At 44.2% G+C, this 144179-nt stretch overlaps 1 protein-coding gene and 1 long non-coding RNA gene across 2 annotated transcripts; one reads left to right on the forward strand and one right to left on the reverse strand.

The window, feature by feature from the left end:
- The first annotated feature begins 13371 nt into the window (after nt 1-13371).
- On the forward strand, nt 13372-88045 carry HHIPL2 (HHIP like 2). Its single transcript, XM_040351412.1, has 9 exons — nt 13372-14057; nt 47458-48107; nt 63776-63919; nt 66748-67079; nt 70866-70992; nt 72066-72211; nt 73992-74073; nt 83010-83092; nt 86639-88045. The coding sequence occupies exons 1-9, from the start codon at nt 13731-13733 to the stop codon at nt 87571-87573; spliced, it is 2826 nt and encodes a 941-aa protein (XP_040207346.1). The 5' UTR covers nt 13372-13730; the 3' UTR covers nt 87574-88045.
- Nucleotides 88046-130107: 42062 nt separating this feature from the next.
- Nucleotides 130108-133711, reverse strand: LOC120937880. Its single transcript, XR_005748764.1, has 2 exons — nt 133312-133711; nt 130108-131079 (listed from the first exon to the last, which is right to left on the reverse strand). It is a non-coding gene; the product is annotated as an uncharacterized LOC120937880 (long non-coding RNA).
- Nucleotides 133712-144179: the final 10468 nt, after the last annotated feature.

A 144179-nucleotide genomic window follows, 5' to 3' on the forward strand; every position in this document is an offset into this window, starting at 1 on the left:
TAAATTGGGATTTTAAAGGCAATATAAGACATTACTATGTGGTATGTTAAATGTTGTTCTTTATTCATACATAATTTAATAAAAGCATTCTATAAAAGAAAAACATCTGTTTATGCATTGTACAATGCAAGTATGTCACGGTGTGAAACTGGCAGATTATATTAAAAGATTCTGGCCCGGATTCACATACAGTGGCGCATCTTTGTGCCGGCGTAGCGCATCTCATATGCGCTACGCCAAGGTAATTCTGAGAGGCAAGAGCAGTATTCACAAAGCACTCGCTCCCAAACTTGCGCCGGCGTAACGTAAATTGGCCGGCGTAAGCCCGCCTAATTCAAAGTAGGAAGGTAGTGGGCGTGATCTATTATAATGAAGCGCGACCCCATGTAAATGAAGGGCCGAACGAACGGCGCATACGCGCGCATGCTCAGTATCACGTTGCATATACTCCCTAAGATACGACGGCTCAATGCCTACGACGTGAACGTAACCTACGCCCAGCCCCATTCACATACGACTTATGTAAACAACGTAAAATACGAAGGCTGTTGCGACGTCCATACCCTAACATGACTTACCCCTGCTTTATGAGGCTTAACTTTACGCCGGACGTACGCCTAACGTAAACGGCGTAGATTACAGCGACGGGCGCAAGTACGTTCGTTAATCGGCGTGTCTCGGTCATTTACATATTCGACGCGTAAATCAATGGAAGCGCCCCTTGCGGCCAGCGTAAATATGTACCCAAGATACGACGGCGTAGGAGACTTACGTCAGTCGGATCAAAATCAAATTCAGGTGTATCTTGTTTGCTGAATCAGGCGCATAAATACGACGGCGCATGTATCAGTTTACAGGGATGAGACAAACCATTTACTGTAAGCTATAGGTGCCTGTACTGTTGATTCTGAAGGCCTCAAGGCAGGTTTCTTTGACCCTGGCAACACATAATGGCTATCATGGCTAAAATATGATTGGATAAAAGCTCTAACTCTACTAAAAGCAGTAAAACCAAGAGAAAAGCTATGAAATCAATCGGGAATAAGACATTCATGGAAAACAATATAATAAAATGTAGATCAGTGATTAGGATAGTCTAGGCAGTGTTTAGACCAGCAGAGAAGTCCTTGCTGGCCCTGATGGCCCACCATTGCTCAAAACACAGTCCATGTGCTACTGCATGTCTTCCTAACCTTCTGGGTCCCTCTCACACAGCCTCCTAAACTTCAAAAGTGGCTCTATAACAACTGAGATCTTAGTGGCATCTCAGTTTTAGAATGAATGTAGGAAAAAAGAGGCTGTTTGGACTTTGATGGTACCGTGTATCAACTGATACTAGAGAGTCAAATGTAAAATATTTAGGAAAATGTATTACAAAGATATACAAGGTGACATGTTTACAGAATAAAACAAATAGTGACAATAAAGACAAAATTCACCAAAATGTGACAACTACCATCTATATATTGGTTACTCTACATGTTTCGCGGGTTTACATTAGCCGCTTCTTCAGGAGTTTTCTAGAGTTAGATGGTGATTAAAAGATCATTATCACATAACTATGAAGAAATAGAAAAATACCCTTGTGAATACAAATAGTATATATATATAGGCTGTTACTGATTAAAATTTTCGTGTTCGATTAAACAATTAAAAAAAAATAAAACGATTAATTGAGTAATTTCAATTAATTATAACGCACATCCATTTTTCGGATCACCACCATATATAGTCCCCACTGTAATATCCACAGACATCTCCCCCACTGTAATATCCACAGACATCTCCCCCCACTGTAATATCCACAGACATCTCCCCACTGTAATATCCACAGACATCTCCCCACTGTAATATCCACTATGTCCCCCACTGTAATATCCACAATGTCCCCACTGTAATATCCACAATCTCCCCCACTGTAATATCCACAGACATCTCCCCCACTATAATATCCACAGACATATCCTCCACTGTAATATCCACAATGTCCCCCACTGTAATATCCACAATCTCCCCCACTGTAATATCCACAGACATCTCCCCCACTATAATATCTACAGACATCTCCCCCACTGTAATATCCACAGACATCTCCCCCCCTCTGTAATATCCACAATGTCCCCCACTGTAATATCCACAATCTCCCCCACTGTAATATCCACAATCTCCCCCACTGTAATATCCACAGACATCTCCCCCACTATAATATCTACAGACATCTCCCCCACTGTAATATCCACAGACATCTCCCCCACTGTAATATCCACAGACATCTCCCCCACTGTAATATCCACAGACATCTCCTCCACTGTCAGGCCCGTCGGAACAAGAGAGGCAAAGGAGGCAATTGCTTGGGGCCTCGAGCTGGCCAGGGGCCCCAGCATCCAGCGGCACAGGCAGCAGGATTTTTGTATCTTTGTACTTTCAGCTCTCAGCAGGAATTCCCTGCTAACAGCTGAAAAGTAAAGAAAAAAATGCTGGCGATCATTGGTTGTCAAGGAACGGGGCCGCCGCTTCCTTGACAACCAATCAGATGTCCTTTCCTCCCCACCTCCTCCTCCCCTCTCGTCAGCTATCACCATGCGGTCAAGGGCGGCAAGTTGCTCTGTGGGAAGCAGCGTAACGTGGGCAGCCGATGGACCCGTGCTGTCCCTCCCTGGGTCCGATGCCTCAGCAAGCTGCAGGAGTCGGGACACTACTGACAGCGCCGACTCTTGCACAGAACAGTGAGGGGGATCGCTGACACGTGCATATCAAGTGCAGAGAACCGGAGGACCTGCGGGCGGAGGTAGCGGGACTCGGAAGCCCTGAAAGAAGTACACGCACGGTGAGTAGATGGCTGTGTGATAGAGGCGGAGGCTGGGCAGGACTATAGGAGGACTACAATCTCCAGCATGTCTATGTGCGGCTGGAGGTGTGGGGCTGGAGGTGTGCGGCTGGAGGTGAAACTATGGTGAGACCACATGTGAGTGTCTGGATGGCAGGGGGAGGAGCTCAGAACACCCTGCTATTTTTTGAGGGGGCAAACTGCTGGCAATTGATAGGCACAGTGGTGACAATTAATGGCATGGCACATAGGCGAAAATGAATGGCACAGTGGCTGTGTTTTGTCGCACACGGCTATAAGATTAAGGGCGGTTTGCAGGCGCTATTTTTAATCTTATAGCGCCTGCAATACGCTCCAGTGTGAAAGGGGTCTAATTGCTTCTTTTTTGAATCGGGTAATATATACAAAACAATTACCATAGATTTCTTTCCATTTTCTTTACCATCCCATTTCCATCTAAGAGTCCTTTCACACTGAGCCGCTCATAGCGTCGGCGGTAAAACTCTGCTATTTTTACTGCCAACGCTATGGGCGGATTTGCTAGCGCCCGAGGAAGGGTTAAAACCGCCCGCAATGCGCTGCTGCAGCAGCGCATTGCCAGCGGTATAGCTGCGCTGTCCCATTGATTTCAATGGGCAGCAGCGGTAAAGGAGCAGTAAATACACCGCTCCTTCTCCGCTCCAAAGATGTGGCTAGCAGGACTTTTTTTTTACACTTTTTTTTACCGTCCTGCTGGCGCAATTCTCCAGTGTGAAAGCCCGAGGGCTTTCACACTGGAGACAATTGAGCAGCTTCTTAAAAATAGCGCCTGCAAACCGCCCTTAAGAAGCTGCTCAATTGTCTCCAGTGTGAAAGCCCTCGGGCTTTCACACTGGAGCATTGCGCCAGCAGGACGGTAAAAAAAGTCCTGCTAGCCGCATTTTTGGAGCGGAGAAGGGGCGGTGTATTTACCTCTCCTTCACCGCTGCTGCCCATTGAAATCAATGGGACAGCACAGCTATACCGCTGGCAATGCGCTGCTGCAGCAGCGCATTGCGGGTGGTTTTAACCCTTCCTCGGGCACTAGCAAATCCGCCCAAAACTGAAAAATGTTAGTGTGTGTTTTAAGTATGTTGGATTTCGTTATTGTGCACTTTAATGTATACTTGATTTTATGGTACAGTGGTGTTTTTTGCAAATAACATTTTATGCACATTATATACAACAGCAGTATTTGCACTGTAAACCTTCATTTTTTATATAAAGTGTGGGTGAACTTACACTGTATCGCTATGCTGTGGTTTTTGTAGGCTTTGTGTGCGTGCATGGGGGGGGGGGGGGGGGGGCCTCCATGTCCATTTTGCTTGGGGCCCCCAAATTCCTTCAAACGGCCCTGTCCACTGTAATCCATAGACATCTCCCCACTGTAATATCCACAGACATCTCCTCCACTGTAATCCATAGACATCTCCCCACTGTAATATCCACAGACATCTCCTCCACTGTAATATCCACAGACATCTCCCCACTGTAATATCCACAGACATCTCCCCCACTGTAATATCCACAGACATCTCCCCCACTGTATAAGAAGATTAGTGCTTGCTTAGTCTTACCAGAGAAGCCGGCTGAACATGAACAGTTGAGGCCGGGTGATGACGTCAGCGCGCTGCTCTAGGCTCACCTAGGCCGCCGCCGGGTGGACCAAGATGGCCGCTGCTCCGGGAGTGAGGTCGAAGCCGCGACCTTTTCTATGGCCGAGGCAGCAACGGAGCTCCGCAGATCAAGTGGTGTGCTGATCCGCATATGGTGACCCCTTCGGATCACGGGTCATTTACGATCCGTTGCACCACTAGTAATGATCAAAAGAATTTTGATCGATCAAAAAAATTTACGATTAATCAAGGATTTAATCTTTAATTTCCACAGCCCTTATATATATTATATATATTATATATATGGCATCTGTTGCATATACCCTATTGTCCAAATAGCTTACCAGAGGGGTGCCAAGTTAGAATTAAAGTGGTATTAACACTCCACTCGCTGCCTGGCGAGGGAAGCAGTCCCTACCGGGAGAAACAGTGATTATTGCTCGTGGCTATAACAGCCACTAGTCATAATTGTAAGAGATCCAGGCAGGCTGGTTGTACTCAATCATTCAACAAGGTATATTCAGCCTGCCCATTAATGGTTCGAATGTTGGCAGGTTCCTGCGAGAACTGGGCGAGATGCGAACCATGGGCTAGATTCAGGTAGGGGCGTGCAATGTTATGGCGGCGTAGCGTATCGTATTTACGCCACGCCGACGTAAGTTAGAGAGGCAAGTGCTATATTCACAAAGCACTTGCCTTCTAAGTTACGGCGGCGTAGCGTAAATGGGGCCGGCGTAAGCGCGCGTAATTCAAATGCGGATGAGGGGGCGTGTTTTATGTAAATTCTTGGTGACCCAACGTGATTGACGTTTTTTTTACAAACGGCATGCGCCGTCCGTGTACATATCCCAGTGTGCATTGCTCCAAAGTACGCCGCAAGGACGTATTGGTTTCGGCGTGAACGTAAATTACGTCCAGCCCTATTCGCGAACGACTTACGCAAACGACGTAAAAAATTCAAATTTCGACGCGGGAAGGACGGCCATACTTAACATTGCATGCGCCTCCTAATAGCAGGAGTAACCTTACGCTGAAAAAGCCTAACGTAAACGAAGTAAAAAAATTGCACCGGGCATACGTAAATTTGTGAATCGGCGTATCTAGGTCATTTGCATATTCTACGACGGAAGCGCCACCTAGCGGCCAGCGTAAAATTGCACACAATTATACGCCGGCGTATTCAAGTTACGTCGGCGGAGGAAGCCTATTTTTTAAACGTATCTGCCTTTGAGAATCAACGTAAAGATACGACTGCGCAGATTTGAAATTACGGCGGCGTATCTGGAGATACGCCGCCGTATCTTGTTGCTGAATCTAGCCCCATGTATGGCTGGCCTTACTGTGTACTGAAATTACATCTCAAACAATGGCCCAGATTCAGGTAGCAATTGCGCCTGCGTAACCATAGTTACGCAGCGCAATTGCTGACTTGCGCCGGCGTAACGAGTTCTCCTGATTCAGAGAACTCGTTACGCCGGCTGCAGCCTAAAATCTGCGTGGCATAAGGCTCTTATGCCACGCAGATTTTAGGCTGCATTCTTGCGTTGACCGCTAGGGGGCGCTCCCATTGTGGTCAGCGTATAGTATGCAAACTGCATACTTACGCCGATTCACAATGTTGCGCGCCCCCTGTGTACGCAAGTTACGTCGGTTGCGTACGGCATCTTTAGCGTAAGGCTGCCCATGCTAAAAGCAGGGGCAGTCAATGCTAAAGGATACCCGGCGTTCCCGCGTCGCGACGTTCGAATTTTACGTCGTTTGCGTAAGTGAATCGTGAATGGCGCTGGACGCCATTCACGTTCACTTTGAAGCAAATGACGTTCTTTGCGATGTCATTTGCCGCAATGCACGTCGGGAAAGTTTCCCAACGAAGCATGCGCTGTACGGAGCGCGCCTAATTTAAATGATTCCCGCCCCTGGCGGGATCATTTACATTGCGCGCGCTTACGCCGGGCAATTTTGCCGGCGCGCCCTCGCAATTTACGGAGCTACTGCTCCGTGAATCGAGGGCAGCGCAAATTATTTGCGTGGGCGTAGGGCAAAATCGTTGCCCTGTGCCTCCGCAAATAATGCGCAAGTGGTACCTGAATCTGAGCCAATGTTAACAATTTCTGTAAATACAAAGCCTCCTCCCTATGTGATGAAAAGGAGGAGGTTGTAGGCTAAAATCAGGAGAGCAGCCTGTAGTGGCCTCTGCTGGGGTTGCATAGATGTTATATCACTAAGACCTTTTATTTTTTGTGGACTGATGTGAATAAAACCTTGCCAGGTTGTGTGACAAGCAAAGGTGCTGAGTGACAACCCGTGCGTTCTTTAATATGGAGGATCAGAGACCTACTTACGGCTTTGTGTAGCAGACAAATGACGTGTGAATAATACGGAACCACTTGCAGGCTCAGTAAAGCTAAATCTTCAGGGCCATCTTTTTTATCTCCGGACTCACCTCTCCAAAGCTACAGTGCAGACTTTAGGAAACTAATGCCGCGTACACACGATCGGACATTCCGACAACTAAACCATGGATTTTTTTCCGACGGATGTTGGCTCAAACTTGTATTGCATACACATGGTCGCACAAAATGTTGTCGGAAATTCCGAACGCCAAGAACGCGGTCACGTACAACGGCATTATAAAAGGGAAGTTTAATACCAAGTGCGCCACCCTTTGGGCTCCTTCTGCTAATCTCGTGTTAGTAGAAGTTTGGTGAGAGTCAATTCACGCTTTTCAGCCACGTGCTTTTCAGTCCGTTACTGCGCTTCAGAAATAATAAAGAAATCAGTTTGTCAGAACTCTGTGTGAATATCAGCAGCAAAACAACTTCATTATTCTAGCATTATACAGAAGAAGAGAATGCGCTGCATTAAAAGATTAAAAAATTTGCAGCGTGACGAATGTGCTATCTCCATTCCGAACGCTGGGCCAGATTCACATAGAATTACGTTGCTCCTGGGCAGCGTAACGTATGTGATTTACGTTACACCGCCGCAGGTTTACAGCGTAAGTGCCTGATTCTCAGAACTCTTACCTGTAAACTTGCAGCGGTGTATCGTAAATGCGCTCGGCGCAAGCCCGCCCAATTCAAATGGGGCGGGCACCATTTAAATTAGGCGCGTTCCCGCGCCGAGCGTACTGCGCATGCTCCGTCGGGTAAATTACCCGACGTGCATTGCGCTAAATGACGTCGCACCGACGTCATTTGCTTAGACGTTAACGTAAATGGCGTCCAGCGCCATTCACGGACGTTTTACGCAAACGACGTTGGTTTTTAAATTTCGACGCGGGAACGACGGCCATGCTTAACATGGCTTAGGACACCTAGGAGGTAGTCCTAATTTTACGCGGCGTAACTCTACGATAACGACGTACAGTTAGATCGACAGGGCAGCTCGGACGTCCGGGGATCGCCGTAAGTATTCATTCGCATATTCTACGTCGACCGCAACAATGGCCTTGCCACCTAGTGGCCGGCCTAGAATTGCATCCTAAGATCCGACAGTGTAATTCAATTACACCTGTCGGATCTTAGGGCTAGCTATGCGTAACTGATTCTATGAATCAGTCGCATAGTTAGGACGGCCCTAACACAGAGATACGACGGTGTATCAGGAGATACGCCGTCGTATCTCTTTTGTGAATCTGGCCCGCTAGTTTTACCAGACCGAGTGCTTCGTCTCGTACTTGATTTGGAGCAGTGGTCCCCAAACTGCAGCCCGGGGGCCAGATGCGGCCCTTTGCTTGCTTTCATCTGCCCTTGAGTAGACAACAGCGCAGGCGCACTGAGCAGTGGCGCTTTTGTGAATGGGCGCGGGAGTGATGTCATCGCCGCTCCGACCAATCACAGCGCCGGAGCGGCGTAAACAGGAACTAGCGACGAGGGGACATGGCGGCGGCGGACGGGACTGAGGCAGGCTTCGATCTCAGGTAAGTGACACATAATGAGCTAGTATGCTGTGCATACTAGCTCATTATGCCTTTCTCTTACAGGGTTTTAAAAAAAATATCCAAGGGTTTACTTCCTCTTTAACAGTAAAGTGAGTTTATATACTGAAATCCAGTACTTAGAAGTCCGTCTGACTGTTATGATGTTGAATTTGAAAAGCAGCAGCAACACTGTTCGCTGCTTTTAAAATTCGATAAGTAAACAGTCAGACGGACTTCTAAGTACTGCATTTCACTATGTAAACTCACTTTCCTGTTAAGTGTAGAATGGAAAACTTAACAAGATGTCCGCTTTTCCTCTTCTCAAAGTATCCTTACTATAGAGGAGTGTGGGGTGTAGCAAGATGGCTGCGGCGGAACGTCACTTCCGTTACCAATTCTGACGGGTCGCCAAATCTGACGAAACACCAGGATTCTTCTTTTTCACATTCAGCTGTCATTGGGGAAACCCGTTGACAGCTGATGAGTCATCGGTTGCTAAGGATGTGGTGACCAGGGTGTAGCAAGATGGCGGCGACGGAATATCACTTTTGTTACCAATTCTGACGGGTTGCCAAATCTGACGAAACACCGGCATTCTTCTTTTTCACAAACAGCTGTCGTTGGGGAAACCCGCTGACAGCTGATGAGTCGATTGCTAAGGATGCAGCGGCCAGCTTCCCGGCCCGCTCCTTAAAGCGGTGGTTCCCCTAAAAATAAACTTTTAACATTGCTTTTCCCAAATTAATTACGATTAGAATCAGCTGGTTTTATTAAAAAAAAAAAGGCCGTACATACCGTTTGCTATATTCGTTCCCACCGCCACTTCCGGGCACGATGCTGGCGGTGGGCGTTCCTAATTGATGGACAGGCATCCGACCGACGCATACATCGCGTCACGCGATGCCGAAAGAAGCCGAACGTCGGTGCGCATGCGCCGTATAGAGCCGCACCAACGTTCGGCTTCTTTCGGCATCTCGTGACGCGATGTATGCGTCGGTCGGATGCCTGTCCATCAATTAGGAACGCCCACCGCCAGCATCGTACCCAGAAGTGGCGGTGGGAACGAATATAGCAAACGGTATGTACGGACGTTTTTTTTTTATAAAACCAGCCGATTCTAATCGTAATTAATGTGGGAAAAGCAATGTTAAAAGTTTATTTTTAGGGGAACCACCGCTTTAACAACAAGCACAGAATTTGAATTGGTTGATCGAATTGTTCTGAAAATTTGGAATTGGTTAGAAAATAAAGAAACAAAACGAAAGAAATCTTTCCATTTTGCACTGGTCGAAAGGCAAATTCGTAAGAAAGTCACACTCATCCAAAGTTGCATGAAAATTGCATCAAATTTGCATCGCAAGTCTCAGAGTAAAGTTGCTATGGAAATTGCACGATTTTTAAGTCAAACACGTGTGAATGGATCCTAATAAGACCACACACAGTAAAAAAAAAAAAAATCTTTATTCATTTTTATTTTGCACTGGTGTTTTTCAAGGTAGTTTATTAACCACTTCCCGCCCGTCCTATAGCAAAATGACTGCCGGGGCCGTGGTTCAGTTATCCTGACTGGGCGTCATGTGACATCCAGCAGGATAACAGCCGCCAGTGGGGGTGCGCATCGCAGCGATCGATGGTGCAGTGTGTCAGTCTGACACACCACTACACCGATCTCGTTAAAGAGCCTCCGACGGAGGCTTTTTACCACGTGATCAGCTGTGTTCAATCACGGCTGATCACAATGTAAACAGGAAGAGCCGCTGATCGGCTTTTCCTCACTCGCGTCTGACAGACGAGAATAGAGGACAGGCGATCGACTGCTCTCCTTACAGGGGGGGTCTGTGCTGATTCTTGATCAGGGCAGCCCCCCCATAGATGCTCACCCAGGACCACCAGGATGCCCCTGGGACCACCAGGGATTGGCACCCACACTGGACCACCAGGTATGCCCCCCTAGACTACCAGGGAAATGCCAATCTGTGCTTAGGCAGCTGCCAATCAATGCCAAGGCAGCTGCCAATCATTGCCCACCCACTATGCCTACCACTGCCAGTGCCATCAGTGCCGCCTATCAGTGCCCATCAGTGCCACGTATCAATGTCCATCAGTTCCCAGCAGTGCCGCATATCAGTGCTCAGCAGTGCCACCCATAAGTACCCATCTTTGCAGCCATTCAGTGCTTATCAGTGTCGCCTATCAGTGCCCACCAGTGCCACCCATGAGTGCCCATCAGTGCCGCCTATCAATGCTCATCAGTGCTGCATATCAGTTCCACCCATCAGTGCTGCCTACCAGTGCCCATCAGTGCCACATATCAGTGCCCATCGTCAGTTCCACCTTATTGGTGCCGCCTTATCAGTGCCCGTCAGTGCCGCCTTATCAGTGAAGGAGAAAACTTACTTATTTACAACATTTTATAACAGAAACAAAAGCAAAACTTTTTTTTTTTCAAAATTTTCGGTCTTTTTTAATTGGTTTAGCAAAAAATAAAAACCGCAGAGGTGATCAAATACCACCAAAATAAATCTATGTTTGTGGGAACTAGATGTTAAAAATTCTGTTTGGGTACAGTGTAGCATGACCGCGCAATTGTCATTTAAACAGTACCAGCGCAGAAAGCTGAAAGTTGGCTTGGGCAGGAAGGGGGTGTGATGCCGCGTACACACGATCATTTTTCGGCATGAAAAAAACACAGTTTTTCAAAAATGTCATTTAACTACTTGGTAACCGCCCTATAGCCGAAATACGGCTACAAGGCGGTTCCCTAACTCTAGGAGGGCGTCAATATACGTCCTCCCAGAGAGTCACAATTGCGCGCCCGAGCGGGCGCGCACACGCGATCACCGGCGCTCGGCGGGTCCACGGGACCCGCAGCAACACGGATCGCGGTAAGGAGCCAATGGAAGCGGCTCCTTACCACGTGATCGCGCCGTCCAATGACGGCGCGATCACTTGTAAACAAACCTCCCTCTCCTCTCTGTACCGTTCGGTACAGTGTGAGAGGAGAGGGAGGGGGGGGGGGATCGGGCGGCAGCAGCAGCTGCCGCACTGTGGGCTGGATCTGTGACAATTGCAGTCACAGATCCAGCCATCCCTGCGCAATACTCTGCAAAATAAAAATAATGATGAGTGCAATACTCTGCAATACCCCACCCCATACTCTGCAATACCCCACCCCATACTCTGCAATACCCCACCCCCCCATACTCTGCAATACCCCCCCCCATACTCTGCAATACCCCCCCCCATACTCTGCAATACCCCCCCCCATACTCTGCAATACCCCCCCCATACTCTGCAATCCCCCCCCCATACTCTGCAATACCCCCCCCATACTCTGCAATACCCCCCCATACTCTGCAATACCCCCCCCCATACTCTGCAATACCCCCCCCATACTCTGCAATACCCCCCCCATACTCTGCAATACCCCCCCCCCCCCATACTCTGCAATACCCCCCCATACTCTGCAATACCCCCCCAATACTCCGCAATACCCTCAATACTCCAATACCTTGCAATACGTCGCCTATGGGGATTTTTAAGTAGCAACGTTTGGCGCAATTTCACGAGCGTGTGCAATTTTGAAGGGTGACATGTTGGGTATCTATTTACTCGGCGTAACTTCATCTTTCATATTATGCAAAAACATTGGGCTAACTTTACTGTTTTGTTTTTTTTTTAAGCACAAAACTGTTTTTTTTTTTAAAAACACGCGTTCAAAAAATTGCTGCGAAAATACCGTGCAAGATAAAAAGTTGCAACAACCGCCATTGTATTCTCTAGGGTCTTTGAAAAAAAAGCATATATAATGTTTTGGGTTTCTATGTAATTTTTTTAGCAAATAAATGATGATTTTTACATGTAGGAGAGAAATGTCAAAATTGGCCTGGGTGCTTCAGAACGCCTGATGGTGCTCCCTGCATGTTGGGCCTCTCTATGTGGCCACGCTGTGTAAAAGTCGCACACATGTGGTATCGCTATACTCGGGAGGAATAGCAGAATGTGTTTTGGGGTGTAATTTATAGTATGCATATGCTGTGTGTGAGAAATAACCTGCTAATATGACAGAAACTAGATTTTTTTTTTTTTTTTTACAGAATTTTCAGTCTTTTTTCTTTTATAGCGCAAAAAATAAAAACCGCAGAGGTGATCAAATACCACCAAAAGAAAGCTCTATTTGTGGGAAAAAAAGGACAAACATTTCAGATGGGTACAATGTTGTATGACTGAGTAATTGTCATTCAAATTGTGAGAGCACCGAAAGCTGAAAATTGGTCTGGTGATTAAGGGGGTTTTCGTGCCCAGTGGTCAAGTGGTTAAAATGATCGTGTGTGGGCTTCACATCATTTTTCAGGTTCTGAAAAAGAACAAAAAAAAAATTCGAACATGCTGCATTTTTTAACGTCGTTTTAAACTATGTCGTTTTTCGGGTTGTAAAACATGATCGTGTGTGGGCTAAAACGACGTAAAAAACCTGCGCATGCTCAGAAGCAAGTTATGAGACGGGAGCGCTCGTTCTGGTAAAACTACCGTACGTAATGGAGTAAGCACATTCATCACGCTGTAACAGACAGAAAAGCGCAAATCGTGTTTTACTAACACGGAATCAGCTAAAGCAGCCCAAAGGCGAATGGAACTTCCCCTTTATAGTGCCGTCGTACGTGTTGTACGTCTCCGCGCTTTGCTAGATCATTTTTTAAAAACGATGGTGTGTGGGCAACGTCGTTTTAATGATGAACTTGGGAAAACTTTGTTTTTTCGACATGCTGAAAAATGATCGTGTGAACGCGGCATAAGTGCCTGGTACTGAAGTGGTTAAAAAAAAAAACATGCAAACTCCTCTATGGATTATCACTGTCAAACCTAGTTGACAAATTTTTGGCGCTTCCTCACTGTACTGATAGAAATGTTGGAGAAGTCACAGCCGTATAAAACATGCAAAAAAAAGGTGACTATCAAAGAGGAATTCTCTTTGCCAGCTGTGAACTAAGTGAAGATCATGTAGATACAGCACCATAGAGGACATTTCAGGTGTTTCCAGTTATTGGCATTGATTTTAAAAAAATAGTGTGGGGAGAAAACTTTGGAAAAGCAAAAGCTGTGGGCACGTGTAAATCCAGATGGAGCTGGATGTCGAGGAAGGAATGAAGTGTGACAAACGGAGCAAATCCTAGAAAGTGCAACGGATCTTTGAGAGGGATCGTGATGAATAGGGATGAGCAGGAGATGTGAAGATCAGGAATGGAAGAGACAATGTGGAGTGGTGAGGGAGTGCTCAGGGCTGGTATAAAAAGGAGCACACACAAGATGATGCGTGGGGGCCACAGGATGTGAGTAGTGAGTGAAGATGACTGCATGCCTGGCAGCTCTTGGATGCTCCTTCTTCTTGTGTCCACACTGGGGAGATGGAACTTTCTTCAAAGGTGTTTATCTTCTATCATCCTTTATCATCCTCATCCGGACAGGAGTCTTCAGTCATCCGCAGTGCCTGGATTCTGGACCCCCATTCAAGCCCCCTGTACACTTGGAGTTTTGTTCCTCATATCAAGAGTTTGGATGCTGCGACCAGCAAAAGGACAACGTCATAGCGGAGAGATACTGGTCGGTCATGGACAACTTTGACTATAAGGAGCAGGATCTGTGTGGAGATTATGTCAAGAATATTTTTTGCCAGGTGAGTTCTGCTGCTCTGAAGGGTCAGTCCATTCAGAGCATTTTCAGTTTTGGTTGGAAGCTAAAGAGCTGAGCCAGCCAATAGGGGCGGACTGACCATTCGGGCACTAGGGCACTGCCCGAGGGCCCCATGCCACTAGGGGGCCCCATCAGGGTTGCCAGCCTCAGTAAAACCAGGGACAGTATGTACAAATCTTTTTTTTTTTTTTTTTAATCCCAAGATTGTGTGTGTGTATACTGTGTGGCCTCCTATTGCCCAGGGGCCCCATAATCTCCCATTGCCCGGGGGCCCCATAATCTCCCATTGCCCAGGGGCCCCATAATCTCCCATTGCCCGGGGGCCCCATAATCTCCCATTGCCCGGGGGCCCCATAATCTCCCATTGCCCGGGGGCCCCATAATCTCCCATTGCCCGGGGGGCCCCATAATCTCCTATTGCCCAGGGGGCCCCATGAGTTGTCAGTCCACCCCTAGCCCCATGGGAAATGTGTCCGTGAACTCACTTTTGTCCAACACTAATGCCGCGTACACGCGATCGGAATTTCCGACAACAAATGTTCGATGTGAGCTTTTGGTCAGAAATTCTGACCGTGTGTATGCTCCATTGGACATTTGCTGTTGGAATTTCCGCCAAAAAATGTTTGAGAGTTGTTTCTCAATTTTTCCGACAATTCTTGTTGGAAATTTCGATCGTCTGTATGCAATTCCGATGCACAAAAATCCTACGCATGCTCGGAATCAATTCGATGCATGCTCGGAATCATTGAACTTCATTTTTCTCGGTTTGTCGTAGTGTTGCACGTGATCGCGTTCTTGATGTTCGGAATTTCCGACAACATTTGTGTGACCGTGTGTATGCAACACGAGTTTGAGCCAACGTTCCGTTGGAAAAAAATCACGGTTTTGCTGTCGGAATGTCCGATCGTGTGTACGCGGCATTATGCCCATTATCAGTGTTAATTTTGATGACAAATTGCGATTAGTTTTAGTTATTGTCTTTTGACTAAAATTACATTTTAGTTTTAAGCCTCGTACACACGATCAGTCCATCCGATGAGAACGGTCTGAAGGACCGTTGTCATAGGTTAACCGATGAAGCTGACTGATGGTCCGTCGCGCCTATACACCATAGGTTAAATAACCGATCGTGTCAGAACGCGGTGACGTAAAACACAACGACGTGCTGAAAAAAACGAAGTTCAATGCTTCCAAGCATGCGTTGACTTGATTCTGAGAATGCGTGGATTTTTAACCGATGGTCGTGCCTACTAACGATCGGTTTTGACCTATCGGTTAGGAATCCATCGGTTAAATTTAAAGCAAGTTGGCTTTTTTTTAACCTATGGGGCCCACACACAATCGGTTTTGACCGATGAAAACGGTCCATCAGACCGTTGGCCTCTGGTTAACCTATCGTGTATACGAGGCCGAAGTTGTATGTTAGTCATCTGAATCGTTTTATTTTTAGTCGTATTTTAGTCGATTAAAAACTCAAGTACATTTTAGTTGGCTAAAATCGAATGTATTTAGTTAATATTTAATGCATTATTTAAGCATTTCTCTAGAATTGACGAACTCATTATATACTCCTGTTATTATTGATGGTATTAAGGTTTTCACATGCACTACAGACACAGATTTAGCCGTTGTGGTATATAACCAGTGTTCATTTTGACATCAAATTTTGATTTAGTTTTAGTCATAGTCCTTTGATTAAAATGCCATTTTAGTTTTACGCCGCATACACGCGATCGGAATTTCCGACAAAACCGTGGATTTTTTTCGGACGGAATTTTGGTTCAAACTTGTGTTGCATACACACAGTCACACAAATGTTGTCTGAAATTCCGAACATCAAGAACGCAGTGACGTACAACACTACAACGAGCCGAGATCAAAGAAGTTCAATGATTCTGAGCATGCATAGGATTTTTGCGCATCGGAATTGCATACAGACGATCAGAATTTCCGACAAGAACTTTTGCCATCGGAAAATTTGAGAACCAGCTCTCCAATTTTTCCTGTAAGGCCTCGTACACACGACCGAGTTTCTCGGCAAAAACCAGCAAGAAACTTGCTGGGAGATATTTTTTTGCCGAGGATACCGGTCGCGTGTACATTTTCGTCGAGGAAACTGTCGAGAAACTCGACGAGCCAAAAAGAGAACATGTTCTCTCTTTCCTTGACGGGAATGGAGAAAATTGGCTTGTCGAGTTTCGACGACTTCACAAGGAACTCGACGAGGAAAACGATGTGTTTCGCCCGTCGAGTGCCTCGGTCGTGTGTACGAGGCCTCAGAAATTCTGACAGAAAATGTCCAATGGGGCCTACACAAAAGCTCAAATCGAACATTTCTTATCGGAAATTCCAATCGCGTGTATGAGACATTAGTCATACTTTAGTTATCTAAATTGTTTTCATATTAGTCATATTTTAGTCATCTGAATTGTTTTAGTGTATTTTAGTCAACTAAAAAAGTGTTAATTTCATTGATGAAAATATTTTCATATTTTTTATGAGGGATACTACTCTCAATCAAGGAATTCTTATGTACATTATATGTTTTTACATTCAGCCTGTGTAAAGAATCTCCATGGCTGGAGAAATCAGACAAATATGAAACTAGTTAGTGATACAGGCCATCAATGTCCACCTGTATGGGCTCGTTCTTACTACATGCAGTGACCTGCAGGTCATTGCTAGGACATATAGACGATGTGCCCCATTCACACCACAATGCTCGTGTGATGTGAGTTGCAGTGCAGAAAAACGCAGAAGGTGTGCAGTTTTGTCCCAGCGCACAGGATGGCATGCCATCACAATGAACCATGCTGCTGTGCACTTTGTGACACTATGGGCCAGATCCACATACCTTTACACCTGCGCCGAGTATCAGAGATACGCTACGCCGCCGTAACTTTTCCGGCTTTGATTCGAATCCTGAAAGCTTGCGCGCCGAAAGTTACGGCGGCGTAGTGTATCTCTCGGCGCGTAATTCAAATCGGCGGGTAGGGGGCGTGATTCATTTAAATGAAGCGCGTCCCTGCGCCGAATGAACTGCGCATGCGTCGTTCAGAAATTTCCCGCCATGCTTTGCGCAAAAGGACGTCGCAATGACGTCATTTTTTTTAACTTAGACGTGACTTACGTCCATCCCTATTCACGGAACGACTTACGCAAAAAAGAAATAAATTCAAATTTCGACGCGGGAACGACGGCCATACTTTAACATGGCAAGTCTATCTATACGCCGCAAAATAGCAGCTTTAACTATACACCGGGAAAAGCCGACTAGAGACGGCGTAAGAGAATGCGACGGCCCCACGTACGTTAGTGGATCGTCGAAAAAAGCTAATTTTGATACCCGACGCGGAAAACGACGCAAACTCCAACCAGCGGACGCCGAAGTATTGCATCTGCGATCCGAAGGCGTACGAAGCCGTACGCCTGTCGGATCGAACCCAGATGCCGTCGTATCTTGGTTTGAGGATTCAAACTAAAGGTACGACGCAGGGAGATTTGAAAGTACGCCGGCGTATCAGTAGATACGCCGGCGTACTTGCTCTGTGGATCTGCCCTTTTAAATAAAGTTAAAAATCCTTAAAATATATAACCCATAAAACACCCCTAAGATGTGCATCAATGTCCTGATCTGAAAAAGGAAGATCAATATTCCAATTGGGCTTGAAGTAGGAAATCCTGTAGATAGATAGCTAGACAGATTGTTTATCTATACACCTATAGCTTATCTAACTAACGAAGAGATAGCTAGAATGGCTTCATATAAAATAGATAGATGGATAAATAGATAGAATAATGTGATGTGAAAAGATAAATATAGATATGGTATGAATAGATAGACAAAGAGTAAGACAAATGGATAAAGTAGACAGATAGATTATGGATAGATAGATAAACAGAAGGATAGGTAAAAAGGTGAATTATGTGATATATAAAGATAGACAGAATGATGCACCATATAAAGATAACTAGATAGACAGACAGATAGATTTGGTATGGATGGATAGATAAACAAAAGAAGAGATTCATAGAATGACGTTATATAAGAGATAGATAGATAATAGATAAGTTAGATAAGATGGATAACTAGATAAAGTAATGTGATGTGAAAAGATAGATAGAAAGATAGACAAACAAACATTTAGACAGGTGGATAAGTAGAGAGAGATAGATAGATAGATAGATAGATAGATAGATAGATAGATAGATAGATAGATAGATAGATAGATAGATAGATAGATAGGTAGGTAGATAGAATGATGTGATATATAAAGATAGATAGACAGAATGATGCACCATATAAAGATATGTAGATAGATAGACAGATACATTTGGTATGGATGGATAGATAAACAAAAGAAGAGTTTCATAGCATGATGTTATATAAGAGATAGATAGATAGATAGATAGATAGATAGATAGATAGATAGATAGATAGATAGATAGGTAGATAGAATGATGTGATATATAAAGATAGATAGACAGAATGATGCACCATATAAAGATATCTAGATAGACAGACAGATAGATTTGGTATGGATGGATAGATAGATAAACAAAAGAAGAGTTTCATAGCATGATGTTATATAAGAGATAGATAGATGGATAGATAAGTAGATAGATATATAGATATATAGATAGATAGATAGATAGATAGATAGATAGATAGATAGATAGATAGATAGATAGATAGACAGAATCATGCACCATATAAAGATATCTAGATAAACAGACAGAGAGATAGATTTGGTATGGATGGATAAACAAAAGAAGAGATTCATAGAATGACTTTATATAAGAGATTGATAGACAGATATGGTATGCTTGGATGGATAGATAGAGTATAGATAAACAGAAAGATAGATGGATAGGTAGATAGAATAATGTGATATGAAAAGATAGATTGGTATGTGATAGATAGATAGATAGATAGATAGATAGATAGATAGATAGATAGATAGATAGATTATGGATGGATAAATAAACAGAAAGATAGAATGATGTGATATTTATATAAAGATATACAGATAGATTTGGTATGGATAGATAGATAAACAAAATAAATTCAAAGAATGATGTTATAAAAGAAATATATATATGATATGCAGATAGATAGATAGATAGATAGATAGATAGATAGATAGATAGATAAAATAATGTGTTATAAAAAGATAGATTGATATGGTATGCTTGAATGGATAGATCGATTATAGATAAACAGAAAGATAGATAGAATAATGTGATACTAAAATATAGATTGATATGTGATAGATAGATAGATAGATAGATAGATAGATAGATAGATAGATAGATAGATAGATAGATAGATAGATAGATAGATAGATCTTGTTGTCCAAAAAGAAACAAAAATGAAATGTGCTGCAAATTGAAGGAATTTTCTTCCAAAATATAATCCAGATCCTTCTGCAGATCAATAGTGCATCCACCCTAAACTGCCCTACATACAACATGAGATGTGTACATATGATTTTCCCACCAGGGTAAGCCTTGGATTTATCTTATCAAGGTATTTAATAAACAGATCACAGATTGTGGGGTAAGTGGTAGTAGCAGATAACGAACTCTTTGCAAGTGACAGTAAAGAGGTGTGAACGGCGTTCTCTGCGCTCTGTGTACATCCGCCAGGACCGTGTCATTCCTTATGACGATGCAGCAACACTCTGGATGCATCATGCTGGTTGGACACATCAACTTGTGTGATCTGCATAGTTTATTTGGATTGAGACTTGGCCCGAAGCCCACAGCAGATTCCATTTGCAGCTGAACAGTCCATTAGTGGGTCTCACACAGAGTTCAATATCTCCTGAATTGTAAATAAGTGGGTCAGATGTGCAGACCAAGCTGTGAGGTCATCCAAGCTTAGGAACACAAATGCAATATAATTAGGTTTACCAAACCTCTGGTGGCAGCTCATTATTTTTATCTCAGGCTTTTTTCTTTTTTTTTCACCTGATGATCCTGCCAGAACACACTTCCTGTTCACATGCGACACAATCTGCTATAATGTGTCTATGAATGAACAGCATTGTCACCCTAGGACATGAAGTGTGTTGGGACTACAGAATACCTCCTCCTTGACTTATTTCCAAAACTTGAGTGCGAAGGTGGGTCTGTAGTCCACAGTGAGAACATGGGACAATACTAACTGATAACAGTGTAGAACAGGTGTAACAAATTGCTTTCTGAGGAATATTATAAGAAAGGTTATTGTTAAAATTTTAGAACACATCGACCAAATCTGTTTGTGAAATTGCCAATGAGTGGATCAAATTCACAGACTTTAGGACTGATTTACTAATAGGTTGAGAATCTTCACTTAAAAAAAAAAAACACAAGTGAATAATTACTTTGAAAGTGGTTGTAAACCCTTCTATATAGTACCCCGTGAAGTGACTGGTCACAGGAGATTAAACAAATTCTCCTACATAAGTTGTACCTGTTTATCTGAATGCTCTCTTCCAATGATCAGACTTGTCCTGACAAGGGCAGGCAATGTGTCAAAAGACAACAAAGCCCTTGGGTGTCCATGCAATCACGGGAATGAGTCTGAATGTCGCCATGACAACGCCCCAGCAAACCCCCCACAGCCAAACCGAGGGCGAACAGGCATCGGGCATACAGGAGATGTCACCACATCTTAGATGTATACAAAGAAGGATCCCAGGTGGATGAACACCTAAAGAAATAGAGCCATGAATGAAACTATATACAAAATCAAAAACAAATCAATTAGAAGTTAAATATTGAAAATAAATATATACAAAATCAATAATATAATTATTACATATAGAAAAATTACAAAATGAATTCATGAATTAAACTAAGCCTGAGAATTATAGAATAAAGTGGAATCAATCAAAGAAGGGAAAGGGGATGGGAGGGAGAAAAGGGGAAGGGAAATATACACCAAGGGACCCAGAACATCCTCCAAATGGATCCATAGATGAAAAAGGACCATAATGTTAAGTGAACAAAAAGGAAACAAATGACAGGAACAAACAGACACGGACGTCGGACCATCAGAGGAATCATCAGTCAAAAGCGTCAAAGATGTACAAGACAACATACATTTTAGTCAGCTAAACAACTCATAGAAAGGACTTATAGCTGATATATTCATTAAGTCCAGGGTATCTAACAGCGTCTATACTGTGTATCCAGGCCCGGATTTCCCACAAGGACACTGAGGCCAGACCTTGGGGGCGGCAGGGCACAGAGGTGCGGCAGCGGCATGGAGTCCCCCGACGACCGAAACATACAGTTAAGGGCGGTAAGTTGCTTTCTAGCAGGACTAAATGTAGTGTGGGGCAATCCGCTCGCTCGTTAACAAGTGATTGTGGCGATGTCGCCAAAATCACTTGTAAAATGTGTGCTGCCGTCCGTCCTCCCCTTCCACCCCCCCCCCCACATACCTCTCTCTGCTGGCTCTGTCTTCGGGACTCCGTTCTCCCCCTAGCCACCGAGTCTGTCTCCTGTCCCTCCCCCTGATGTACACAGTGAGAGGGGTGAGCTGTGCTCTTCCCATCTCAGCTGTGACAGAAGTTCTAGCACAGTGCTAGGACTCCTGTTTTGGAGGTGACGGGGTCAATAAAGAGAACCTGCCACCTCCAATTGCTATTACACAGGGAATTGTTTTCTCCTGTGTGATAGCAATACATTTAGGTGAAAAAAAATAAGAAATAATAATTAAATTAATAAAATAAAAAAGTAATTAAAAAGTAAAGAATAGGAAAAATAATATATATATATAGAAAAAAAGAAAAGCATACAAAAAAAAGGTAAACGACAAGCTACAAATAAATAAAAAAAGTAATAAAAAAGAAAGAAACAAAAAATATTTGAACTAACCGTTCTGCCCCTGCTATCCGGTTACCATTCTCCGTTGATTTGGGGGGGGTGATTCGGTTGGCAGGAAGGGGGTGCTTAGCGGAACCTGGCCTTGGGGCGGCAGGGAGAGCAAATCCGGCCCTCTGTGTATCCATCTTGTCTCAAGCTGTAAAAGAGTCAAGTCTATACCACCCCCCCGAACATGTGATGGCACATGTTTAAGAGCGTGGAATCGCACCATAGTCGCATCATATTCATGTTGACAGCCAATATGTCGATTTAATGCTGTGGTAGTCAGTTTTTTAAAAAGGGGCAGAATATGATCTCTTATTCTTTTAAAAATAGGTCTCTTTGTCTTGCCAACATAGAAACATCCGCATTGGCAAAGGGCTAGGTATACCACACCAACAGTTTTACAAGTTACAAGGTATTTGATATTATGGGTATATCCAGTTGGAAGGGGTACATCTCTAGAATTAGATAAAAAGCAACAAACGTTCCATCTTCCACATGGGAAGGTGCCCGTTTGCGATGGTTGCTCAAAAGGTTGAGGACAAAAATGACTAGAAACCAGTCGGTCTTTAATTGAAGGAGCACGACGGAAAGTTATTTCTGGGTATGGTTTGATACATTTTTTAATAGTGTTATCCGCCAATAAGATAGGCCAAAAAATTTTACGAAAATGTTTCCATTTGACCATGTTGTTTAGAAAATTTGGTTAACAGATTCTTTGTGTTTGGTTATTTTGATTGAATGGATTAAATCCTTTCTATTCAGTTTAGCAACTGTTAAATGATTTTTTTAAAAGGGATCGACTGTATATATATATATATATATATATATATATATATAACAAGTAGTCTGTCACGTAATTCATTGGCAGCTTTAGTGAAATCTGAGTCTAGAGTGCAATTTCTTCTAAGCCGAAGAAATTGGCTATATGGGATGCTATTGAGAAGAGGTTGAGGGGTGTGCACTGACAGCGTGCAGTACAGTTTTACCCGCTGAAGGCTTGCGATAGAGGGAGGAATGAAGTCTACCCTCTTGATCAATGTGAATCTTCAAGTCAAGGAAATTGATACAGGATTGACTGCATTCCATAGTGAAACTTAAATTGTAATCATTTACAGCGAGCGCATCCATCAGCTGCAAAAGCTCATCCTTGGTGCCTGACCAAAAAAATTTAAATATCATTTATGTATCTTGACCATGTAATCACATGTTGTAACAATGACGACAGGGGATCATTAGAAAAAAGTTGCCTCTCCCACACCCCCAGGTACAGGTTAGCATAGAGTGGGCACAAATGGTCCCCATAGATACTCCCTGCACCTGGAGGAAGTGGGAGGTACCAAATAAAAAAACATTCCGTATGAGGATGAACTCAAGCAGCCGAAGGACAAACTCACTGTAAGAACTAGAGGACGAACCCCGTTCTTTCAACTGAGTCCGAATGGTAGCAATACACTTTTTGTGGGGAATAGAATTGTAAAGACATCTAATGCAACCAACCAGGTGCCAGGCGGAAGATATTTTCCATCGGTACTACGAAGCAGATCAATGGTATCTTTTACATAGATGACGTGAGGATGCAGGTACTTGTCAACCAAAGCACTTGCATTTTCAGTTAGTCCCTGACATCCAGACACAATCGGACGACCAGGAGGGTGAACCAGGTATTTATGTACTTTGGGTAAAGAATAAAATGTTGGTGTCTTTGGATCCTTAGTGTTTAGATAACTCCAAGTGGACTGGTCAATAGTACCATCCTGGTAAGCCCTAAAAATAATAGCACAATATTCCTGAATGAAATTATCCACCAATGTACTTAAATTGGTCGATACCATGACTTGTTGTCAAGGATGTCGAGGCACATACGTTCATATGCCTCGACATCCATGACAACCACATTACCCCCTTTGTCGGCTGGCTTAATAACCAAGCCTGGGTGTGTTTGAAGATCTTTGAGTGCCCTACAATGCCTAAAAGATAGATTGTATTCATTTGTATTGGATAAATCTATATTTTAAATTTCTGAGGTAATTTGCTGAACAAATGCCCAAATACTGGGATTTGTATGAAGTAGAGGAAAGTTATGCAATTTAGGCTTAAAGGAAGTAGGGGGGGAGACACAACAGGGACGACCAACCCTGGCATAAACAGAATTGAAGGGTTGTCGTCCTCGGTGGAAACCTGTCAAAGTTAGTTGATGGGCAAAATGTAAGTCCTAATTTGAGCACATAAATTCGATCAGCAGTTAAAGATATAGAGGAAAGATTGATTATATCTGATTATATCTGAGTTGTCTGAGCTAGGGAAGTGTCCAGAGGGATCTGGACAGTGTCCATTGGTTTGCCTAAAAAATTGGGTGCAATCTTAGGATCCAAAGACTGTGTACTTTGTGGAAACATTGTGGTTAAGGTCGGTTCACTGCCCCTTCGATGAGCAGTAGAAGAAGAAAGAAGCGTATGTGTAACGCCAGATGTAGATGGTAAAATAGAGTTAGAAGCAGCCAAAGATCAGGCAGGCATGGGTGTAGATGTAGGCACATTAGTGACACTGTTACGAACCCCCGGAGGTCAACGAATGGAATTAGACCCAGTGTTACGGTGCTGGGAATCAGAAGAGGTGGCAGTGCGATCCCCTTTTTTTAGGGAACATATCCTGGGAAATTTCCCTGTACATCGTGGAGGTGCTAGAAGAAAAAGGAGAGACAACATTAGGTGCTTGAGTGTGAGTTTTAGAAATATTTGAAGGAGGAGGAGGCTTAGTTGTAAATCTCTCATGTGAAGGTTGATTCCATCTGTACACATGCCCATTCTCATGGGCAGTTTTGTCCCTTTGAAACTTAGCTTCTTTTGTGTAAATAAAGTATATTCCTCCAAACGCACCTTTAGGTCTTTCTCCTGTTGAGTGAATCTGGAGGAAGTTTGAATCAGGATATAGTCCTGATACCAATTAGAAATTTGAAGATCTAAAGTTTCAAGTTCTTTTTCATATTGATTGCATAAGATGGAAATCATTTCAAGTGAACAGGACTGAAGGTTAGCAAATAGCTAGAATCTCTCCCTAAACAATGTACTGGACACACACAGTATATCACAGGTGACAGGTGCAGTGCTGGTGAAATAGGCAGAGAGTAACCTATATATTGCTGTCCCTATAGCAAATAGCTGGAACCTCTCCCTAAACTATGTACTGGACACACACAGTATATCACAGGTGACAGGTGCAGTGCTGGTGAAATAGGCAGAGAGTCACCTATATGTTGCTGTCCCTATAGCAAATAGCTGGAACCTCTCCCTAAACTATGTGCTGGACACACACAGTATATCACAGGTGACAGGTGGAGTGCTGGTGAAATAGGCAGAGAGTCACCTATATATTGCTGCCCCTATAGCAAATAGCTGGAACCTCTCCCTAAACTATGTACTGGACACACACAGTATATCACAGGTGACAGGTGCAGTGCTGGTGAAATAGGCAGAGAGTCACCTATATATTGCTGTCCCTATAGCAAATAGCTGGAACCTCTCCCTAAACTATAAGATGCAGATCTCACAGAAATAAACAGTGCTTGTGTAGATTTCTGAAGCAGGATACACCTATCTGACACTGTACCTCAATCAGCAGCAGCCTGTCCCTACCCTAGCTAAAGCAGAGTGATGAGCCCTAAACGATAAGATGCAGATCTCACAGAAATAAACAGTGCTTGTGTAGATTTCTGAAGCAGGATACACCTATCTGACACTGTCCCTCAATCAGCAGCAGCCTCTCCCTACACTAGCTAAAGCAGAGTGACGAGCCCTAAACGATAAGATGCAGATCTCACAGAAATAAGCAGTGCTTGTGTAGATTTCTGAAGCAGGATACACCTATCTGACACTGTCCCTCAATCAGCAGCAGCCTGTCCCTACCCTAGCTAAAGCAGAGTGATGAGCCCTAAACGATAAGATGCAGATCTCACAGAAATAAACAGTGCTTGTGTAGATTTCTGAAGCAGGATACACCTATCTGACACTGTCCCTCAATCAGCAGCAGCCTCTCCCTACACTAGCTAATGCAGAGTGACGACTGTGCTGTGTGCCTCTATCTGATATAGAGGCTGGTCACATGCTGGGTCACATGCTGCACTGGCCAATCACAGTCATGCCATTAGTAGGCATGGCTAGTAAAACAAATGGTGATTGGCTGCCGTGCAGCGCGCCATAAAATAGCCAAACTCCGAACCCGAACTTTACAGTTCGTGTTCGCTCAACCCTAATCATTAACCTTTCTTACATTTGGAAAAATTTGAATCCTAAGACCCCACGGTACAATCTGATTTTCAGAATATTTAGAAAAATATACTTTATGCCAATAGACTCTGACTTTCTTTTCGAGAAGACGCTGTAGTCTCATAAATGTGAGATCTAAATCAGCATCAGAGATTTTCTCATTGTTATGAGATAATCTGATTTTGGTCATTAGTCCATCCCATGCATCCCCACAAAAGTTAGCCATGATGCCCACAGCGGTTACAGATGGAGAGAAGTAATGGCCTCCCAAGATGGGTAAAATAAAATAAATTAAGGGAAGAAAAAAGGGAGGGAAGGGAAGGAAACATAGGCAGGGAAAAAAAGGGGAAGTTAGTAAAGAAAACTAATTATATCAGCAAGAACAAGCATTACTTATTTTCTTAATATAAATTGTATAGTATAGCAATGAATTGTTTATCCAAAGAGGGACCACCAATCACGGTATAGTGGTGTATTGAAACACCCAATAAAGGAAGATTTAGAAAAGGAGAGTGGTGTGTCCTCTATTATATACGGTACCTCATCCCTATAAGATAGTGCAGGGTTGTGAAGAGGATGAGGGGATTAGAACGGTGCCTTAACAAGTCACAAAAGTATTTGAAACAGAATTAAATGAAGACAATATTTTATTCAATATTAAATTGATTAGTGATGGGAACAGTAGGTTAAAAATAATACTGATTTGAAGTAAATATATCACAATATCCCGACATGTTTCATCAAATCGTTGCCTTCCTTAGGGGTGTGAGCTTCATTCAGTGAATTTGTTACAGTCTATTGAAAAAACACAATTATTAAAAATACTTGCATAAATGTTTCGAAGCATGGCTGAACGTCAAAAGATGTAGGGACAAAATGGACCCAATATGTGGGAAATCCCCAAGACAGACTCAATGCCACGATAAAGCTGTACCTACCCCAGATCAAGAATCGAGGCAAAATGTGGCGTTCCAAGGCGACAAACAAAAACCCCAAACTTTAGCGTGACTGCAGGGGGCTAGTAATTCAAACTAAAAAGCATAATTCAAAAAAAGAGCTAGTTAGGGGTTAAGTACCATGAGATAATAACTCACGGCTAATATCCCTAAGTAGGGGCTAACATATCCTCCATACATACCTGTATTGAAAAAGTTATAAGTGAAATAGATTGGTGGGTGCTGAACTGCCAAAAGCGTTGAAAAATAGCAGAGTAATCTGTAGAAAATATTAAACATTAATTTAAAAAAAATAAAAAAAGGGGGAGAAAAAGGGTCAGAGCTTACCAATAGGTAATTGGCTGCAATGGATGACACAGCTCGAAAATTAGCAGGAAGATATCAGTTTATCCTGTGGTAATGCACAGCAAAAATAGCAATGCAGGTAAAGACAAAAACCTAAAATGGAGATAGATAACATCAGATTACTCCTACTGCATCCATCGGTTTGAATAAAAAAAAAAAAATATATATATATAGGTCCACACTGAAAGGGGATATGATAGGTTACCTGGAATAAGTATAAACATAGTAACAGCGCCCCACCGACACGCCAGCACACAAGGGCTGGCTGAGCCGGTTTAAACTGATCAGTGTCAAGCGTCACTAATCAGCAGCAGATAGAGTAGCCACAGCGCATGCGCACAAGCCATGCTGAGCCTACAAGCCCCAGACTGCTGTGCGGTGTGACGTCAGCAGATTGTGACGCGGCAACGGCGGGCGGATTGGAAATACGCCGACAGACAGGCAGAACAAGGGGAGGCAGATCTAACTGAAGCAAGGAGAGACGACAAAGGGTGTGGCTAAAGGGTGGGCAATGTGTCAAAAGACAACATGATTGTGATTCCTATTGAACCAGACTGAGAGACCATTTAAAGGCTCAGGAACCCTTTGCAGGTCTTATGGCGTAATTATCTGATTAGATTGGGACACTTTGGGCCAGATTCACAGAAGAAGTACGCCGGCGTATCTACTGATACACCGGCGTACATTCAAATTTGCCGCGTCGTATCTTTAGTTTGAATCCTCAAACCAAGATACGACGGCTTCTGGCTTCGATCCGACAGGCGTACGGCTTCGTACGCCTTCGGATCGTAGGTGCAATACTTCAGCGCCCGCTGGGTGGAGTTTGCGTAGTTTTCCGCGTCGGGTATGCTAATTAGCTTTTTCCGGCGATCCACGAAGGTACGCGCGGCCATCGCATTCTCTTACGTCGTCGCTAGTCGGCTTTTCCCGGCGTATAGTTAAAGCTGCTGTTTTGTGGCGTATAGATAGACTTGCCATGTTAAAGTATGGCCGTCGTTCCTGCGTCGAATTTCAAAAAAATTTTTTGCGTAAGTCGTCTGTGAATAGTAAAGGACGTAACGCACGTCGAAGTTCAAAAAATGACGTTGGTGCGACGTCATTTCGCGCAAAGCACGTGGGAAATTTCAAAACGGAGCATGCGCATTTCAATCGGCGCGGGGACGCGCTTCATTTAAATGAATCACGCCCCCTACCCGCCCAATTTGAAATACACGCCGAGAAATACACTACGCCGCCGTAACTTACGGCGCAAAATCTTCCTGGATTCGAAATTCCGCCAGGTAAGATACGGCGGCGTAGCGTATCTCTGATACGCTGCGCCAGGGCAATTCTTTGTGAATCTGGCCCTTTAAGCCTAGAATATTACACCTTTTCACAATATTCTAATTTTCTGAGATTGTGGATTTGGGGTTTTCATGAGCTGTAAGCCTCAATCATCACAATTATGACAAATCACACCTTGAACTATCTTGCTTTGCATGTAATGAGTCTATCTCACATTAGTTTCACCTTATAAGTTGCATTAGTGAAATAAATGAACTTTTGCACAATATTCGAGTTTCACCTGTATTTATGAAGCGGCCTGCTACTTTTTAGCCGGCGGGAGTGGGAGTTGATCGCCCCGCTGTGCATGCTAGGGAGGAGTACTGGCCGGGGGTGTTTGTTCAAGTGTTCATGGCTCCACGTTGGTCCGGGGTTGTGATCTACTAAGTAGACCCGGTAGTCAGACTGGGTCTACGCTTGCAGAGTGGTCCTTTGCTGTCCGTCCTGAGGGAAGAAGCCACTCGATGAAGAACCTATCTTGGAGAGCACCGAGCACAGGGGCTGGTATCTCAGGAGAGGCCTTGAACTTCATCGAAGGACGCACCATTACTGAAAGGCTGAATGATGGTCGCCTGTCAGTTCTAAGTTTACAAGAAGTTATTTGGGAGAGATCTGGGTGCTTAATCCTGTGTTGAGAGGATTTTGGACCGAATATACCTACATGTTTGGGAAGGTCTGTGGCAGAGACTGTACCATATTCTGTGCGCCATCCAGGCTGCTAGGCTAGTGAGAGGCCTATCCGAGTGCGCAATACCCGTTCTGGCTAGAGTGGCGACGAAAGCTGTGTTGCTGGAAGCAGGAGTGTTTCCAGACAGAAGTTATACACCTGAAACTATTACCTATTACCCTTCCACCTCTTCAACTACTTATTTTATTCTTCTACCAAGTTCAGCAAATAAAGCAAAGAAAAAGAAGTCTAAAGTGTGGACATTGAACTTTTTCTCAGCTCTCATCTGATACCCTAGATGGCGAAGGAAATAGAGGCAACATCCTGCCCAAAACAATCCAGCAGCTCCTCCGGGGGTAGTGCTACATTTACATTTCATAAAGTTCCATACTAAGGGCTCTTTCACACAGAGCGGATCCGTATTGATCCGCTCTGTTAGCCCGTTTGGCTCAGCGGGGATTCCTCCGTTGATCCCCGCTGAGCTGTCGGCAGACAGGGCGGTCCCCGCACACAGTGCAGAGACCGCCCTGTCTCTCCTCCGCTCTCCCCTATGGGGAATCGGATGAATACGGACCGTGTGTCCGTATTCATCCAATCCGTTTCGCCAGACGGAAGAAAAATAGGGTTTTCTTGCGTCCGCAAAAGCGGATCTTTGCGGACGCGGATGGTTGCGGACGTTAGCGAATGCATCATCTGCTAACGTCTGCAATCCCATAGGGATACATTACAAGTCCGTAAACGGACTTGTAATAAACGGACCGTTTGTCCGTGCGTGTGAAAGGGCCCTAGGGGTAAACACACAATCTGCCGCTGCCATGTTTCTTAGCTCCCAAATGTCCCTGATTTGGAACAATGTCTCTCTGTCCCTCTTTCCTCCTCATTTGTCCCTCATTTTGGTCTGATTATATATATATATAAATAATTTAGCATATAAAATATATTATTTATCTTTCAAAAAGTGTTTCCCAGTGCTAAACCTTTAATCCGATTTCTAAATCGCTGCATTTGTAAATTTCACTATAAATGAATAGTAGTGGTAAAAAAAGCATTTGTAGAGTTAACTAATACTTTTTCTGTATAACTATGCTTAAAGGGGGTGTGGCAGGGGTATGTGTCCTATGCACTTTTGCTAATAGGTGTCCCTCGTTCCCATTTCAAAAAGCTTGGAGGTATGCATGTTTGATATTTGTTGGCTGTGGATATAGTTCCATCCAAAAATAGAACTTCCACTTTTTAGAATCCTTTCCCTCTCCGGTGGCACCTTTCGGGGGGAGGAGGGAGCAGATACCTGTGTAATACAGGTATTTTCTCCCACTTCCTAGCATAGATCACTGCTGTGATCGCGGTGACCTACACCACCATTCTGTCCTCTGGGAGACACACAGGTCCCAGAAGACAGCAGGGACCAGTAAGGACGCTCAGCGTGACTCGCGCATGCGCAGTAGGGAACCAGGAAGTGAAGCCCCAAGCCGATGGACAGATTGGCTTCGGCTGCCGACATCGCGGGCGCCCTTGACAGGCAAGTGTCCATATATTAAAAGTCAGCAGCTATAGTATTTGTAGCTGCTGGCTTTTAATAAAAAACAAATTTGGCTGATGTCCGTTTTAATGATTACAATTTCATTATAAGGTTTTCAGATATATTTACCTAGATCTACAAGTAAACCTGAGGGAACATCTTTATCATTTCAAGTACTCTCTGATGGACAAGTGGCCATCTCATATATATATTTCTTGTTCAATATTTTTCAATATACTTTATTGGGCAGCCACAGTAGTTTGGCTGCCCAAGCATACCTCTGTGAGGTGAGAGTCCATCTTAGCATTCTCCATGACTTGGTTGTCTGTGAAAGTCCCAGGTGTTTCCAGCAGACTGCAAGGTGCAGGAGTCCCGATACCACTAGCAGAAGAGAACCAACCGATTTACTAAGAAGAAGGCTCCCCCCTTTTTATAGCCCAGGTTAGGATCAAAATGCCCGGGAACTGAGCTTACAACAGTTAACCCTTTACTCTAGCCTGGGCCAGCCGGTAACTCACAGGTACCTACATATTCCAACCTGCCTACATGCGTGTCATTAGTAATCATAGCATGTAGTGAGAATATATGCAGATGACACAGTGGAACATAACCACATGTCACAGGAGGAATCAGGAAAGAAAAAGAAAAGGAAAAGGGAAAGGAAAAAAGGGAAAGAAAGGGATCAGTGAGAAGGGAAAGGATAGGGGATGAGTCTAGTCGGAGAGGGTTCTGGGCGACTGAGAACAGAATGCCAAGTATTAAATATATCATAAGTCCAGCAGCCCACAATCAAAAGGCTTGGGAGGAGTTCTGTGACCCAATGGTCCTAAATTTGCAGGGCTTTGGCATAGTGTTTTGGAGTTAGACTGTCAAGTTTTAGTTTATCAAGGTGCAATGCACTTTTGACTTAACTGCTAAGAAGAGGATGTTCGGTGATAACCAGGCCTTGGCCTTGGCTATAACCAGCTTACCGGCAGTCAGTAAATGAGTCGTAAGAGCAAATTGGGAGTTAGAGATTGCCACTTTATATATATTTCTGAACATCTGAAAACACTTTTTCCAGGGACGTCATACCAATATAAAGGACGATTATGTTTATGACCAGTATATATGAGTTTTATTATATGTCTTTATTGTTGCATTCTTGAGCATTTATTGATATATCCTGGCAGATATGATAACCGTTTACATATTTTAGAGGTTCTAAAGAGGTTGTATTGTGGTATATGTGATATGGACATGCATGCGTGAGGTACATTACCCAATATGTGTCTCCTAAGGAATGTGATAATATTTTGATGTAAATTGTAGCAAATTTCCATTAAAAATGTGTGCCAGATATTTCCAATGACCACTAGTTCAATCATAGAAATAGACAGATAGACAGACAGACAGACAGACAGGCAGACAGGCAGGCAGGCAGGCAGGCAGACAGACAGACAGACAGACAGACAGACAGACAGATAGACATACAGCACAACAAATCTGTTAAAATATTATACATTTTTGATGCAAATTCCCAAGATGTGGCAGACATTTCTACAGATCAAGGATCCAATAATCATTTAAAAGTTAGCGTAAATCAGTTTCCCCATCTCCAGCATGGATGGAAGTTCTTATTACACTGACAGATGTCTCTATGATCTCCCTCACCACAGCAAAACTTACAGACGTCTAACACTGTATGTAAACCTCTGTTCCCAGATGTCAGCCATTCTCCTCTGTTATCTGTGGTTTTGATCTTGAGAAACATGTTGCGTCAGTAGAGTCAGCCTGCTGGCCAGAGAGTAATGCCGCGTACACACCATCACTTTATGTGATGAAAAAAAACGAAGTTTTAAATCATGAAATAAAAAAACGTTTTTGAAACTTCATTTTCAAAAACGACGTTGCCTACACACCATCGTTTTTTCAAAATGCTCTAGCAAAGCGCGGTTACGTTCAGCACTCTTTTCCATTGAAGCTAGCTTCATAACTTGCTTCTGAGCATGCGCAGGTTTAAAAACGTAGTTTTAAACGTCGTTTTGCCCACACACTATCATTTTAATTGACACAAAAAACTACGTTTTGAAAAACGACACAAAAAATTGAAGCATGCTTCAATTTTTTTTGTTGTTTTTCACAAGACATAAAACAAAGTTTTCCCCCACACACGGTCATTTTAATTGACGTTTTTCAAAACGTCGTTTTTTTTCATCACATAAAGTGATGGTGTGTACGCGGCATTAGGCCTTGTTTAGACGCACGCAGTTGCGGGGCGGTTGCTGGCAAAAATGGGGTTAAAACAGGTGGTGAGGAGGCGTCACATAGCTTCCTTACTGCCTGTCAGTCTCTGGAGAGCTATCCGAATGTGGATCGGGCTTCAGGGGCAAGGTAGATTAGACGCATATTTAAATCTACCCTAATAAATACAGTAGACTGGAGTTGTAGGACTGTTGCACACTAGCGTTTGTGTTTTGCTACCGACCTGTTTCGAAAAATTTCGGAAGGACCTGGGCTTCTGTTTTACAGTCATATGAACAAGGCATATTCTGTTTAACTGATATGTAGTGGATTAATATATTTACAAGCAGATGGCAAGGCAGTGTGCATGCATTGCATCTGTTTTGCTAAACACAAATGGTAAGCACATGCTAAAGGCACATTTAATACTATTCAGTATTCACATTCTTGGCAAGTATTGTTCCAACCGTCTGTATAATATAGAAGTTTTCTTAAAGGACCGGTTTACCACCAAAGTAATATTTAGGTACAGGTAAAGCCTCATAGACTGAAAGAGTCCCAAGTTTCTCATTCCTTTGAAACCTCAACGATAGTGATTGGTGAATTTGCTTGAGTTTGATTTGCAGGTACATTTAGGAAATGTAGCACCCTCTAGTGTGTGCTAGTAGGGAGTCTAGGCAAACCATACTCTGACTCAGCAGGGGTAGTCGGGTGGAAGATGGAGATGCAGTGTTGAGGAGGCTGTCGGTGGCCCTCAGGGGTGTTCCCTAGTCTGGGGGGTGATCTGCCTGGACTTGGGTGCTGTAAGAATCCTGCTAAAACACAGAGGAGGAGGTCTTCCTGGAGGCACAGAAGCAGGAGAGGACAGAGTGAGTGGTCACCCTGTGGAGACTAACAAAGGGGGGAGACTGCCACATGTAGCCAGTGTGTGCTTCAATCCTTCCCTGAGTGATCTCCTGAGAGTCAGCCATGTGGGCTGGTAAAGAGTCAGTTGGGAGCACTGGTGTGGAGAGGCAGCCAGGAGGGCTGGTGAAATGGGCAGCTGCAACCAGGTGGGTTGGCAGCACCTGAAGAGGTGGTGCTGGGATCAGTGGCCACAGTTGAGAAGTTACATGCTTCTTCACTACATTTGAGCTACACTAAGGGGCCTACGAGTTCCTGCCTAAAATGCCGCGTACACACGATCAGATTTTCCATGGGAAAAACCTTAGATGGTTTTCCAGATGGAATTTCGCTCAAGCTTGGCTTGAATACACAAGGTAAGTTAACACAAATGTTCTCTGAACTTTCGACCATCAAGAACGCGGTGATGTACAACACTACAACGAGCGGAGAAAATGAAGTTCAATGCTTCCAAACATGCGTTGAATTGTTTCCAAGCATGCGTCAGAATTTTGCGAGTCAGAATTGATACAGACGATCGAAATTTCCAATTGGAATATTTTCCGTCTGAAAATTTGAAAACCAGCTCTCAAATGTTTGTTGGTGGAAATTCCGACAGGAAAAGTCTGATGGAGCCTACACGCGGTCAGATTTTCAGACCGAAATCTGAGTATTTTCTTGACCTTGTGTACGGGGGCCAGTCCCGGACTGGGACAAAAAATAGGCCCGGGCATTTACGACTGAGCAGCCCATGGCATATTTACCAGGAGGCACAGGGAGCATGGGGGGTGCGGAGAACACAGGGGAGTGTGGAGAGCACTAGGGGGGATTGAGAGCACTAGGTGGGCCAGAGAGAACAGGGAGTGAAGAGCATGGCGAGATGGAAAGCACTAGGAGGAGCCGGAGAGCACAGGGGATTTGGAAAGCACTGGGGGGGGTCAAAGAGCACTGAGGGGGCAGGGCCTATGGGGGGCTGGAGAGCACAAGCAGGGGCAGAGAACACAATAGTGAAGAGCACGGGGGGCGGAGAGCACAGAGGGGCTGGAGAGCACAGAGGGGGCGTGGACCACAGGGGGCTGGAGTGCACAAGCAGGGGCAGAGAACACGGGAGGCAAACATCACAGGGGGGTGAAGAGCACAGGGGGTGAAGAGCATGGGGCCAGAGAGCACAGGGGGGCCTGGAGAGCACAGGGAGGGGCTGGAGAGCACAGGGAGGGGCTGGAGATTGCTGATGAGCACAGGGGGGTCTGAGAGTAAAGGGTGCTGAAGAGCACAGGGGGGCCTGAGAGCACAGGGGAGTCTGAGAGCACAGGGGGGCTGGAGATCCCTGAGAGGGGCTGGGGAGTGCCAACAAGCACAGGGGGCCTGAGAGCACTGGGGGGCCAGAGCGTAAAGGGGTGCTGAAGAGCACAGAGGGGCCTGAGAGCACAGGGGGTCTGAGACAACAGGGAGGGGCTGGAGAGTGCTGATGAGCACAGGGGGGCCTGAGAGCACTGGAGGGCCAAAGAGTAAAGGGGTTCTGAAGAACCCAGGGGGCCTGATAGCACAGGGGGGTCTGAGAGCAACGAAGGGGCGTAAACCACGGAGGGTTGGAGAGCACAAGCAGGGGCAGAGAACACGGGAGGCGAACAGCACAGGGGGCTGGAGAGCATGGGGGCCTGAGAGCACTGGGGGGGGGGGGCTGGAGAGCACAGGGGGGCCAGAGAGTGCAGGGGGCTGATTAGAACAGGGGGCATGAGAGAACTGGGGGGGATGGAGAGCACTGGGGAGGCTGGAGTGCAGTGGGGGGGAGTTGGAGATCACTGAGGGGCTGGAGTGCATTGGGGGGAGTTGGAGATCACTGGGGGGCTGAAGTGCAGTGAAGGGAGTTGGAGATCACTGGGGGGGGGGTGCTGGAGTGCAGTGGGGGGGTTGGAGATCACTGGTGGGGTGCTGGAGTGCAGTGAAGGGAGTTGGAATCACTGGGGGGACTGGGGTGCAGTGGCGGGAGTTGGAGATCACTGGGGGGGGGGGTGCTGGAGTGCAGTGGGGGAGTTGGAATGCAGTGGGGGAGTTGGAGATCACTGGGGGGTGTAACAATACGCCAAATTAGTTTCATGTTTATGGATCGCAACTGCGGAGACTTCTCAGGTTCGAACCCAGGTTTCACTCTTAACTCAGTTAAGAGTTTGGGTTCTATCATCACAGCCTCAGTAAAGTAAATAGTGCTTATTCCAGCATAAGCAACATAAAAGTAAATCTTGGTATTAATGGTATTGAACCGGTATAAGGATAGGTGTAGCGCAGTACTGGGACTGCACACTAGAGGTCAGTAATGAACACAGGCATAGAAGCAAAGCAGGTAACTGGTATCTATAGCAGTGAACATAACATGTGAGCTGCAGTACAGCCTGGAGTGAAAGTCCTTAGTACTTTAGCATAGCAGTGCACATAACTTGGAAGCAAGCGGCAAGTATGGAGATCAGCGTTTAGTAATTGGTTTCTATAGCAGAGTACTTGCGGTTGCAGATAGCTGGGCATGGATGTGCGTCCTGGGAGCCTGGACCTGGTTGAAGAGATCGGTAGCTGCAAACAAGGAGTCCTGGAGGTCCAGTTCAGGAAGCTGGAGCTTAGATCAGGTGAGTCTGGAAGCCCAGCTGACAGTGGCGTACTGTCAGCAATAGAGGAACACCTTCCTGTCAGTGCTGGGAGTTTAAATAGGCCGCAGGAAGTGAGAGGGTATTTGGAAAGAAGGAAGAAACGAAAAGAGAGTTGACTGGGAAAGAAGCAACTATAGTTGTACTTAGAGCAAATTATTGGTGTGACGTTACAGGGGGGTGCTGGAGTGCAATGGGGGGGGGGGGGGTTGGAGATCACTGGTGGGGTGCTGGAGTGCAGTGAAGGGAGTTGGAGATCACTGGGGGTTCTGGAGTGCAGTGGGGGAGTTGGAGATAACTGGGGGGGGGGGTGCTGGAGTGCAGTGGGGGAGTTGGAGATCACTGGGGGGTGCTGGAGTGCAGTGGGGGAGTTGGAGATCACTGGGGGGGGGGGCAGGAGTGTAGTGGGGGGGGGTTGGAGATCACTGGGGGGGCTGGAGTGCAGTGGGGGGGGATGGAGATCACTGGGGGGCTGGAGTGCAGAGAAGGGAGTTGGAGGTCACAGTGGGTGCTGGAGTGCATTGGGGGAGTTGGAGATCACTGAGGGGTGCTGGAGATCACTGGGGGGTGGTGGAGTGCAGTGGGGAGTTGGAGATCACTGGGGGGGGGCTGGAGTGCAGTGGGGGGGGGGGTTGGAGATCACTGGAGGGCTGGAGTGCAGTGAAGGGAGTTGGAGGTCACCGGGGGTGCTGGAGTGCATTGGGGGAGTTGGAGATCACTGGGGGGGCTGGAGTGCAGTGGGGGAGTTGGAGATCACTGGGGGGGGGGGCTGGAGTGCAGTGGAGGAGCCTGAGAGCCAAGGGGGGGGGGACACTTGAGTGCATGGTGGGAGCCTGAGAGCACTAGGGGGCAGTAGAAAGAAGCTGGATAGGAGGAGTCGCTGCAAACACACAGTGGACGAATCCATCTCATTATTTTTTTTCCTACAGCCTCTGAATGGAGGGAGAGAATGAGAAGCATTCAAAGGCTGTAGCTGAAAAATAAAGAGATGGATTCTTCTACTGTGTGTATGCAGCGACTCCTTCTATCCAGGTGCTCACGCACGCACTCACTTTTCCTCCTGTCTTGCGGCCCTGGCTCTTGCAGATCTCGTCCCTCTTCATGGTCACACAGCAGGCAACGTGACCTGTAGTCTCCGCCCCCGGCCCTAACTATAATGGCGGCCGGCCGGCGAGCCGCATAGAGGCCAGGAGAGCGGCGGCGGCTCAAGGAGCAGCTCAGCTGCCCTGACCCCACAGACACATGTGGCCCGACGGCCCCTGGCCCAAAGTGCCCTATGGCCAGTCCGGGCCTGTACGGGCATAAGGGACTGTTGCTAAGATCTGACTGGGAGCCTGTCAGATCATCTCTGAGTGATTCAGATGGAGCAAGCAAGTGTTTGCATAAGGAAAGTGAAGGAGACTGGATATAGATATATATACACACACAGGTACATCTCATAAAATTAGAATATCATCAAGTTTATTTATTTCAGTATATCAGTTCAAAAAGTGATACCAGTATATTTTATATAGATGTGTTACACACAGAGGTATATATTTCAAGCATTTCTTACTTTTAATTTTGATAATTATGGCTTGTAGCTAGTGAAAACCCCAAATTCAGTATCTCAGAAAATTTGAATATCACATAAGACCAATAAAAAAAATACGGATTTTTAATACAGAAATGTTGGCTTACTGAAAAGCATAAAAAATAAATAAGGGCGTGGCTACAACGGCGTTGATCATAACCAGGAAGTGACGAATGCGCTCCAGGATCAGCTGGCCCAAACCAGGAAGTACTCCAGCCCCACGTTTTTGGACCAGAGGATAACGGTGATCTCATTCCTTACTTCATGTTCATTACCAGTGTTATTTCTGTACGTGCATTTGAAACGGGGGATTGTAGCATTTGGGCTATTTTTTTTTTTCAATAAAGCAGGATTACACTATGCATGTGTAGCACTACCCCCCGAAGGAGCTGCTGGTTTGTTTTGGGTGGCATGTTACCTTGTGTTCCTCCGCCGTCTAGGGGTATTTGGTGAAAGTTGCAGTAAAGGAATGTCCACACAAAAGGTGTCTTTTTCTGTGCTCTTTATTACCCAGCCGGGTAAAAACAATAAAACTTGGTGAAGAGTAGAGGTTTAGTAAAAATGGAAACAGCAGATTCAGGTGCGAGTAACAGGGAAACAGTTCTGCTTCCATACGATACTTTCTTGGTCACCACTCCAGCCTGAGTGGGTGTAATGCACCTGGACAGGCTTCTCTCACTAGCCTGGCAGCCAGAATGTCACTCGGAAATTGGGGAAAAAGTCTCTGCCACAGACCCTCCCTATGGTTAAAACAGCAGAGATAATCTTCCTTAGCAGAATTGGCACCTGGATCTCCTTCAGGTAATTTAGCAGGTTACCGACTGATAGACGACCGATGTCCAGCCTCTCAGTACCCGGTTACCTCGATCCTCGTTGAATGGTCGAAGCCCTTTCGGATCGCCAGCCTCTCTTGGCACTCCTCAAGCAGACTTTCCACAGAACAGTTTCCTCTATCAGGAACTAATGCTTGGGATCTTCTTTAGAATTGGGGACCCAGTCGATCACTGGTGCCCAGCCACAGCTCAGATGCTCCGGACCAACGTGGTCCCGGAGCCAGGAACACCATGTGGCACGCACACCCTGGCCTGGAGGGCCATTTCGCCAGGGTGCCGTGGTATGGCTACCCTGAAAGTGGGCGCCACACTCGAAGAAGAACCAGACCAATGGCGTCTGTCTCATAAATACCCTCCCCCAGCCTGCACAGCGAGGCAAACTCCCCCTGATAGGCTGCTGGGTAAGAGCACCCAATCCTTGACTCCACTGATGCCACCTGTCAACCTGGGGTGTGATCAGCACCCCAGAAGCAACAGAATGAGCCCACAGCACAGCCAAAGCTGAGACAGAGGAATACATTTGAACAAATTAACATGGTCAGAGTTACCCAACTCTCTGACCCCTCTAAATTGACACTAGCACCAGTTCTGGAAAGTAACCAGGCGCTACACATGTTTCTCTTGTCTTTATATGAGTATACAGTATGTGGAATTTAACCCATGCTGCCCCCGCTGTTGATGACTCTAGTCCAAGTGAAAGAGCTTATCACCATTTAAGGCCCATATTTTTAATATTTCCGGTGAGTTTGTACCCTGGAGGGGGAGAGTGCCTCACTCGTGGTGAAGATTGGGTGTAGGGTGCACTATTTTCCAGCACTCACCAATTTAGGATTTTCTGTTTCCACGTCATCACTCAAATGGTTATATGCTATTGGACATTTATCTAGTTTTAGCGCTGTTTTATCATTTGGACTTTGATCCAGGTTTTGATATTTATCTTTGGTTTTACTGAAAAGTATGTCCATGTACTACAGTATAGTATGCACTCAATACTTGGCCGGGATCCTTTTGCATTAATTACTGCATCAATCTGGCGTGGCATGGAGGCGATCAGCCTTTGGCACTGCTAAGGTGCCACATCTTAGGCTCTAGCTCCCTGTGGGATCCCTGTTAGTGCTCCAGTGAACCTCCCTTCTTTGACCACCCTGAGTTCCAGCCGCAGCAGTCAGCCATAGGATTCACTACCATAGCGGTGCACTCCTGACCCCAACGGTGGGCACCTGAGGGGTCAGGAGTGCACCGCTATGGTAGAGAACCCTATGGCTGACTGCTGTCGTGGTTGGGATTCAAACCAGCGACCATTTTTACTGCTAGGCACATATACTTATTTAAGGTTAAGAAAAAGGAGGGGGGGGGATGCAACTGGACTGCATCAAAAACGCACCAAAAATGGATTGAAAATGCATGAAAAACTTGCATACAGAAAAGCATCCCGGAACACACCTGGACTGCGTTTCTATGGTGTGAACTGTCTCTAAAACTGTTATTTAACGTTTTATTGTTGAGAGTGAAAAAACCCTGTAAAAATATGTAAAAAAAAAATTTCATAATAAAAATTGGGAAATAAAATGAATACTTTACACAGATTAATAGATATTGTGGGCAAAGTATTCTTTGTTTTTAAGAAGAATTCTAGGTATAGAATCAGTGGCGGCTGGTGCTCAAAATTTTTGGGGGGCACAAACAAAAAAAAAAACCCAAAAAAACAAAACAATTGCAGCCTCACTGTGCCCATCAAATGCAGCCACTGTGCCCATCAAAGACAGCCACTGGGCCCATCAAACGCAGCCACTGTGCCATGCAATCAAACGCAGCCACTGTGCCATGCCATCAAACGCAGCCACTGTGCCATCAATTGTCACCACTGTGCCATGCCATCAAACGCAGCCACTGTGCCATGCCATCAAACGTAGCCACTGTGCCATCAATTGTCACTACTGAGCCATGCCATAAAACGCAGCCACTGTGCCATGCCATCAAATGCAGCCACTGTGCCATCAATTGTCACCACTGTGCCATGCCATCAAACGCAGCCACTGTGCCATGCCATCAAACGCAGCCACTGTGCCCATCAATTGTCGCCACTGTGCCCATCAATTGTCGCCACTGTGCCCTTTGTTGCCATTGTGCCAATTGTCGCCACTGTGCCCTTTGTCGCCACTGTGCCCTTTGTTGCCATTGTGCCAATTGTCACCACTGTGCCAATTGTCGCCACTGTGCCCTGTAATTATCGCCACTGTGCCCTGTAAAATGCTGCCCCCCCCCCTCCCCGCCCGGCACTTACCTTTCTGGGGTCGGCCAACCTCCTTTCACGGTCCCTCGATGTATTCTTCCGCCCTCGATGACGCTTCAGCCAATCAGATTACCGATAACCAGAACCGGTGAACCTGAATGGCTGAGACGCCTGTCAGTCTTATCCAAGAAACGCTCCCCCCGTGCGTCCCTTGGATAAGTATTTGGAAGCCGATTACAGCCAATTACAGCCTGAGAGCCACTGGCTCTGATAGGCACTTCCACAGCCTACCAGCTGCCGTTATTCAGATGGCCGGCGCTCACCAGGGGGCCGGCCATCTGAATAGTCGGCGGCAGCGGCAATACATAGATTCATGCAATGCATGAATCTATGTATTGTATCAGTGGCGGTGCAGCAGCGAGAGGGGGCGGCACTCCGGCGCCCTCTATGGATGCACCGCCACTGGAATTGAATACATACAGTAGTTACATTAATCCAGGTTAACTTTGCATAACCCATCCCTGTGGCATACCTCTATATTGCCCTGCTGCATCATGAACAGAGGTCGGCTGCTTGTACTGTGGGAAACCAGATATAGTGAATGCAGGGTCCTGGGTTTAGTAACACTTTTGAGAGTTCCCTTCACTGGGACTTACGAGCCAAGCCCAACCCCTGAAAAACATCCCCACACCATAATCCCCCCTCCACCATTGATTTGGACCAGTGCACAAGGTCCATAAAGACATGGGGTCAGGGCAGCCATCACAAATTTTAGGAGCCCCTTACACAGCTTTAGGCAGGGCCCCCCTGGGGACCATCGGTCCTCTTACAGGTGTAATGCAAAAAAAATAAAAAATAAACAGGATGGGGGCCGGCCGGCCTGTAAGGGGCCCTGGGGACCATCGGGCCCCTTACAGGTGTAATGCAATAAATAAATAAACAAAAATAAAAAATAAAACAGGAGGGGGGCCAGCCGGGCCTGTAGGGGTGTAATGCAAAAATAGAAATTGGAGGGGGGTCAGTCAGGCCCCTGGGGACCATAGGGCCCCTTACAGGTGTAATGCCTATACCCAGTGGTGTATTTAGGTTTTGTGCTGCCCTAGGCCTGACTAATCTCATGCATCCCCTAATTTAAATATGACACACCCCTTCATGTCAAGGCCACACCCCTTTCTGTTTAAGACATGCCCTGAAATTTTCAAGTGGGGACACTAGATCTTAGGGTTGGGGGGGAATTGGATTCCCTTAATTTGCATAGATTTCCTCTCACTTCCTGTTTGGCTATGGGGCAGGAAGTGAAGGGAAATCTCTGCAATGGGACAGGGATGGTAAAAAATAAACTATCAAAAAAAAGTGTTGCCTATAGTTCTACTTTAAGCACAAATTTCTGATAATTTTATGGAGAGGACTAAGAAGATATAATCATGCCAATGGTGCAGCAGAAAACATATAGCACAGTGAGGAAGGTTTGTGGTCCAGGATGATAGGACAGTCAAAATTAGAAGCAGCTTGCGTAACACTAACAGTGTAGCACAAGCCGGCGGGGACTCTTTCCGTGCTGCCCCCCTGGAAAGTGCTGCCCTAGGCCTTGTTGGCCTAGGCCAGGATACAGCGTTGCCTGTACCCCCCTGATGGCGGCCCTGGTGAGGGTGTTTACACGCAGATGCTTAAAAGCACACATTGTTTAGTGGTAATAAAAGCATGTATAAATAATAAAAATGGAAGCATTAATCGGTGGGATGGATCAGAATTTGACCAAGGGCCCCTAAGTTGCGTCATGGAGCAAAATCATGTAAAAACGATTTACTACAAAGAAACATTTAAGAAAATTACTGAATTAAATAAAGATGTGTTTACAATCAGAACATCCCTCTTCGTGTATGTAGTATGCTGAATCAGAGGGGTTAATAGAAAACATACATTTCCAGCTCAACATGTGGCAGAAGTTTGGTGTAACTGTTTTCCTAAATATGATCCTTGATCTTTTAATACTCATTGTGGGAAATCACTTTATAAAATGTGGAATATAAAGTTCATCATAATCCTGTGTATTTTATATGGGATATAAACATTTATTATTGTTTCTCTAAGAATTTTCAAATATAATTTATTATTTTGATTCTTATTTGCAGGTATATCTTATGGCTGTGCAGTGCCCTTATTATCATACTCGCTGTCCAATCTTAAAGCGGGGGTTCACCCTTAGAGGGCACTTTTTCCCCTTAGATTCCTGCTCGTTTTCTCTAGGGGAATCGGCTATTTGTTTTAAAAGATGTGCAGTACTTACCCGTTTACGAGATGCATCCTCTCCGTCGCTTCCGGGTATGGGCTGCGGGAATGGGCGTTCCTTCTTGATTGACAGTCTTCCGAGAGGCTTCCGACGGTCGCATCCATCGCGTCACGATTTTCCGAAAGAAGCCGAACGTCGGTGCGCAGGCGCAGTATAGAGCCGCACCGACGTTCGGCTTCTTTCGGCTACGAGTGACGCGATGGATGCGACCGTCGGAAGCCTCTCGGAAGACTGTCAATCAAGAAGGAACGCCCGCTCCCGAAGACCCATACCCAGAAGCGACGGAAGAAGATGCATCTCGAAAACGGGTAAGTACTGCTCATATTTTAATACAAATAGCCGATTCCCCTAGACCGAACGAGCAGGAATCTAAGGGGAGAAAAAAAAAATTTAATAAATGGGTGAACTCCCGCTTTAACCACTTCAGCCCCAGAATAATTTACTCCCTTCCTGACCAGAGTACTTTTTGCGACTCGGCACTGCGTCGCTTTAACTAACAATTGCGTGGTTGTGCGATGTGGCACCCAAACAAAATTGGCGTCCTTTTTTTCCCACAAATAGACCTTTCTTTTGGTGGTATTTGATCACCTCTGCGGTTTAAATTTTTTGCGCTATAATCAAAAAAAGAGCAACAATTTTGAAAAAAAAGCAATTTTTTTTTAGCGTATTCTCGGCCACTGACTGATTGCACGCACCGCGTCAGCCAGATCTGCTTAGCAACGTACATACACAGACAGGCAGCCAATCACAGAACAGCGGAGATTTCGAGCAGAGTACCGAGCGGCATAGCCAATCCGATGATTGGGCCGGGGGTGAGGGAGGGAGGGACGGTGTCTGTGTCTGTGATGAGTTCGAACAGAGAGCAGCCCCAGGCCAGCAGACTCAGAAAAAAAGTCAGATGGCGGCCATTGCAACACAGGGCAACTGTCTGCAACACTTTCTTACGATTCCAGGGGGGGGGGCAATTGCTCCCCCCTTGCCCTATGTTGGGGACGCCCATGGTTGCATTGAATTTTTTGGACAGTTTTAGAAAATAACACAGCTGCAGTGAAATCGAAAGGTAATTTTTAATAACATTAAATGGCCTTTCCAGCAGTTGTATTTGCTATATTATTATTTTAACTAGAATGGTGTTCTCCTGTAAGTCGGCAACAAGAAACTATCACTATCTCATCTGTCTAATTTATCTAAGGCCTCGTACACACGGACTGACTGTCCGATGAAAACGGTCCGCCGGACCGTTTTCAACGGACATGTCCGCTGCCGGATTTTGGTCTGATGGTTGTACACACCATCAAACCAAAATCCCAGCGTACAGGATACGCGGTGATGTGGCCGCGCCGTCGCCGCGACAATGACACGGCGACGTGCGCGACCCTGGAAGGTCAATGCTTCCACGCATGCGTCGAATCACTTTGACGCATGCGAGGGCTTTCGGCCGAGCGGACATGTCCGGTAAGTCGTACAGACGACCGAACATGTCCGACGGACAGGCTTCCAGCGGACATGTTTCTTAGCATGCTAAGAAACATTTGTCCGCTGGAAACATGTCCAATCCGCCGGAAAATTGTCCGGTCGGACGTACAGACAACCGAACATGTCCGCTGAAACTGGGCTGCGGACCAGTTTCAGCAGACATGTTTGGTCGTGTGTACGAGGCCTTAGTCTTCAAACTAGATATCTTTTTGAGATTTTCTGTTTATATACTTTACTATCTACTTCTCTCACTTGTAACTAGCTCACAACCTACCTGACCCCCTCTTCCCTGCCTGTAGCTGCTTTCTTGTCCTTTTTTTCCTCTTCATTGCCTCTATAACATCATTACAGGGGTCACCAAGGTCTTTACTACTCCAGGGCCAGTAGGAGGAACCACAGAGGGCACTCTACATAATTTCAGATGCAAGGCACCCTCTTGGATCCCTGCTCCCAGGTTCACCGGTATGTGTCCTGTGCTAATTGGCAGGAAGAATTATCAACCAGGGCAATGCAGGCAAATAGCGTTTTGACCCCGCAACTAAAGGACCATGGACTGGCAGGGCCACCAAGTACAGTGGAACCTCGGTTTACGAGTAACGTGGTTAACGAGCATTTTGAAAGACAAGCAACTTTTAATCCTGACTCAGTTTGTGAGTGTTGTCTCGCAAAACGAGCAGGATTCAAGCCTCTGCAGTGTGCAGTACCGCATTTGGCCAGAGGTGCAGGGGCGCTGGTCACACTCGGAACGGTTCGGAGCTGTTCGGAAATACTCAGAGTGTTCCAGAGAGTTCCAGAGTGTTTTTGAGCCCTTCCGAGTTCAGCCGAGCTCTCTCCAAGTATTTATGAGTCTGTCTGGCGCCCCCCTTCACCTCTGGCCACATGCGATATTGCATGCAATAGAAGTCAATGCGTGTCAAGTTAATTTGTTATGTGGGGAAACTCGCTTTGATATGTGAGTGCTTTGGATTACAAGCATTCTCCTGGAACAGATTATGCTTGTAATCAAAGGTTCCACTGTATTTACATTAAATAATGTAACCAATAGTAAAGGTTGCATTTGTATTTAATAGTAGTTCTAGTTTTCCACATTGATTTATTTTGCAGAGAGAAAAACTCCAACTGAGCAATTATTTCTCAATAAAAGAATATGGCAAATTTGATATTCCTGTATTGCTGAAAATGTAAAGGTGAAGTCAAGCCCTAGCCCTGTAGTTGACCCCGCTTACCCTGTGCTAAACTACACTTATTTTGTTAACCACTACAGATCCGCGCTATAGACAAAGTACGTCTGCAGCGGGGACCTGAAGTGCCGAGTGGACGTCTTTAGACATCCTCTTGTTGACATTACCCGCGCGCGCCGCTGGGGGGCGCGCAGCGGGTAAACACTGTCCCGGCGCATCGCTGGGAAGCCGATGCGTGTACCTGGCGGCCGTGATGTCCGCCGGGTACACGCGATCTGCGGGAACACAGCAGGGACGTGGAGCTCTGTGTGTAAACAAGGAGCTCCACGTGCTGTCAGAGGAGAGGAGACCGATCTGTGTCCCTTGTACATAGGGACACAGCATCGGTCACCTCCCCCAGTCACCCCCCTCCCCCCACACAGTTAGAACACACCCAGGGAATACATTTAACCCCTTCCTCACCCCCTAGTGTTAACCCCTTCACTGCCAGTCACATTTATACAGTAATTAGTGCATTTTTATAGCACTGATCGCTGTATAAATGTGAATGGTTCCAAAATTGTGTCAAAAGTGTCCGATGTGCCTGCCGCAATATCGCAATATCGCAGGCTTGACAAAAAAAATTGCAGATCGCCGCCATTACTAATAAAAAATTAAAAATAAATCATAAATCTATCCCCTACTTTGTAGGTGCTATAACTTTTGCGCAAACCAATCAATAAACGCTTATTGCGATTTTTTTTTAACAAAAATATGTAGAAGAATATGTATCAGCCTAAACCGAGGGAAATTTTTTTTTTTTTTAAATGGGATATTATTATAACAAAAAGTAAAAAATATTGTGTGTTTTTTTAAAATTTTCTGTATTTTTCTGTTTATAGCGCAAAAAATAAAAATCGCAGAGATAATAAAATACCACCAAAAGAAAGCTCTATGTGTGGGGAAAAAATTATAAAAATATAATTTGGGTACCGTGTTGTATGACTGCGCAATTGTCATTCAAAATGCGTCAGCGCTGAAAGCTGAAAATTGGTCTGGACACGAAGGGGGTTTAAGTGCCCAGTAATGAAGTGGTTAAAGTGCTATTAATTTAATATTTGATTTGATTTTTCCTACAGGAGTGTTCTCCATATGCTTCTCATCTGTACGATGCTGAAGACCCGCGGACCCCTCTAAGGACCCTCCCCGGCCTGTGCTTCGATTACTGCTACGATTTCTATTACAACTGCCAATACCTTATCACCCTTCTCACCAATGACTCCGCCATAAGGGAGTCAGCAAAGGACATGGACCTGTTTTGTAATCTTATGGAATTGCCTGATCCAGATTACTGTTTCCCAGATGTGATACAAAACATGGACCTCAATAACAGGCTTGGGGCGGTGGTGGAGGACCAGGAAGGATGTCTTAAGATGTGTTTAGTGGAGATGGCCAATGGCCTTAGAAATCCGGTCCTCATGATCCATGCTAATGATGGAACTCACAGGATGTTCATAGCGGAGCAGGTTGGGATCGTTTGGGTCTACTTACCTGATGGTGGACGTTTAATTGAGCCCTTTCTGTACTTGCAGGACAGCGTGGTGTCCACTCCATGGCATGGAGATGAAAGGGGTTTCCTTGGCATGGCTTTTCACCCACAATTCCGCTACAATGGCAAATTTTATGTTTACTATTCTATCTTGGATGATGAGTATATGGAGAAAATCCGAATCAGTGAGTTTCGGGTTTCACGTTATGACATAAATAGAGCAGACAGGAGAACCGAAAGGTAAGCAGAATTAGATAAATATGACAAAAAAAGAAGAACAAAAACTTTTTAATGCTTTTTAAACAGATATACAGAAAAGAGAATCTTGATATATGGTCTATAATATATACTGTATGTAGATAAGTCGGGGTAAATGGACATAGAGGTGAATGGAGGGTCCGATTGGGTCAGGCCTAAGGCTGCTTTCACACTGATGCGCCACGTGCACCTGTGGCTTTCTTGCAGGTTAGTGGCACTTTGCCATAGACTTCTACTATATCCTGCAGGTGTGGTGCACTTTCTGAAAGTGCATCAAATTTGACGGTACTAATAACAAAAGTCTATGGCTCAGTGCAGGTAACCCGCAGGTGCACTGCGCTGCACCTGTGGATCAGTTTGAAAGCAGCCCAGTAACCACTGCAGAACAAATATGCCCATATGTACACGATTTTCAATAAACATACCTTTAATAACAGTCTTCCATTCAGGTATCACCAGCTGTTGCTGTCTCAAGCAGAGTGTATTTAGTATTGCTTGTTACAGGAGCTGGTGCAATACAGGAAGCTTCATTCACATAACTGATGCTCTGGGTTGGCGGATCAGCAAAAAGCGATCTGGGCTTGTCAAACCACCATTCCAGAGCAGGAGGTTGCGGGCCACATCAGAGGGCTCCAAGGGCCACATCAGAGGGCTCCGCGGGCCACTGGTTGGGCACCCATGCCTTATATAGATAGAGCTTGTACTATGAGTAAATCTATCCACGGCCGCCACGGCCATCCCTTATTCATGCGTTCAGCCCCTTTCAGGAAGCCGGGCCATAGGCTCTAATAGGCTTCAAAATAGGTGGTGCAGAGAATTGCGCCATGAGCCCACCCAGGTGATATAACAGCGAATGAATATTCGCTATTGAAACCCTGATCTCCAATCCGGCCAATCAGAAGCAGTTCTGAGACCCGTTTACTGATTGGCCAAAAAGAGAAGAGTCCCAATAGCTGCTACGGAGGAGGGAGGAAACAGAAGCCACCACAATGCCTGTGGAGAGAAGGGGAAGGGAAGCCGCCCGTGAAGCACGGGAGAAGCTCTGCCCAACATAGATGGAGTAAGTGCTCCAGACCTGACACTGGGCTAATGACACATTTTTGTAGTGGGACTATCATCAAAAGTGCCATGTGATGTCATGTTTTGATAAAATTATAGTAAACAGGTCTTCTTTTTATTTTTTTATTTAAAGGACTTCTATTTTTTTAATGGTACACAGACCACCAAACAATGGTACGGAGAAATGGTTTCATGTTTCCTGAATGTTAAAGAGCCTAAATATTCCACTCTAGGGTGACCACATTTCCAAACTACCATTCAGGGACACCCTCCCTTCCCAAAAATCAGCTTGTGCTGTAACAAATCACAGCACAGTGATTGGACACAAGAGGCGGGATATATGATTTCTCCAATCACAAGCAGGGGGCGGGATTGTGCTCCTCCAGGCCTTCCCAGCAAGTACTGTCAGTGAGTAAAGCGGTGATGTGGCGGCCTTTTCCCGGGCAATCCGGGACACGTGGTCACCTACTCCCATCACCAACACCCCCTTTCCCCTATAGATCTATATTGGAGGAAGCACGGAGTCTTCTTTACATATAGTCATTATTTTTTAATGGTACAGACCATCAAGTAACCAAATGGATGGTTTCATGTTTCCTAAACTTTAAAGAGCCTAAAGATTCCGCTTCCATCCCTGGCACCCGCTTCCCTCTATAGTTCTCTTGGTGAATTTAGCCATAAATGTCTATAGGTGGCCAAAGGATGAAAGCAAAGTAAGGAAAGAGTCACAGTTTGTAAATCTGATGTCTGGTGCCCGGCTGTCGTGCTCTCCTAATGCCGCTTACACACGACCGTTTTTCGGGTTCTAAAAAATTAAGTTTTTAAGGGTCTAGAAAAACAACGTTTTTTTCAACCCGATCATTAAAACGGCCTTGCATACACATGATCGTGAAAAAAAAATGCTCTAGCAAAGCGCGGTGACGTACAACACGTATAATGGCACTATAAAGGGGAAGTTCCATTCGGATGGCACCACCCTTTGGTTGATTTTGTGTTAGTAAAAGACGATTCGCGCTTTTCTGTCTGTTACAGCGTGATGAATGTGCTTACTCCATTGCGAACGGTAGTTTTACCAGAAGAAGCGCTCCCGTCTCATAACTTGCTTCTGAGCATTTGCGTTTTTTTCACGTTGTTAAAGCCCACACACGACCATTTTTTACAACCTTGAAAACGACAACGTTAAAAACGTCGTGAAAAAATAGAGCATGTTCGAAATTTTTAATGCCCAGTTTTTAGATCGTGAAAAAATGCTATGAAGCCCACACACGATCGTTTTTAATGACATTAAAAAAAAAAATTTTTAGAACCTGAAAAACGGTCGTGTGTACGCGGCATTAGCCTCATTTAATCCTACACCAGAAGCACCACGATTTCAGGAGCTGTCCAGCACTGGCCCTCTGCTATCACAGCTTTTAAATGCTTCATTGTTTTAATTCCTTTACAGTTTTTAGCATAACATTAATAAAAAAATAAAAAAAAATGCCACAGTTTAACTTCCAGACGATACCAGCCCTAGATATACGGGTTGCTAGCTTCTAAACCAGGGGTCTCAAACTCAAATTACCTGAGGGCCACAAGACAAGTTTTCATATGCCATGGGGGGGCCGCATGCAAACTTTCAAACTTCAAAAACAACAGTACTGGTGTCAGCGAACACATTATTAACCCCCAGCACTGGTGTCAGCGAGCGCATTATTACCACCTGCACTGGTGTAAGTCAGGGTTTGACAAATTTGCTTGTAATCTAGGAGCCAGCTAAAAAAGTTAGGAGCCAGAAAACGCACCCCGTCCCGACGAGCTTGCGAGCAGAAGCGAACACATACGCGAACAGCGCCCGCATATGTAAACGTTTTTTTTTTTTTTGCTCCCCCCACTTCTGCCCTGCCTGGGGGCCATTTATAACTGGTCCGCGGGCCGCAAATGGCCCGCGGGCCGGTACTTTGAGACCACTGTTCTAAACTATAGAGCTGGTCAGTGTTCAAACATTGGCTATACTGATTGCAGCCTTCCAATATTAGGATTATGTTTCAAGTGGAAAGACCCCCAAAAAATCCTCTGCTTTCCCCATCAGTATTCAGCCCCAAAGTGATGCAGCCCTAGGATCCCTGTCTACTGATAAAGTGATCCTAAGATTCATTACTCATGTGAAATGTAATGCCCTGTACACACGATCAGTTTGTCTGATGAAAACAGACCGATGGACTGTTTTCATCGGACAAACCGATCGTGTGTGGGCCCCATCGGTTTGTTTTCCATCGGTGAAAAAAAATAGAACATGTTTTAAATTTTTCCTATGGATAAAAAAACGATAGAAAAAAAAGATCGTCTGTGTGGAAGTCCATCGGTCAAAAATCCACGCATGCTCAGAATCAAGTCGACACATGCTCGGAAGCATTGAACTTCATTTTTCTCAGCACGTCGTAGTGTTTTACGTCACCGCGTTTTGGCACGGTCGGATTTTTGACTGATGGTGTGTAGGCAAGACTGATGAAAGTCAGCTTGATCGGATATCCGACGAAAAAATCCATCGGATTAGATTCCATCAGATATCCGATCGTGTTACCGGTCCCAAAATATAGATTAAGGGAACCGATGATTGTAGACGTACTGATGTGATGTGATCATCTCGGCGGGTACTACAAAAATACACGAACAAGAGAATATATGACCATGCTTCTTTATGATTAAAATGAGTTTCACTTTTACATAACAATACATACAGTTTTTTATAGTTACATGTTTATAATTGATAACATAACAACAGTACAGATTGGACTGAAATACTTTAAAACATAGCTGCAACAATGAATACCATTATATTTTAATAAACATACATTTCCCTTTTATTTCGTGTTATAGACACTTATCTTTATCTCTATGGCACACTTTAGCTGTGTCATAATGAGAGTTACACTGCATTGCTTATAAATATAAATCCTGAAGCAATTCTCTCTTTTGACCACTAGATGGCGCACCTTGCATAAATGTACAAGCAGTGTATAACCTGTCCATGTGGCTATTAATCCTATATCATTTTACCATGTGCTTCTAATATATATAACTTTGCATAAATCAGGTTGAAATATACCCATATATAACAGTCTAGTGCTTGCAATAAACAGTTGCTCCAAACAGTACAATAGTCCTAGGGTTTTTCGCTATTTTCACTGCTCTCAACACATGCTGCTTTGAAAGTCTAATTACAGCCAAACTATTGCACAAAATCTACTTAAACTTTCTCCTGCATCTGCTCTAGATGTTTAGGAATCTTTCTAGTACAGTTTAGTAAGAATGAGAATGGTTTAAAGTACATACCTACAAAAATACACGAACAAGAGAATATATGACCATGCTTCTTTATGATGTGAAATGAGTTTCACTTAGTCACATGATGCATGTGGCCTTATATAGACTCTGTTCGGGTACCCTCTCTGCCATCTACTGGTTGTTTTATAGAATAGCAGGATATCAAAAAATAAGAATAAAAATAAATGAATGTAGGCTTTGGGGTGCCTGTTTTGTATTTCATGTGATACCCCAGCCCGTCACACTCTCCCCTCCTTTAGTTAATGGCTCCTGACATTACACTGAATTGTACTCTGAACTCTATTGAGTGATTTAAGAAACCCAAACAGGTACTTGCTGCCACCACGGAGCTATGTTAACTACCTGGTATGTCATGGGAGTAGCTAGCATTGTAGGAGTTTGTACGGTGTGAACCTGACTTGGTCTGTAGGTTGGCTGACCTAGTGTATCATATGTAAAGATCTCTTTAGACTTAGTTTGCCTGGTAGATCTTCTTACAGGAGTTGAGTCTTCTCCATCAACATCATTCTCTCTTAGCATATCTTGGCTCACCGGTAAGTCTTGACTTAATGGGTGTAATTCTGCAGTGTCTAGTTCCACCATGTCTGAAGCCCAAACTTGGTCGCCAACTACTGTTCCATCATTTTGTTCTTGTTCAAGATTGAGTGTGGTAGTTGTAGGATAGAACTCTGGAGCAGAAATTCTTAATGGCGGTTTCTGTACGTTTTGAGAGTTTTGTTGAGGCACAACGTGATCATGACTTTCTGTAGTCTCCGGTACATAAGAATAATACCATCCTTCATCATCGGAACCTTCCTTCTCCTGGTTCAGATCCATGCTAATCTTTTTCCTGTTACTTGATTGTCTTTTGTTCACCGGTACTCTTGGAATGTGTCTTTCAATGGGTAGGTCATTTACTGGTAGTAACAGATTTCTGTGCAGTACTCGAATAGTCTTTTTACCACTTTCAGGCTGAATTTTGTACACAGGCCCATCTTTGATTCTTTCTACTACTTTGTGTACTGATTCTTCCCAGTATGAACGAAGTTTACCAGGACCTCCTCTTTCAGAGAGATTTCGCACTAAGACCCGATCACCCGGTTGGAGAGGTGCTCCTTTTATCTTCTTGTCATAGTACTTCTTCCCTTTGGCAGATGATTTTTGGCTATTCTCGGATGCGATCTTGTAAGCTTCTTGCATTCTGGATGCCCATTTCTGAGTAAATGTTGGTTGACTTTCCATTTCCTTTTCCAAATTTAGATTGAACATTAGGTCAATCGGCAAACGAGGAGATCTCTCATACAATAGAAAGAATGGCGAGTATCCAGTGGCTTCATGCCTGGTGCAATTGTATGCATGAACCATGTGTGGAAGATGTTCTTTCCAATCTGACTTTTTCTCTTCCTCTAAGGTACGAAGCATCTGTAACAAAGTACGATTCAGTCTCTCCACTGGGTTACCCTGTGGATGGTATGGGGTAGTTCTTGAATGAGAAATCCCTGCCAATCGTTGCAATGTCTGAAACAAGTTGTTTTCAAATTCTCTTCCTTGATCATGGTGGAGTTTCTCTGGATATCCAAAACGTGGTATGAAATCTTGAAAGATCTTTTCTGCTGCCGTTTTTCCAGATTTGTTCTTAGTTGGATACGCTTGTGCAAAGCGTGTGAAATGGTCTACCATTACGAGTATATACTCATATCCTCCTTTGCTTCTCTCCAAATGGAGGTAATCAATGGATACTAGCTCCAAGGGTGAACTGGTAGTAATCCCACCCATAGGTGCTCTTTCTGGGATATTTGGACGCTTTTGTTTGATGCAGTTACACGTCTTCAGCACATATTCATCAGTGTCTCTTTGCATAAATGGCCAGTAAAACCGTTCACGTGCTAGGTGGATTACCTTGTCAGTGCCAATGTGACCCATGTCATCGTGAAGACTTCTTAAGACCAATGGTTTTAGCTTTTCTGGTAGAACTAGCTGTTTTCGGGTTCCAGAGTGTCGATATAGGATTCCTTCCTCCACTATGAGTTTGTTCCATTTGTGTATCAAACGTCTTGTTTTACTGGTCATACTCTCCTTTTCCTTGTGGTTTGGAGTCCAATTGTTCTCCTTAAGCCAGACCACTTCTCTAATGTTGGTATCCTCTTCTTGTAATGCTCTGATATTCTCCTGAGTCATTGGGCAGATTGTCTGTCCTTTCAGCAATTCTTCTGCCACATCACTTTCTGAGTGAAGAGTCAATGAGGCCACCCATGGTGCCTCTTCTTCGTTGACAGCTTTGCTCCCTTGCCACATAGCTGACACAACCTCAAATGGTACAAGCTCTGTGTACTCACTCAGATTCTCAGTGAGTTCCACCGGAAATCGTGACAGTGTATCCGCGTCAGCATTCTGTTTACCTGGCCTGTACTTGATATCGAAGTGGAAATCGGCCAGCTCACCAACCCAGCGATGACCCACAGCATTCAGTTTGGCGGTACTCAAGACATATGTCAATGGGTTGTTGTCTGTATAGACTGTGAATGTTGGAGCGTAATACAGGTAATCTCTGAATTTGTCACAGATTGCCCACTTGAGAGCTAAAAACTCAAGTTTACCAGAGTGGAGATGGTAATTGCGTTCCGCTGGGGTCAATGTTCTGGAGCCAAATCCAATAACACGAAGGTGTTCTCCTTGTCGTTGGTACAGTACAGCACCTAGGCCTTCATTGGAAGCATCAGTGTGTAAGACGAAGGGTAAGTCAAAATCAGGGTATGCTAGTATTGGTGGATTGGTTAGCATGTCCACCAATCTGAATACCACAGCTTGATGTTTGGGTGTCCATTGGATTGGTGTTTTAGATGGCACTTGTGTTTTATTCCCGTATCTCTTTGTCGGTTCCCCGCGCCGGTTTTTGGTGATGGATGTAGCAGATTCTTTCTCAGTGTTCTGCAAAAGTTCATACAGTGGTTTAGCAAGTCGAGAGAAATCTTGAATGAAGGACCTGTAGTAGCTCAGGAATCCTAACAAAGTTCTGACTCCTCCAACTGTTTTTGGTTCTTTCCTTTTCAACTGCAATACCGCTTCAAGATCATTTGGGTCAATTTTTATGCCTTCTTCTGACACCATTCGCCCAAGGTATCGAATCTGTCGTTTAAAGAGTTCACACTTCTTCGGTCTAAGTTTGATACCATGCTCGCGCATTCGACTAAGCACTTGCCTAAGATCATCGACATGCTCCTGAAAAGTTTTGGAGTAGCAAAGTACGTCATCCAGGTATGGAGAACAACATTTGTCTCTGATGCCCTCTAGTACATTCTCCATGCATCTCTGAAAAGCTGCTGGGGCATTAGTTAATCCGAACGGAATACGATTCCACTCCAGGAGTCCCCAGGGGGTGCTGAAAGCTGTCAGGTGTCTGGAGTCTTCATGCACAAAGCCTTGATGATACGCACTACCCTGGTCCAGGATTGAGAACCATGTAAATCCTCCTAAGCTATCCAGCAGATCTTGTATTCTAGGTAGTGGATGTCTATCTGGAATAGTCTTCCGGTTTAACTCCCTAAAGTCCACACATAGTCGTAGGCTCCTGTCCTTCTTCCGAACACAGACAACTGGTGATGAATATGCGGAAGAAGATTTCGTTACCCAACCTTGGTCAAGAAGGTTTTGGACATATTCTTTCACTTCCTGATATAGGGGTTTCGGTATTGAATTGTAGCGTTTCTGGACAGGAGTTTCATCTTTCAGATTTATCTTCAGTTTCAGGTTTGGAATGCTTCCTATGTCTCCCTCATCTCGAGCAAAGACATCTGATTCGTCATATAACATTTGTCTCGCTATCTCTTGTTCTTCTTCTGAGAGATTATCCAAATTGACAGGTGGGTGCCACTTAACAAATTCGTTAGTGGGTAGCCGATTTTCAGTGTCCACTTGATTCAACTGGTTTACATGAAACATTCTTTTCTTCTGGTCAATTCCCTTTTCATCGTCTTTATTTGGAGAAAACGGTAGAATCTCGGCTGCTGGAGAAATGGTACCCAATACTGTTCTGGGTGGAAGGTAGATATCATGTTCAGCACGGTTCAGTATGGGTATCTTCACTAGTTTAGAGAAACCGCTTGGTACATCTACCACTGAAGGAAATAGTTCAAGTCCTTCTTCTACTGGATATTCTGGAAGTGGTTCAAATGGCATGATTCCTCCTTTCGGCCATGCTCTAATTCTGCATTTGACTTCACCAAGCTCGCCTCCTTTGATCTGGAGTCCTTTCTTCCCCACTTTGACCACACGACTATCGGATATTTCTCCTGGGTCAGTTGCTTGACTGACAGCATTGACAATGTTATTCGCTACACTCTGTCTTACTTTCATGGCTTCACTTAGCAAGATAGTCAGGTTTTGGGTGCTGTTTGATCGGTCACGGTTTTCTCTAATCAATTCTTCGATAACATTAAATCCAAGAAGTGGATTGTCGTTACAGCAGTCGCTCACCAGTATTGGCACATGGATGGCTGAGTTTCCATGTCCACTACTTTCGAATTCCAGGAGGACTTCAATCCATCCAATGAATGGAATGATAGAACCATTTGCAGCTGTAATGGATAAGTTGTCGTCACAAAGTAAATCTTGTATGTGTCTAATAGAGACACCGGGTAGGAACTTTTCTAACCAGGCCTTCCCGACAATGCTGACCTGAGCTCCTGTGTCCATCAACATGTCAACCGGAACACCATTCATCCGACAAGACAATAGGCATTTTCCTCCAATTAATTGTGCTACGCGTTGTTTGGAGCATCCATTCTTTTTTGGGGGTGTTCTAGTTGACTGGTGGGTGAATACCCTATTTATCTTAGCATGGGACAGATTATTTGAGGTGGTCACTGGTTGTCCCTTTCCCAGTGACCGTCTGTCGTTTCCCGACTGCCTTCTTTTCTTCAAGCAATCAACTGCTCTGTGTCCTGTCCAACCACAGTAGAAACAATGGTAGCAGTTCTGACTCTCTCGTTTGATGCAATCATCACACCTGGGCTTGCAGTGAGCTGTATCTGGAACTTGAACATTGGTTAGTGGCTTAGTAATTCGGTTTTCAACAACAGGAGTTTGCTTCATCATCTTCTCCAGGTTCTTCGTGAGAGCCGAAACCTGTGTTGTTAGTTCCATTAGTGCAGTGTGATTTGCTCTAGCATCTCCCTCAACTCTCTTTTGCACTGTTTCTTTTTCACTATTCCCTGGTGTCTGTGACGAATGAACAGTAAGATGTTTATGTTTAGGTGCACTGTTTAAGCGTCTCTGCCTTTCTGTTTCTTCATCAACTGATCTGGTGACCTGCTCTATGACAAAGTCATCGGTTACTGTCAAATCAGACACGTAAGGCTTGATATCTTGTCTGACATTAGAATTTTTCTCGTTTAGTCCCTGATACAGTGTATGAAGGAATACGCCTTGCACTAGTTTTTTGTCATAGTTAAAATCTAGCCTATCATGTTGTGATGTAGACAGAATTTTTTGTTTTAACCCTGCTAGCCTGTAAACAAATTGTTGTGCTGTCTCTTTTTCTTGCTGTGTAGCATTGCTAAGTTCCTGAAATAACTCAGTACCACTTCGTTCTCTCATATGTGACCTCAAAAACTTTTTCAATTCAGCAACAGTAAGATCCTCTTTGTCAGTCAACATATCTTTAAAATGACCAGGTTTGATTATTCTCAACACTGTGCGTATAATTTCAGATTCAGGGAATTTTTCACTTAGACCCTCGTCAATCTGACGGCACACGCTACTGTAACTCATGTCCGAACCATGATCTGAAATTACACCACCATGCATTTTGAATTCCCTACGTGGCAATAAAGCAACAACATCAGTTAATCTCACCACCTCCGATCCCTGTTCAGTCCTTGCAGTGCCACTACTCATTTCTTTAGCAGTGGTTGCAATGTTCACAGTTGGTGTACTTTCCTTATTGAGTTTTAGTTCATCGATCTTGTCTTGGATGATGAGCAGGTAAGACATGCCTTGATCTTCTAACTTCGCCAGCTGATCACTTCTTATGTAGTCTTCAATAAATTCAACGAATTCCATTTCGTTTGCACCAGTCACTGATGGAACGTCCACGTCTCTTTCATCATCCAGCGTAATAGCGAGGCTATACAGCTGTTCTTTACTCAGCAGATGAATTTGTTTCCGGATATCCCACATCAGCGCACGACAAGGGGACGCCATCTCTGTTGCACTCTGACAACTTGCACTCACACGGCAGACGACACTCGCGACTCTCTTTGTAGCTCTGCAGTCGACTCACGCTCGTCTCGCGTTTCCCTCTCACTGGTACACAACGAATCCCGGACGAGCCCCCAAAATGTTACCGGTCCCAAAATATAGATTAAGGGAACCGATGGTTGTAGACGTACTGATGTGATGTGATCATCTCGGCGGGTACTACAAAAATACACGAACAAGAGAATATATGACCATGCTTCTTTATGATTAAAATGAGTTTCACTTTTACATAACAATACATACAGTTTTTTATAGTTACATGTTTATAATTGATAACATAACAACAGTACAGATTGGACTGAAATACTTTAAAACATAGCTGCAACAATGAATACCATTATATTTTAATAAACATACATTTCCCTTTTATTTCGTGTTATAGACACTTATCTTTATCTCTATGGCACACTTTAGCTGTGTCATAATGAGAGTTACACTGCATTGCTTATAAATATAAATCCTGAAGCAATTCTCTCTTTTGACCACTAGATGGCGCACCTTGCATAAATGTACAAGCAGTGTATAACCTGTCCATGTGGCTATTAATCCTATATCATTTTACCATGTGCTTCTAATATATATAACTTTGCATAAATCAGGTTGAAATATACCCATATATAACAGTCTAGTGCTTGCAATAAACAGTTGCTCCAAACAGTACAATAGTCCTAGGGTTTTTCGCTATTTTCACTGCTCTCAACACATGCTGCTTTGAAAGTCTAATTACAGCCAAACTATTGCACAAAATCTACTTAAACTTTCTCCTGCATCTGCTCTAGATGTTTAGGAATCTTTCTAGTACAGTTTAGTAAGAATGAGAATGGTTTAAAGTACATACCTACAAAAATACACGAACAAGAGAATATATGACCATGCTTCTTTATGATGTGAAATGAGTTTCACTTAGTCACATGATGCATGTGGCCTTATATAGACTCTGTTCGGGTACCCTCTCTGCCATCTACTGGTTGTTTTATAGAATAGCAGGATATCAAAAAATAAGAATAAAAATAAATGAATGTAGGCTTTGGGGTGCCTGTTTTGTATTTCATGTGATACCCCAGCCCGTCACACTGATCGTGTACAAGGCTTAAGAGTTAAAAAGCTGCCACTTAGTTAAAAAAAAATTGGGATATAGAAAGTTGCAAGCAGAAACACAGAAAAATCAAGGATTTCAATTGCTTGCTGACTATGGGCTAGATTCACGTAGGTGAGCGGCTGCGTAACGTATCGTAGATACGTTACACCGCCGCAAGTTTTCATCGCAAGTGCCTGATTCACAAAGCACTTGCGATGAAAACTACGCTGGCAGCCTCCGGCAGAAGGCGGGCCAATTCAAATGGGCGTGTGCCATTTAAATTAGGCGCACTCCCGCGCCGGACCTACTGCGCATGCTCCGTTTCGCAATTCCCTTTGTGCTTTGTGCGCCGTGTCTCATTTTTTCGAACGGCGACGCGCGTAGCGTACTTCCGTATTCCCAAGGGTGTTGCGCAAACGACGTTAAATTTTAAATTTTGACGCGGGAACGACGGCCATACTTTAGACAGCAATACGATTGCTGACTAAAGTTAGGGCACCCAAAACGACGACTAGATTTGCGACGGGAAACTAGACTAGCGGCGACGTAACGAACGCGAAAATCCGTCGTGGATCGCCGTAACTCCTAATTTGCATACCCGACGCTGGTTTACGACGCAAACTCCCCCCAGCGGCGGCCGCGGTACTGCATCCTAAGATCCGACAGTGTAAAACAATTACACCTGTCGGATCTTATGGATATCTATGCGTAACTGATTCTATGAATCAGTCGCATAGATAGAAACAGAGATACGACGGCGTATCAGGAGATACGCCGTCGTATCCCTTTTGTGAATCTGGCCCCTGGTTTTTATCTTTTCCATGAACAATTTTTTATTCACTTGCAAAGTGTGGCCTTGCTAGGGAATTTGCTACTCCATTGCCTGGCACAGCCATAGTCCCCCTGCCTCCCTCCCCAGAACTTCATATGCCTATCCTCTTGTGGGAGTTTTTAATTACTTTCTCTGCTGGCCCGGCTCCTCCACCCCTCACCTCACTACATAATCTTATATGTAGCTGGTAAAGTGGGGAAGGGGAATGCTATAGATAGGGTTGTCCCGATACCGATACCAGTATCGGTATCGGGACCGATACAGAGTATTTGCGCTAGTACTCGTACTCGCGCAAATACTCCCGATACCAAAATATTTTTTTGTTTTTTGTGACATCGAACGGTGCATAGAGGCAGGGCCGGATTAACCGTGGGGCTGATGGAGCTGCAGCTCCAGGCCCCCATCATAATATAGGCCCAAACGTAATTCTCTCACCAGGGCCCGGCGGCCGGCCGACGACCGCTATATAATAAATCCACACGTCCAGGCAGCTGCAGCCTGCATTATGATATAGGCCCAATTGACGCAGTGAACAACATTTAATCACGGGCCGTGGGCCGCGAGTAGCGGCCGCGAGCCGCTGCTATGATTCACAGCAGAGCCGCGGCTATCCACAACAACACAGCCTCTTGTAGCGCGGGCGGTGCCAGTGCGCCGAGGCTGAGCGTGCTCCTCCCCTTCAGTACTGTACTGAACACAGATACTGACTGTAGGCGGAGCTTGACGTCCCCCGGCGGCGTGCGTGACGTCACCTAGAGGCCGTCCCCGGCGTCCTAGGAGTCTCCATTGCCTTGCGAAAGGACCGCACCGCACGATCGACAGGAAAAGTACAGTAAAAAGCAAGTAAGCCATGAGCGCTGGGGAAGTCACTGTCATACAGATGAGATAATGTTTAATTGTGCAGAAGAAGTGTGGGTACAGTACTGGCTGCAACGAACCTGAAATGGTTAACTTTTTTTTTTTTGGGGGGTGCAATATCAGTGCAGGGAGGCAGCTTATTAGTGCATCTCATCAGTGCCACATTTATGAGTGCCATCCAATCAATGCCAGTGCCACCTATCAGTGCCATCCATTTATGAGTGCCATCCAATCAATACCAGTGCCACCTATCAGTGCCATTGGATGGCACTGATAGGTGGCACTGGCATTGATTGAATGGCACTCATAAATGGATGGCACTGATAGGTGGCACTGGCATTGATTGGGTGGCACTGATGAGATGCACTAATAAGCTGCCTCCCTGCACTGATGCACTAATGGGCACTGATAGGTGGCACTGGCACCGATGAGCTGCACTGATAGGTGGCACTGGCAGTGATCACTCCTTCAATGATATGTAGTTTTCCAGTACCGTATGCTAAAAAACAGCCCCACACCATGATGTACCAGTTCTTCATAATTCGAAAGAAAATATCCTTAGTCTGTATTGTGGTTTGAAAACGGTCACATGACATTTAAAAAAAGTATCGGTATTCGGTATCGGCGACTACTTGAAAAAAAGTATCGGTACTTGTACTCGGTCCTAAAAAAGTGGTATCGGGACAACCCTAGCTATAGACTATCACTAGAAAGGCAAATCTTACTCTGCTGGGGCTGCTGAGATCACATCCAAGATGGTGACACCAAGCTGAGTTCTCACGGCTTTTGGATGTCTACACAAGAGAGGGCATTTACATTGCATAAAATACAGTAAACGCATATATAACCTTACAATACCTTGGAACTATCTTTGTTCAGGCATCATGAGATCCCCACTCAAGCCTCGTACACACGACCGGTTTTCCCGTCTGGAAAACTGCCATGAGAGATTTTGGCCGGGAAAACCGGCTGTGTGAATGCTCCATCACAGTTTTCCCAACAGGAAAACTGATGGGAAAAAAAAAGAGAACCAGCTCTCTTTTTTTCCTGACGGGATTCCCGTCGGTTTATAACCCGGCAATTTTCCTATGGGATTCTGGACCAAAGCTCTCATGGATGTTTTCCTGTCGGGAAACCCGGTCGTGTGTAGGGGGAAAAAGTTACCGAGCAGGTTCTCGGTTTTCCCCTCGGGTTTCCCGGCTGACTTTTTACCGCTGGGAATCCCGTATGTGTGTACGAGGGTTTGGAGATGACACAATCATGTAAATCCTGGATAGAGAGCAATACATATACAGGGCTGGACTGGGACAAGAATTTGGCCCTGGACTTCATCCAGACTGGCCCACTTTGACAGGTCTCTCCCATGGTGGCCGGACAACTCCCGCAGCCCCCCCAGCCACCCAAGCCCCCTCTCCCCCTTCACTAGGTGCCCCCCCCCTTATGGGACAAGATTAGGCAGATGTGAAACTCCCAGCTCATAGCTGTTGAGTCAGCTGTCTGTTCCCTTCCCCGTGCTCCTCTGTCATCCCCCCTGCTCCTCTAGTGCTCCGCCTGCTTCTCTGTTCCCCAAAGGTGAGCTCTGCGGGAAGGTAGAGACAGAGGAGCGGAAGGGGCCGGCGGTCCCCTGTCACTGAGGCCGGCCCACTGAGCCATCGGCCCACCGGGAAACTCCCTGTAGTCCCAATGGCCAGTCCATCCTTGTACATATATGACAGAACTTCTAATCTCCAACCCTGCTTATTAATCCATCTAAACGTGAAAGAAATGTCTGTGCCTCAGTCAGATGCTTCATTTTGTAATGAAAAATTATATCTTTGCATTTAAAGAAATGAAACAGTATGCCGAATACTCATCATAGTAACTAAAATGACTATTGCAAGCTTCACCAGAATCTGGTGTGATCTGAGTACTTTTTGACAGCTTTATAGAAGAATGGTAAAGGAAACAAGGAGAGAATATGAAGTCTGCTATTGAACACCTCACTTAAAAACATTGGCTGCCTATCTGTATCGCTGATTAGTTTCACTGACAAGGACCAAGGTACCTGGAGTTCTGACTTAATTCTGACTTTCTGAACGCTTGTTCTGAGTTGGGGCCTCAAAAGGCATTTAAACCAGAGACATCCAGGCGAGTAGCATTTTTAAAAGACGGTGAGCAATGGCAGTCCATAGTTTCCTTTTGAAATGCCAGTTTGGGGAATGCACAGCCTGAAGTCAGTCTTGACAATGTTGTCTTCTGTCTACATTTTCTCCTGCATAGGTATATTTTGGAGATTGTGCAGCCAGCCAGAAGCCACAATGGCGGTCAGTTGCTGTTTGGCATAGACGGATATCTGTATATATTCACTGGAGATGGAGGACAACTGGGTGATCCACATGGAGAATTTGGAAATGCACAGAACAAGTAAGTCACAAGAAATGATGTAGGACTTTTCTAAGACATCTAGGGGTAGATCCCCAAAGAAATTACGCTGGCGTATCTCTTGATACGCCGCGTAATCTCAAATTTTGCGCGTCGTATCTTTGTTTTGATATCCACAAAACAAGATACGACGGCATCTGTGTTAGATCCGACAGGCGTACGCCTTAGTACGCCGTCGGATCTAAGATGCAATTTTCTGGCGGCCGCTAGGTGGCGTTTCCGTTGTATTCCGCATCGAGTATGCAAATTAGCTATTTCCGACGATCCACGAACGTACGAGCGGCCGTCGCATTCTTTTACGTCGTTTCCGTTCGGCTTTTTCCGGCGTATAGTTAAAGCTGCTATATGGTGGCGTACTCAATGTTAAGTATGGCCGTCGTTCCCGTGTCTAATTTTGAAAATATTACGTCGTTTGCGTAAGTCGTCCGTGAATGGGGCTGGATGCCATTTACGTTCACGTCAAAACCAATGACGTCCTTGCGAGGTCATTTAGCGCAATGCACGGCGGGAAATTTTAGGGATGGCGCATGCGCAGTTGGTTCGGCGCGGGGACGCGATTCATTTAAATGAAACACGCCCCCTACCCGCCGCATTTGAATTCCGCGCCCTTACGCCGCGAGAGATACACTACTCCGCCGTAACTTATGGCGCAAATTAGTTGAGGATTCAAACCAAAGCCAAGTAAGTTACGGCGGCGTAGCGTATCTTAGATACGCTGCGCTGGTGCAGATCTTTGTGGATCTGCCCCCCAAATTATAGGCACAACCTTTTATATTTCTGCTGGAGAGGCATTGTCCTATTGTCAGTGAATGAGCTTAGTTGCTTAGACTTGCTGGAACAGGCTTTGGGTGGTTAGATGATCTTGTTTTAAAGGCAAGCATGAAAGCCTGGAGCTTGACTACATAGGGATCCAGTACACTGAGTACAGTCATTAGGGGCAGGAAGCTCTGAGCACTTGGAGCTTACACAGAGGTAGCTCTTCTTGCTAAAAGCAGCTAGGCATTAGCCCAATAGCACACAGCTTTTATGAAAGACCCAGCTACTGTTGGGAGCACTATTTCCATTTCTGTACTGTACTTCAAGTGGAGTGACCATAACTCTCCAACTGCTTGCCTGTGGTACAGCCATGGGATTCTTCCAGCCACTTACCTGTGTTACCAGCACTGAGATTCCACCAGCTGTTCACCTGGTTTATGAGACATACCCCAGAATTCACTGTAAGACACACTGTTGCAGATGCTAAGCACAAATAGCTGTTTATGTATTGTACTGCTTACTAAAATAGTGTCCTTCTCTAGTATCTGTTGCTACAGCACCTTATAGAGACTGTGCTGTACTGCCACATCGTGTCTTTATTGAGTTGAAGAGACATTGCTTCTATGAGCCTTTATTTGTACAGATTAATAATCTGTTTACTGTTATTCTGTACTTACTATATGCACACCATTTTGCTATTTTGACTTAAAAAGGGGTTGTAAAGGAATTTTTTTTCCTTAGCTTCCTTTACCTTAGTGCTGTCCTCCTTCACTTACCTCATCCTTCGATTTTGCTTTTAAATGTCCTTATTTCTTCTGAGAAATGCTCACTTCCTGTTCTTCTGTCTGTAACTACACACAGTAATGCGAGGCTTTCTCCCTGGTGTGGAGAGAGCCTCTTGAGGGGGGAGGGGGCAAGCAGGCAAGTCAGGACACTCTCTACTTTGCAGATACAGAAAGGAGCTGTGTGTTAGTGGGCGTCCTGACACTCCTGCTCGCCCCCTCACACCCTTGCATTACGGTGTGTAGTTACAGACAGAAGAACAGGAAGTGAGGATTTCTCAGAAGAAATAAGGACATTTAAAAGCAAAATCGAAGGATGAGGTAAATGAAGGAGGACTGCACTAAGGTAAAGCTATTTAGGGAAAAAAAATCCTTTACAACCCCTTTATAGCTACCCTCTGATAAATTACTTGATTCCTATACTTTTTATAAAAGTATAAGCTGCTGGTGAGGTCTCTATTTTAATGAACCTGATGTTTTTCTGCACATTCGGTCACACCCTTCATGTACTGCAATGTGGGGTCCTGCTTGCCCAATATCTTGTGGACTGGAAATATGTGTTGAAAACTCTTCTTTTCCTGAATTCCTCTCATGGCATAATTTTCCCCTAAATGTCACATCAGGACATTGGGATGGGAATGGGATTTGGTCTTGGAAACTACTTTAATGCTGCGTACACACGATCGGAAATTCCGACACGAAAACCGTGGATTTTTTTTCCCGACGGAATTTTGGCTCAAACTTGTCTTGCATACACACAGTCGCACAAAATTCCGACCGTCAAGAACGCGGTGACGTACAACGCTACAACGAGCCGAGAAAAATGAAGTTCAATGATTCCGAGCATGCATCGAATTGATTCCAAGAATGATTGTTTTTTTGGAATTGCATACAGACGATCGGAATTTCTGCAAGATCTTTTTCCGTCGGAAAATTTGAGAACCAGCTATCAAATTTTTGCTGTCAGAAATTTCTACAGAAAAAGTTCGATGGGGCCTACACACGGTCTGAATTTTCGACCAAAAGATCACATCAAACTTTTCTTGTCGAAAATTCCGATCTTGTGTACGCGGCATTAGACTTTCAACAAATTTACAGGGGGGCAACCTGATCAAAAATAACATATGTGTCTCCTCCACACAGTCAGCTTTTTTTTAGGGTTTTGTTAACCTGCATATATTTAAAAATGTACTTTACACTTAATTACAAACTATATGAATATGTAATTTTTCACATTGTTGACATTCCTTCCATGCTTTGAATCGGCTGTAGGAGTGCCCTGCTGGGTAAGGTTCTCCGGATAAATGTTGATGGGGAACACGCTCCTGGAAAAGCTTATGGAATTCCAAAAGACAATCCATTTGTTTCTGAACGTGGTGCTGCTCCGGAGGTCTATGCCTATGGGTGTCGTAACATGTGGCGGTGCTCTGTCGATCAAGGCGATCGGGTGACAGGGAAAGGAAGGGGAAGGATATTTTGTGGGGATGTTGGCCAAAGCAGATATGAAGAAATCGACATCATTGTCAAAGGTGGAAATTTTGGATGGAGGGCCAAGGAGGGCCCTGAATGTTTTGATCTCATGTTGTGCTTCAATTCTTCCTTACGTAAGTCCTGTCATTTGGCCTGCATATTTCTGTCTTCTGAATGTGTTCTGAATATAGCAGATGACATAATGCTTCTTAAAAGGGTCAGTCTATCCAAAAGTGATATTTACTCAAAGTCCTATATTGTATGTGAGTGCAAGAGCTCCAGTATGTGTTTAAAAATTGGACATCATCCCCCAACTGTGCATAATATGTATAGAATTATAATGAACCTCCAATCATCCAAACATAGCATTTTGGAGTGAGGGGATGTATTAAATGCCACTGCCGACAAAATATTAAAATAAATACAGCTTTATTTACATAATATAACACATAAACTTGTTAAAAAATGGTCCATATCCAAAAGCGTATAGAGTATACTGTAGGATCCACTCAGCTCTACAAAGTGCATCATCGTGACTATATACTCTTTTGGAAATTAACCACTTGCCCACCGCCTCATGTCAAAAAGACGTCCTGTTTTTAAAGATGTATATCTCGGTAACGGCAGCAGCTGCTGCCACAACCGAGGTATGCATCTTTAGTGCCGACGGTCCTGTCAACGATAACGGCGGTCTCCGCGGCGGATTCGCCGCGAGATCGCCGTTATCGGTGGCGGGAGAGGGCCCCCTCCCGCCGCTCTCCCGCGCCTTCCGCCGCTTACCGTAGCCGTCGGTAGCGGCGGAGGCGATCGGGACCGTTCGGCAAGTGACTGGGGACGAGACTGAAGGAAAAATCTCCTTCGCCCGTCCCCATATCTCTGCTGGGCGGAAGTGACGTCAAAACGTCAGTCCCGCCCAGCGTCTTAAAGAGACACTTTTTTTTTATGTCATTTAAAAAAATGACAGTTTAATTTTTTTTTCGTTTTTTTGCATTTAAGCCTAAATATGAGATCTGAGGTCTTTTTGACCCCAGATCTCATATTTAAGAGGACCTGTCATGCTTTTTTCTATTACAAGGGATGTTTACATTCCTTGTAATAGGAATAAAAGTGATATTTTTTTTTTTTTTCAGTGTAAAAAATTATAAAAATAAATAAAAAAAAATAAGAAAACAAAAAAACATTTTTTAAAAACGCCCCGTCCCGACGAGCTCGCGCACAGAAGCAAACGCATACGCGAGTAGCGCCCGCATATGAAAACAGTGTTCAAACCACACAAGTGAGGTATCGCCGCGATCGTTAGAGCGAGAGCAATAATTCTAGCCCTAGACCTACTCTGTAGCTCAAAAAATGCAACCTGTAGAATGTTTTAAACGTCGCCTATCGAGATTTTTAAGGGTAAAAGTTTGACGCCATGCCACGAGCGGGCGCAATTTTTAAGCGTGTCATGTTGGGTATCATTTTACTTGGCGTAACATTATCTTTCACAATATATAAAAAAATTGGGCAAAAATTATTGTTGTCTTATTTTTTAATTCAAAAAAGTGATTTTTTCCCAAAAAAAGTGCGCTTGTAAGACCGCTGCGCAAATACGGTGTGACAAAAAGTATTGCAATGACTGCCATTTTATTCCCTAGGATGTCTGCTAAAAAAAATATATAATGTTTGGGAGTTCTGATTAATTTTCTAGCAAAAAAATTGAGATTTTCACATGAAGGAGAGAAGTGCCAGAATAGGCCCGGTGGTCAAGTGGTTAATCATTTTCTAACAAGCTCATGTGTTTTATCCTATAAATAAAGCTGTATTTACTTTTATATTTTGTCAGTAGTGACACTTAATACATCCCCCCACTCCAATATCCCATGTTTAAGAGGTGCATTATAATTCCCTACATTTTTAATCAAAGGTGGAGTCTGGTAAGTTGAGTCAACTCTTTATATGTCTTGGAAACTCCAACAGTGAGACCTCCAAGCTTTAAAGAAGAAGTAAGATCACCTAGTTGGTCCAGGCTGGGGAAAAATCCCAACTTTATAGTCGGGATCTACCCAGGTGCCTGGACCGGCAGCTGGCTCAATCCTATCAGTTGCACCGCTGGGTTGATTGATCGATCGATCAACATGGGTACAATCATCCTGCCCATGCATGGTTAAAATTTTTCAGCTGGTCCCTGCTGAACTGGCCATTATTTCGAACTGTCTGTTGCTGGCTTAATATAGCAAGGTCATAAATACTTTTACAAAATGCATGTATTTTTTTAAAGAGGTGTTCTGCCCCCCCGACAGCAGCTACACATTCTGCTGCTGCTGTCTTTTAATAAATAGGCACTTACCTGTCCTAGAGTCCAGCGATGTCGGCACCCGCAGCTAATGTTTCCATCATCTGTCGGGTGCTGCCGCCGCCATTGCGGGTAAGGGAACCTTGCAGTGTAGCCTTTCGGCTTCACGCCGGGAACCTTACTGCACATGCGCAAGGAACACTCCTCTCTCCTACTGGGCTGGCGGCCGGGGGAGGAGGAGGGAATATCACGGGCTGCGGCCCAGACTCCCGGAAGTGGGAAAGGATACCTGCCAAAGAGATGATCTCATGAGTCTGCTGCTTTACCTTTAACTTGTTTTACTGTTGTGGAGCAAGTGCTACTGAACTGCCGCAGGGAAACAACAGGCTTTCTTCCTGGCAAGAAGGGGATGTGTTATATGGCAGCGCTGTGTAAATCTCAGAACTTAACGGACAATTTTACAAATAATAATGATGATAATGATAGGAATAGGCCACATATATTTATGTAGTTTGTACATTTAGCCTGGAGTTTAGCTTTAGGCCCCTTGAACATGTGGCCATCTAGGTGTGTTCCATTTGGGAGGAATGGCTGTGGCTGGATGGGGCTGAACGTGTATCGAGTGGCACTTGTATTTAGGGCCCTGTATATTCAAAGATGAAGCTCTGGAAACAGGTCTTCTGCGTTCCCCATAGGAGAAAACACTGGGCCAGATTCACGTAGATCAGCGGATCTTTAGATCTGCTCGATCTACCTGATTTAAGATCCGCTCCCGCAATTTTGCGAGGCAAGTGGGTAATTCACAAACCACTTTCCTCCAAACTTGCGCCGGCGGATCTTAAATCCCCCAGCGGAATTCAAATTCCGCGGCTAGGGGGAGTGTACTATTTAAATCAGGCGCGTTCCCGCGCCGATTTAAATGAGCATGCGCCGTCCGCGGAATTTCCTGGCGTGCATTGCTCCCACTGACGTCACTAGGACGTCAGTGGTTTCGACGTGAGCGTAACTAGCGACGCGCGGGTTTCTGAATCGGCGTACGCAAACGACATAAATTTTTTTTAAAAGCGGCGCGGGAACGACGGCTATACTTAACATTGGCTGCGCCTCATAGAAGCAGGGGTAAGTATACGCCGGGAAAGCCGCTACGGAAACGTTGTAAGAACACTGCGTCGGGTCCGCGTACGTTTGTGAATTCGCTTATCTCGCTGATTTACATATTATTCAGCGTAAATCAGCGGGAACGCCCCCGGCGCTATTTTCAAATTGAAAATAAGATCCGACAGTGTAACACAGTGTAACACTGTCGGATCTTAGCCATATCTATGCGTAACTGATTCTATGAATCAGACGCATAGATAGGACCAGTTTAAGTCAGAGATACAATGGTGTATCAGGAGATACACCGTCGTATCTCTTTGTGAATCTGGCCCACTGTTTTTAAATTGAGAAGGTAAATTCCTCTGGTTCATCTCTTTGCCTTAGCAGAAGGTGGTACTACTTTTATTTTTTGTTTATAAAATTGTTTAGAAAATTACAGATCAGATTTTTTTTTTCTGCTAAATAAATTCATATTTTGTATATATTATTTGTACCTCTTTTTTCTGTGACTGTACATTCATGACTATTTCATTTTGTTTGTCTTTTATAGGTGATATTCTACCAATTTTTTCTTACGGTCACAGTGTTGGCAAGTCAGTGACTGGCGGGTATGTCTACCGGGGCTGTGACTCACCAAATTTAAATGGCCTTTACATCTTCGGAGATTTCATGAATGGGTAAGAATTGAGGCAATATGGTCGTAATGATGCCTATTTCAGGGAATCAAAGGTAAAACCTTGGCTTAGTCAACAAAGTGTTGTCTACACTGTAAAGGCTGTAAGTCTACCTTCACTGAACATTAATATTTCAGTTTTGAGTGGTTTCTGAATCTTATGCTTTCCTTTATCTTTCAGGTTTGTAAGTTAGTTCTTATTTTCTCAAAATGAATCTACGTGCTTTGCCCATAGGTTTCCTTTAACCACCTCTGCTTGTTCTTTTGGTTCAAAGTATGATAAGCAGGCGACTCATTTTCCATCCTCCTACGAGGAAGCGCTGAATGCCTTCACTGCCAATCACTATGCATCAATGTTGTCAATCGGAGGTGGGGGGTGGGTCCTATTTCCTGTGTAAGTTCTGACCAGAACAACGGGAGCTTACACAGGGCGTCTACACTTTGGGGTGAACATGACAGGGGAGTGAAGGGACCTAAGTATAAGCAGCTCTAGGGACCAGCATTTAAATTAAAGTGGTTGTATAGTAAATTTTCTTTCTTTTACTTACAGGTAAGCCTATAATAAGGCTTACCTGTAGGTAAAAAGAATATCTACTAAACCTGTATGGTTTAGGAGATATTCCCCTTGCAATGCGCCACTGACTTCAAAGTGCACTTGGAAGTTCAGTCGCTGTAGATATAAGGGGTACATGCAAGGAAAATAAAAAATAGTATTTTAGCTTGCACATGATTGGATGATAAAAAATCAGCAGAGCTTCCCCCTCATTTCAGATTTCCCCCTCAGATCTATAGCGACTGCACTTACAAGTGCACTTGCAGTGCAAAGTGTGTTTGCCTTTCGTAAATAACCCCCATTGTTCTGAAAGTTCAGAGGGTCAAAAAAGTCTTCTACACGATTCACACATCAAAATCCACTTGGGAAACCCAGTGACTCAATCCCTATCTCCACCCGTTTGTTACATTTTGCTCCATTGATGGGTCCTCCATAACATAGAAGAAAAATATTTTCATCATCCATGTGTAGAAGAAAAGTTTTCTTTATTATAATGCATTGACATTTTGTTTTTTTTTACACAGTCGGCTTATGGCATTGCATGAAGATGAGAAAACCAAGACATGGACAAGGCAGGATATCTGTATGGGAGACAATGCAGTCTGCGCTTTCCCGAAGCTAATAAACAAATACACCAAATACATCATTTCCTTTGCAGAAGATGAAGCAGGTAACTCATTAAACAGACTAAGCTAAATCATTATGACATCATTGTCTCAATAACAAATCAGATTCCTTCCTCCCTAAGAGAAAACAAAATGTGTTGCTATAGCCAGCATGTGGGCAGGTTGAAACAGTTAGTTTGGTGCTGCCCAGCCAGGAAGGTAAAAGTTAATTCCATGACGGTTTCCTGGCCTTTTTGGCATGATCCTATCTTGGTCCGGCCCCCTTGTCCTGTGTGATTATAAATTGGGTCAGTGGTCCGGCTCAGAGAGGTTTCTTGGGAAAGAGACAAAAGAGTCCAGAGAGTTCCAGCACAGCTGTGAGATGTGAGACCCTTAAGGGATTAAGACGGAAAATAGAACCTGGAAAAGCAAAAGGATGTTGTGTGCTACTGTCCACGTGTAGCAACTTTGAACATAGAGTTTACCCTGAAGGACCTACAATTGTGTGAGAGAACCTGTGAAGGACTATGATTATTGGAATGCACTTTTGCAGGTATGCTGGGGAAGCACATAAGCTGGTAATTATAGTTAGAAATTAGGAATAATATTGCCTTTATATGTTGGACTAAGAAATGTATATTTTGTACTTTTTCAAGTAAAGTATTGAACGTTGTCCATGCCTGGTCTGACGTTATTTAAGAGGTGTATTGCAAGTAACTAGCACACACACACAGTTAACCAGTGGGTCTTAACACATTGGGGTATGAAGGTATTCTTGTGGAATGGAGTAATACAAAGACACAAGTGGTTACCTAGAGCAGTGTTTCTCAACCTTTTTACAGTCAATGTACCCTTTAAAATTATGCACAATCCTGAGGCACCCCGGGCCAGATTCACAAAAGAGATACGACGGCGTATCTCCTGATACGCCGTCGTATCTCTGTGTTCCGGCCTGTTCTAACTATGCGACTGATTCATAGAATCAGTTACGCATAGCTAGCCCTAAGATCCGACAGGTGTAATTGAATTACACTGTCGGATCTTAAGGATGCAATTCTAGGCCGGCTGCTAGGTGGCGAGGCCATTGCGGTCGGCGTAGAATATGCAAATGAATAGTTACGGCGATCCCCGAAAGTCCGCGCTGCCCGTCGATCTAACTTTACGTTGTTTCCGTCGAGTTACGCCGCGTAAAATTAGGGCTGAGCCCTAGTTGTTCTAAGCCATGTTAAGTATGGCCGTCGTTCCCGCGTCGAAATTTAAAAAAACACGTCGTTTGCGTAAGTCGTCCGTGAATGGCCCTGGATGCCATTTACGTTAACGTCTAAACAAATGACGTCCGTGCGACGTCATTTAGCGCAATGCACGTCGGGTAATTTACCCGACAGAGCATGTTCGGCGCGGGAACGTGCCTAATTTAAATGGTGCCCGCCCCAATTGAATTGGGCGGGCTTGCGCCGAGCGCATTTACGTTACACCGCCGCAAGTTTACAGGTAAGAGTTTTGAGAATCAGGCACTTACGCTGTAAACCTGCGGCGGTGTAACGTAAATGGGATACGTTACGCTGCTGTGGAGCAACGTAAATGTATCAGAATCTGGCCCCCCATTCCTAAATGTAAAACAACTAAGCTAATATTTTTATATAACGCAGCAACATCCACACATGTAGGACACCCAACGTTAGAGGTAATTTATTCTTCCAAAGCAAATACACCTTTGCACACTGGTACTGACTAGTATTTCTGACTAGATTTTGGCTAGTCATGCAAACACACACACACATACTCAATTACCCACATGTATGTGCACATACAAGTAAACTTACTTTTTCTTAATATTCTTAATAGGGGAACTGTATTTTCTGTCAACATCGGATCCAACCTCATTGTCCCCCTATGGAACCCTGTACCGTTTTGTAGACCCATCCAGGTTGGTATCTTTAGAGATATATAGTACTCAATATGTACTGCTTGAGTTATTAAACGTGCAAAACATTTGTGATGTATTATCCTGATTGAGTGCCAAAAGTATAGATGCTAAATCACAGTTACTTGTCACTACAATATACTATTTGCTCATATATTTGTGGTCACCTGACTTGCCTCAGATGTCGCATATCTCCTAATACATTTATTCATCTAAAGTGGACACTCTATCTAAGTGTCCAAAGAATTTAACTTATTTTATCTTGACTAGGGTTGTTCAGATCCCACCTGTTTAACAGTATTCACATAACTAAGTACCCAACTCCACGCTCCTTTACCTGTAAATAACGACACTAAATCCACATTGGAGTTAAATGGCCTGTTTGGCCTTATATTAAACAAAACCATGAATAACAGAAAACAGTCCGAACAATCCAGATCAAAGAATGGTTGCAGATCTTTGACAATACCATCTTCCACAACTTTGGAGTCTGTTATCAATAATCTAGTTTCTGTCCCCAGCCACCAAACACCGCCTAGAGGACTATCCTAACTGACCACAGACTCCTACCACCTAACACTACCCGGTCGGTCTAGACTGAACCAGACCAACCTGAGGACTCCATATCTGAGATGAATCCCACCGTTTTATCGATAGACAACATGTTTTTGGACCCTCGTCAAGGACCCCAATGTCCAACCTCTTTAGCAGAACCACAAAACAATCACCAGGGAAGGAGGGAGGGACGTTCCTCCTACAATTTTCAGTCTGCAAGTGAAGCCCCTATACTCCGCCCCTCCAACTACTATCTCTCCTGTTCCTCCCCATCAACCCATCTGCTTGGCCAATAAGGTAAAAGTCCTGCCCTTTCATATCCTAACAACTAATCTAACCCACTACTGCCTGGTTTTCCTTCCACCCTGTCATCTATGCCCTATGCTTGTTCACTTCCTTCAAGCTCCGGGCAAGTCTATTATATTCTTAGAATGGTCTTACTTTATATTCCCCTTTAGAGCTCAACCCTAAATTGTGTTTACTTGGATATTAATCCAGTGGTGTAAGGAATGCAGTCTGAACAGGTCTAGGAAGAAGACTATAGGTGACTTTATGATGTGCTCTCTGCATTCTTGTCTCAGGAATTAGCACTGTAAGAAGATTAAAACTGAACTCCAATCAGCCAAATATGCAAATAAATTACTATGGGAGATTTTTGTTTACCTGCCAAATAATTTTTCAGGCCGGGCTGTGTGTGTCTGTGGACACACTCAGCCTGACTCCAGATTGCGCCCGCACGTGTAACTCCATAGCAAGAGGCTTGCTATGAGGGCAACCTCGGAAGAGAAGGCATGGAGAGCACCAGCGAGGGATTCCATAGAGGAGACTGCTCTGTGCAATATCCTTGCACAGTGCAGATAAGTATACCATCTATTTATTTTTAATAAAGGTTTGCAATTATTTTAAAGAGTGGCAGCTGACTGATGAGTTCATCTCTCTATCATTCTCTGTCTTTCCTCCTATCAACATGCTCCATGGTAGCACATAAGCACCACAGCAAAGCCTATTGGCATCTTGTGCTACTTCCCATTCTCCTAGTCAGAACTCTGCTATACAGAGGCTGATACCAAGTCAAATTCAGGTACTTACACTGCTTACATTGAAAAAACATACAGTATTTGATGATGAACTAATGCATACAAAGTGGCATAGTTTGTGTCCTTCATATCTGCCTCGATTTCAGCTTTAACGCCTTGGCGCTGACGTAACACAACTATGCGGCCTCACTGAACTGGGCTTTTTGCTGTGGGTCCTCATATTTGCGTATCTCCCTTTGTGCTGGGAGCACGACGCCCCGAGAGCCCGACCCCGCTCTAATGATCAGGACCTGGAAAGTCCAATTCCAGGTCACAATAGGTACCTGAACATCAGAACTGTACCATGGAGCAATCTAAGAAGGTGGCCTGGTCTAATGAATCAAGTTTTCTTTTACATCATGTGGATGGCTTTGAGTGTGTGCATCGCTTACCTGGGGAAGAGATGGCACCAGGATGGACTATGGAAAGAAGGCAAGCCAGCAGATATAGATAGAACAGCATACCTTCAGAGGTCTAGTGGAGACCCTGCCTCTATAGGTTAGGGCTGTTTGGTTGGCAAAAGGGTGACTTGATGACGTCACTCCCCTGCATGCATGCGGGAGCCGCCGGTAACGCCATGTTGAATGTTAGGTACTTTGACTGTGACTGCCCTAAAAAATATATGCTACCCACTCCTGGTTTGTTTACTGACTTTTTTGGTAAATGTGGAGGCAACATGAATCTTTCTTGGAAAAGCTAGTTATTTCTTGCTGAGGCACACTGGAAAGTCTTTAGCTGCCTTGGAAGTTTGTATTATGCCGCGTACACACGATCGGTTTGTCTGATGAAAATGGTCTGATGGACCGTTTTCATCAGGCGAACCGATCGTGTGTGGGCCCCATTGTTTTTTTTTCCCATCGGTGAAAAAACTTAGAACCTGTTTTAAAATTATCTGATGGTTAAAGAACCGATAGACAAAAACGATCGTCTGTGGGGAAATCCATCGGTTAAAAATCAACGCATGCTCAGAATCAAGTTGAAGCATGCTCGGAAGCATTGAACTTAATTTTTCTCAGCACGTCGTTGTGTTTGACCTCACCGCGTTCTGACACGATCGTTTTTTAACTGATAGTGTGTAGGCAAGACTGATGAAAGTCAGCTTCATCGGATATCTGATGAAAAAATCCATCAGACCGCTTTCATCGGATGAACCGATCGTGTGTACAGGGCATTAGGGTTATAGAGTACTGGACAGAGTAGTCAGTTGAAACTTTAAGGTTAAACGTTAAAGGCTTCTAAAAGCTTTAATCCACAGCACTGGTCCTTTGTAGAGTACTGACTATGCTAAGCTATCATGTTACTGGTCCTTGATTTTGGCATACTTTATGTTAGGTTCAACGATAGTGACAGTCACAGTTAACACTTTGAGGTGCCACAGAGAGAGGTCACCAGGTGTCCTCATCAAAATTTTGCTATGGGGCTTCATGAACTGTAGTTACACCGCTTTTGAAAAAAAAACAAAAAAAAAAAAACAAAGCTTGCACTTTTAGTCTGTTGAGCTAGCTTATGTTAACCACAAACTTTTTGATAGATAGCTATAGATAGGTAATATTGGCAATAACGGTGGCCCTTAGAGGAGATGGTCCCCATTAAGACCTCAGAATGGAATTTACAGCACATGACACATGATGGGCATTATATGGCTACCTACTCCCCACTCAGATCTGCATCTGGCAGAGGAAAGGCACCAACTTTCTTTGTGCCTTTGAGTTGTCATGTGACCAACTGCTGAAAGCCGCAAAAGAAACCGATGCTGGAAAATGTATAAAAGTGTGTTCCAAACAACCATGTCATTTAGAAGCACCCATGTTTCACTATTCCCATTAACCACTGTTACACCATGGCACCTAGTTCATGGCAAACTTTATTTAGCTTACAGTTAGGCCAGTTCTAGATAGATAGGTAGATAGATAGATAGAAGCTTCTGAATTGAGAGACGGACAGAGAGAAGGTGCCTTGTGGATGTTGGGCCCTTTTAGGGTTCCTGTAAGAATAATTTTGAATTAGGCTCAACATAGCTCAGTGATTATATAAAAAACAATTCCGCGCCAAAAAAATATTTATATATATTATTAAACAATAATTTGGGTGCCCATGTAAAGGTCCCAAACACACAATGTGTGCTAAGCTGCTCCCATAGAAAGTGATGAAGTGTATGTGACTTCTATCTGATGCGTGCTAGAAAGTGTACTGGGGGCGCTATGGAGTAATATGTAATTACACAACTTATCCTATAATATGCAACAACAATACTATAAATATACGAAACTTACGTCGGCGGCGGAACATGGTCACGTGTACTATGTCCTACGTCACTTCCCGATCGTCTGGATAGTGTCAGCAGCTGGTGGAACGCACGCTGCCACGGAGGTGGGAGAGCCAGTGTTTTTTTATCAAAGCTTGCAGCCCTAGTGCCAGGAGAAGGGCACTTTTTATGTGAGTAGCCAATTGGCTGGTGTTTTTATTCCATTTTAATAAAATAGCGTTGCACTATGGCAGCTCTATTTCATGTTCTAAAATCTCAACATTCTGAGGGTGAGGTATCGTACATGCTCCAGTCGATTTATATCTCTGCAGGCATTATCCTGCTCAAGCGCATCTGACCGTCTTTTTCATTAAAGAGGTCAACCAGGTCTGGTAAGCACAATTTACTACTTGTGCACATTGGGTGTCGTACTAATTATCCAGGTGGTGAAAGATCAACTAAGTTTGCACGACCGAAGATGGTTTTTGTATCACAGCAAGAAATATATCTAGAGGATATTCGAGCATTGATGTTGTATCTTTGTTTGCACCAATGGGACTTTATTATTTACTATTGATTTATTGATTGATTTATCACGTACAACAGGACACATTTTTATTAATTTACTTGTTGTTGCATATTATAGGATACGTTGTGTAATTACATATTACTCCATAGCGCCCTCAGTACACTTTCTAGCATAGCTCAGTGATTACAAAGCACACTGTAACTCATCCCACCTGTTCCTTGTATATTAAAGCAGTATAAATATCCAGTACATCTATAATGGAATATAAGTGCCTGCTGGACCATATCTGTCCTATTTCTGCTTTCTGATAGTTTCCTCTTGTTGAGAAATGTACACATGTTCTCCATTGGAGGTACACATTACAGCCATAACGGCCTGCTTCCTTTGAAGGGTTCATTATCTTGCATACATACTTCCTTTCTGTGTCCGTGTTTTCAATTAACAGTCAAGGCTGTACACACCACTTTTATGTAAATACAGCAGGGTTGATGAAGATGCAGGGCAGGGTTGGTTTTAGATGATATGGGGCCCTGGGTAGAGTCATACTGGAGCCACTTTAGCTGAACATGGCAGGCTTTCCAACATGACCCAGTTCATAAGGTGCCGAATGTTCCACTCCCATGCATCTTTCTACACTTAATTTTTTTTATAAAGTGACAGTATTGCAAGAAATTGTATTTCAACGAAAATCTTTCCATAAGAATATATGGACATCTATTGTGCTTTACTGAGACTGCTGCTGGGTGCTGACATCTTGGACGTGATGTCAGCAGCCCCAACGTGCTGAAAAATGTCATTCAAGTGACAAGCTATAGTAATTCCCCGCGCCAATGCTGATAGCTGTTACCCAACCTATGTTAACCATACCTTACCCAGGGGCCACTTAATTAGGGGGCCGATGAAACTGTTCTACTTTAGAGGGTTTATAAAGAATGGTGCAAATGATGGAGAGATTTCTAGAGCCTGGCTAAATCAGTCAGTTATAAGAAAAGCATACACTAGTGCTAAACAGACTCCCAGAGAAATCATTTTGAAGGAGAAGAAACAACAATCTAAAAATAAAAAAGTGAAGAGGGACGTTCAGTCTACCATCTTCTTTACCTATTATAGTTTAGAATGTGAGAAAATAAAACTACCGTATATACTCGAGTATAAGCCGAGTTTTTCAGCACATTTTTTGTGTGCTGAAAATGCCCCCCTCGGCTTATACTTGAGTCACCTTTTTGCGCCTGATCTCCCAGACTTTGGAGACCTGGTACTGGCCGGCTACACATGTAGCCCCACTCTTCCTCTAAAAGTGTGCAAAGTTTGTTGTCCGGGAGACCTACGGCCGGGGAGCGCCAATTTTTCAAAGCCGGGCACCCCTTTCATAGACTCCCATGTTAAACGGTAATTTCTCCGGTGAATTTGGGGACCCAGTACCGGCCGGTCGTAGGTCTCCTGGTCCCGGTACTTGGCACACATGTAGCCCTATTTCTCCTCTACAAGTGTGCAAAGTTTTTTGTTTGGGGAACCTACGGCTGGGGAGCACCGATTTTTCAAAGCTGGGCACCCCTTCCATAGACTCCCATGTTAAACGTCAGTCTAGTCATGGACACAGTGAGGCATGGGCACTGAGGCATGGGCACAGTGAGGCATGGGCACAGTGAGGCACGGACACAGTGAGGCATGCACATGGACACAGTGAGGCAAAGTGAGGCACAGTGAGGCATGCACATGGACACCCTAGGCTTATACTCGAGTCAATACGTTTTCCCATTTATTTTTTTGTGGTAAAATTAGGTGCCTCGGCTTATATTCAGGTCGGCTTATACTCGAGTATATATGGTAATTGGTTTCAGGTATTTACCATTTTTAAATGGTGACAAGGGTGAAGCAGGTATTATAGGGGTTCATTTTGTAGCTAGGAGGGAACCTACCATTATAAATGTTATATCCTAGTTTATTTCTTTCTAAAACCAATGCAGGCACATGGTTGAGCAAGACAAGCATGTACAAATGAGGTCATGGTCGTTGTTCGAGTTGTGATCCACACACAGTTAGGTCATATAACAATAGTTACCTTATATGACCAAGTCTTGCATGACTTGTAAGCAATTTGCAGGTAGAACAAGACGGCTGTGTGAACGACTTAGAGACCATCTTTCTAACATCAGAACTAACAAAAAAAATGAATGTAGTAAGACATTGTGTGGATTGCCATAATCAAGATTTGCCGTTCTTTAGAGTACAAATAATAAAGTGGATCATCCCACACTTAGGCAATGCGCTGGCAGGAGAGAAAAAAATCTCCTGCAAGCAGCATCTTTGGAGCGGTGAGAGGAGCGGTATGTATACCGCTCCTATACCGCTCCTTCCCATTTAAAACAATGGGAAACCATGGTAATACCGCCCGCAATGCGCCTCTGCAGAACAAACAGCCAAGCATGGAAGCAGACAAACACTCAAACAATTTAATGCTGCTAGGCTTAAACAGACAAATGTGCTTGTATACAGTTTTTTATCAATTTTTAGGCATTTTGTTAAGGCCGCACCCCTGAAGAAGCCTCAAGGCACCCTGTTATAAAAAGGCTGACCTAATGTATGGATTTACATATATTTGAAGTTTTATTTCATATGGCTAAATACATCACTTTAGACAGGCTAAAGCACACTGGGCCAGATTCTCGTACTTTTCCCGCGGCCATAGCGTAAGCCATTTACACTACGACGCCCCAACTTACTGGAGCAAGTGCCATATTCCTCAAGCACTTGCTCCGTAGTTTGTGGAGGCGTAGTGTAAAAGGCCCGGCGTATCCCCGCGTATATCAAAGGGGGCGGCTTATATTTCAATTAAGCGCGCCCCCGTTCCGATCGAACTGCACATGCGCCGGGCTAAAAATAGCCCAGTGCGCATGCTCCAGTTCTCGGCGGAAAACGTCAATGACGCCGACGTGTGCGTCATTGACGTAAAGTCGTATTCAAGAACGACTTACGAAAACTACGTACCCGACGGGAAAAGACGACGCGGACCCGACGCCGTACTTAACATGGCATACGTGGGACTGGCGTAAGGTTACCCCTCATATAGCAGGGGTAACCTTACGCTTACGCAAACGACGTAAGCGACGGTTACGCGACGCAATTTCGTTCAGGAATCGGTGTATCAGGCTCATTTGCATAAACAAATGAGACCTGAACGTAAACGCCACCTAGCGGCCGGCGGCGAATTACATTTAAGATCCGACAGTGTAAGTGACTTACACCTGTCGGATCTGAGATACTGAGATACTCCGTCGTAACTCTTCTGAGAATATGGCCCACTGTGCTTATTCCTTTAAGAAATACTTTGGCCCAGATTCTCAAAGGAGTTACGCCGGCGTATCTCCAGATATGCCGTCGTAACTCTGAGTTGGAGGCGTCGTATCTATGCGCCTGATTCTTAGAATCAGTTACGCATAGATTTGTCTTAGATTCGACTGGCGTAAGTCTCTTACACCGTCGTATCTAAGTTGCATATTTACGCTGGCCGCTAGGTGGCGCTTCCGTCGATTTACACGTTGAATATGGTAATGAGCTAGATACGCCGATTCTCAAACGTACGTGCGCCCGGCGCCTTTTTTTACGTCGTTTACGTAAGGCTTTTTTGAGCGTAAAGTTACCCCTCCTCTATGAGGCGTACCAATGTTAGGTATGGATGTCGGAACAGCATCAAATTTTTCACGTTTTACGTCGTTTGCGTAAGTCGTCCGTGAATGGGGCTGTGCGTAAGTTACGTTCACGTCGAAAGCATTGAGTCTTTGCGGCGTAATTTGGAGCATGCGCACTGAGATACGTCCACGGACGGCGCATGCGCCGTTCGTTAAAAGCGTCAATTACGTGGGGTCACGATTAATTTCCATAAAACACGCCCACCACTTCCACATACGGGAATACGGGACCTGCCGCTCTAAGTTACGGCGGCGTAGTGTATCTGAGATGCGCTATGCCCGCCTAAAGATAGGCGAATCTACGTGAATCTGGGCCATTGTTCTTAACTGGTTCAACCCAATATGTGTATATATGGAATCCTCTGTCTGGTTCCCCCACCTCTATATCTAAGCTAGTGTAGGTGAAACATGTGGGAAGTGGGTGCTGGGGTGAGGACTGATTTTTTGGCCCATTCACATTTTTGAATTGATTCCAACTATATAGGCAGTGCAAAATCCAGGTTATCCCAATGGGCATAGTTCATGCCATTGCAGTATAGTACAGTGCAGTGAAAAAAGTACAGCAAGCAAAAACATGTAAAACAAGTGCAAATGCATGTAACCACGCTAAATGGAATATAGAGCAGCCCAAAGAAGAATGAAGTGACCCGAAAAGGAAATGTAAGTAGACAAATGCCTAGGAAAAAGGCAATGCAAATTCACCCTGAATGGCCGTGAATTGACTTGGTCAATTTATTAAGCCAATTATTTATTTCTTGTGAATTTGGCAACATGAGCTCCAAATAGAGCCATGTTTGCTGGGAACAATTCCACTTTCTACCTGTATAACTTTATTTTATTTTCAGGAGAGCGCCCCCTGGGAAGTGTAACTATAATCCTACTCCAGTAAGGACCAGAAGCAAAGTCATCCCATTTGTTGCACAAGAAAGTAAGTAGATATACCCATTTCTGTTATCCATATAGCCTATTTTCACGAGCTGGTTAATCCACTTTGAGTAATAAACTTTTTTTTTAATGGGCCCCCTGCAGGTTTATGCACCACTTAATGGCACAATATGACAAACTTACCTTTCAAAGGGAGTATTTTAACACTGATCTGTCACTGAGCACTTATATTACATGTTCCAGCTCCTGCACCCTCCTCTTCCGACCCCCCCCCCCCCTGCCTGTGACAGCGGGCAGAGGATCCTCTCCCTGCACCCGCTGTCAGAATTTAAAAACAGTACGTGTCATTTGTTAAAAGACTTCTGTGAATAAATGAGCTACAATTAACATCGGCCTCTGTGGCCAACAGCTTGAAGTTCTCAATGAACTGCAAGGGCGCTGGTTAGCACTCTCATTTTTTGATTCTTCCTGCCTTTAAGTAACTGTCTGCCTGTATCAGAAGTCTGGGCAGACAGTATACTTAGAGTCTGCAGGATCCAGGCATTGCACCCACAATCTGCTGATCGCAGGTGCAAAGCAATACAGACTGCAGAATTAAAAAAATAATAAATGCACATTTTGTTACCTGCAATTATTTTTGTAAAAGGTGAACTTGACCTTTAAATTCATTACAGGCCTGCGCATAATTCGTCCACAAATTTGCAGAAAATAAGCATTATAACACCCTCTTTTATGTCCTTTTTTCATATATAGACACCATCAAAAACAAAGGGCCAGATCCACAGAGAGAGTACGCCGGCGTATCTACTGATACTCCGGCGTACTTTCAAATTTCCTGTGTCGTATCTTTAGTTTGAATCCTCAAACCAAGATACAACGGCATCTGGGCACGGCTTCGTACGCCTTTGGATCGTAGATGCAATACTCCGGCGTCCGCTGGGTGGAGTTCGCGTCTTTTCTGCCTCGGGTATGCTAATTATCTATTTCCGACGATCCACGAACGTACGCGCGGCCGTCGCATTCTCTTACGTCGTCTCTAGTCAGCTTTTTCCGGCGTATAGTTAAAGCTGGTATTTTGTGGCGTATAGATAGACTTGCCATGTTAAGTATGGCCGTCGTTCCCGCGTAAAAATTTGATTTTTTTTTTTTTTGCGTAAGTCGTCCGTGAATAGGGATGGACGTAATTCACGTCTAAGTTAAAAAAATGACGTTGTTGCGACGTCATTTAGCGCAATGCATGGCGGGAAATTTCAAAAAGGAGAATGAGCAGTTCATTGGGCGTGGGGACGCACTTCATTTAAATGAATCACGCCCCCTAATCGCCGATTTGAATTCCGCCGCCAAAGATACACTACGCCGCCGTAACTTACGGCGCAAATTCGTTGTGGATTTGAAACAAAGCAAAGTAAGTTACGGCGGCGTAGCGTATCTTAGATACGCTGCGCCGGTGCCGATCTATGTGGATCTGGCCCAAAATCTTTATTTTTTTGCTCTGAAAAGGGACTGTTCCCAAAACATGATGTTTTTTTATGGTTAGTGTACATTCCACAGTTTTCATACCTGTTTCATTTCATGAATCTATATTTCCATAATTATCCAGAATCTGGTAATATTTTTGAGATATGAGGCTGAAGAATTTGGATTCACAAATGTCCTTTATTAATTTTAAATTCATTTTATCAAGCACCCTTCCTGTTTGGAGGGTAGATAATTCAGTTCTCATTCAATGTATTAGAGGTTTTGCTATTTATCCATGTTCCTGCTCACACACATTATCATAAAATTAATTGTGTCATGCCCATATGTACATCTGTTCCTCCTCAATAGGCAGAAAAGTGAGTCATCACATGTATACTGATGCATTTCATCATAACTGCAGACTTTCAAAGAGGAGCACTGGTTTTCATGACATATATACATTCTGTGTGCAAGATGTTGTGCTGATGCCCCCCTCGGGGGATGGGCCATGACAACTTGCACTCACAATATGCCCTCGATCTTCTGGGCTGATATGAAGACATCTTGTGACAAGGAAGAGATTGCTGGGGACAGCACTGTAGAGCAGGTGAAATTTGGTGCCATATCTGCTATTTTATTTTTACAAGTGCTGCAAAGGAGCCTTTTTTTGGAAACAAAAATAAAATGACAAGCATTAAGTTGTGTATCAGACAGTACAGTGTTTTTTTTAATAATAATAAAATAATGATAATAACAAAAGTTAAAAAATTTGAAAAAAATCAAACATTGTATAAAATAAAACCCCTTTATGTCCCTTGAAAAACATAAAATGATCTAGGTAGGAATATTACTCACAGAGTTATTGTCACATAACCCAGAAACTTAGGACATATTTATAAATCAGTGAATCATATATTCACCAAACATTCACTGTAGATAAATCTTCCTGGTATATGCATTTTAAATGAAAGTGATTCACTGGTGGTGAATGTTCGGTGAAAGTTCCATTCACCCCTTTATAAATACGGCCCATGCTGTTGCTTATTTTGGCTTCAATGTCTAAGGGGTCAATAAAACACTGGTCCAAAAATTCCAATTAACCACTTAACAAACGCCGCACGACGATATACGTTGGCAGAATGGCACGGCTGGGCAGATCGATGTACCGGCACGTCGTTTACATCTACCTAGCCTTGGGTCGTGGGCGCGCGCCCTCAGCGCGCGCCCGCGACCCGGTCCGAAGCTCCGGGACCGCGAGACCCGATCGCCACTGGGGACCCGCGATCGGTCCCTGGAACTGAAGAACGGGGAGAGCTGCGTGTAAACACGGCTTCCCCGTGCTTCACTGTGGCGGCTGCATCGATCGTGTCATCCCCTTTATAGGGAGACACAATCGATGACGTCACTCCTACAGCCACACCCCCCTACAGTTGTAAACACACACTAGGTGAAACATAACCCCTTCAGCGCCCCCTGTGGTTAACTCCCAAACTGCAACTGTCATTTTCACAATAAACAATGCAATTTAAATGCATTTTTTGCTGTGAAAATGACAATGGTCCCAAAAATGTGTAAAAATTGTCCGAAGTGTCCGCCATAATGTCGCAGTCACGAAAAAAATCTCTGATCGCCGCCATTAGTAGTAAAAAAAAAAAAATTAATAAAAATGCAATAAAACTATCCCCTATTTTGTAAACGCTATAAATTTTGCGCAAACCAACCGATAAACGCTTATTGTGATTTTTTTTTTACCAAAAATAGGTAGAAGAATACGTATCGGCCTAAACTCAGGAATTTTTTTTTTTTTTTATATATATTTCTGGGGGATATTTATTATAGAAAAAAGTAAAAAATATTGCATTTTTTTCAAAACTGTCCCTATATTTTTGTTTATAGCGCAAAAAATAAAAACTGCAGAGGTGATCAAATACCACCAAAAGAAAGCTCTATTTGTGGGAAAAAAAGGACGCCAATTTTGTTTGGTAGCCACATCGCACGACCGCGCAATTGTCTGTTAAAGCGACGCAGTGCCGAATCGCAAAACCTGGCCTGGGCATTTAGCTGCCTAAAGGTCTGGGGCTTAAGTGGTTAACATGTAACATGGATTATATGGTTTTCTATTTTGTTCCAGGGACCGCTCTTGAAATTCTTAATGAAGAAATTAGAACACAGCAGAAACCAGTCAAACAGGCCCCCAGGCCCCCCAGGCCTCCACGTACAACTAAACCTCCAGTCAAATTGACAACTACTAAGAAGCCTTTAACAATGACAACTGTGTTACCTACTGAGCTAACAAAGGCACCTACAGAATCCACTGACATAGAGTATGATCCATCTGAAAGGAAAAATATTTCAACTGTCATTACTGGTGTTCCGACAACTGTAGCACCCAACGAGAGAACAAAGGCACCTACAGAACCTGTTGTAACAGAGTGTGACCCAACTGAAAAGACAAATATTTCAACTTTCATTACCACCCAAACCCCATTGACGACACTGATAAGGTCTACAAAAGTCACCATCACTGCAACATCCCCAATCAAAGATAAAAAGAAGCAGGTTAAGCCAAGTGTTAAACAGCCTACACCTACCAAAAGCATGAAAAAGCCGACAAAGAATATTCTTAAAAAAACATCACCAACTAAACTTTCAACAAAGCCAACCAAGGCCAGTGTACGTAAAATTACACCTACTAAACTGAGACCTACCAAGAGACCAACAAAGGACAAACTCAAAAAAACACCACCAACGAAACATCCAAAGAAGTCAACTAAAGTTCAGGCCACCAAAGCTTCCCTTATTGAAAGTACCATAAAGAACCCAATTGGAACAGAACATACAAAAATGACTAATAGGACAAATTTCAAAATGCTTGTGACCACTAAGGTGCCAAAGAGGCCAACTTCGACTAAACCTCCAAAAACAAAAACAAAAGACAAAAAATCTAAACATCCAAAGGTTGTTTTCAACAACAATGGCAAAAAATCAGGGAAATCTAAAGATTTAAAAGATAAGACCAGACACCACAAGAAGAAGAAACCCAGATTAGAGCCTTCAGAAACATGACATTTTCTTTGAGAAGAAAGGCAAATAAACAAAACTCAGATACAGAAGTTAACAAAAAAGACTGAATCCGCCCAGCACTTACCTTTATTTACTTAAGGCAGAACGCAGAAATCCCAAGATAAAAAATGAATAGTCCATTAAAAGATAAAATACGAACACAATATTTTTCTGTACTATTCACTCCAATCCAGACATTTTACCTTCAGCACTTTTATTCTGCTGCTGAATGTCCTCAGTTTGATGGCCAGCATCATTCATCCCACTTCCTCAGTGCCCAGGTCATCCTGCCCACCTGCCTGTTAAACTGGCTTATTGTGCTGCTTCTTCCTCTCACACTCCTGCCCTGCTTTACAGGGACTACAAGATGCTGATACCAGATCAAGTTTCAGCATTTACACTGCTTCTATTTAACCACTTAAGGACCGGACCAATATGCTGCTAAATGACCCAAGGGGTTTTTACAATTCGGCACTGCGTCGCTTTAACAGATAATTGCGCAGTCGTGCAACGTGGCTCCCAAACAAAATTGGCATCCTTTTTTCCCCACAAATAGAGATTTCTTTTGGTGGTATTTGATCACCTCTACGGTTTTTATTTTTTGCGCTATAAACAAAAATAGAGCGACAATTTTGAAAATTTTTTTTTTTACTTTTTGCTATAATAAATATCCCCCAAAAACATATATAACATTTTTTTTCCTCAGTTTAGGCCGATACGTATTCTTCTACCTATTTTTGGTAAAAAAATCGCAATAAGCGTTTATCGATTGGTTTGCGCAAAATTTATAGCGTTTACAAAATAGGGGATAGTTTTATTTTTTTTTTTTTTTTTTTACTACTAATGGAGGCGATCAGCGATTTTTTTCGTGACTGCGACATTATGGTGGACACTTCGGACAATTTTGACACATTTTTGGGACCATTGTCATTTTCACAGCAAAAAATGCATTTAAATTGCATTGTTTATTGTGAAAATGACAGTTGCAGTTTGGGAGTTAACCACAGGGGGCGCTGTAGGAGTTAGGGCCCTTTCACACTGGGGCATTTTTCAAGCGCTTTAGCGTTAAAAAAAGCGCCTGTAAAACGCCTGAAAGAAGCTGCATCTGCAATCCCAATGTGAAAACTCGAGTGCTTTCACACTAAAGCGCCTGAAAAACACCCCAGTGTGAAAATGGTCTTAGCATTAAAAAAAAGCGCCTGAAAGAAGCTGCATCTGCAATCCCAATGTGAAAGCCTGAGTGCTTTCACACTGAGGCGCTGAGCTGGCAGGGCGTCAAAAAAAGTCCTGCATGCAGCTTCTTTGCAGCGCTTTAGGAGCGGTTAATACACCGCTCCTAAAGCCCCCTTCCCATTGAGGAAGCTTTTTTTAACGCCAAAGCGCCTGAAAAGCGCCTCAGTGTGAAAGGGGTCTTAGCAGCGCTTTACCAGCGTTTTTCGGGCGCTGGCAGTGTGAAAGGCCTCTGAAAGCACTTGGGCTTTCACATTGGGATTGCAGATGAGGCTTCTTTCAGGCGCTTTACAGGCTTTTTTTAAACGCCAAAGCGCCTAAAAAACGCCCGAAAAACGCCCCAGTGTGAAAGGGGTCTTAGAGTCGGTTCACACAGCAGCGACATGACTTCGGGGACGACTCTGCAAGTCGTCCTGAGGACGACTTCAGAGGCGATTTGCAAAACGACTTCTGTATAGAAGTCAATGCAGGTCGCCCCGAGCCGCCCCCGAAGTCGTACAGGAACCTTTTTCTAAGTCGGAGCGACTTGCGTCGCTCCTATTAGAACGGTTCCATTGCATTCAATGGGACGCGACTCGTCAGGCGGCCCAGTGTGAACCGGGTCTTAGGGTTCACCTAGTGTGTGTTTACAACTGTAGGGGGGTGTGGCTGTAGGTCTGACGTCATCGATCGAGTCTCCCTATAAAAGGGATCACTCAATCGATGCAGCCGCCACAGTGAAGCACGGGGAAGCCGTGTTTACATACGGCTCTCCCCGTTCTTCAGCTCCGGGGAGCGATCGCGATGGGGCGGCTATAAACGAATCGCCGCGCCGTCGTCCCGGATCGCTCCCCGCGGGTATCTGACCGCCGCATGTAGCGGGGGGGGGGGGTCCCGACCCACGTTTAGGCAGGGACGTACAGGTACGCCAATGTGCCTGTACGTCCCATTCTGCCGACGTATATCTACATGCGGCGGTCGGGAAGTGGTTAAAAAATATATTTTATGATGTATTATCGCTCACAGGGCTGCATTAATTTATGCCATTGTATCTATCTGGAGATCAGCTCTAATGTAGCTTTAGTTTTAAAAATCAACTAAACCAAATACCAAATCAATCAATATGTGTGATATGCATTGGTAGCTATTGGTATCATCAGTTGATTTATCATTTTATTTTCATTATGATCTGTTGGGAGTTAGTAACTGCTTGCCGACCAGCCGCTGCAGTTATACGGCGGCAGGTCGGCTCTGCTGGGCGAAAGCACGTAGCTATACGTCACCTCGCCCAGCAGCCAATAGAGGCGCGCGAGCGCCCCCCACTCGCCCCTGACTCCCGTGCGTGTGCCCGGCGGGCACGATCGCCGACGGGCACACGCGATCGCTCGTTACAGAGCGAGGACCGGGAGCTGTGTGTGTAAACACACAGGTCCCGGTCCTGTCAGGGAGAGAAATGCTGATCTTTTGTTCATACAAGATCAGTCATTTCCCCATGTCAGTCCACCCCCCCCTACAGTTAGAACACACCCAGGGAACATACTTAACCCCTTCCCCGCCCCCTAGTGTTAACCCCTTCACTGCCAGTGGTATTTTTATAGTAATCCAATGCATTTTTATAGCACTGATCGCTATAAAAATGCCAATGGTCCCAAAAATGTGTCAAAAGTGTCCGAAGTGTCCGCCATAATGTCGCAGTACCGAAAAAAAAATTGCCGATCGCCACCATTACTAGTAAAAAAAATATTTATAAAAATGCCATAAAAATACCCCCTATTTTGTAAACGCTATAACTTTTGCGCAAACCAATCAATAAACGCTTATTGCGATATTTTTTTAACGAAAAATATGTAGACGAATACGTATCGGCCTAAACTGAGGAAAAAAAATGTTTTTTATATATTTTTGGGGGATATTTATTATAGCAAAAAAAATATTAATTTTTTTCAAAATTGGCACTCTATTTTTGTTTATAGCGCAAAAACTAAAAACTAAAAACTGCAGAGGTGATCAAATACCACCAAAAGAAAGCTCTATTTGTTGGAAAAAAAGGATGCCACATTTGTTTGGGAGCCACGTCGCACGACCGCGCAATTGTCAGTTAAAGCGACGCAGTGCCTTATCACAAAAAGCGCTCTGGTCTTTGACCAGCAATATGGTCCGGGGGTTAAGTGGTTAAACAGTTGGATGAGTAAGCCAGTCTAAACTTCTCTTTTTGTTCAGCTACAGACTCAACCTCTCCCTGGGGTTTCCAAGAAACTCCCAAGACATTTCCAACATGTGCGCTGCTAAAGCAGGTTCTCCAGGCTGAAACAGTTCCAAAAGAAGCATCTTACATGATCCAATGCCCACATGAAGCCAGTAATTGATGTTTGAGCAACTCTATGGAGGAGTATATAGGTGGATGTACTGTGTAATTGTCCAACATACAATGGTACACATGGTCAGTGAAAAACTCACACCACAAATGAATTTGTTCAAGTAAACAAGCTATTTCCAGGCTAAGGACCTTGGGGGCGGTACAAGAGGTGCACGTCTATAAATCTAAAATTTTACCCACCTCTAAAACTCATACAGCAAATAATGTTTAAAGTATGGCTTATATTTTTCTTTTCTACGTTTGAACTTGATTCTTGTTGCCATTCCTTTTCTTACATCTATTTTTTTTTACGTCATCAATTTATACATGCTGATCATTTATGTATATGTGTTCGATATTTAGAGCCTCAGAGGCATCTGATTATTGTTATATGTAAAAAGTGAAGATAGCGCTAATATCAACTAGTGCTGATTTAGTACAATATAGTGAGTGATAATCATATTCAATTCAGTGAATAGTGTAAACATAAATTAGAAAACAACAACACTTATGAATGAATAATGATGAAAAAGCAGTGAGTTCATAATGGGTTAACCGACTAATCCCATATGCAGCACTCAGGCCACTCAGCTGATGTCTCCTTCAGACTGCTTTTCATTAGACAAACGACCCTATGCAGCAATTCAGTCAGAAACACTCCGATCGGAATATGAAAAAGAAAAAAGAGAGAGGACAAGCCTCATAGCACAATACTGTGATGACTAGAGGGATGTACAAGATAATACATCGACGGTGTACCAACTCACACATCCGCCGATACACACAGGCTCAGAGTTAGGAAAAAAGCTGCCGCTCAGTGCGATGGTCTCCTCACAAGGATGTATTCCCGTCACATAGGCTCCTCCCCCACGCGTTACGCCACTCGTCACGTGGCTTAGTCATGGGTCTCGGATGTGTGAGTTGGTACACCGTCGATGTATTATCTTGTACATCCCTCTAGTCATCACAGTATTGTGCTATGAGGCTTGTCCTCTCTCTTTTTTCTTTTTCATATTCCGATCGGAGTGTTTCTGACTGAATTGCTGCATAGGGTCGTTTGTCTAATGAAAAGCAGTCTGAAGGAGACATCAGCTGAGTGGCCTGAGTGCTGCATATGGGATTAGTCGGTTAACCCATTATGAACTCACTGCTTTTTCATCATTATTCATTCATAAGTGTTGTTGTTTTCTAATTTATGTTTACACTATTCACTGAATTGAATATGATTATCACTCACTATATTGTACTAAATCAGCACTAGTTGATATTAGCGCTATCTTCACTTTTTACATATTCATTAATTGGTTTTGTTCACCTTTTTGATACGCAGCTTTTATTATTTAATTATTTTTGTTGATTATTTTTCCTTTATATTAGCTTATTTGGTAGCGCAGTAGTACCACTCTTTTCATGATTATTGTTATAGAAAACACAGGGACCAAAATAACACAAAAGGAATCACAAATATAAGAAATGGTTGCAAGGTCAATGCGTGAGGTCAAAAAGTTAATTTTGATGTCATAACTTGTCTTGAATCTAATGTTTGTTTGGCTTTATCATGTTATACATGCTGATCATTTGTATGCCTTTAGATTACTCTAAAGGCCCATACACACAATCTGACTTTTTGACAACAAATGTCCGACGGACCTGTTTTGATCGGACAATCCGACCGTTTGTATGCTCCATCGGACAAATGTTTTCGCTTTTTCATCGGTTCGGTGTAAATGCTCTCAAACTTTTGGAGAACAAATGACCGATGGAGCATAATCCGATCGTGTGTATACAAGTCCATTGGACTTAAGTCCAAAGCACAAACACGCATGTTCAGAACCAATGCTAAAGGTCAGATAACAATAGCAGAAGTTGCCCAAAGGGTGGTGGCAAGGAGCTGAAAAAACACGTGATTTGGTGAAAGTTAGTTGAAAAGTTCACGGCCAACGCCCATTCAGAGCAAAATCCACGAAAAAGTCAGATGGAATCTGATCGTGTGTATGAGGCTTTAGATGCTTATTTTAAGTTATTTTCACATGATGGTTTTCTATTAGTATCAAAGGAGTTTTTTTTATGGACTTTTCTCAGGCATCCTATTGTCCTCCAACTGTGGCAGACCCATAAGTCTTAAGAAGGCCACAGATGGTGCAAATTTGCACAATTCCCCCATCAACACAGACAGTGCTGACAGGGTAATCCCTCCTGCTGAGCAATTGTCTGCTTCCGGCAGGGGGGGGGGGGCAGTGATTATTGCTAGCGGCTATAGCAGCCACTAGCGATAATTACAAGTGAATCTTAGGCCTCATACACACGACCGAACAAGTCCGCTGAAACTGGTCCGCGGACCAGTTTCAGCGGACATGTTCGGTCGTGTGTACGCCTATCGGACCGTTTTCCAGCGGGCATTTGTCCAGCCAACAAAAATTTCTTAGCATGCTAAGAAACATGTCCGCTGGAAACCTGTCCGTTGGACATGTTCTCGTGTGTACGAGGCCTCACAGGACAGCTGAAATCCTGTGAAAAGATGTTCTTGCAGGAATCTTCCCAGAAGGGCTTTTTCTGCACAGGTAACTTCTACACCTGCTAATTGATTTTTCCAGGAGAGGGGGGTTCCAGATGGTATAATTAGATTGTTACAGTTGATATATACTGCTCAAAAAAAATAAAGGAAAACTATTGAATCAGAACTCCTTGGATATTGATCTGGTCAGTTAAGTAGCAGAGGGGGAGGGGTGTATACAGAGGGGGTTATTAATCCGTTTCAGCTGCTTTGCTGTTAATTGAAATTAACAACAGGTGCACTAGATGGGCAACAATGAGACGACCTCCAAAACAGGAATGTTTTTTCAGGTGAAGGTGTCTGACATTTTTTTTCCTACTCATCTATTCTGACTGTTTTTCACTAGTTTTGCATTTGGCTAGGGTCAGTGTCACTATTGGTAGCACGAGGCGATACTTGGACCCTATAAAGGTTGCACAGACAGTCCAACTCCTCCAGGATGGCACATCAATACGTGTCATTGCCAGAAGGTTTGCCGTGTCTCCCAGCAAAGTCTCAAGAGCATGGAGGAGATTCCAGGAGACAGGCAGTTACTCTAGGAGAGCTGGACAGAGCCGTAGAAGGTCCTTAACCCATCAGCAGGACCGGTATCTGCTCCTTTGTGCAAGGAGGAACTGGATAAGCACTGCCAGAGCCCTACAAAATGACCTTCAGCAGGCCACTGGCATGAATGTCTCTGACCAAACAATCAGAAACAGACTTCATGGGGGTGGCCTGAGGGTCCGACGTCCTCTAGTGTGCTCACTGCCAGACACTGTGGAGCTCGATTGGCATTTTCTATTGAACACCAGAATTGGCAGGTCCGCCACTGGTGCCCCATGCTTTTCACAGATGAGAGCAGGTTCACCCTGAGCATATGTGACAGACATGAAAGGGTCTGGAGAAGCCGCGGAGAACTTTATGCTGCCTGTAACATCTTTCAGCATGATTGGTTTGGTGGTGGGTCAGTGATGGTCTGGGGAGGCATATCCATTGAGGGACGCACAGACCTCTACAGGCTACACAATGGCACCCTGACTGCAATTAGGTATTGGGATGAAATACTTAGACCAATTGTCAGATCCTACGCTGGTGCAGTGGGTCCTGGGTTCCTCCTGGTGCACGACAATGCCCTGCCTCATGTGGCGAGAGCATGCAGCCAGATCCTGGAGGATGAAGAAATTGATACCATTGAATGGCCCCCACGCTCACCTGACCTAAATCCAAAAGAACACCTCTGGTACATTATGTTTCTGTCCATCCGGTGCCGCCAGGTTGCACCTCAGTCTGTTCAGGAGCTCAGTGATGCTCTGGTTCAGATCTGGGAGGAAATACCCCAGGACACCATCCGTTATCTTATTAGGACCATGCTCTGGTGTTGTCAGGCATGCATACAAGCACTTGGGGGCCATACAAACTACTGAGGACCATTTTGAGTTGTTGCAATGAAAATTCAGCAAAATGGACTAGCTTGCTGCATAATCTTTTCACTTTGATTTTTGGGGTGTCTTTGAATTCGGCCCTCTGTAGGTGGATAATTTTCATTTCCATCAAATGATGTGCCATCCTTTCATTCCTAACACATTACCCAGTCCATATCAGTATAGATATCCAGTGTGAGATGAGATTTTTGCCCGTTGAGATCTAAAAATGTTTTCAAAGTGTTTAATTCTTTTGAGCAATGTATTTTTCTAAGTTTACCATTGCTCCAGGAATTATAGCAAACACAAGTTTGAATTTTGAAAAATCGAGATATACTGAATCTTTTGTTGGGAGGTATTATTGTAATTGCTGTCACCAACTTCCAAATGACACCTCTGCTTACTCTACTTCATGCTATCTCTTTTCTTTTTCTGGCTTCACTGTCTCTCCCACTTCCAACATCTCTGTTTCTCATAACTGGATAGGATGAAAGTGTGTGGGTCAGCCCCTAGTTGCCACATACAACTCCTTTTGGGGACAAAATTATTGGCATGTTAGAAGCTGGTGCTAGATATACCACCTAGTGTGCCCTCCTCCATTGTTGTGAGGTCTATGCTCCCCCTCATCACTCCACCCATGGCTGCTGCTATCTTTTCCCAGTCTTCCGCATCCAGCAACCTTACTCTTCGCCCATTGGGTGACCATTGATGATGTAACTTCTGCACATGTGCACTATTCTGGCACACGGCTCCATTTTTGTCATCCAACGATTGCTGGAAGTTGGTAGAGTTCTCCTTTTATTGTTGAAAAATAGTTGGTCTAGAAAGTGTGACTCTTATTGATTCCAATGAGCCATCGCGGGGAATTTCTTTCCTCTCAATATCCTCTCAACGTTCATGTTTATGCAGTGATCGAACACTAAAAAGATTTAATGAGATTGGTAGATTATGGGGTAGCTGCATGTCTACATTTAAGTGAACATTTCATGTTAATTACAAGAATGGGTGATGGTGATCTCATGTCTGCGGAGAGCCTAAGATCCAATTATGTCGTTTTTATTGTTCTTCTCAATCTGTGGCCTTATAATAAAGTTCTGGACTTTTTTCCTTACACGTGTCCTGTGTTTATTCCAGTTTCTCACCCAGAGAGTCTTAGGGGGTCCTTATATGGGTGAGTAGGATCAACTCTTTTCTCCTCACAAGGACAGGATGTGATAGAATATCTCTCCAAAGGTAGGATGGGCTAGAACCTCTCTCAGATAAAATATCTCACCTGTGTCCTTCTATCCTGGTCGGTGACATCTCTTTAGCTGATGCTGGAGAATGAGAACTAGTGGTGAGTTAGTGGTACAGGAACTTTGGAGACAGTGCCAGATTGGATGTATCATAGCCAAAAGCTTTAACTTGATTGCATTTTTCCTTCTTTGGTCTCCTCATCTTAGGCTTAATTATGTTATCACTGGGTGAAGCTACACAACCCTCAGGTGGGTCTCACCAGACTATAGAGAAATTCAGGATTGTCCAGGACAAGCTGCTCTAACATGTTATAAATAATAAATGAATACTAAAGCTAAAATGCAGTCTATAGTGATTTGTATTTTCTTTATGTATTATAGTTAAGACAAAAAAAAAATTTAATTTTAAGGCCAGTAGGTGGTGCTGTGGGCACACAGCATTATTAAAATCACTGCTCCTGAAAAAACGGTTGTTTTAAAAACTTTTTTTTTTGCATTGATACATGTCCCCTGGGGCAGGACCCGGGTCCCCATACAGTTTTGGTACGGTTCAGGAGAGGGGGGGTGCACTCTGTCCCCCCTCTTTTCTGCGGCCGGACAGGTTAACGTGCTCATATAAGGGATCTGGTGTGGATTTTTGGGGGAACTCCACGCCATTTTTTTTTAAAATTTGGGGTGGAGTTCCCCTTAAAATCCACACCAGACCTGAAGGGCCTGGTAATTGAATTTGGGGGGACCCCCACGCTATTTTTTTTTATGAATGAATTCGCTCTGAATTGCCAGAGCCGACAATTCATTATAGCCGCAAGTCAGTTTTAAATGTCTTTTTTTCTTTCAGAAATGACACTTTGTGCAGAGACAGTTCTATGTACGGGAAACATGCGCTATTTCACATGCTAACTTTACACCCCCCCTGGGTACGAAATTTAAAGGAATATTTCACTTTTATTGTTTCACTTTTAGCATTATTAAAATCACTGCTCCTGAAAAAACAGCCTTTTTTAAAACTTTTTTTTGCATTGATACATGTCCCCAGGACCCAGGTCCCCAAACACTTTTTAGGACAAGAACTTGCATATTAGCCTTTCAAAATTAGCACTTTAGATTTCAAATGTTCGAGTCCCATAGACTTTAATAGGGTTCTAAAGTTCACACGAACGTTTGGTGTGTTCGCAAGTTCTGGTGCGAACCGAACAGGGGGGTGTTCGGCTCATCCCTATAGAGGACATTGAACATTGATATTTGGATATACAGGAGCTCTGTCTCTTATGATTTTATGCTTTTTCATTGGTGTTTTTATTTTTATTTTAAAGGGCGGTATCTTCTGGTATATTAAGGTTTAATTAGTAGTTTAATTTGTTGAGCTTCACTATATCACTCTCATTATAAAATTATAGGAAGTTGAAATTCACATATGTACGTAGCTATATTTTAGCGCATTATACATCACTCACAAATGTTCTTTTCTTATAGCATTTTGTCTGGATTTGATTAGCACAGTAGCATTTGGGAGTCAGGTAGCGATACACTGCATACTTTTACTATTTTAGATATACCTATTGTTGGAGGATATATCACTCAGTGATGGCTGCTGCCTTTAATACACTCCACATATCATTGCCCGGAATTCATTTTAACCACTATGAAAGAGACTTTGCACTCCCCACCATATGTTTAGCTGTACACATGGAGGACGCGAAGCCTAGCACATGACCATTTATTTGCAAGGATTTCATTTATACACATTTTTTCATCACATTGTTTTTCCTTTGAATTATTGTTTGAAAATATGCAGTAAATAGGATGTTAAACATAAAGTCTTGGAAAAATTATCTTTTTGTAGTGAATAGTGCACTTATGTAGATGTCTAACACAGATCTAAAGGAGGGGTAGTCGTGGAAGATAAATTAACAGGACATGCATAGGTGTGGGCAGCCTATTGCATTAGGGTGTGCACCCCAAAGCTGAAACACACATGAACGCCACCTGCTGCCACATGGAGCTGGCTCTGATGGTGGGAGATAGTTGATTAGGAACATATTATGCTACACTCTAAATACAAGTGTAGTGTGTTCCTATAGTTGAACCTAGCCTTTAAAGCGGAGGTTCACCCAAAAAAATAAAATAAACCGTTACATCCAGCATACTGCTGACATCTACAGTATGCTGGTATTTTTTTTTCCGCGCTACATGCCTTCTTATAGTTCTTTACACCCGGCTTCTGGGTTCTCACTGCCCCAGGGAGTAGGCGTTTCTATTAAGATGCGTAGATGATTGACGTGCGGGTAAGGCGCGTCATGTGTTCCGGAAATAGACGATCTGGGACTCGGCATTATACGGCGCCTGCACAGTCAGCTCTACATGGCAGGCGCAGGCGCCGTATAGCGCAGAGTCCTAGTTTGTCTATTTTCGGAACGCGTGATGTACCTTACCCGCACGTCAATCATCTACCCCTCTTTATAGGAACACCTACTCCCCGCGGGAGTGAGAACTCGGAGCCGGAAGAAAAGAACTATAAGACGGTAAGTACAGCGAAAAAAATAAAAATACCAGCATACTGTAGATGTCAGCAGTATGCTGGATCTAATGGTATATAGATGATTTTTAGGGTGAACCTCTGCTTTAATATAATGGGGGCATTTACACTGACCACTGGCACCCCGAACCACCCACGTGGTGCCACTCTTGGATAATGTTAATGTACATGGGGTGATTAGGGTATGCCCAAGCACACCCTGTGCGCACACCTATGAGGACATGATATCTTGAGGTCTTATTTATAGCTAAAATTTGGTGCTTGCTTGAATATGTTCAATGAAATTCAATAAACGAATAATTAGGAGGAAATTCCACAAATAATTGATTTCACCAAATAAGTCCGATAGGATAACCCTGGGGAGCTCCAAGCACCAGTGTTACAAGGATCATCAATTAATGTGTAAATAACACAAATAAATATAATAAAATTTCATATCTCAATCAATCAAAATGAAACAATACTGAGAAACCCCTACTGGGTGGTGAATCCAAATCAACAATGCTGCAAAAAGTAAAAAAAAAATGCAAATAAATAAGTAAAATGATTAGAAATATAATTTCATCAATAAAGTGGCAGTGTGTGAGTCCAGTTGAGTAATTTGCATTTCACAAAATGATGCTGTTCATCAATCAGTGAACTGAAAATACAGTGATGATAATTGAGCGGATACAATAAACTTCTTATGTGATGTAATCACGCTCCCATACACCATCTACAATCCATGCAACTCACCTCACTCATAAGACCATATAGGTCTGACAACGTTTTAGATGTAACCGATTCCTCTCTATATCCTTTCCTCTCCTCCTATCAATAGTGATCAATAGTGACACACTTTAAGACAATGGGGTAGATTCAGAGAGCAATTACGCCGGCGTATCCATAGATACGCCGCGTAATTGCTAAGTTGCAACGGCGTATCTACTTTCTGTATTCAGAAAGCTAGATACGCCGACTGTAGCCTAAGATACGACATAAGTCTCTTACGCCGTCATATCTTAGGGTGCATTCTGACGCTGGCCGCTAGGTGGCGCTCCCGTAGTTGTCAGCGTAGAGTATGCAAATTGCATACTTACGCCGAATCACAAACGTACGTACGCCCGGCGGTAGTTTTTTACGTCATTTGCGTAAGTCGGTTTCGTTGTAAGGCTGCTCCTGCTATTAGGAGGCGCAGCCAATGGTAAGTACGGACGTCGTTCCCGCGTCGCGATTTTCAAATTTTACGTCGTTTGCGTCGTCCGTGAATGGCGCTGGACGCCATTTACGTTCACGTCGAAGCCAAAGACGTCCTTGCGACGTCATTTACCGCAATGCACGTCGGGAAATTTTAGGGACAGCGCATGCGCAGTACGTTCGGCGCGGGAACGCGCCTAATTTAAATGATCCACGCCCCCTACGGGATCATTTGAATTACGCGCGCTTACGCCGGCCCCTTTTACGCTACGCCGCCGCAACTTTACAGGCAAGTGCTTTGTGAATCAAGCACTTGCCCGTAAAACTTGCGGCCGCGTAACGTAAATGTCATACATTACGCCGCCGCAGTTTTGCGCGCCCCTACCTGAATCCACCCCATTGTGAATCTGACAGCTTCTTTGAATGCAAATGATTCTTCTCAATGGGTCACTTTGCACTTTCCTCTCCTCCAATCGGTGGTGTCATTATGTAAATAAATCCTCATAGTGTATTATTTTCATATATAGAATTTATTATTACTCACATGTAACAAGCAATAACTGCCAGAATTTATTAAAAATTAGTAACTCACAAGTAACAAGACATAACAGGCATGGATGGATCTTCCCGATAAAATCAAAACACTGACCTTCCGGGAGGAGCGGTGACGTCGCTCTGTGTTTTGATTTTATTGAAAGGTCCATCCATGCCTGTTATTACTTGTTACATGTCAGTTACTCATTTTTAATCAATTCTGTCAGCCCTGCGCAGTTTCTCAGAGCTGTGCGTTCTCACTGCAGGTGTGAGAATCGCTCATACCCAGCCACATGCATGGGTATGAACAAAACCTTAAAGCGAAGTTCCGCCGGAAAAAAATAAAAATATTAAAAGTCAGCAGCTACAAATACTGTAGCTGCTGACTTTTAAAATAAGGACACTTACCTGTCCAGGGGAACGTGATGTCCTCACCCGAAGCCGACCCGTCCCTCGGCTCCGGGTGGAGGTGTCGGCATCTTCAGTATGGGAATCAAGAAGTGAAGCCTTGCGGCTTCACAGCCTGTTTCCTACTGCGCATGCGCGAGTCACGCTGCACGTTCTGAATGGTCCCTGCTGTCTTCCAGGACCTGTGCATCTCCCAGAAGACAGCAGGGGATGGCGGAGGGGCCAGATATGGTGTCATTTACCATGGATTCTGCAGAGCTCTTTCGCCGGAAGTGGGAGCAAATACCTGTATTAGGCTGGGTTCACACTACGGTTTTCCCGTCCGTCAGCCGCATACGATTTCAGTATTGAAAACGTACGGGCCCGGACGGGAAAACGTATAGATAGAGAATGCATTGCAAATCGTATGCACTCGGATGCATCCGGGTGCGTACGATTTGCTGGCAAAACGTTTTTTAAACGTACCCAAAACCGTGTTCAACCACGGTTTTGCGGTCGTTTTTAAAACAGTATGGCAACCGCATACGTTTTCCTTTAACATTAATGTCAATGGAAAACGCACATGTGTGCGGTTCCATACGTTCCCGTCCGTTTCAGCCGCATACGTTTTTTCATATAAATCGTATGCGGCTGACGGACGGGAAAACCGTAGTGTGAACCCAGCCTTATACAGGTGTCTGCTTCCCCTCCCCCTGAAAGGTGCCAAATGTGACACCGGAAGGGGGGGGGGGGGAGAGCGGATCAGCGTAAGTTCCATTTCTGGGTGGAAGTCCGCTTTAAAGAGGAAGTAAAGTCTTCGGCCCAGATCCACAAAGAAGTTACCTCGGCGTATCTATTGATACGCCGCGTAACTTCTAGGATGCTCCGGCGTATCTTTGTTTTGTATCCACAAAACAAGATACGCCTGAAGCTGGGCTAGATCCGACTGACGTACGTCTTAGTACGCCGTCGGATCTAAGGTGCACATTTACGCTGGCCGCTAGGTGGCGCTTCCGTTGATTTCCGCGTCGAGTATGCAAGATACGCCAATCCACAAACGTACGTCCGCCCGGCGCATTTTTTTACGTCATTTACGTAAGTCTTTTTTCGGCGTAATGTTACCCCTGCTCTATGAGGCGTACGCAATGTTAAGTATGGACGTCGGGCCAGCGTAGAATTTTCCGTCGTGTACGTCGTTTGCGTAAAATGTTCGCGAATAGGGCTTCGCGTAAATTACGTTCACATCGTCTAGGCATTGAGCGGGCGTAATTTAATTTGAAAATTCAACGTGATACTGAGCATGCGCGCGCATGCGCCGTACGAAAAAAGCGCCATTTACGCGGGGTCAAGCTTATTTTACATAAAACACGCCCCCTGTTCATCATTTGAATTCCGCGCCCTTACGCCGGGAGATTTACGCTACACCGCCGTAACTTTAGAGGCAAGTGCTTTGTGAATACAGCACTTGCCTCTCAAAGTAGCGGCGGTGTAGCGTAACTACGATACGCTACGCCTGCCTAAAATTACACCGCTGACTGTGGATCTGGCCCTTCTTGTTTAATTGTACCTACTATAAATATCTCTTAAACTTGCACCGTTTAGGAAACATTTACTATAAACATCCCCGATGATGTCATGGGCACATGTGGTCTCAAGGAACGGCCGCCCGTGACGTTTCTTCAGGGCCCTGTGCCGTGACTAGCGGCTCCCATGCATGAAACTCTTCACATTGCAGTGCATTGTGTTTTTGGAAACGTATACTTGCTGCATCTTTTATGTGTTTTGGTATTGTAGTCAATAGCGTCGCATGATAAATGCCCTGAAAACGCATTAAAATGCAATATGTGTTTTAATTCCTGGATTTTCAACTCGCATGCACCCTAAAGTAGAACTTCCGCTAATCTGACCCCCCCCCCTCTGGTGCCACAATTGGCACCTTTCGATGGGGGGAGGGGGGCAAGATACCTGCCTTTGACAGGTATCCTTTCCCACTTCCGTCAGCCTCAGCCGCGGCTATTGACATCACAGCTGGGGCTCCCTCCTCCCCCTCCCCCAGCCAGTAGGAGAGAGGAGCGGGGCCTCGTGCATGCGCAGTATGGTTCCCGAAAGGCTACACTGCCGTGTACCCTTACCCGCAATGGAGGCGGCAGAACCTAACAGCTGATGGAAACAGGACAGGTAAGTGTCCATTTATTAAAAGCCAGCAGCTGCAGTATGTGTAGCTACTGGCTTTTATTTTATTTATTTTATGGGCGGAACACCACTTTAAGAAAAAGAGCCATGTAAGTGCAATTTTTTTTTTAATGATTTTAGAAGGGGTTGGAGAGAGGTTTTAAATATTTTGCTACTATGATTGGAGTTTACTTTACTTTAATTTACTTTGATCATAAAACCTCCACACAAATAATATTTTGCTGCCATCTGCTGATGTAATTGAGTAAAAACAATACAGATGGTCCAGACTTTTATAATCTCATTCATCAAAAGAAATGACAAGCTAATGTAGTAGTTCTTTGAGCAAAAGTAGAAGTATTAAAAACCTAACTCCAGGTTTTTTTTTTTTACTTTAAAGGCATAGTACACCTTTACCAAAAAAGCTACTTATGCAGGTAAGGTATGTCTGTAGATAAAAATGTGCAGCTTTGTTTATTTTATTTATTTATTTTAGGTACTTATATAGCCCCGCCCTCAATGTATGCAGCGCTTTACATATGTATTATACATTCAGATCAGAATGTTAGGTGGGGGTACCTGTACAAACAATTCTGGCACAATCCCCTATATGTGTATATTGGAAGGGGAAATGTTTCCCATGAATCTCATAAAAACAAGGGGGTTCATGGGAGATGTGGTATTTTTAAAGTGCCCAGATAATGATAATTATTAAAACGAAAAAATTATTAGCAAACATTTTAAAGCTTTGTATACATTTTAGATGATTTTTTTTGTTTGAATAATGATTATTATCTGGGCATTTTAAAAATCCCCATCTCCCATGACCCTCTCTTTATTTTAGGCGATTCATGGGAAAATTTCCCCTTCCAATATACATTCACATCAGTCCCTGCCCTCAAGGAGCTTACAATCTAAGGTCCCTAATCAGTGGCCGCTGGTGCTCAAAATTTTTGGGGGGGCGCAAACGAAAAAAAAAAAATTGCAGCCTTACTGTGCCCATCAAATGCAGCCACTGTGCCATCAATTGTCACCACTGTGCCATGCCATCAAACGCAGCCACTGTGCCATCAATTGTCACCACTGTGCCATGCCAGCAAATGCAGTCACTGTGCCATGCCATCAAACGCAGCCACTGTGGCATCAATTGTGACCACTGTGCCATGCCATCAAACGCAGCCACTGTGCCATCAATTGTCACCACTGTGCCATGCCATCAAACGCAGCCACTGTGCCATCAATTGTCACCACTGTGCCATGCCATCAAACGCAGCCACTGTGCCATCAATTATCACCACTGTGCCATGCCATCAAATGCAGTCACAATGCCATCAATACGCACCACTGTGCCATGCCATCAAACACAGTCACTGTTAGTGTTGCTCAAGAATATTCGTATTGCGAATATTCGTTACGAATATTGCATATTCGAGTATTCGCGAATAACTCGAATATCGCGGCCAAAATTCGCTATTACGAATATTCATATTTTTTCAAATTTATTTTTAAAACAGATCACATCCTAGTGATCTCCATCAACGTCTAAAAGCATTGCTGGTATGATTAGAGACCCTGGGCCGAGTAGCTGAGGCGATCCTTTTATGTTGACGAATATTCGCTTTGGCGAATATTCGTATTGCGAATATTCGCGAATACTTTCTCCGCCCATCTTTTGCATCAGAGCCAATCAGAGTTCTCCTACCACAGTTGTCAGAGGTTAGCAACCTCCATAGCAACCAATAGGAACCTGCCTGCACGACCAGTATATAAGATCACTCCCAGCAGTATTTCAGTGCAGATTCACAAGGTGGCTAGAGAGAGTGGAGTGTTTCTGTGCGTTTTTCCAGTGTATTGCGATCTTAGAGCTTAGAGCATTGTGCTTCCTATAGTGCTTTCAGTTCTGAGTTTCCTGCTTCTATAACCAACTGCTTTTTTCAAAGCAAAAGACCCAACAGCTTTTCTAAAAGCTCAGATTTGTGTTGTTTTGTCCAGGTTAGTGTAGCTTAGTGTTAGATAGATTTCTGTGTAGTTAGTGTAAGTGTACATTTCTTTAAGGTAGCTTAGTTTAGTGTGTGTTTAGTCTCTGTGTTTTGTGTATAAAAAAAAAAAAAAAATAGCTTTAGTTTAGTCATATAAGTTTGTGTAAGTAGAGTTAGTGTTTAGTGCATATTAGTTTATTATTTGTAGTCCTCATCTTTGTCCTTGTCAGTCAGTGTAAAAAAAAAAAAAAAAAATGTTAGCTTTAGTTTAGTCATATAAGTTTGTGTAAGTAGAGTTAGTGTTTAGTGCATATTAGTTTAGTATTTGTAGTGCTCGTCCTTGTCTGCGTCCTTCAGTCTAAAAAAAAAATAAAAACCCCAAAAAAAGTTTTAGCTGTAGTATTTTAGTTCCTGTTTAGTAGCTGTCTGTGTCGTAGTCTACGTCTTTGTCCGTGTAAAAAAAAAAAAAAAAAAAGTTTTAGGTGTAGTAGTTTTATTCTAGTTTAGTAGCTGTCTTTGTCTTCGTCTGCGTCTTTGTCTGCGTGCCTGTCTTGCTAAAAAAACAAAAAACACTCCTTTCTCACATTCCCCCCCCCCCCCCAATAAAGTTTACCCCCCCCCACATCAGCAAGCTGTCCAGGCATGCTGGGAGTTGTAGTTTTGCAACAGCTGGAGACACACTGTTTGGGAAATACTAATATCTGATCTTATATCCTAACTTTTAAACTAGTCTAAAATGCAGTTAAAGATAATGAAATAACAGTGGTGAAATTACTTACACTAATCAGCAGTTTTTCCTCACTGGATGAAAAGTTACTCCCCACCATCTTCGCTTCGCTGGGCAGCACAAAATAGCGATCCGAAAATCGACTGGCAAAGATCCAGGAAATGATCTCCGTTTTTGCGTGTTCTTCGCGCGCATGCGCGGACAAGAATTTCGCAATCAATTTCGCATTCGCAAAATTTTGCAAAATTTTTTTTTTTTATAAAATATCACGAATATTCGATTTTAACGAATATTTCACGAATATTCGTCTATATATTCGTGAAATATCGCGAAATCGAATATGGCGTATTCCGCTCAACACTAGTCACTGTGCCATGCCATCAAACGCATCCACTGTGCCATGCCATCAAACACAGCCACTGTGCCATCAATTGTCACCACTGTGCCATGCCTCAAACGCAGCCACCGTGCCCCTCAATTGTCACCACTGTGCCCTTTAATTGTCACCACTGTGCTCATTGTTGCCACTGTGCATGTCACTGTGCCCTTTAATTGTTGCCACTGTGCCCATTGTCACCACTGTGCCCATTGATGCCACTGTGCATGTCACTGTGCCTTTTAATTGTTGCCACTGTGCCCATTGTCACCACTGTGCCCATTGTTGCCATTGTGCATGTCACTGTGCCCTTTAATTGTTGCCACTGTGCCCATTGTCACCACTGTGCCCTTTGTCACCACTGTACCCATTGATGCCACTGTGCCCTTTGTCGCCTCTGTACCCATTGTCACCGCTGTGCCCTGTAAAATGCACTTACCTTTCTGCTTCCACGTCCCTCGATGTCTTCTCCCGCCCTTGATGACGCTTCAGCCAATCAGGTTCCCAATAACCAGAATCGGTGAACCTGATTGGCTGAGACGGCATTCAGTCTTATCCAAGGAACGCACCCCCGTATGTTCCCTGGATAAGCATCTGGGAGACGAGGGCTGTACTCTGATAGGCACTTCCACACAGTCAACCAGCTGCCGTTATTCAGGTAGCCGGCGCCCAAGGTTCGGCCATCTGAATAGACCAGCGGCAGCTGGCAACAATAACATACATTCATGCAATGCATGAATGTATGTTATTTGCGAGAGCCAGAGGGGGCGGCGCTCCAGTGCCGTCTATAGACGGACCGCAGTTAGTATTAGTAAAAACGACATTTTAAGGAAAAAAAATTCTTAAAGGGCCCGTTTTATTTTTTATTTTTTTTGTGACTACGCCACTGTCCCTAACTTACATTCATATATACACATACTAGGGCCAATTTAGACAGGAGCCAATTAAAATACCAGCATGTCTTTGAAATGTTGGAGGAGCCCAGAGGAAACCCAGGCAGGCTCAAGGAGAACAGTTTTGACCATAGTGGAATAATGCCCTTGCTACAGGTGTAGACCATTTACGTGCCTCATGAAGCCTGACTGAGAAAACTTCTAGGATTATGCTAAGGACGTTTGCTAAGGGTTGCCTAGCTGTTCACCTTCACCATCACAGGAGCGAGTTCTCAACTGAGCTCAAGACTACTGCATCAAGGGAGACTTTCGAGACCAGGGGTGGGCGGGACCCCAGAAGCTATCAAACACTAGCCATTGATTGGGCTGCTTAAGAAAGGGGGCAGGGCCACATAGAGGTAGCAGCCCTTCCAGACCCTATCCCATTGGCTGGTGTTTGATAGCTGTTGGGTCCCGCCCACCCCCAACATCAATGCTCAATTTTGACAGCTGGTCTTTCACTGCATTCAGTTACATTAAATGTCAGTTTCACACATTCAGCGGCTCTGGCAAGCGTCAATATCGGCTCAGTGTGAAACTGTCTCACAGGCAGCATGGACTGTATGCTCATTTAAATACAGCCTTTCACAGCAGTCCCACAGGCAGATCTCGGGAGACAGCGGGCACGGTTGACCGTATGGGTACAACTTGTCACTGCCAGCTGCCACCCCTCTTAAATCGCTGCCTGGGACCATGGGCCCACTGAGTCCCATTGTAGGGCCGGCCCTGGTGCACAGCCTCTTACATTAGGGTGTGCACCCCAAATCTCAAACACATATGCGTGTATACATATTGACAGTGTCAGAAGAGCAATGGATGGTGTCAGTAGGGCTGAGACTGGTGTTGGCAAGGCAGTGGACAGTGTCAGTAGTTTTTATTTTTATTTTTTTACAATTTTTTTTATTTTTTTTAGGGCTGTTACGGATCAAAATGTTTCTGTTCGATTAATCGTTTTTTTTTTAATCGATTAATCGACTAATTTCAATTAATTATAACGCACATACAGATCCAACTACTTTCAGCTGATCTCCTTGCAGGCTGATTCCCAATGCAGCTTCCAACCACTGGAAAAATGGATAGCAGGATACAAAAACACACAAAGGCAGCGCTTGATGGGAATAGCATTAAAACTTTTATAGTCTTCAAGTAGGTAACCAAATAAATATTGCACTGGAGATAAAATAGATGTAGCTACATAAACTGTAAAAATGGTGCGAGTAATACCAAACGGGAGCAAAAGCAGTCATAAAAACATGTAGCCAAGTATGATACTGGTATGAAAATGTGTACAACGATACCACTGCTGAATCCAGATGAGGAGAGGTTAACATCAGCCCGTCGGCATGTAGATGTCTCATGAAGGGAACTATCACAACTCCCAGTGGATGGATGTAGAATCCCAGGTTGATAGAGGGAAGTGTAACAGCCCTTGCGTGTGGCAGATAGTAAGGTCCCGCCGGCATGCAGATATGAAGGCACAGCAAAGGAGCCCTTCAGATGGACGCGGCAAGCCCTGCCGGTGTCCGTGACATCACCGGATCTCCGACAGAGCTCCCTGAAGGCCCAGAAGCCGGCGGAGAGGTGAGTACTAAACAAAATAATTTTAATCGATCAAAAATATTTTGATCGATCAAAAAAATTAAAGATTAATCGATTAATTAAAAGTTAATTTGCACAGCCCTAATTTTTTTAATACACTGGGCCAGATTCAGAGAGAGATACGATGGTGTATCTCCTGATACACCGTCGTATCTCAGAGTTAGTCTGGTCGTATCTATGCGACTGATTCATAGAATCAGTTACGCATAGATATACCTAAGATCCGACAGGTGTAACTGTGTTACACCGTCGGATCTTACCTGCAATTTAAAAATGGTGCGGGGGGCGTTCCCGCTGATTTACGCTGAGAAATATGTAAATCAGCGAGATACGCAAATTCACGAACGTACGCGGACCCGACGCAGTGTTGTTACGACGTTTCCGTATCGGTTTTCCCGGCGTATACTTACCCCGGCTTCTATGAGGCGCAGCCAATGTTAAGTATAGCCGTCGTTCCCGCGTTGATTTTGAATTTTTTTACGTCGTTTGCGTAAGTCGTTCTCGAATACGGATGGACGTCATTTACGTAAGCGTCCTAGCGACGTCAGTGGGAGCAATGCACGCCGGGAAATTTCGCGGATGACGCATGCGCATTTAAATCGGCACGGGAAAGAGCCTGATTTAAATAGTACACTCCCCCTAGCCGCGGAATTTGAATTCCGCTGGGGGTTTTACGATCCGCCGCCGCAAGTTTGGAGTTAAGTGGTTTGGGAATTACCCACTTGCCTCTCAAACTTGCGGCAGCGGATCTTAAATCACATAGATCATGCGGATCTAAAGATCTGCTGATCTATGTGAATCTAGCCCTATTTGTTTAGGAGCCCCGCTAGTTATGGGGATCAGGGGGTTTAAACAGGGTGAATCTACACCACACAGGGTGATTAGGGTTTGCCCAGGCACACCTGGCACACCCTGTGCACATGCCTATGAGCATACATATGGTAGCAGCCCTGCCCACTATCAACCCAGAGGGCCAGCCATAGCTATAGGATATTTCAATCATTATGAGATACAGTGTTAATTTCGCCAACAAAAATATTCTCATAGTTTTTGTCAGCTGCATGTTTTCAGTGACAGACACAGATCCAGCTGTGATATATAACACCCTTATAAATAAAAAAATATTGCTCTTTGACAAACAGAAGTAAAACTTAAAAATATGTGAAGGATTGTGTATATGGGATTGAATATTTTTTTTTTTTTAACTAGATGGACTTTTTTCAACCTAATGCCTTGTACAAACAGAATTTCCGATGAAAAAAGTCAGACGGAATTTTTTCATCGGATATTCCGACCGTGTGTAGCCCCATGGGACTTTTTTCCATCGGAGTTTAAAAATAGAACATGTTTAATTTTTTCCCGATGGGAAAAAATCCTATTGGAAGCTCTGATCGTCTGTGTGGAACTCCGATGGAGAAAAAAACACGCATGCTCAGAATCAAGTCGACGCATGATCAGAAGCATTGAACTTGATTTTTCTCGGCTCGTCGTAGTGTTTTACGTCATCGGGTTTTGGACGGTTGGAATTTGGTCCGACAGTGTGTATGCAAGACAGCTTGAACGGAATTCCGACGGAAAATTCCATCGGATTTTATCCCATTGGAAATTCTGATCGTGTGTACAGGGCATTACTGTTACATGTAACTAAGTATCCACTTCGTTGTGCTGATATTGCATATTGCACTACCCCTGCTGTCTAAGAATTGTTTGTTTTCCAGAGTACAAACTATAATAGAACACTAGGAGGCAGCATAGTCCTGTCATTGATACTATGCTTTCACACACTTACAGCAAACTGCTTGGGACAGATGGTATTATGGCTGCTGGAATTGTTTTCCCGTAGCCTGAAAGTGTCACACAATAAACATCACACAAATAGACCAATTTAAGACTCTTTCACGCCAGGATCCGAGCACGCATGCATTTTTGTGCGTTCTTGTTTCAGGGTAGCCCATTAATTAAATTTTTTTAATACTGCGGTGCCATGCATATTGGTGGGATTCAATTTATGAATGTTTGCTAGATGCGTGGGGGTACCATTAAGAATAATGGCACCCGTGGGCGTTTGCAAAAGCCAGTGTTGTGCGGTGTCGGAAAACGCACAATTGTGCACACGTTGGCCCACACTGCACCTGGCGTTAACAAGTTCTTAAAGCGGGGGTTCACCCTATCGACGAAATTTTTTTTTTTTTTTCTTTTACCTTAAAATCAGGCATTGTAGCGCGAGCTACAGTATGCCTGTCCCGAATTTTTTACCCCCGTACTCAGCTTGTAGTCGTACATCGAAGATACCGGGGAATGGGCGTGCCTATGGAGACGGAGGATGATTGACGGCCGGCTCTGGCGCGTCACGCTTCTCCGGAAATAGCCGAAATAGGCTTGGCTCTTCACGACGCGTGCGCATAGCCTGTGCGCAGGCGCCGTGAAGAGCCGAGACCTACTCCGGCTGTCTTCGGGGAGAGTGACGTGCCAGGGCCGGCCGTCAATCATCCTCCCTCTCCATAGGCACGCCCATTCCCCGCGGGAGCCGAAATCTACGATGTCCGATTACAAGGTGAGTCCGGGGTTAAAAAAATCGGGACAGGCATACTGTAGCTCGCGCTACAATGCCTGTCTCGATGGTAAAATGTGTCGGGGGGGGGGGGGGGTGAACTACCGCTTTAAGCAAAATAACTAAAGATGAGTCATATTTATTATCTATTATTTATTATCTTGCCAGGTCATTGGACACCTTTGTATTCAGTTTCTCAATGTTCAGCAGATTTGAAAGTGCAATTCCAAATGAAGTCCAGCAGCCTCAGATACATCTGGATGAGAGGCGCTGACTGCCAAGGGCTGAGTGAGCTCACCATCCATGCCTGCCTGTGACTGAAGTCTCCCCCCTTCTCTCTCCTGCCTCTAAAGTGAGTACACTAAGGTAAATCAGGTCTCTCAGAGCACCCCTTACATCAGTGTTCCCCTTTACACCAGAGGCCACAGTGTTCCCCCTTACATCAGCGTCCTCTCTGTACATGACAGTTCTCAAATCCCTTCAAACCCCTTAAATCAGGGTTCCCAGAGCATCCCTTATGTTAGAGTTCCCAGAGTTCTCCCTTACATCAGAGTCTGCAGAGTCCCCCTTATAGTGAAAGGGAACAATGCAAGTTCAGATGTAAAAAGGGAACTCTGTGGACTCTGATGTAAAGGGGAACTCTTGTTATTTTCTTCATATACTTAGTAATGTTATTCAATAGCAAAATATATGTATAGTTTACACTATAAAAAAAAGTTGCTGTGCGCCGCTAAAGTCTTCGGGTTTGACTTGAAGAAAAGGTGGCAACCCTAGATGTCAGGGTTTAGTTAGCACCTATATAAAAGCTAGGTGGGAAGGGACACAGAGAGTCTTGGGGCCTGAGAGCCACAAACCCCTCACATGTGAGCAGCGCACGTAGGGCCTGGACAGGGCAGAAGGCCAGGTGGAGTGGGCCTGTATGAGGAGCCAGTTGTAGTCATTTTGGCCCTTAAGAAGGTGAGTGAGTGAGTGAGTGAGTGAGAAACTTATATAGCGCAACAAATGCGAACTTAATCGCCTCAAGGCGCTTGGCATCCAGAGTTGTACAGGTCTTTCAGAAGAGGTGGGTCTTCAGTTTTTTCCTAAAAACCTGATGGTTTTCTTCCAAGCGGATGGTCGTGGGTAGAGCATTCCAGAGCCGTGGTCCTTGGACCGAGAATCTACATTCTCCCTTAGATTTGTAGTGAGATTTGGGGATTTGGAGAAGGTGAGAGATAGGTTGGATTGCAAAAGACCTTCTGGGCCAGGCTGGAGAGCCCTGTGTGAGGCTTCTTCCCTTGAGGATTCCTGCGAGAGGTATAACCAGCTAGGAAGTGTCAATAGAGAATACACTACTTTGAGTATTTATGACCCTGGACAGAGGAGAGACTGAAGGGAGATGAATGTGAGGTGCTGCACATGCTTTCACTTCTGACTACTGTAGGCCGTCCACTTTATGTGAATGACTGTGTATTTCAAGTGACTCCATAATGTACAGTATGTCCTAGTGATGTGACTGTCTTGCCATGCCCTGAAAAACACCAGTAAAGTGCAGTGAAGCTAACTACCGTGTGAGCATTCCTTCTTCTGATAGGTCTATGGTCAGGAATGTTGTGAGGAGCAGGGCAGAAGATGGCAGAGGGGTCAGCCTCAGCAGATAGGACCATGCTCTAGCAGGGCTGGAGTGGGGGTTGGGCCTTGTGTTTGGCTGCCAAAACTAGCCAACCACAAGAACCCTCTTACAGGGAGATCCTGACTGGTGAGATGGGCTGGTAGGGTGCTGTACATAGCTTACTGAAAACATGACAGCACCTTGCCTTGGTACTACTACCTAGAATAAGGTGACCAGATTTTTTAAATCCGGGGACATATTTTTTCTTTACTAGTAATGGCAACAATCAGCGACTCTCTGCCCGTCGCCACCCGTTTCACAGCCTCTCAAGTCTTACTCTTCGGGCCCCGGCTACTACTGGATGGGGAGCGGAGGAAGATCACTCTGCCAGGGAAAGCAAGGAGATAGGCAGGTGGCTGGCCAGGATTTGAGCCAAGGCAGAATAACATGCGAGCGAAGCTGAATGGGCATGCGCCCGAAACTGAAGAAATATTCGGCCAGAACATGATCATCAGAAAGGGGCACAGATAATGGGAAAAATACCCCCCCCCCCCCCCCTATGCTAGTAGGCACGGCGGAGCGGGGGTTTGTAATTCCAATTTTTTTTATTTTAATTCTGCACTGACTTTCTTTGAAATTGCCCCTGCTCCCTATTAAATCCAATCTGGGGAAAAAACCAGGGACAGACTTGGTCCGGAGACAGTGTCCTCAATCAGGGGACTGTCCCCTGAAACTGGGGATGTCTGGTCACCCTAACCTAGAACCCTCAGCCCTGGTACAAGCAGTGTCCTGGCTCTTGGGAGACCAGTCTGCAGGGGTAGACATATCCAGGCAGGCTGCAGTTGCATGCAGCCCATCCTAGGTAATAACCGCACATGATGCTGAGCCTTCATGATAGAAAGAACTGAAAAGTAAGAATGAATGGGGTGGGCTGGCCATACACTAATAGATTTTTTTGTAGTATTCTGACAGCTGCCATTGCCATTTTTGTTTGGCTTGATCAATGTCTAATTTGATATATTTTTTTAATCATTTATCGATTGTTTTGTCTTATCGCATGGTGTATGGCCAACATTAGGATGTTCACCGCTCAACCATCATTGTCTACTGTTTCTATAGAGCAACAGAAGAAATGATCTTGCTGAAATTTTCCACATTTCTTGCACAGAAGATAAACAATCATAATCCAACGTTACATTGTGCACACAAATCTATTAGTCACGAGGCACACTCCTTCCTGAAATATGAAGATTATTATCTGGAGGAGAATCATTCATAAACAGAACAACCAGTTACAATGAATTATTGTTACGGTTCAAAGCTAATGATGCAAAAATCCAGAATGATCTATTAGATTAAGTTAGAAGCAATCATTGCAAAAAGCTGGAACTGGAATTAAAAATGGAAGATGTGCTGTGTTATATGTGTAGCGCTACCCCCGTAGGAGCTGCTGAGAATAATTTTTGGTTCCTGCCGTTACCCCTCCTTTCACCGTTTCAGCACTAATGCCGCGTAAACACGATAATTTTTCGGGTAGTAAAAAACAATGTTTTTCAGGCTCTAGAAAAAAAGTTTTTTTTTAACCTCATCATTAAAATGGCGTTGCCTACACACGATCGTGAAAAAAAAAAGCTTGAGCAAAGCGCGGTGACGTACAACACGTACGACGGCACTATAAAGGAGAAGTTCCATTCAGATGACCCCACCCTTGGGGCTGCTTTAGCTGATTTCGTGTTAGTAAAAGACCATTCGTGCTTTTCTGTCTGTTACAGCGTGATGAATGTGCTTACTCCATTACGAACGATAGTTTTACCAGAACGAGCGCTCCCGTCTCATAACTTGCTTCTGAGCATGCACAGATTTTTCACGTCGTTAAAGCCCACACACAATCATTTTTTACAACCCGAAAAACGACAACATTTAAAACGTCGTGAAAAAATAGAGCATGTTCGAAAAAAAAAATTGCCGTTTTTCAGAACCCGAAAAATGCTCTGAAGCCCGCACACAATCGTTTTAAATGAAAATTTAAAAAAACTTTGTTTTTTACAACCCGAAAAATGATTGTGTGTGTACACGGCATAAGAGTCTATATTAGGAAAAAGGTCAAACAGATGTATGCACCAATCTTTTAGTCTTTTTCCAATGCTTTTAATAAACAAAACTTGCAGTAGTAGAGGATGGAGGATCAGGGGAAGTTCAGATACCTTATTTGCAGATCACGGATTACTTTGCCGCAATGCCAAGCTGCGGTTTCCAAAGCGAGCAAAGTCCTTTCTTGTATTAGGAGAGGTATGGACTCCAAAGACAGAGATATAATTTTGCCCCTGTACAAATCATTAGTAAGACCTCATCTGGAATATGCAGTTCAGTTTTGGGCCCCAGTTCTCAAAAAGGATATAGGAGAACTGGAGAAAGTGCAGAGAAGAGCAACCAAACTGATAAGAGGCATGGAGGAGCTCAGCTATGAGGAAAGATTAGAGGAACTAAATTTATTCACTCTTGAGAAGAGGAGAATAAGGGGGGATATGATCAACATGTACAAATATATAAGAGGTCCATACAGTGAACTTGGTGTTGAGTTATTCACTTTACGGTCATCACTGAGGACAAGGGGGCACTCTTTACGTCTAGAGGAAAAGAGATTTCACCTCCAAATACGGAAAGGTTTTTTCACAGTAAGAGCTGTGAAAATGTGGAACAGACTCCCTCCAGAGGTGGTTCTGGCCAGCTCAGTAGATTGCTTTAAGAAAGGTCTGGATTCTTTCCTAAATGTACAGAATATAACTGAGTACTAAGATTTGTAGGTATAGTTGATCCAGGGTAAATCCGATTGCCTCTCGGGGGATCAGGAAGGAATTTTTTTCCCCTGCTGTAGCAAATTGGATCATGCTCCGCTGGGGTTTTTTGCCTTCCTCTGGATCAACTGTGGGTATGGAGTTGGGTGTATAGTAGGGTTGTCCCGATACCACTTTTTTAGGACCGAGTACAAGTACCGATACTTTTTTTCATGTAGTCGCCGATACCGAATACCGATACTTTTTTTAAATGTCATGTGACAGTTTTCAAACCACAATACAGACTAAGGATATTTTCTTTAGAATTATGAAGAACTCTAACTCAAGACATTATAAAAGAATAAAAATGAGTAAAAATGAATAAAAATGTTTTATTTGCTTGTCACGCAGTAGTAAAAAACTCAAAGAATTTTCATAGAACATGTTGATAAATACAAAAAAAGTATTCTATTTAGGTATCGGGAGCATTTGCGCGAGTACGAGTACTCCCGCAAATACTCGGTATCGGTCCCGATACCGATACTAGTATCGGTATCTGGACAACCCTAGTGTATAGGATTTTACTGTGTTTTTTTATTTTGTTTTTTGTGGTTGAACTGGATGGACTTGTGTCTTTTTTAAACCTGACTAACTATGTAACTATGTAACTTTCTTGGATCCAGAGGACAAACAGCTTTCTGTCACTGGATCTTTGCAACAACTAGATAGGCCTCTCACACCGACCTAGCAGCCGGTACGATGCATGGGCAAAGTCTCTGCCACAGACTTAACGATCGGTATGATGCACGGATAAAGTTTCTGCCACAGACTTAGAAATATGATTAAACTGCTGGATAATCCTCTGCCACAGGATTGTGTGACCAGTAGTTGGTAGATTTAAACACAGCTACACAGCACCAGAGCCTTTAAGCCCTCCGGCAGTACAGAACAGGCCCGGAGCTAGAGGGAACCTGGGTGTAGGGCCAGCATGACTGGGGAAAGCTGTGGGGAGAACACCAGGAAGTGGTCATAGGATGTTTATGGGAGTGAAAGAAGGGGGGAGTTTTGGTCATTGGGAATGGGAGGAGCAGTAGTTAATTTTGACCCCGGGGCAGAGGGAGGGGTTAGCTCATTCCTGGGCAGCAAGGCAAAAGTAGAGGACATAGACAGGGAATTTTGTGTTTAGTTAGTGTCTTACCTTAGCGATGGAGACTTTTAATGGTCTGGTTGAGCAGCTGCGTTCGGCTGCTGAGGCGAATGGCGCGCAGTGGCAGAATTCCCAGCTATCTGGGCTGTGCAGGGATCGGGGCAGGGCTCGGTTCCTCCTGCCCCGTTGCTTCCACGTGTGCGGAGGTTTATGCCTCTGGCGCACTTTGGGCCTGATGAGACCCCTCGGGTGAGCCACCACTCTGGGAGCCCGGATTCGGACCCTTCAGCTCCCGGGGCCAAGCGTCAGGCTTTGGCTGCTGGGGTTGGGAGGAATCCCCAACGTCGGCGGGACCCGGCCGGGAGAGTGGCATCTCTGTCCCCCTCTGGGCCTTTGGCTAGGACACAGGATTTGGCTGCAGGCCGGGCGGGGCCTTCCCCCGCTTCGGGCGGAGCACGGCGCGGAAGGCAAGTGGCTACTAGCGCGGGCTCCTCCCATGGGTCGGCTGGGGCTATCGTGGGGAGAAGTCGAGGTGGTCGTGGAGACGGCGGCGGGGTTGGAGCAGTGCCTGCAGGTCGGCAGGGCGCTCAGTGTGGGAGAGGAGCAGGATCTGGCCGAGGCGCTCGGAAGTCGCAGGCTGATGACGTCGCGGAGGTGCGACCAAGGCCTTCCACGTCCGCGGCATCCCCTGATGGCCAGGGGACCAACGGTCGGAGGGAGAGATCACCGATTCGGATTCGGACGTCCAGGATGGGGCTGCGGCGCGGTTTGGACCCCTGCAAGGATCGGGTGCAACGGCTGGGCGGTCGGTGTCCCCTGGGCAGGAGAGTAAGTCTGTGTCTGTGCCTGTGTGGTCTGTTTCCCCTCCTTTGTCTGTCAGTTCCCCCCCAGGGTTGTTAGTGGGTGCCGGGGTTCCTCCGGTACTGGGTGTAGCTGTAGGGGGGCTTCCGGGTTGCTGCAGGCGGGTGCTCAGGCTTATTCACCACTTCTCTCATCCAAAAGGCGGTTCGGTGAACGATATGATTGATCCGGCACTCTGAACTGTGAAGTATCCCTCGTTCGACGAGGCGGTGCGTTGGGTGCAGAGGTTTTGGAGGGGAGCGCTTTTGGCGAAGACCGATATTAAATCGGCGTTTCGCCTGTTGCCAGTTCATCCGGACAGTGTCTGTTTGTTGGGTTGTCATTGGGAGGGGCAGTTTTTTGTGGATAGGTGCCTTCTGACTCTTGTTCTTACTTTGAGTTGTTCAGTTCGTTTTTAGAATGGGTCATCAAGGACTTGTCGGGCCTGCGGTCGGTTTTGCACTACCTGGACGATTTCTTGGTGATAAGGAAAAAGGGGGGAGTTTGGGACTTTAAATGAGGTGCATATGTGGTGCATCTCCATCCCTGGTACGGAAAATTATAAACTGGAAATTTGGGACTTTAGATGAGGCTGCAGACAAAAAAGGTTACATATTTATTGATCATATAAATGCATAGCATACATCAAAATTAGAAGACAAGGAACGATCATTTCAAATAATATTGTGCATGTGCAGTAAAAGCAACAAGGATACAATAGTGCATAGCCAGGTGCCACATGATAATCTGTATTGATTGGTAGATACATTGAATGAATGTGCATATGTACAGATGTCATATTGACAGCAATAGCGAAGAGGATAAAAATACAATAACCAGTAAAAAACATGGAGAGTACAGTTGATCAAAGCGGATAATGCAATGAAAATATATGTTTCATCCATAATAGCCCAACGCGTTTCGTGTAAATAGAACACTCTTCAGGGGCGGATGCTTGGAGTATCTAAAAAACATATATAATATAATAAAGTACAATTAATTGATATAATAGGTGATCATAGTAGGTTAGAGATGGAACAGAGATGTCCACCTGAGGCCCCGTACACACGACCAAACATGTATGCTGAAACTGGTCCGCGGGCCAGTTTCAGCATACATGTTCGGTCGTGTGTAGGCACGAGCGGGCCGAATTCCAGCAAACATTTGCCCGCCGGGCCTTTTCCCAGCGGGCAAATATTCCTGGACGTGTTTTAAAACCGTCCGCTGGAATCCTGCCCGCTCGGACATGTACAGTCGTCAGTACAGACCTATCGTACATGTCCAGGCGCCCGCCGTCCCTCGCATGCGTCGAATGACTTCGACGCATGCGTGGAAGCCTTTAAATGGCAGGCCCGCCCACGTCTCCGCGTCATCGCCGCGGCGACGACGCGGACGCGCCCCGGACACGCCCCGCGTATTGTTTACGTGCGGACTTCTGTACGATGGTTAGTACAACCATCGTACAGAAGCCCTCTGGCAGGCATGTACGGTGAAAACGGTCCGACGGATCGGTTTCACCGTACATGTTTGCTCGTGTGTACCGGGCCTGAGGTATTCACATAGAATCTTAGGTAAGTGGATGCGGTAGGTATGGAGCCAAGGACAAAAGGTAGGTCCGCCACGGGAGCTGAGGCGACATGCAGCGTACACCGGCTGGGGCAGCAAGGATATCCCCCCGAGTCACCATAGGACACAGTGAACTCACATGTATGATGTGACCAAGAAAGAAGCCAGTTGGGACAGTCAAATGGAATCTAAAATGTAATATAGTATCATAGTGTCAGGCTGTGTTAAAGCCACTCAGAAAATAAACAGCCCAATTGTAAAAGGTAAGTGAAATAACCTTGTACTGGCGTCATGGATCCCCAAACATCCAGAAGGAAGGATGGTGTGTAGTGGCATCTCAAAATAGCAGGTAAAAAGATGTAAGGGGAGGGCCTCTATATATCCACCATGCACAGGTGCACGCTAACGTGTCGCCAGCGTCACGTGAGCACGGCGCAAACCCTGAAGAGTGCCGACGTGGGTGGGATCCACCCACGAAGTGCACTCATGTTCCCAGGTAACGCCGGCTGAGATGAAGGAACTCACACCCAGCGCGACGACGCCAAACCTGACGTCATACGCTGGGCAGGGAACGTGACGCCGATGCACTGTACGCGCGAGCTCCACCGGCACACAACCACCCGCCCACAGAGGGGCGGCGAGGAAGCAGCGCGCAGAGCGCGTCGCAGCTCCCGGAGTGGCAGACAAAACGAGAGGCCCGGGACATCATATATGTGAGTTCACTGTGTCCTGTGGTGACTCGGGGGGGGGGGGGATATTCTTGCTGCCCCCAGCCAGTGTGCACTGCATGTTGCCTCAGCTCCCGTGGCGGACCTACCTTTTGGCCTTGGCTCCATACCTACCACATCCACTTACCTAAGATTCCATGTGAGTACCTAAGGTGGACATCTCTGTTCCATCTCTAACCTACTAACTATGATCACCTATTATATCAATTAATTATACTTTATTATATTATGTATGTTTTTTAGATACTCCAAGCATCCGCCCCTGAAGAGTGTTCTATTTACACAAAACCCGTCGGGCTATTATGGATGTAACATATTTTCATTGCATTATCCGCTTTGATCAACTGTACTCTCCATGTTTTTTACTGGTTATTGTATTTTTATCCTCTTCGCTATTGCTGTCAAGGACCTTCTACGGCCCTGTCCAGCTCTCCTAGAGTACCTGCCTGTCTCCTGGAATCTCCTCCATTCTCTTGAGACTGTGCTGGGAGACACGGCAAACCTTCTGGCAATGACACGTATTGATGTGCCATCCTGGAGGAGTTGGACTGTCTGTGCAACCTTTATAGGGTCCAAGTATCGCCTCGTGCTACTAGTAATGACACTGACCCTAGCCAAATGCAAAACTAGTGAAAAACAGTCAGAAAAGAAAGATGAGTAGGGGAAAAAAAATGTTAGACACCTTCACCTGAAAAAACATTCCTGTTTTGGAGGTCGTCTCATTGTTGCCCATCTAGTGCACCTGTTGTTAATTTCAATTAACGGCAAAACAGCTGAAACTGATTAACAACCCCCTCTGTATACACCCCTCCCCCTCTGCTACTTAACTGACCAGATCAATATCCCAGGAGTTCTGATTTAAAAGTGTTCCTTTAATTTTTTTGAGCAGTGTATACATATATATATATATTTATTTATATAATCACACTTATATTTAAGTGATCACATTCCCTCTGTTCTCGGCTGCATAAGAGCTGGGGGAGGAGAAGCAGCAGAACACTGAGCTTCCCAGTGAATGGCTGTGCCAGGGGGCGGGGGGGGGCGTGTCAGAGCAAGTCTGATCATAGGAGGAGAGCAGGCGCAGTTCCCAGCATAGCTAGGCAACTGACCACGGTGTGCTCTCCTGCTTAATGTGATCAGTTTTTGTTTTGTTTTTAAATAGAATGTTCTTTTATTTTTTAGGGCAATTCCTGCTGATGTATGCGATTTTATACATAGGAAGTGCCGCATTTATAGCCGTATATGTATTTTAATGGCGTATTTAGCCACCAGTCTGTAAAGTATTAAAGCCAGAGACAGAGTTTGGTCCAATTTCCATAAAGTTGACAAGTGCGGCAGAATTAAGTTGAGTTAATCATTCTTCCATGGATTACCTCTATCGTCTGCCTGCAATCTCTACACAAGCACAAAAGTCGAGTAATTATGTCTCCCCCTCCCACGTTCAGCGGGGACACATCCCAAGCGTGCAGTAAATTTCATTTATTCCCCCTGCCTAATCTATTCTACTCAATGCTCAGACCAGATCGGGCTTGTGCAGCGCTTGAACGGAGCTCATTACCTGGAGGGCACGCTGGAGATGTTTAACTTATTAAGGACCGGGAACGCAGGAACCCGAGATGACAGGGGGAAATGAGAGGGATACAGTCTGCATCGTGATGTGACCATACATTTTCCTAACCCGTGCTGCTCTACAGCTCTGCATGAGGGAGGATGGGGCTGATTTGGAAAGCTTGTAGAGATATATTGTAAAAAGCTGAAGCTCTTAATGAATAGGGATGAGCTTTGTGTTCGAGTCGAACCCATGTTCGACTCGAACATCGTATGTTCGACCGTTCGTCGAAATACGAACATTACGGGCCGTTCGCGCCAAATTCGAGTGACGCGTCACGGCCCATAATTCACTACGTCATCGCAGTGCATTGCTGGCTGATGATTGGCCAAGCATGCACTATGACCCGCATGCTTGGCCAATGACAGCGCGCAAAAAACGGAGAGCCATAATTGGCCAAAGCCAGAGTGGCTTTGGCCAATTATGGCTCAGGAGGTTTAGTACACGCCCCACACTATAAAAGGCCGCCTGCAGGTCGGCCTTGTGTAGTGTGTTGCGGCGGTGGTTAGAGACAGAGAGAGAGTGTCATTTTTTCTAGGTAGATAGAGCAGGCAGGCTAGTCAGTTAAAGTTCCAGGCCCGGATTCACGTACAGCCGCATAACTTTGTGCGGGCGTAACGTATCCTATTTACGTTACGCCTCTGCAACTTTTACAGGCAAGTGCCGTATTCTCAAAAGAAAGTTGCGGCGGCGTAGCGTAAATAGGCCGGCGTAAGCCCGCTTAATTCAAATTGTGAAGAGGTGGGCGTGTGTTATGTAAAATAACCATGACCCGACGTGATTGACGTTTTTCACTTACGGCGTATGCGCCGTCCGTGTACATATCCCAGTGTGCATTGCTCCAAATACGCCGTAAGGCCGTATTGGTTTCGACGTGTACGTAAATTACGTCCAGCCCCATTCACGGACAACTTACGCAAACAACGTAAAATTTTCAAATTTCGTCGCGGGAACAACGGCCATACTTAACATTGGTACGCCGCATGTACGCCTCATATAGCAGGGGCAACTTTACGCCGGGAAAAGCCTAACGTAAACAGCGTATCTGTACTGCGTCGGCCGGGCGTACGTTCGCGAATTCGCGTATCTAGCTTATTTACATATTTTTAAGCGTAAATCAGCGTACACGCCCCTAGCGGCCAGCATAAATATGCAGTTACGATCCGACAGCGTAAGAGACTTACGCTGGTCGGATGTAACACAAATCTATGCGTAACTGATTCTAAGAATCAGGCGCATAGATACGACGGCTCAGACTCAGAGATACGACGGCGTACATTGCGCTAGGCCGTCGTATCTCCTTTGAGAATCTGGGCCACAGTGTGTAGAGGATATATATGCATCCCAGGTGTTGTACATATATTTATACAATGTATACTTTAGCTAGATCAGCTCTTCCCAATTTACTGGCAGGCAGGTGATTGTGCTAGTTGCAGTATTCTCACGTGGTGTATTGCCTGTGTCCTCTGCAGTGTGCACCATAAAGCTACGTGGTGTGTGTACTGCCTTTGTCCTCTGTAGTTTTCACCTAAAGCTACTTGGTGTGTACTGTCCGTGTCCTCTGCAGTTTGCACCTAAAGCTACATAGTGTGTACTGCCTGTGTCCTCTGCAGTGTGCACCATAAAGCTACGTGGTGTGTGTACTGCCTTTGTCCTCTGTAGTTTGCACCTAAAGCTACTTGGTGTGTACTGCCTGTGTCCTCTGCAGTTTGCACCTAAAGCTACGTGGTGTGTACTGCCCGTGTCCACTACAGTTTGCACCTAAAGCTAAGTGGTGTGTACTGCCCATGTCCTCTGCAGTTTGCACCTAAAGCTACGTAGTGTGTACTACCTTTGTCCTCTGCAGTTTGCACCTAAAGCTACGTAGTGTGTGTACTGCCTTTGTCCTCTGCAGTTTGCACCTAAAGCTACGTAGTGTGTGTACTGCCCGTGTCCTCTGCAGTTTGCACCTAAAGCTACTTGGTGTGTACTGCCCGTGTCCTCTGCAGTTTGCACCTAAAGCTACGTAGTGTGTACTGCCTGTGTCCTCTGCAGTGTGTACCATAAAGCTATGTGGTGTGTGTACTGCCTTTGTCCTCTGTAGTTTGCACCTAAAGCTACTTGGTGTGTACTGCCCGTGTCCTCTGCAGTTTGCACCTAAAGCTACGTAGTATGTACTGCCTGTGTCCTCTGCAGTGTGCACCATAAAGCTACGTGGTGTGTCTACTGCCTTTGTCCTCTGTAGTTTGCACCTATAGCTACTTGGTGTGTACTGCCCGTGTCCTCTGCAGTGTGCACCATAAAGCTACGTGGTGTGTGTACTGCCTTTGTCCTCTGTAGTTTTCACCTAAAGCTACTTGGTGTGTACTGCCCGTGTCCTCTGCAGTTTGCACCTAAAGCTACGCGGTGTGTACTGCCCGGGTCCTCTGCAGTTTGCACCTAAAGCTACGTAGTGTGTACTGCCTGTGTCTTCTGCAGTTTGCACCTAAAGCTACGTAGTGTGTGTACTGCCTTTGTCCTCTGCAGTTTGCCCCTAAAGCTACGTAGTGTGTGTACTGCCCGTGTCCTCTGCAGTTTTCACCTAAAGCTACGTAGTGTTTGTACTGCCTTTGTCCTCTGCAGTTTGCACCTAAAGCTACTTGGTGTGTACTGCCCATGTCCTCTGCAGTTTGCACCTAAAGCTACGTAGTGTGTACTGCCTGTGTCCTCTGCAGTGTGCACCATAAAGCTACGTGGTGTGTGTACTGCCTTTGTCCTCTGTAATTTGCACCTAAAGCTACTTGGTGTGTACTGCCCGTTTCCTCTGCAGTTTGCACCCTAAAGCTACGTAGTGTGTACTGCATGTGTCCTCTGCAGTGTGCACCATAAAGCTAGGTGGTGTGCGTACTGCCTTTGTCCTCTGCATTTTGCACCTAAAGCTACTTGGTGTGTACTGCCCGTGTCCTCTGCAGATTGCACCTAAAGCTATGCAGTGTGTACTGCCTTTGTCCTCTGCAGTTTGCACCTAAAGCTACTTGGTGTGTACTGCCCGTGTCCTCTGCAGTTTGCACCTAAAGCTACGAGGTGTGTGTACTGTCTTTGTTCTCTGCAGGCCATTAGTATGTCTGGAAGGACAACAAGGAGAGGCAGATAGTCACAAGGGCAAGCAGGCTCTGCGTCTAGAGGCAACAGTGCTGGTCGTGGACACGGTGCATCCTCATCAGCACATGGCTGTTGGACACGCTCGTCCTTGTTTTCGGCAGCTGGCTGTGTTGAGCCGCAACATGCCGAAGACTTGGTAGAGTGGATGACCAAGCCGTCCTCATCCTCTCTCACCCAGGCTCAGGGTACTTTGTCTGGCAAAGCAGCTGCCAAGGCGTCCTCTTCCCTCTGCTCAATTGCATCAGTCACTCCTTCCTTAGCCCCACCATGTCCTCCTGAGGAGTCCCCCGAACTGTTTGAACACAGTGTTGGGTACATGCTGCATGAGGATGCGCAGCGTTTTGAAGGCTTCGATGATGGTACACAGCTAGAGGAAGGCAGTAATGTGAGCCCAGAGAGAGGGGGTGCCCAAGAAGGACAGCAATCTGGCAGTCATGTTCCCCCAGCTGCAGCATACTGCCAGGTTTTCTACAGTGATGAGGAGGGAGGGGATGATGAGGTCACTGACTCTACATGGGTGCCTGATAGGAGAGAGGAGGAGGAGGAGGCACAGGCATCTCCAACGAGGCAGAATGCCCTCCAGGGGCCAGCTTAAGGGCAGCACACCGACTGCATCACAACGCAGAGCTACGCATGTGCAGGGCACTGCTGTGTCTCAGCGTTATTCCAAAAGTTCTTTGGTGTGGGCCTTTTTTGAGACGAGTGCATCAGATCGCACCACTGCTTTTTGCAACATATGTCTCAAGCGTATCTCGCGTGGCCAAAACATCACCCGCTTGGGCACCACATGCTTGACCAGACATATGTCGACCTGCCATGCAGTTCGTTGGCAAGCGTACCTCAAAGACCCACACCAAAGAACAAAGCGAACCTCCCCTTGCCCCTCATCAGCTGGGATCTCCAACCCCACTATACCCTCAGTTCTCTCTGAAGCCTGCACTGATAGGACAGAAGGTGTAGAATTAGGTGTGTCACAGCCTAGTACATGCGGGCAATCTACTATCGATACACCAATGGCAGATTGTACCAGGCAAATTTCCCTGCCCCAGCTGCTGCAGCGCCGAAAGAAGTTCTCTCCCAGCCATCCACATGCTCAGCAGTTGAATGCTAGCTTAGCTAAATTACTAGCACTTCAACTGTTGCCTTTTCAGTTGGTAGATTCTGCCCCCTTCCGTGAGTTTGTGGAATGTGCGGTACCTCAGTGGCAAGTTCCCAAATGCCACTTTTTCTCACGGAAGGCGATTCCGGCTCTCTACCGCCATGTGAAAGGCAATGTCCATGCCTCGCTGAACAGGGCGGTCAGTGGTAAGGTGCATATTACCGCTGACTCATGGTCCAGCAGGCATGGACAGGGACGTTACCTATCTTTCACGGCGCATTGGGCGACTCTGCTGGCAGCTGGAAAGGACGCAGGACAAGGTACAGTAGGTGTACTTCTTCTTCCTCTGTGGCCTCTTCCTGTGCTGATGTGTCCTTGGAACCAGCGGTGCTCCATAGGCGTTCAAAGGGCTACGCAGGTACGCAGGCAAAGAGATGCCATGCGGTGCTTGAGCTGGTGTGGGACAGGGGGACAGGAGCCACACTGGGCCAGAGGTTCTGTCAGCTCTGCAGGGGCAGGCTCAGAGGAGGTTGACGCCACGCCAGCTTAAGCCAGGAATGGTGGTTTGCGACAATGGCTCCAACCACCTCTCCGCCCTGCGATAGAGACAACTGACCCATGCGCCCTGTTTTGCTCAAGTCCTTAATTTGGTGGTGCAGCGGTTCTTGGGCAGGTACCCAGGCTTACAGGATGTCCTGAAGCAGGCCAGGAAAGTCTGTGTGCATTTCCGACGGTCATATAATGCCAGTGCTCGGCTGGCAGACCTCCAAAGGGAATACAACCTGCCCAAGAACCGTCTAATCTGTGACATGCCCACCAGGTGGAACTCTACGTTGGCCATGCTGCAGCGGCTGCACGCACAGCAGAGGGCCATCAATGAGTATCTGTGCCAATATGGCAGCAGAACTGGGTCAGGGGAGCTTGTTTCCCCCCCCCCCATGCCAGTGGGCCATGATTAGGGATGCATGCACTGTCCTGTCACCATTTGAGGAGGCCACGAGGATGGTGAGCAGTGACAATGCCTGCATCAGTGAGACTGTCCCTCTTATTCACATGTTGGAGCACACGCTGCATGGAATAATGGACAGGGCCCTTGAGGCAGAACAGAGGGAGGAAGAGGAGGACTTCCTTACCTCTCAAGGCCCCCTTTATCCAGACAGTGTTCCTGCTTGCCTGCCTATCATACAGGAAGAGGAGGAGGAGGAGGATTGTGTCAGCATGGAGGTGGAGCCTAGCACTCAGCATCAGCAGCAGTCTTCAAGGGATTAATTACAGTCTCAAGGAACCCATGGACTTGTACGTGGCTAGGATGAGGTGGCTGCGGATCATGTCGTCCTCAGTGACCCAGAGGACTCCGCACCGAATGCCTCAGCAAACCTACGTTGTATCGCCTCCCTGATCCTGCAAAGCCTGTGGAAGGATCCTCGTTTACGTGCCGTCACTGGCCAGAGCTTGCACAGTACGCAATTGAGCTATTGGCTTGTCCTGCATCCAGCGTTCTTTCAGAAAGCACATTCAGTGCTGCTGGAGGCTTTGTAACCTGATAGCTTGTAAGAACATTTTTGGTTCTGGGCACTAGCACCAGTGCCTAAGGCCCAATTTTTCTGCCCCTGTTTAACAGGGGCGTGTAATTACAATTTTTGATGCAATACTTTGCAATGGGCTCATTCCTGCACTCCAACTAGAGTATCTGTGAGGGGTTGCAGTGTTGTGGCACCAGCACCAGTGCCTAAGGCCCAATTTGTCTGCCCCTGTTTAATTGGGGCGTGTAATTACAATTTTTGATGCAATACTTTGCAGCGGGCTCATTGCTGTGCTCCAACTAGAGTATCTGTGATACTTTGGGACAGAAAGTGAATTGCAATCTTATAAACAGATGCACACAGACAGCAAAACAAATGTTTACAGGGGTGATAACCCTTCTATATGTTTTCAGAAAAGCTTAAAAATATATTTTATGGCTGGAGCTACACTTTAACCACTTGACCACTGGGCACTTAAACTCCCTTCCTAACCAGACCAATTTTCAGCTTTCAGTGCTTGAAATAAAGTTGATAACTTGGCTTGTATTTAAATAGCACACTTACTGCTATTAAATCGATCGTGAGACAGATTTGTGAATAAAAAAACGTGTGTTTAATGTACACACTTAACATAAGTACAAAAACAGTTTAAATGTATCAAATAGCTTCAAATAAGAGTTAAAAAAATAAGAATTTCAAATGAATGAGATGTGTGTTCCAAGTCTTGTTTCTGTATGTTTGCAAAATAAATGTGTCTGAATGTCTCCTCTTGATGTTGGCTGAGGGAGTCCTTGAAGATGGCTGAAGAACGAGTTCTGCCCCAGCTGGCAGACCTTCAGTATATATATCAAAGACATTTCTTTGTCTGAATTTCGCGCTCAGAAATATACCCTCCCAAAGGGCGTGATTTATAATGAAAACCTGATACAACATCTGTTTTACATCTATCTCAACCTTTACATAGGAAATGGCTCCTAAGAACCTAGTCTAAATATTCTGTAGATCTCAAGAGGAAATGGCTTGTTTAGGTAAGAAAAGGTGAAAGGTCTGCAGACACAGCTAAAATCACATTCTAAACAGAATGTGGCCTAGCTAATCAATCACTGAGAAACAGCCATATGAATTACCTCAATAGGAGAACACATTCCAATCAAATACAATTCTTTACTTAAAACATTAAACGTTTCAAATGAACATATATATATATTTCATATTCAAACTTATACGTTTTTGGAGTTTCAAACATCGAATCCAGCGGATTTACATAAGAAAATAATTAGCTCAAACAGTCTCACATTCATTCATATTAACAAGAATATATATATTCTTTATAAAATCCTTCCGGAAGGGATTTTAGAATATAACATTCCCCTCTGAAATATGAATAATGACCATATTTCCTAATCATTTATACACCCATTTATGTCACAAACACTCTGACTTTGATCTAATAACTCCAAATGCATTGTCACCTGTCATCGAATTTGCAACTCCAAAACCTAATCTCCTTTTAAGCTTATTTTGCAACATATCGTCACCTTTCTTGATTTCATTTCTGATTTGCTTATACAGTTTTTTCATTCTAAACATTAAAAATAATTGATATATAATGCATAACATAATAATAATAAAAATAATAACTATAGGATGTGATAAAATATTTCCTGCTGCGGAAGTAATTGAAGTTTTTCCCCAAATAGATATACTATTTTTAAATTGATGAAAACAAACCTTCCTTTTATCTACAAGAGTAGTTAATTCAGAAGAAGCTTCAAATGTTTCTATTCTTGCAGAACATAATGTATGATTATGATAACAAGAATGAAATATCCTTTTATCTTGATTAGGTAAACAAAGAACTTTAGACTGAAATTGTAAACATGATGACAAATCTAATTGTTCTAATTCCAAATTATCCTTGTTAAGCGCAAAATCTGTATACTGCAATTTATAAAATAATAATTGAGTATCACTAATTGGTAATCCCAAAACAGTAATTGGAACCAAAATTTGTTCTCTCCCTGCTATAGGAATCATAGAAAAACTGTAACATACATCCTGACTACATCCTAACCATTTATTTACCCATAAATCAGTATGATTTCTTGCATATGCATATTCTCTGGGTAAATTCTGCAATATACCAAGAGGGGTAACTCCACTCTGAAAAGCTTGTGCAATTATTTTAAAATTAGTGGAATATTCTGTTTGAATTTCTAAACATAATCTGGCAATATGTGAATGTTCTTCACTAGTCATTAAATTGAGAGTAATATTCTGAAGATGTAGTATGGATGGACCCATTACATTGGCTGTTTTAATAACCATATCTTCTAATATCTGATTTAAGTTTCTTTGGATCTTAAAACCTTTACTTCCCACTAAACCTGCTGACTCAAGATCAGATTTTAACGTGTTAATATCCATACTATTTGCAATGCTGCCAATTACACCTATGCCCCCTAGGGCTCCTTCGACAATACCACGTCTATTTCTGTTATGACTATTGATTCCAAACCATCTTTCAATACCCAATTCCATATTAACCAAATGTCTTTGACATTGTGGAAACCTTGTAGAAATTTTCCATTCTGAAATATTAAAGTTCCACAATATAATGACGAATGTTCCTTCTCTCAATAGAGCTCTGGATTGTAAATGGTTAATCTGGAAGGGATTAGCAAAAACACTGTTTTTACCAACACATCTTTTCCTTGGGGACATAACAATTATACTTGCATTATCACATTTCAACGGATAGCCTTCTATTAATATGCAGCACTCATATTTACCAGTATCATTTAAAGATACACCTGATTGATGATAAATAAATTTATCATTGATCCAATTCACATTACCAAAAATTCCTTTGTGAATTATATTAGTTGTACTGTGGAAAAAACTACCCAAAAACTCACCATTCCTTTTCCAAGTTAACAATGAATTTTGAGGTAAATATATCTGAGTACTACACATCAAATTCAATCCATCTTCATCTTCAATGACTTTTAAAGACTGTGGTGACACTTTTATCTCTGGAACAATAATATCTACCACAGTAATGCTAATTTTGACTCGTAATTGAGCAAACTTCCTTATCACTCTAAAATCCCATTTTCTTACAATGTCTCCCTTTTTATCTCCAATTATTTTTAAATGTTTTGGATTTAATATTTGTACAAAACTTTGAAAAGATAATAATACTGGTCTACTGGATAAAATATTTTCCCAGAGCTTATCACATCATTATTGACATCTCCAGACCAAATTGTTGAATCATTACCCTTTACAAATAATGTCCAAAAAGCTCTTTTCAGTATATTACATTCAAAAATCTTGGTTAAATTATTAACCCTATAAAATCCTTGCATTTTAACAAAACTTGTTTTTGACTCTATTTTAACTTCGATTTCCACCTCATTACTATGAATGAAATATAATTCCATACAATGCTCATATCCCTGTCCCACAGCTATATACCCAATCAAATCATCAGCTGTATTGACATTGGTATATCTAAACCTATCCAATGTGTTATCTACATTAATATCATTGTCCACATTTCTTTTGCTTCTTAATACTGTAATGTCTTTGAGAAAATTGTCAATCCTGTTAACCTCTGCATGGCTGGAACAGTTTGTGATATATTTTACCACTGATAAAAATGTCAATAGAGAAAAAAATGAATCCTGTGACGATGACGATGATGATCAACTTTCTTTCTTTAAGATTTTTCATCTCTTTTGTAGTCATCTTTCCTTCTTTGATCAATTTTTGTAAAAATCATTCCTAGAAAAAAGAAAAGCAGTATCATTTATCTCAAAATATAAATTTTTATCTCATAAAATAACATTATCATCTCATAATATACCATTTTCACTAATCAATGTATATCCATATTTTTGTTGTCTACGTGCATATTCCACTGAATTGAGAGGTCTTTGAACTTCCACCATTAATCATTATGTTTTCTCTATTGCCCCTCTGTGCATCGTAGACAAAAAAAATTCATTGAAAAACCAAATTACATTTTCCTTCCTGTCAGTAAATTCACAGTGTTACAGAAAATGCTGTACTTCTGAAACTTCATCTCAAAACAAACAAGATTAAATTACACTGTCTGCTGTGTATTCCATTTTGTCCCAATAAAACTTTACTATAAGAAAATCAAACAGTTTTTCTTTTACCAAAGTGACCTAAACTCTCATGAATGAATTTAGTGAATTCCCTAAAGGTGTTGAGGTATAACAAGACACAAAAACCCATTGAAAGTCATGACGCAACATCAACGTTCTCATGAACCATAGAAGATGTCGAATCAACCTGTAGAGGAACAAAAATTCCTTTTTCCGTTCTTCAGCAAATTAGGGTATCTGTGTGTTTGTTTTCCTTGCAACAATTATACCAATTCAGGTTGAATCACCATTTCACCATGTAAAACCTACTTCCTTTGCTAAAGTCTCTTAATAGAAACCTCAAAATACTAATAAAGATAGTATAAATATATATATATTGTGCGTATGTGTATGTGTTTCAAACTGGATCAACTTCCTTGTGTGTGTGATTTTCAAAAGTGTGTGTGTGATTCCTATCAGGCTGTCAGCACGTCTGCATGTCTCCCTTTGGCCCCCACCTTTTCTTACAAAGGAGAGCTTTGGAAGCAAAACCCCGCGAAATTTAAATCACAAGGATGTATGTCACTTACTCCAAAATTACTAAGGATGGACTGTGAAGAGCTGAGATAGGAATAATATATATTGTACTCAATGTTTGAAACAAATAACATTACATACATACACATATATAAATCCTTACTTATTAATTCGATTTCTTTTATCATTAAAATCAATTCCCTTCATGTCTTAAAAAAACTTCAATATGATATGCTACATTTACTGCACAATGCACATCCACTACACTATACAAGTAAAGAAACAATAAATTCTGTCTCTTTTCCTAAACCAATTAATATTCCTTAAAATTTCACTTCACTTTTCATGAGCTAGACGTTACATATATTCCACTTAAAATCTCTTCTTTCAGAATTGTCTGCAATTCTGCCAGAAAAATAAAATATTCAACTTTCTGATTCCCAACATGAAATCTGTCGAACTTACATCAAAACCTTATTCAATAATCCTTATGCAATACCAAAAATCATAGCCAAAAAGTCATAACCAAAAATCATAAATTCCATGCCGCTCACTAAGGAACATGCCTATTTTTTCCTCCCAGCGTAACATTAGAAGTAACAAATGGCTTATTGTACTTTAAATAATATTGTTCTTCTTGTCTAACTTGAAAATTATACCTCCTATGATTACTCCATCTTACAGAGTAAACTTCATAACGCCTTGGAGACGTTTTGAAATTATGTGACTTCCTGTCACTCACTGACCAACAAAATTTTGCCATATGACCTTTCCTGCGACATAAAGAACATTTGAAAACTTGCTTTCTCTGTGCATATGACGATGGATAAACACATTGCTTCTTAGAATGAACAAACGTAACACATTGCTTGTCACTATTGCCTGAAATGCTTTCAAAAACATTCACTGTGTTTTTAGTAATGTCTGCTGCAATAATATTATCCTGTTTCCCTGCATGTGGTATCTCCTCCATTTTATCTGAGGACTGAGCAAATTCTGTTAATACCATATCTGACTGCGTTCCTATTTCACTCTGCTCAACATAATTACATACAGTTCCACAATTTAAACAACTAGCTGCAGTAGATACATTCTCATGTGTTTGCATATTGCCTGCATTACCCGAAGTGTCCTCTGAATGTATTTCTGTTACCTCAGAAATCATTGAATTAAAATCTGTAACTAGTTTCATTACATTACTTAATTTCCTTTTAATTTTAGCTAACGAGAATCTCTCTGCATCAATAGCCAGATTAGATTCTAAACATTGCAAATATAACGACTTCCATAAAACAGAATAACAAATCTGTTTCGATAAACCTTGACATTCATCAGCTGAACATTTAAAACATTCCATGATTTTACTCACCGAATAAGAAGTCTTCCGTGTTCTACGAATCTCCAGGTCATTCACGATAAATCAATACTTCTAGGCTCTCGTCAAACTCTTTCCGTAGTTTCTCTCAGTACTAACATGTTCCCCCTTTCGATATAAGGGACAGTTGTAAAAAAACTGCGACAAAATGAGCGACTGGCTGATTGTTGACTTCTAGGTTCTCGTCAAACGTTTCAAAAATTACTCAATACTCTACTTCTCTCCGATAGCACTTTGAGAAAGTGGTATAAAATTTGAAAATCGTTCAAAGCCTGGCTGGCTTAGCCAATGAAATAAAGTTGATAACTTGGCTTGTATTTAAATAGCACACTTACTGCTATTAAATCGATCGTGAGACAGATTCGTGAATAAAAAAACGTGTGTTTAATGTACACACTTAACATAAGTACAAAAACAGTTTAAATGTATCAAATAGCTTCAAATAAGAGTTAAAAAAATAAGAATTTCAAATGAATGAGATGTGTGTTCCAAGTCTTGTTTCTGTATGTTTGCAAAATAAATGTGTCTGAATGTCTCCTCTTGATGTTGGCTGAGGGAGTCCTTGAAGATGGCTGAAGAACGAGTTCTGCCCCAGCTGGCAGACCTTCAGTATATATATCAAAGACATTTCTTTGTCTGAATTTCGCGCTCAGAAATATACCCTCCCAAAGGGCGTGATTTATAATGAAAACCTGATACAACATCTGTTTTACATCTATCTCAACCTTTACATAGGAAATGGCTCCTAAGAACCTAGTCTAAATATTCTGTAGATCTCAAGAGGAAATGGCTTGTTTAGGTAAGAAAAGGTGAAAGGTCTGCAGACACAGCTAAAATCACATTCTAAACAGAATGTGGCCTAGCTAATCAATCACTGAGAAACAGCCATATGAATTACCTCAATAGGAGAACACATTCCAATCAAATACAATTCTTTACTTAAAACATTAAACGTTTCAAATGAACATATATATATATTTCATATTCAAACTTATACGTTTTTGGAGTTTCAAACATCGAATCCAGCGGATTTACATAAGAAAATAATTAGCTCAAACAGTCTCACATTCATTCATATTAACAAGAATATATATATTCTTTATAAAATCCTTCCGGAAGGGATTTTAGAATATAACAGTGCTCTCACAATTTGAATGACAATTACTCAGTCATACAACATTGTACCCATATGAAATTTCTGTCCTTTTTTTCACACAAATAGAGCTTTCTTTTGGTGGTATTTGATCACCTCTGGGTTTTTTATTTTTTGCGCTATAAAAGAAAAAAGACTGAAAATTCTGTAAAAAAAAAAAAAAAAATCTTGTTTCTGTCATATTAGCAGGTTATTTCTCACACACAGCATATGCATATCACAAATTACACCCCAAAACACATTCTGCTATTCCTTCCGAGTATGGCGATACCACATGTGTGAGACTTTTACACGGCGTGGCCACATACAGAGGCCCAACATGCAGGGAGCACCATCAGGCATCTGGAGCACCCAGACCAATTCTGACATTTCTCTCCTACATGTAAAAATTATAATTTATTTGCTAGAAAATTACATAAAACGCCAAAACATTATATATGCTTCTTTAGCAAAGACCCTAGAGAATACAATGGCGGCCATTACAACTTTTTCTCTCGCACGGTATTTTCGCAGCAATTTTTTGAACGCGTGTTTTTAAAAAAAAAAGTTTTGTGCTTAAAAAAAACACAAAACAGTAAAGTTAGCCCAATATTTTTGCATAATATGAAAGATGAAGTTACGCCGAGTAAATAGATACCCAACTTGTCACCCTTCAAAATTGCACACGCTCGTGGAATGGCGCCAAACTTTGCTACTTAAAAATCCTCATAGGCGACGCTTTAAATATTTTTACTGGTTACATGTTTTTAGTTACAGAGGAGGTCTAGGACCAAGATGATTGCTCTCGCTCTAACGTTCGCAGTGATACCCCACATGTGTAGCTTGAACACCGTTTTCATATGTGGGCGGGACTACGTGTACGTTCGCTTCTGCGTGCGAGCACACAGGGACAGGGGCGCTTTAAAATAATATATATATATTTTATTGTTCATTTTACTTTATTTATTTTAGTTTGACACTTTCCCCCCCCCCCCAATTTTTTTTTATCACTTTTATTCCTATTATAAGGAATGTAAACATCCCTTGTAATAGGAATATAGCATAACAGGTCCTCTTTACAGTGAGATATGGGGTCAATAAGACCCCAAATCTCACCTTTGGGCTGGGAAGCCTGAAATAAAAAAAAATTATCCTGGCTTCGATCGTAGCGGTGAGTGGTGAGTATTGCGGAGTATTGGAGTATTGCAGAGTATTGGAGTATTGCAGAGTATTGAGGTATTGCAGAGTATTGAGGTATTGCAGAGTATTGAGCAGGGTATTGGAGTATTGCGCAGGGTATTGGAGTATTGCGCAGGGTATTGGAGTATTGCGCAGAGTATTGCGCAGGGTATTGCAGAGTATTGCGCAGGGTATTGCAGAGTATTGCGGAGTATTGCGCAGGGTATTGGAGTATTGTGCAGGGTATTGGAGTATTGTGCAGGGTATTGGAGTATTGTGCAGGGTATTGGAGTATTGGAGTATTGTGCAGGGTATTGCAGTATTGCAGAGTATTGCGCAGGGTATTGCAGAGTATTGTGCGGGGTATTGCAGAGTATTGCGCAGGGTATTGCAGAGTATTGTGCAGGGTATTGTGCAGAGTATTGCGCAGGGTATTTAAGAGTATTGTGTGGGGTATTGCAGAGTATTGCGCAGGGTATTGCAGAGTATTGCGCAGGTTATTGGAGAGTATTGCGCAGGGTATTGCAGAGTATTGCGCAGGGTATTGCAGAGTATTGCGGAGTATTGCGCAGGGTATTGGAGTATTGTGCAGGGTATTGGAGTATTGTGCAGGGTATTGGAGTATTGGAGTATTGTGCAGGGTATTGGAGTATTGCAGAGTATTGCGCAGGGTATTGCAGAGTATTGTGCGGGGTATTGCAGAGTATTGCGCAGGGTATTGCAGAGTATTGTGCAGGGTATTGTGCAGAGTATTGCGCAGGGTATTTAAGAGTATTGTGTGGGGTATTGCAGAGTATTGCGCAGATTATTGCAGAGTATTGTGCAGGGTATTGCAGAGTATTGCGCAGAGTATTGCAGAGTATTGTGCAGAGTATTGTGCAGAGTATTGCAGGGTACTGCAGAGTATTGCGCAGGGAGGGATGGCTGGATCTGTGACTGCAATTGTCACAGATCCAGCCACAGTGCTGCTGCTGCCACCCGCTCTCCCCCCTCTCCTCTCACACTGTGGGTACAGAGAGGAGAGGGAGGAACAAGTGATCGCTCCGTCATTTGACGGAGCGATCACATGGTAAACGCCCGATATCGGCGGCAATTTACTGCAATCCGTGATGCGCCTGGTCTTCTAGACCCGGCGCTCACGGATGTTTCTGTGAGCGCGCCCCAGGGGCGCGAGTGGAGGATTCTGGGAGGACGTCCCAGGGACGTCCTCCCAGAGTAACTCGACCGCGCTGTAGACGTCTTTTGTCTATAGCGCGGTTGGCAAAAGGTTAAAAAAGTACCAGTTCAAAATTACAAACAGATTCTACTTAACAACAAACCTACAGTGCCTGTCTTGTTTGCACCGCCTGTATAATGCTGTTCAAAGTTTATAGGGCCAAAAGGGCTTGTAGTGACTCTCAATGATTTTCATCCATATTGCAGGATTAAAGCCGCAAGCAGTTTTAACCACTTCCATGCCGGGCCTATTTTGGCACTTCTCTCCTACATGCATAAATCATAATTTTTTTGTTAGAAAATTACTCAGAACCCCCAAACACTATATATGTTTTTTTAGCAGACACCCTAGGGAATAAAATGCCGCCCATTGCAACTTTTTATCTCGCACAGTATTTGCGCAATCATTTTTCAAACGCCTTTTTTTGGGGGAAAAAACGTTTTTGTGAATTAAAAAATAACAAAACAGTAAAGTTAGCCCAATTTTTTTGTATAATGTGAAAGATAAAGTTACGCAGAGTAAATAGATACCTAACATGTCACGCTTTAAAACTGCGCACACTCATGGAATGGCGCCAAACGTCAGTACCTAAAAATCTCCATAGGCGTCGCTTATTCTTTTTTTTACAAGTTATAAATTTAGAGTTACAGAGTAGGTCTAGTGCTAGAATTGTTGCTGGCACTCTAACACACACGGCGATACCTCACATGTGTGGTTTGAACGGCGTTTACATATGTGGCCCGGGACTTACGTGTGTGTTCGCTTCTAAACGCGAGCTACCGGGGATAGGGGCGTTTAATTTTTTTTTTTATTATTTTCTTTTTTATTTTACTAAATTTCTTTTATTTTTACACATTTTTTGTCATTTTTTTTGTTTTGATCACTTTTATTCCTATTACAAGGAATGCAAACATCCCTTGTAATAGGAATGGTGTGTGACAGGTACTCTTTATGGAGAGATGCAGGGTCAATAAGACCCCACATCTCTCCTCTAGGCTGGAAAGCATTAGATCGTGAAAAAAAAATCACGATCTAATGCCTTCAGCCGCGATTGCGGCTGTGTTTACATTCCAGGACCCAGGCGTGACGTCATAACATCGCGCCCGGGCCTCCGACGATCATAGAGATGACTGGTGACCATCTGGTCACCAGTCTACTCTATGGTTTCCATCGGACGCCGGCGGAACGTTTCTCTGGTTCTCCGATGGCAAAGGAGAGCCCGGAGAAGCACCGGATGGCGGCGGGAGGGGGGGCGTCCTCTACCGCCGCCTATAAGAACGATCAAGCGGTGGAACCACCGCTATGATCATTCTTATGGTGCAGGGATTCGTCGGCTGAAGAGATGGATATCTGAATGATGCCTGTGGCTGCAGGCATCTTTCAGATATCCCCACTGAAAGTCCAGGACGTCATATGACGTCCTTGGGCTGGAAGTGGTTAAATTACTTTTTTCTTACAGTGATCTCATTTTGTGCAGGGACAGTTCTAAACACGTGCCACCTCACAGGCATACTATAGACATCCAGCAGGTACGATATTTAAAGGAATTTTTCCTTTTTTTTTTTTACGCTTTAAGCATCATTAAAATCACTGCTCCAGAAAAAACGACCGTTTTTAAAACTTTTTTTTCCATTGAGACATGTTCCCTGGGGCAAGACCTGGGTTCTTAAACCCGTTTTCCGACAATAACTTGCATATTAGGCTTTAAAATGAGCACTTTTGAATTCGAACATTCGAGTCCCATTGACGTCAATGGGGTTCTAAATGTTCGCACGAATGTTCGGTCCGTTCAAAGGTTCTGGTGCGAACCGAGCGGGGGGGTGTTCGGCTCATCCCTAATAATGAATCGTCATTAACCACTAGAGTACCGGGCCATCGTCAAATGACGGCTCCACGGTGACTCTGAATATTCAACAGGACGTAATTTGACATCCTGTATTCTTGCGGCCACTGGGGGGCGCGCGAGCGCGCCGACGGCGGCGCGCGCGCGCCCGACGCGTCCCCGAGATGCCGATGCGCGTGCCTGGCGGTCGCGATGTCCGCCAGGCACTCGGAATCGGCGGCTACAGGGACAAGACGTGGAGCTCTGTGTGTAAACACAGAGCTCCACGTCCTGTCAGGGGAGAGAGGAGACCGATCTGTGTCCCTTGTACATAGGGACATAGATCGGTCACCTCCCCCAGTCACCCCCCTTCCCCCACAGTTAGAACACAATTCAGGTATACATATTAACCCCTCCCTCACCCCCTAGTGTTAACCCCTTGAATGCCAGTCACATTTATACAGTAATTAGTGCATATTTATCGCATTAATCGCTGTATAAATGTGAATGGCGCCAAAAACGTGTAAAAAGTGTCCGATGTGTTCGCCGCAATGTCACGGTGACAGTAAAAAAATCGCAAATCGCCGCCAATACTAGTAAAAAAATTAATAAAATAAAAATGCCATAAATCTATCAGCTATTTTGTAAACGCTATAACTTTTGCGCAAACCAATCAATATATGATCATTGCGATTTTTTTTACCAAAAATATGTAGAAGAATACATATCGGCCTAAACTGAGGAAAAAAAAAGTTTTTTTTAAAAAAAATTGTGATATTTATTAAATAAAAAAGTAAAAAATAGTGTTTTTTTTTTAAATTGTCACTCTTCTTTTGTTTATAGCGCAAAAAATAAAAACCGCAGAGGTGATCAAATACCACCAAAAGAAAGCTCTATTTGTGGGAACAAAATGATAAAAAAATTGTTTGGGTACAGTGTAGCACGACCGCGCAATTGTCATTCAAAGTGCGACAGTGCTGAAAGCTGAAAATTGGCTTGGGCAGGAAGGGGCGTAAGTGCCCGGTATGGAAGTGGTTAAAGGTGAAATATGCTTATTATGGGCAGAACTACGAATCCTGGGGCCCAGTGGTGGCTGGTGCTTAAATTTTTTTTTGGGGGGGGGGAACAAACTGAAAAATTTAACTGTAATGCAGGACAGTAAATAGCTATTTATCAGGTGATTATGTATCATTACTGCTAAATAAAACTGTGCACATCAATTGCAGCCTCACTGTGGCCATTAATTTCAGCCTCTCTGTGCCCATCATATGCAGCCTCACTCTGCCTGTCACAGTAGGCCAATCACATTCACATTTCAAGTAAAAAAAAAAAAAAAACAACAACTTAACATAAGGTGTCTTCATCAGAGCCCCCTTTTACATTAGATGTCCCAATCAGAGCCCCCCTTTAAAGCAGATGCCCCCCTTTTACAGCAGGTACCCCCATTTACATCAGGTGTCCAAATCAGAGTCCCCCTTTACAACAGGTGTCCCCACCAGCATACCCTATACATCAGGTGTCCTCATCAGAGTCCCCCTATACATCAGGTGTCCCCAATCAGAGTCCCCCTATACATCAGGTGTCCCCAATCAGAGTCCTCCTTTACAGCAGGTGTCCCCATCAGCATCCCCCTATACATCAGGTGTCCTCATCAGAGGCACCCTATACATCAGGTGTCTCAATCAGAGTCCCCCTTTACAGCAGGTGTCCCCATCAGCATCCCCCTATATATCAGGTGTCCTCATCAGAGTCCCCCTTTACATCAGGTATCCCAATCAGAGCCCCCCTTTACAACAGGTGTCCCCATCAGCATCCCCCTATAAGGTTGGGATCACACTGGTACGACACGACAGTCGTACTACTTTGAATCCGACTTTGCCCTGCAACTTGAAGTCCGACATGCGTCTGACTTCAATGAACAGGGATTCGACTTTGATCCAGACAATACCAGGCACTGTGTCCGGTATGAATCTTAAGGGGGAACTCCACGCCAAATTTTAAATAAAAACACGGCATGGGCTCCCCTCCAAGAGCATACCAGGCCCTTCGATCTGGTATGGATTTTAACCACTTCAGCAACGGACCATATTGCTGGTCAAAGACCAGGCCACTTTTTGCGATTTGGCACTACGTCGCTTTAACTGACAATTGCGCGGTTGTGTGACGTGGCTCCCAAACAAAATTGGCGACCTTTTTTCCCCAGAAATAGAGCTTTTAGTTTTTGCGCTATAAACAAAAATAGAGCGACAATTTTGAAAAAAAAATAATATTTTTTACTTTTTGCTGTAATAAATATTCCCCAAAAATATATAAAAAAAAATATTTTTTTCCTCCTTGGCATTTTTATTAATATTTTTTTTTTACTAGTAATGGCGACGATCAGTGATTTTTATCGGAACTGCGACATTATGGCGGACAATTAGGACACTTTTGAAACATTTTTGGGACCAATGCTATAAAAATGCATTGATTACTATAAAATTGCCACTGGCAGGGAAGGGGTTAACACTGGGGGGGGGGAGGAAGGGGTTAAGTATGTTCCCTGGGTGTGTTCTAACTGAAGGGGGGGGGGTGGACTGACTAGGGGAAATAACTGATCGCTGTTTATACATTGTATGAACAGACGGTCAGGCATTTCTCCCCCTGGCATTTCTCCCCCTGTAACGAGCGATCGCGGGTGCCCGGCGGTGACCACGCCCGCCGTGCATCCGCGTCGGCGTCAGGGGCGAGCGTGCACGCCTCCGGCGGCGCCCCTATTGGCTGCTCGGCGACATGATGTAATATTACGTGATCTCGCCCAGCAGAGCCGACCTGCCGCCGTAAAACAGCGGCGGTTGGTCGGCAAGCGGTTGAGGGGAAACTCCCTACGCCGAAAAAACAGAGTGGGGGTCCCCCCAAAATCCATACCAGACCCTTATCCAAACACGCAGCCCGGCCCGGTCAGGTAAGGGGGTGGGAATGAGCGCCCCCCCCGCTGAACCGTAAAGCGGTTGTGATATCTGGACCAAACGTCATATGACGTCGGCAGGGGGCGCGCATCGCGGCGATCTGTGTGGCGGTGTGTCAGTCTGATACACCGCAACTCCGATCTAGATAAAGAATCTCCGTCTGAGACTTTTTACCACGTGATCAGCCTTGTCCAATCACAGCTGATCATGATGTAACCAGGAAGAGCGGTTGATCGGCTTTTCCTCACTCACGTCTGACAGACGCGAGTTGAGGAGAGCCGATCAGCTGCTCTCCTGACGGGGAGGTCTGTGCTGATAGTTTATTAGCGCAGCCCCCCTCGGATCCCGCCCAGGACCACCAGGGAAGCCGCCCAGGACCACCAGGATGGCCACCCCACTGGACCACCAGGTATGCCCCCCTTAGACCACCAGGGAATGCCAATCTGTGGACAGGCAGCTGCCAATCAATGCCCAGGCAGCTGCCAATCTGTGCCCACCCACAATGCCTGCCAGTGCCACCAGAGATGCCTATCAGTGCCATATACCAGTGCCCAGCAGTGCCGCCTATCAGTGCCACCCATAAGTACCCATCAGTGCAGCCTTTCAGTGCCCATCAGTGTCGCCTATCAGTGCCACCCATAAGTACCCATCAGTGCAGCCTTTCAGTGCCCATCAGTGTCACCTATCAGTGCCCACCAGTGCCACCCATGAGTGCCCATCAGTGCTGCATATCAATGCCAACCATCAGTGTCGCCTATCAGTGCCCATCGTCAGTGCCACCTAATTGGTGCCACCTCATCAGTGTTAACTTATCAGTGCCCGTCAGTGCCCATCAGTGAAGGAGAAAACATACTTATTTACAAAATTTTATAACTGAAACAATCAAAAAACTTTTTTTATTCAAAATATGTTTAGCAAAAAATAAAAACTGCAGAGGTGATCAAATACCACCAAAAGAAAGCTCAATTTGTGGGAAGAAAATGATAAAAATGTTGTTTTGGTACAGTGTAGCATGACCGCGCAATTGTTTAAAAAGCGACAGTGCTGAAAACTGAAAATTGGCTTGGGCAGGAAGGTGTTTAAGTGCCCTTTATAGAAGTGGTTAAAGTAATGTATTAGGCAGCTCCGGGAGTCGCTTCCGACTTTGGGGGTCTCTTCCGACTTCTCCGCTCTCTTCGGCCTCTTCTCTGCGCTCTGCGGTTCTTCTCCCGCTGTCCGCTATCTTCTGCTATTTTTCCCGCTCCTTTGCTAGCAGTTGCCCGGTCTTCTTCCCTCTTCTTCCGATGTTAACTCGACACTCTCTCCCGCTGTAATGCTGTGTGCGGGGTGCGCAACGACTAATATTGGCATGGGGCGTGGTCACCGGGTGATGTCATCCGGTGACCCTGCCCCCTTATAGCGTCACCACTCGGGGCACAATGAAATGTAAAAATTGGATACACGGTATCATTCCAACTTTATTTTTCTTTAGTTTGAATAGAGTTGGGAGGAGTTGTAACCAGTTTTATTGCCGTCTGTGGTCAGATTTCCCACAACGAATGTCATATTATAACATAGTAAATGTGCCTTTCACAAAACATTCACTGGTGGTGAATCAGTCACTGTCATTTAAAACAGTTGGACCTGGAAAATTCCCTTGCAGCGAATGAACGAGAGAAATCTCCACAGCTGAGATTCAGCAATAAAAATCCAACATAGGATTTCATCTTTTACCACTTTCTCCAAGACTAAAAACAAATGTTCTTCAAGTGGAGTTCAACTTTAAGTTTTCAGAAAAAAGTATTGTCAATTAAATATTATTTTTAGCTGCTTAAACTTTCCCTCCAGTCAAACATAAACATTTTACATTTAAGCCAGCTCAGGGGATATGGTCTGGCTGCTATATTACTTTAATTTTCACCCTGGCATTCATCTTCTCCATCCACCCATGCATTTCCATCCATTTTCAGATCATTTAATTCTGTAGCTGTCGTTGGGGAAAAATGTAAGGAGGTAATTCCAGATTTCCCTTTACCCCATTACAGACTGCAGGTGTTATTGGTGTAAGGGTCTGAATGTCTTAGAGTATAATTAGCATCTGATATGATTAAAATAAATCTTAAAACAGACTACAAATGGCATTTAAAGTGCATCTAAACGCAAGTGTAGCGAGGTCCCAAGCCTCCTCTAGTTAGAACCTTTAGAGCCAAGAACTGCTGACATCCTTCCATATAGAGTGGATTGTAAGGCATAGCGGGTTTAATGCAAGTTAGATTCATGGACACCAGACACTTCTTGAATGCAAAGAGATTTTATTTCTCTTAAACAGAACTTTGGGATAGAGGGTTGGGCCAGGACACCCTTAGGTAGTTGCAATGTTAATTGGCAGACTTCTACAGGTAGCCAGCCATGCAGGGAAAGGCATCCAGCAAGACGCCACATCTGCATGCCTAGAAATGTTATCTCCTATGGCAACAGTCCAGTTTCTAACACAAGGTATAACAGTTCCGTCACTTCCACTACAATCACTTCTTGTAGTTCTTCAGCCCAATGAGCTCCCAGTCCCTCTCACTAGCATAGGTGTGC

Source organism: Rana temporaria, chromosome 4 (assembly GCF_905171775.1).
Source record: "Rana temporaria chromosome 4, aRanTem1.1, whole genome shotgun sequence".
NCBI classification, from domain to species: Eukaryota; Metazoa; Chordata; class Amphibia; order Anura; family Ranidae; genus Rana; species Rana temporaria.

Coding starts and splice junctions, on each gene's coding strand:
- HHIPL2 (XM_040351412.1), top strand. CDS start 13,731: ATGACTGCATGCCTGGCAGCTCTTGGATGCTCCTTCTTCTTGTGTCCA. Junction 63,920..66,747: donor TTTGGAAATGCACAGAACAA/GTAAGTCACAAG, acceptor AATCGGCTGTAG/GAGTGCCCTGCTGGGTAAGG. Junction 83,093..86,638: donor CCCATTTGTTGCACAAGAAA/GTAAGTAGATAT, acceptor ATTTTGTTCCAG/GGACCGCTCTTGAAATTCTT.